This window comes from Schistocerca serialis, chromosome 6, assembly GCF_023864345.2.
Source record: "Schistocerca serialis cubense isolate TAMUIC-IGC-003099 chromosome 6, iqSchSeri2.2, whole genome shotgun sequence".
NCBI classification, from domain to species: domain Eukaryota; kingdom Metazoa; phylum Arthropoda; class Insecta; order Orthoptera; family Acrididae; genus Schistocerca; species Schistocerca serialis.
In genome coordinates, this window is record NC_064643.1 from 306,723,851 (window position 1) to 306,834,916 (window position 111,066).

Below are 111,066 nucleotides of genomic sequence, written 5' to 3' on the forward strand. Positions count from 1 at the left end.
AAAAGATCGTAGAAAAATCCAGTTTCATCCATGTTAAACACATTACACGAGGCATTCTTCTCCCTCACTCGGTTGAATTCATGCAACCAGCTGTTCGCACTTTCTTCATCAACTTTATTTGCTTCACCACAAATTTGTACAGATTAAATTGAATGTCTCTGTTGGAACTGATACAACCAACCAGCAGAACAACGGAAGTCTTCGATGACCATATCTTTAGCAATATCATTTGCTTTCGACTGAATCATAGGGCCAGTTAAAAGTATGTTAGATGCACGCATATGATTGAACCATTCTAGCAGTAACGTCTCGATGTCTTCATACTTGGCGGTACGAAGTCGTTTAGATTTGTTTCCAGAACCTGATGCTGCAGCATTAATAATTTTTTCTCGATTCTTAATAATCGTAGATAAAGTAGATTTAGGTATTCCAAACTGCTCTGCAATTGCTGTTTTCTTGGTACCACGGTCCACTTCATCTAGAGTATTAAGCTTTAACTGTACATCTAGAGCTGTCTGTTTCCTCTTCGCCATTTTCGCGTGCGGCGGTACCGGTTGTAACTGTAGTTTTTATTCAGTATTCCAACTCGATACGGCTACGACTAACAGAACAGCTGTCAAATCTGGTACTGAGTACGTTCCTAAATGCTGCTGCACACATTCTTGATTGTCTTACAATGTACAGCATACGCTCATGGTCGAGGTGATAATCGCAGCTACCGACCTGCAATACGTTAAAAACGAGTCAACAATAAGTATAATTAGCTTCGTAGCTACATTTCCTACATTCATTTCGGAAAAAAATTACGCTTTAGAATACTCTAAGGTCGGAAGTTTGTGTTACAGTGAAATTTAATTACGCTAGTAACTGAAACAGAGTTCGTAATTCCCCTTAACCGACATTCGTGATAACTGATAAAACATACCATTTCACCATTAACCGCGAGTTCTTCTTATGCGAGTCAGCGCTAACGAGGTTATACTGTATTAGTTTTCTGCTTGACTAACTCAAGTCGTTTAAATATCTGGGCGTAACGTTGCGAAGCGATATTAAATGGAACGATTATGTGAGAACTGCGATCGAAGGCCACGAATGTGTTTCTTCGGCCACATGTTTCCACGGTTGTTTCAACTACGCTGTAGAAGTTTCGGTGGGAAGTTCTTAAACATCCTACAGACAGTACCGCTCTCTCCCCATGCAGTTTCCATATTTTTGGAGCCCCGAAAAAAGGAATAGTATTTAAAAAAGAAACCACTCATCTTGTACTATAGTGCTCCAGTTTGGGTGGGCACTACTGTCTTCATTCTCCGCTTGAGCGAATTCAGGTAAATCCTATTTACGTTAGTAACTGAATAAATGTTTTTTAAATATCTGTACCTAAAATCTGTTCTTTTTATATATTTTTATACCGTGTAATCCAAGGAGAATGCTGACAAGGTGTTCCAGTGCTGTTCCACCCGAAGCTCCGTCTAGCGGTGCAGGTCACTTCAGCAGATAAAGCCGACGGTTGTTATGGGCGAGAACATCACTCCACCATTCCCTCGAACCTCTGCATTCATTTTTAATGAAACGCAAAACGAAAAATATTGTACAAAGTAAAAAGTTACTGTTTGACTCTCGAGCTGTTGACATATACAACGTTCTGAGACAGCTCTGTATCGTGTGAAAATAAAACGACCAGTTATATCGAAAAAAAAAAACCTGGTGTTCAAGAAGGAAGTTGTTCATGAGTAACGTAGTCAAGACCTATTTACATGAAAAGTCATTTACTTTTAAAAACAAACAAAAAACCAAACTTCGTCCGAGCAGGCTTTGTAGGCCCATTGGTACCGACAGGCCGCCGTGTCATCCTCAGCCCTCAGGTATCACTGAATGCGGATATGGAGGGGTATGTGGTCAACACACCGTTCTCCCGGCCGCTGTCAGTTTTCGTGAGCGGTGCCGCTACTTCTCAATCAGGTATCTCCTCAACTGGCCTCACAAGTACTGAGTGGACCTCGCTTGCCAACAGCACTAGGCACACCCTTACGGTGATCCATCCAAATGCTAGCCAATCCCGACAGCGCTTAACTTCAGTGACCTGACGGGGAACGGGTGTTACCACTGCGGCAAGGCCGTAGACATTTTTTTTTAAAAGTGTCGCAAATATTCACGTTGGAAGTTGATACCGAGAATTAACGAGAAAAGAGATCCAGTAGAAGGTAATTTCTTATTACTGAACTGTTTTTGAAAAGTATTTTATTACATAACTCACAAGGTTGAGGAAACTGAACTGTTCATAGCTTTGATTTAAAAGTGTTTATGAAGAACAGTGCTCTGAAACCAGTGATTTCTTTAAATTCACTGAGTCCAAAAATGATAAAAACAGAATTTAAGAAAAACAATCAGAGATAAATTGTTGTAAATTCAAAATTTCTAAAAAAATACTTGGGGTCAGTTTTGATCAATGTAGTACCAAGGTATTGATCTCAGCACAGATTACATGAACTTTGCCGTTGGTTTTTAAGGACGTAAGCTATTTCGGTGCACCGAGAGTGGCGCTCGAAGTTAATTAAATGCATACTCAGCTTGCATAATCAAGGTTAAGTAGCTTAAATATTACGGCTAACGATGTTTAAATATTAGATCCAAGACATTACAGCGAAGATAAAAAATATCGCTGATTGATAGAATTTGTTTGAAGTCGACGATTCATTGTTTTACCTATCTTTCTGCTGCTTGTGACCTATGATGATGAATTATAAGACGCAATTTAAACCATTCCTTCTCTTTAGGCAAGATAAAACGATCCTGCGCAATATATTCAACTTAATCCAGAAACATAATACCAACATAAAACAATATCAAAAAAGAAACAAAAATTTGTATGAGGCTTCGTCCCACTGCGATAAACACAATCTCATCTGTCAACTGAAGAGTATTCTACCAAGTAAGGAAGCTTATTCACATCTTAATACATCATATAACAGGATGGGGTACCTCAGTACCCCACCTCAGAAATACGGTTTATTTTTTGCTCGAGATAACCGTCTGACCACAGTGTGTATAAGTTGAGATGTATGTACAATACCCATGTTCTCACACAGTATTTTGAGTGAACGCTTGTTTAATGGTCGAGATTTTATGAAGTTAATGACTTTGATGATGTCATCAAGTGCATTCTTATAACTGGGGAATACATTTTGCAGCAAGTGCCTGCCTTTGGCCCATGCAATGGCCACTGTAACAGTTTTGCCCGGTATTTTTTAGTAAGGTATAGGCCCTCGTTTCAAAACAGTGAAATTTTCGTATTTATGTGCTGACACGATCGAACGTCATGCATTGCTTCATCAACACAGGTATCAATTCAGATGTCCCATGGTATTTTATTCTCTTCAAGAATGGAACTTAAGTATCAAGTATTTCAAATCCAATAATACTTTCTGATAGAGTTTTTCATTAAAGAAGATTCTCTAGCAATGCGTTTTCGTGCTGATACCTATTACAATTAACGCTGCGAGTTAAACTACATCTTTAGATCATTTGTAACGAAAATTTGCCCGATTTGATGCGAAAAATAAGTTCACTCTTTATATTGGCGGCAAAATCTCGATGTGTTGAGCTACCATGTCATCTCAAAGTTGTATCTCAACAATTTCTCTACCGGTTTACCAATTGCAGAGCGGAATATTTAATAAGAATTTCCTGAATGTACTTCACCATGTTGAGTCAGTAGTTAGTTTCAGATTCTATGGATCATTTGTAGAATCAATCATAATGATGTGGAACAAATCATTTTACAGTCACATTACACATTCACGTTACACATTCATACATCAGAGACCACGCTGAGCATATGCTCAGACAGTATCACTCAACAACGTCCGAAATTTTCTTGGTGCAAATCATCGTGCGGACCATTTACAATTATTTTTGTTAAGTACAACTGTGAGTTAGTAATTCCCGTCCACCATATGTTACAGATTACAAAAACAGAAACTCTTCTACGGGATAAAAGAAAATGTCAAGAAGAAACTTTTTCAGTTCGTTTTCAAATTTAACTTTGCTGTCTGTCAGACAGTCTATATCATCGGATAAGTGATCAACAATTGTGGTGGCAACATTGTGCACCCCTTTTTGTGCTAAAACAGCTGCTATTGTCATTTTTTCTTCTGGTATTGTAATTATGTACAGGGTTATTACAAATAATTGAAGCGATTTCACAGCTCTACAATAACTTTATTATTTGAGATATTTTCACAATGCTTTGCACACACATACAAACACTCAAAAAGTTTTTTTTAGGCATTCACAAATGTTCGATATGTGCCCGTTTAGTGATTCGGCAGACATCAAGCCGATAATCAAGTTCCTCCCACACTGGGCGCAGCACGTCCCCATCAATGAGTTCGAAAGCATCGTTGATGCGAGCTCGCAGTTCTGGCACGTTTCTTGGTAGAGGAGGTTTAAAAACTGAATCTTTCACATAACCCCACAGAAAGAACTCAGTCAAATCCCGTGAGCACTGATAATGAAAGACACAGTTGGACGCCAGAAGGGCTCTGCAAAGGGCGAGAAGCGAACTTTACCGTAGTGCTACCACTGGCTACTCAGTTGAATTGCTTAGACCAAAAGTGAGCAAACAGAAGCAGAAGTAGCGTCTGGTGTACGTCGTTGAACTGAGGACTGTTACGTATAAATTTTGTCCTCGGCAACGTCTGATTATCGAATGTGTCTACGCAGCTAAACATCCGCTGCTACGAATACCACCTTGAAACACAGTAAACAAGAAATACACGAAGCAGCCAACATAGTTCCGTTACCTATAATATCAGCCATGTTACGAGGATGCTACTGCCATAAATACTTCAGTACAAGCAAGACACATCTTGTCTCTTGACCAGGACATCAACAGTAATAGGGAACAACAATGCAAACACTGCTACAACTCAACAAAAATAGTAGTAGAGCTCATTGTAAAGATCTGCTCAAATCACTGGGGATTTTAATTGTTCCGTGGGAATACATTTATCAGTCAGTTGTACACATAAAAAATAGCACTGGTAATTAATGCACAAACAGCTCTGTCCGTGACCATGGAACAAGAGTGAGATATGTTAATAAGCTATTTATAAAAAAGTATTGTATACCAGGAGTAAATCTTATGATTATCTTTAAGTAGAAGTCTGTAAATGTATGTGTATACGAATTAGCTTATTTTAAATTGGTCTAAGCTTGTAAATACTTTGACATGTCCTGTGTCCTTGTAAAATGAGATCTACAGATGAATAAAGCTACTACTACTACTACTACTACTACTACTACTAAAAATGACTGCGATATACACGGATTACTACAGCTAGCAGATGACTTCCAGGAACTAAGAAGACAGCACAACTCCGCTACACTTATTTATTGGAAGACGAAAGAGAATCAGAGCACCCTCTCGCACCTTCCCATCTCAATCCATGTGTCACTCGCCGAGACACCCATTCCACGCACGCTCTCCCATACCGTGGTCTTTGTGCCATCCTCTGTATGGTACCATGTCCGCAGTACAGCTACGAGTGTACAGCTTTAGTGATCTACACTATTTCACACAGAAGTTGTGACCAACTTTGAATTAATTTCGGTACAGCTCTCTTCAAAGCAATTAAAAATCAGTAAGTAAAACTAGCATCTGTATCTGTTTCCAGTGCTATTTGCAGGATTGACAGTCTAGTTTTGCGGTTCATCCCTGTCTGTCCATTGCCTTCACTTTTTATAGTTTCTCCAGGTGCATACTCATTCAGATTCACCTCGCGCTTCCAGCGCGTCACAAACTACTGTTTTATTGCGGCTTCGAAGCCACGCACTGAATGAGAAACGCGCAAAGGAACCAGCTAACCGTTGGCCAGTGTAATACGAGAATACTACAAGTAACCGAGATCCTTTGTGTCAAATATTTAGTATTCGCAGTCTACTTCGTACGCATTTCTCGAAGGATTTGACATGTCTTTTCGATGAGCATCCTGAGTGATGTAGAAGGCCACTTTCTTGAGAATGGTGTTGTTCAGCGTAGTCGTGGGTATTTCCCGTTTGCTAAGGATTGCCAATGTCAATACGAAGTAACTTTACGTTGATGCACGCAGAACTACTCTATAAGGAAACACACGATGTGGAAGTTGAATGCTTTTTAGACTCATGGTACCTGTTTCTTACAACTCAAGATGAAGTGCAGTTTTCTAAGGAGATTATTATGCATGATGTTAAGTTTCCAGTTCTTCAACTATGACTCAGAGACTGGGAAACAGCCTTCAGTATTGTCGACTGGCAGTTGTGTTTTCATTAGACGGACTCTGTTCATGTTAAATAGTATCCACAAACGATATAATATTCGTGAAAGAATTCTTTCTCCATGACTGGTGTGAAACGTTCTGAGAAATGATGACTTGAACCCATACTCTTGTCTTTGGCTGACAGCGCTCTTACGATTCCTTAACAGCCCGTGCCCAGGAGAATACTGTGACAGTTCGTCTGCTCCACTTTACGTGCGTCACATAGGCTCTCCTGAATTTGCTTCTTTGTGTAGCAGGCCTAAGAGACATGGCGAAAATGGTTCCGCTATAGCCTACATATTAGATTAGAAATCAGCTTCAGTTGTGAAATTAAATCTTTTATTACACTACCAGTTTGGAAGACGTGAAGCTTCATCATCGGGTACCACACAATGGTTTGCTTTCATCGTTCTAGGACAGGTGGGCCAATTGACCACGAAAGATCCAACTTAGATCTTTTGTAAGTAATACACTCATAACTTAAAAAAACCATTGTGTCACACCCGAAGATGAGCTGGTTGTACAATGAAAGATGTATCATTCACAAATGAAGCGGATTTTCAATCTAATCAATATGGTCCGCAGTTGCGGTTGTTTTTCGGACCAGACTTCGTGTAAATCCTATGGGTTGGTTCCATACAGAAACCCTCAATTTGCAGCAGAAAACTTAATCTGATTGGACAGATGGAGATTTGAACTATCCTCTAGTGTTTCAGCTAACAGACCTACGTTATCTTCTGTGTAAGCCTATATGTCTCTGCACTCGAATGCAATTTAATTGGTTAACCGATTCTTAGATATTAGCAACATCTCATCTTCAGCTACGGCTAACGAAGGTGATATATGACAAATTCGTGATAGAAATACCTGAGTCCATAATCAAATTCCTCAGAGTCATGCAGCCGCTTCGAAGAACAGCAGTAAATGTAACTTCCATCACGATATTTGACCGAAAAGTCTTGAAATTTATTATCACATTACAGTGTGGAAATGCCATAAGTTAAATTCCAAATATCACTGCATTATCTCTTGGAGCTAGAGGATGAGGTAGTGTTGCTTATGATACGTACTCCAAAGGAGTCCTATGTTCCGCGACTACTTTGCTACTACGCGGAAGCAGTTGGCTGTATACCTTTTCTCTCTCATTGTTGTCAGTTGCACAGACAATTCGTATCCCATATATGCTCATCAGAACCACTTATACTATACTTCTCTTGTTACCATGTGCAAATAGACGTCTTTTGCCAAAGCTCAGCACAATTTACAAAGATTCATCTCGTAAACACACTAATAGAGTAATTGTATTTGAAACGGAATCCTGAAACAGTGTCTTTCTAAACAAGCAATGGAGGCCATGAAAAAGCTCATTCTCAATATAAAAATAAAATAAAATTTCTTCACATGAAAGCCGACTTCCATTTCATCAATGATGGCCCTTTAGTAGCGCATATTAACACGCGCTCTATTTGTGATTCTGTGACGCTCACGTGGCGTGGAAATCTTAGACCATTCAGTGTGGTTCATGGCTCAGATTTCAAAACGGCAACCCAAGCACTTTTATCTGTAGGAGGTGAAGTGATTGTGAAGTTAATATGGAGGCTATACTACCTCATCCGATTACGGATAAGAATTGAATAAATCCATTGTAGACGCTCTTAAAAGCGTGCTGATTCCATGAGCTTTCACTGCTACTGCCGATAAAAGAGTTTCTTTCCAAACCGATATGTGCATGGATGATACACGTAAAATAACCTACTCTACAGTGACTGTATCCCTTATTAGTGGGTCGCCGGTTCGAATCCTGCCTTGGGCATGGATGTATGTGATGTCTATAGGTTAGTTGGTTTAAGTAGTTCTAAGTTCTAGGGGACTCCGGCCTCAGATGTTAAGTCCCATAGTGCTCAGAGCCATTTGAACCATTTGAACCTTATTAGTGAAACGTGGCAGGTGGGGGCCAGAGTACTATATAACGCCCCATTTCCCTATGAGGAAAAAACAGCAGTTAACGTTTTGTCGCAGCTCGTTCGCCGTTTTAAGTCCTTGCAAATTTATGAGTATTTAACGTTGAAAATTTATGAGTATTTAACGATGTCAGCAGCTTTCACAACAGATCAGTGTTCTAATATAATGGCAGCTCTGAAAGCACTAGATTTCCTTGTACCTGTCACTGTCTTAGCACTTCACTCAAGTATACACAAAAGTCGGAGGTTTTAGCATCGCAGCGAGAACTAACTCATGTATGAGAGACAAGAAACTCGTGTAAAGCACTAGTGACATATTGGTACAGAGTTGATCTTTCAAAGAGGTTCACAGAATCACTCAAATAAGAGGTCGAAGCCCATGCTGCTTTCAGAACGTGATACCTGTTCAAGGTTCAGTAGTTACAACCACAAAAGGTGCTGACTTCATAAATATACAAACAGACCCTAACGAACTTATCACGTCCTGCAAGCCATTCAAAGAAACTAGTAATAATCTTGAATAAGACAGTTAACCATCCCTCCATTTGCTACTTCTCTGGCGGCGTAAACCTCTGGATGATCACTTGAGTCTTAATGAATTATATAATGATGCCATGACAATACTTAAAATTAAAATGCAAAAGCTACATATACGGAAGGAATCACACGATTGAAGTTCACTTTCACCACAAGATCATAACATTTTTTTGTATCTCTCGTATCGAGATCTTTCGATTCTCAGCACTGAAGACAGAGACATTGTTTTCAAAGAGGCTGGTGCTAGTGTGTAAACATTTCAACTAAGTAAACAACTGTATAAGCCTATCATTCTATACTAGAAATTGCCATTTAGTTCTTTATAGTTAATCGCGGTTCGCAGGGCAGTACATCAGGCCCGTCGAAACTGCCGCATCCGTTGGAATTGCAGAAGTGCGAGAAGTCTGGACCATGTGGACCAACACCGCGAAGTATTGTTGTACCTCTCTATTGCTGCTTCGAAAAGGATCCTTCTCCGGAACATGTAGCTGAGAGCACAAGTCGTCTGGACTCTAATATTTGGGATGATACAATATTGTTTCACAGTAACAATAATCCGATAAATACCCTTGATTTAGGTTAATAATGTGATATAATGTTATTTAAGTTTAATGATACTTTGGAACGATCTCCTAGAAACACCTAGGTCGTGGCCCAGCGTCTGGCAGGTACACTACTGGCCACTAAAATTCCTACACCACGAAGATGACGTGCTACAGACGCGAAATTTAACCGACAGGAAGAAGATGCTGCGATATGCAAATGATTAGCTTTTCAGAGCATTCACACAAGGTTGGCGCCGGTGGCGACACCTACAAAGTGCTGACATGAGGAAAGTTTCCAACCGATTTCTCATACACAAACAGCAGTTCACCGGCGTTGCCGGGTGAAACGTTGTTGTGATGCCTCGTGTAAGGAGGAGAAATGCGTACCATCACGTTTCCGACTTTGATAAATGTCGGATTGTAGCCTATCGCGATTGCGGTTTATCGTATCGCGACAATGCTGTCCGCGTTGGTCGAGATCCAATGACTGTTAGCAGAATATGGAATCGGTGGGTTCAGGAGGGTAATACGGAACGCCGAGCTGGATTCCAACGGCCTCGTATCACTAGCAGTCGATATGACAGGCATCTTATCTGCATGGCTGTAACGGATCGTGCAGCCACGTCTCGATCCCTGAGTCAACAGATGGGGACATTTGCAAGAAAACAACCATCTGCACGAACAGTTCGACGACGTTTGCAGCAGCATGGACTGTCAGCTCGGAGACCATGACTGCGGTTATCCTTGGCGCTTCATCACAGACAGGAGCGCCTGCGATGGTGTACTCAACGACGAACCTGGGTGCACGAATGGCAAAACGTCATTTTTTCGGATGAATCCAGGTTCTTTTTACAGCACATGATGGTCGCACCCGTGTTTGGCGACATGCATATTGGAAGCATGTATTCGTCATCGCCATACTGGCGTATCACCCGGCGTGATGATATGGGGTGCCATTGGATACAGGTCTCGGTCACCTCTTGTTCGCATTGATGGCACTTTGAACAGTGGACGTTACATTTCAGATGTGTTACGACCCGTGGCTCTACCCTTCATTCTTGATGAACTGTGGTATCGTGTTGAAGCTGCATGGGCAGCTGTACCTGTACACGCCATCCAAGCCCTATTTGACTCAATGCCCAGGCGTATCAAGGGCGTTATTACGGTCAGAGGTGGTTGTTCTGGGTACTGATTTCTCAGGATCTATGCACCCAAAGTGCGTGAAAATGTAATCACATGTCATTTCTAGTATAATATATTTGTCCAATGAATACCCGTTTATGATCTGCATTTCTTCTTGGTGTAGCAATTTTAATGACCAGTAGTGTATTTATTACACTTCCCATTACAAACGGCAAAGAGGTATCGCAATACTCGTAAGCGTCTTTAAGTGACACCTGGCTGGCTTTAACAAACGCAGCTAGGAGCAGGCATTTAAAAGAAATCTACATGACCAAAAGTTGTTTTGGGCAGCTTTACGAGGGTTGAAATTTCCTTGATGGATATATTACTCAGGTCACCTGTAGTGAATAGTCCACATTCGAAGTTAGTGATCATTCCTGATATATCGATTCTGCTGTTACAGCTTCTCTACTGACAAAACAATACTTCCTGTCTCATTTTGTACCGGTGGATCTGGCTCTCGTGACAGCTAATGGTGAATTGCGCATTACGTAGAGGCGACCCGATATCTTTGAGCAGATAGTGTATTACCCACGTCGCCCTACAGGATAATATACTAACGTCACGTACCTTGATCTCGAAAATGGGGTTGTTTGGAGCAAGGGAAGTAGCTACATGGGTAGTGCAACGACATCTGGAAAACCACCGACTATCGGCAGGGCGACCATGGTTGCATCTCTTGGTGCAGCATCAGAGAGCAGGCCGGCCGATGTGGCCGAGTGGTTCTAGGCGCTTCAGTCTGGAACCGCGGGACCGCTACGGTCGCAGGTTCGAATCCTGCCTCGGGCATGGATGTGTGTGATGTCCTTAGGTTATTTATGTTTAAGTAGTTCTAAGTTCTAGAGGACTGATGACCTCAGATGTTAAGTCCCATAGTGCTCAGAGTCATTTGAACCATTTGACCCAGAGAGCAGCGCGCAGTCTGTGCTGCGTCCAATTATAACATTCGACGGAGGAGAGGCACCACGTTGTCTTTTAAGATGACCCTCAGCTTTGGGTTCAAAATGGTTCAAATGGCTCTGAGCACTATGAGACTCAACTGCTGAGGTCATTAGTCCCCTAGAACTTAGAACTAGTTAAACCTAACTAACCTAAGGACATCACACACATCCATGCCCGAGGCAGGATTCGAACCTGCGACCGTAGCGGTCTCGCGGTTCCAGACTGTAGCGCCTAGAACCGCTCGGCCACTCCGGCCGGCAAGTAAATTAGGGATGTTCGAGCTAAACAGTAGTTCAGTGGAACAAAAAGGGGACAGTGACTATGGGACTAGAGGTATTCTCCGTCACACATCATAAGGTGTCTTCCAGAGCGTAGTTCTAAAATTAGATGTAGAAGTTGCAGCACCCGTCCAAGAAGTTTTCTTTGATCGTTCCCCTTTTACATATTTATTCGTCTCGGCAAGACTTTATATTTCACTGTCAAATAAAGGCTGTTAAAAACATTACGCATTTTTAGGGGTAGTAGTACGGACCGAAACGAGGAAAAAATCTCCAGTAAACGTAAGCTCTAAAATACGTACCGCGTCCGGCTATCCTGATTTAGGTTTTCCGTGATTTTCCTAAATCGCTCCAGGCAAATGCCGGGATGGTTCCTTTGAAAGGGCACGGCCGACTTCCTTTCCCGTAGTTCCCTAATCCGATGAGACCGATGACCTCGCTGTTTGGTCTCTTCCCCCAAACAACCCAACCCTCCAAAATACGTGCCTTAGGAGCTACGTGCACTTGCTCATCTTCGCCGCTGCTAAACCCATCACTTCTACTGCAAGCTGTTTGCTATTACGAACGACCTACAGAATGCAGTAAACAAATGAGGGCATGTTCCTCTGCTATTGTCATTGGATACAGCATGCAGTAAACATCTGACAGTGCTGTTACTGAAAACCGTATAAACAGTTCTGCGTAAGTACAGCCCATTATTGGTGTTTTGCCTTTAAAGAGCGCAGTTGGCCAATTCCTTTTGCTGCCTTCCTTGCTGCCCAAACTTCCCTCATTCGCTCGCTGCGTTTCTGTTTCCGGTCCTCTGTCCATGCTTCTTGTCGGCTTCGTGTCTTCGGCTTCATCTTGATTGCCTTTTTGGTTGCCCATATTTCTTTCATCTTCCGGCTGTGATCTTACTTCCGTTCTTCGGTCCATTTTACGCCTGTTCGTTTGTCACACTGTATCTCATGTAGTTTACTTTCCTTAATGATGTTTCTGAATTTTATTCTGCCGTTTATTGTGTCTGCTGTGATGATGAGTTGGTTCAGTCTATGTGATGGCATTCTGTATAGGCGTCCATAGAATTGTAGTCTGCGTTTTCTAATCTTTCCTGTGATTGTCTCCGTATGTTTGTATAGTTCCTCTGTAGGATTCTTGATCCATATTCCATTGTTGTTAGTTGCGCCAAATATTTTCCCAAGTATTTTCCGTTCTAGTTTTCCTAGTTGTCTGATACGTGTTTTTCCTAGGATTAGTGTGGTCTCTGCTACATATAGTGCCTCGGAGAGCACCACCGTGTCGTAGTGGCGTAATGTGGCTTTTTGTGAGATAGACTTCTTGTTGTAATGATTCCACACTACTTTGTATGCCTTGTCCAGTTTAGTTTTTCTTTCTTCGTTTGAGTCTCTGTTATGTTTGCTCGTTTGTAGTGTTTCACCGATGTATTTGAAATTTGCCGTTTTGTAAATCGCGCCGTACTTTGTGTTCAGAGATGAGCGTTTCTTTGTAATCATAAACTGTGTCTTTTCGTAAGAGATCTGTTGTCCAGTTTTGGAAGCGATTTCGTCTAGTTTTTGAATAGCGTCTTTTGTTTCGTTTATACCTTTCGTGACAATCGCCAAATCAAGCCAGGCATTTAATCTGTAGGTTTCCTAAGGTTATCCCCTGTTGTGATATTTCCCATTCTTTTATTACCTTATCAAACACAAGATTGAAAAGGAGAAGTGAGAGGCCATCGCCTTGTCGGATACTTGTGCGAATTTCAAAGGGCTCTGATACTTCCCCACAGAACTTTACTTTGGATGTCGTGTTGATCAAGCTTTGCTCTATGATAGTCCGTTTTTTGTTGTCTACTTTGTATTCAGCTAGAATTTTGAAGAGAGTTTTCCGGTCGATAGAGTCGTACGCCTTTTTGAATTCGAAAAAGGTAATGATCAGGTTCTGTTTGTGTTGTAAAATCATTTTCAGGTTCCAAATTTGTTCCACACAAGACCGAACTGGTCGGTCTGGCATTCCAGTCTGTAGTAAGAATATTCCTCTGTAGTTATTCGGGTCAGTCTTGTCGTCTTTTTTTGTGTAGAGAATGTATCAGGGCAGTTTTCCAGTCGTCAGGAATTTTCGTGGTCTTCCAGATATCTTCCAAGTTCCTGTGGATATCTTTGGTGAGTTCTGGGTCTTGTAACTTCCAGATTTCCGCGATGATGCCGTCTTCTCCTGGTGCTCTTCGATTCTTGAGTGACTTGTTTATTTCTTTAACTTCTTCTAGAGTTGGAGGTTCATTATCTGGATTCAAATGGTTCAAATGGCTCTGAGCACTATGGGACTCAACTTCTGAGGTCATTGGTCCCCTAGAACTCAGAACTAGTTAAACCTAATGTGGTGTCACCGCCAGACACCACACTTGCTAGGTGGTAGCTTAAATCGGCCGCGGTCCATTTAGTACATGTCGGACCGGGTGTCGCCACTGTGTGATCGCAGACCGAGCGCCACCACAAGGCAGGTCTCGAGAGACGGACTAGCACTCGCCCCAGTTGTACGACGACTTTGCTAGCGACTACACTGACGAAGCCTTTCTCTCATTTGCCAAGAGACAGTTAGAATAGCCTTCAGCTAAGTCCATGGCTACGACCTAGCAAGGCGCCATTAGCCTTACATAGTTTGATAGTTATCGTAGGAAATGTCTCAACAAGAAGAATGCTGTATTCACAACAAGGATAAATAAAAGTTAAGTATTCGAGGAGCTGCATACTTTTCTTATTAGAATTCACTACTTATCCTGTTCCAGAATTCACGCCCGTCTGCGTCAGATAGCGTGCATTTCGGCCTCCTCTATCTACAAGGTGTTGGCACATTTACCAACACATCACCTAACTAACCTAAGGACATCACACACATCCATGCCCGAGGCAGGATTCGAACCTGCTACCGTAGCGGTCTCGCGGTTCCAGACTGCAGCGCCTAGAACCGCACGGCCACTTCGGCCGGCCCATTATCTGGATTGCACGTGCTCGTTTCTGTCATCATTTCTTCCATAGGGGGGTCCGTGTTGAGGAGTTTTTCAAAGTACTTTGGTTTCTTCAATTTTGTTGACATAATGGCAAGTCGTGGGTTTTGCAAAAGTCTATCAGGTGTTTTCCATTTTTGTTTGTGTCCTTGTGTGGAGTATGTTTTCCTGTGGTATGTCTGTATATTTTTTCCGAGTTTAGCGTTGAAGTCTCCCAGTATTATTTTGACTCTATGTGCAGGAATTTTCCTGATAGTTTCTTCCATTGTCACCCAGAAGTCATCAATTTCGTCCGGGTTTTTTTCTGTTGTAGTCATTAGTCGGTGCACGTACGTTGATTATTGTGTAGGATTTGTTGGCTGATTTCACTGTGATGTGCTGATTCTTTCGTTTGGTGATGAAAAGTCGATTATGCTGTCCGTGATGGACCTGTGTACTGCAAATCCTGTGCCAAAAAGCCGTAGGTTTTTCAGTTGTCTCGTTGGTTTTCCTTTGTATATTCTAAAAGTTCTCCCTGTTGAAATGGTCTTCGTCTGTGAATCGTGTTTCTTGCAGTGCACGTACTTTGATTTGAAATTTTTTGAGAGTGTCTGAGTTTTTTCATCTTTCCTGTCTTCATCAGTGTGTTCACGTTGAGTGTGCCGATATAGTGTTAGCGTTTGGTCTTGAGGGAGTTTGAGAAGCTCCGATTCTTCTCATTATGTCCGTGAGTCCCTGGAATCCTATGCTCACGACGATCCCAGTCTATTGACTGGTGTCCAAGGTAATGAGATTTTTCTCGTTGTACCATCATGATGTTTAGTAGTTGGATATATGGCATGCTGCCGAGTACAACCTGTCTTTCCAGATCAGGAGGTTGGTTGAGGCCGCCACTGACATGTGTAACGGTCGCCTTTTGTAGCCGCCCACTGTGGGAACAGACGCTACTAGTAGTTTTGGTCCGCCCCGAGTATTTCATTTCCTCGCTACCACCTATATCTAGGAGGCATTCCACTATCCGCCACCTGGGAAAGCGCTCGGCGCTCGATTGCGGGTCTACTAACCGCCCCGACGTATATATATATAATGAGCTGCATTACGCAGGACTGTGTATAGATAGAGAATAAGAATCACTGTTAACCGATCAGTGTTATTGAATGACAAGCGACCCGCTCTGGATTAGCACGGGTAGCACTAAGTGTCTACGAACGGATTACGTGTCTGGCTTAGCGGAGATCAATTAAATACAAAAATCTAAATAGCGAATCAGTGTATCAGCGTAATCGTATCGAAATCCCTACAGTAGTTCTTGAGATTAACCTTCAGAAACACATAAATACGTGGCGGTGGACTTCAATTTCTGTAGATAATAGTCATGCCCAGCCGTTGTGTAGTCCTCAGTTATACTCGCGCACTCGTGTACCCGCTGTCTTTTCTACGCTGGTGGAGTCCACTTGTACACGACAAGACTCAAGCGGCTTGCTTAGGACTGTAAACGGGCAGCGCGGAGTTTGGCGAGTCGAGTCTCCGAGCATACGGATACTGCGAGTTCTGAGATGACGTCATAGGAGCCGTTTGGTTGATTTGGGGGGAAGGGGACCAAACAGCGTGGTCATCGATCCCATCGGATTAGGGAAGGAAGTCGACCGAGCCCTACAGAGGAAAAATACTGGCATTTGCCTAAAGAGATTTAGGGAAATCACGGAAAACCTAAACCAGGACTGTCGGACTCGGGTCTGAACCGTCGTCCTCCCGAATGCGAGTCCTGTGTGCTAACCACAGCGCCACCTCGTTCCCTTCAGAGGTGTCGGTGGTGAGTTTAAAGCGAGTTTACGTAGTTTATTTCTGATCTCTGTTAGGCAATACACTATATGATGAACTATGAACTGTAGGAACAAGAAAACTGGGTCACGCGACGTGTTGATACCCAAAGCTTGAGAAATATACGTGATGTAAAGAAAGAAAGTATTCCGCATTTTGAGAGGACCAAAACAAAAACCATTATAGCTATGAGGACATGTTCATCTTCATACTGTAAAACAGAACTCTTCTATTGCAGGCTCTTTGCTACTACGAACGATCTACAGAATGCAGTAAACAAATGAGTAAAGAAATGAGAATACATTATTCCGTTGCTATGAAACAGAAGAGCTTCTATTTTATCCTACTTACTATGACCTACGACCTAAACTTAAAAACTGTCGCTAAAGGAAGTACTCAGCATTGCAACCGTTCATGGTAGGGCATGCTTTTGTCACGCAGTCTCTGAAAAACTCCGAGTTGGTCACGGATGCGCTAGTAGATATTGATAACGCGTTCCTGAAGTCATTGTACATTATGAATAGACACTGCATACACCAAAAATTTCAAGTGTTCCCACAACCAAAAATCCAAGTGATTAGGGTAGGGGAAAGAGCAGGCCAACGTGCTGGAACTCCCCGACCAGTCCATTGGCGCTTAAGTTTCTGTGTGAGGTGTTCTCGGACATTTCGGAGAAAATTGGCTGCACTTACGCAGAACTGTGTATACGGTCTGCAGTAACAGCACTGTCCGATGTTTCCTGCATGCTGTATCCAATGACTATAGCAGAGGAACGTGTCCTCATTTGTTTACCGCATTCTGTAGGTCATTCGTAATAGCAAACAGCTTGCAGTAGAAGTGATGTGCGTGGTGTCACCACCAGACACCACACTTGCTGGGTGGTAGCCTTTAAATCGGCCGCGGTCCATTAGTATACGCCGGACCCGCGTGTCAGTGATCGCAGACCGAGCGCCACCACACGGCAGGTCTTGAGAGACGTACTAGCACTCGCCCCAGTTGTACAGCCGACTTTGCAAGGAACGGTTCACTGACAAATACGCTCTCATTTGCCGAGACGATAGTTAGCATAGCCTTCAGCTACATTTGCTACGACCTAGCAAGGCGCCGAATTCAATTGATATTGAGATTCTATTAATGTATCATCAAGAGCGATGTTCTACAAATGTGGATTAAAGTTAAGTATTCCAGAAGCTACGTACTTTTCTTTATAGCATTCATTACGTATCCTGTTTCAGACCTCACGCCAGCCTGCGTGAGTTTAAGCACGTGCCTTTCGGCTTCCTCGCATTGTGTCTAGGCTGTCTTGTCTAGACACAACAATGTGTTTCACAGCGGCGAAGATGAACAAGTGCACGTAGCTCCTAAGATACATATTTTAGAGCTTACGTTTACTGGAGATTTTTTCCTCGTTTTGGTCCGTACTGCTACCCTTAAAAACCGTGCGTACTGTTTTTAAACAGCCTTTATTTGACAGTGAAATATTAAGTCTTGCCCAGACCAATAAATATATAAAAAGGGAACGATCAAAGAAACGTTCTTGGACGGGTGCTACAACTTCTACATCTAATTTTACAACTACACTCTGGAATCCACCTTATGATGTGTGGCGGAGGATGCTTCTAGTACCACAGTCACTGTCCCCTTTCTGCTCCACTGAACGACTGTTGAGCTCACACCTCCCAGATTTTACGTTCTTGGTCTTTTCACATAAAAAAACTGCTGGCCGCTACAGCTATAGCGCTAGGAAAGATAGTGCTCAACCAGATTTTAGTTATTATGTGTACGATATTCTAACACTATTGTAGGAACAATACGTGGTCCAGTTTCTATATGATTCGGGCGTATGCAGAATACTAAGATTAGCACAACGAGCTGCCACTTGCGGCAGAGAAAATTGCTGTAAGCCGGCTGGACGTATTATCCCTGTGAGCTTGGGTGGCAGATGCTGCCTCAACTGTAAGCCAGAGTTCATCAAGCGTAGCCGATAGCGAGTGATTGCGTTCAAGCCTCTGAATATTATTCTCTCTCTCTTTCACTATATATTTATATGTATATGAGTGTGTGTGTATTTTGATATATACGGGGCAAGAGTCGTCAGGCGCATTTTCTCTGCTGTTTTAGCACATATCTGCAGTTCCGTTTTTGCTTTATGAGTCAGCTCAAACAAATAGTTCTCACCACTTTTTTCGACGAAGTGTTGGTTTCTTTCACGTTACAAACAAAAAAAAAAAAAATTTAAGGCGTAATGGTACGTGCCTATTCGATAGTACGGCCTCAGATTACTGCAGTGCGATGTCTGTGCTATCGGTATGTATTGACAGGGGCAGTAAGTAAAACTCTAAGAATAACCAGTAATCCAACAGCGGCAGCACTGCCCTGGCCCCTGCTGACTGCTACCACCAAGCAAGCAGCACTGCCGAGTCGCTGCTGGATTACTGGTTATTATTTGTATTATACTGCCCCTGTTAACACACATCGAAAAAACTGTTATCATACTAGACTGATTTGGAAGCCCTCTATCGAATGGACACGTAAAATTCCGATTCAAAAATAACTTTCTTTCTAGCGAGGACAAACCGGCACTTTCTGTTGACATTGGGCGCCGCACGAAAGACGTGACGAACAGTAAATCGAGCGAGGTGCCGCAGTGGTCAGCACACTGGACTCGCATTCGGGAGGACGACGGTTCAATCCCGCGTCCGGCCATCCTGATTTAGGTTTTCCGTGATTTCCCTAAATCGCTGCAGGCAAATGCCGGGATGCTTCCTCTGAAAGGGCACGGCCGAATTCCTTCCCCGTCCTTCCCTGATCCGACGAGATCGATGACCTCGCAGTTTCGTCTCTTCGCACAAACAACCCAATCCCAACGAACAGTAATTGTTCGGGGTGTCTCCAGCTACATAATGCAAAAACGAAATTGTAATTATCTGGCACAACACCAGAGAAAATGCGCCTGACGACTGTTAGAATACAAACCCGGTGTATACAGGGTATTCAAAAAATACTTTGAGTGATTGTAGTACTCATCGAAACAAGAAAAATAAGTCCAATAAATATGGGTTCGGAAATACATACTTTCTGCGATAAAGACATTTTTACAGGAGGTGTTCAAGGTGACGTCCATACATGACGATGTAACCCTCTGCTCTCTGGCGTAAGGAATAACGCACCCTTTGAAGTATACCCGGTTGTTGTTGTACCTGCTGGCAGGTATTGAAGACGCCACCCTGTAGAGTCCCCACTTCGTTGATCGGCGTGGCGTGGACCAAACGAATTCCTTTAAGTGCCCCCATAACCAAAAGCCAAGGGGATTGAGGTCTGGAGAACAAGCAGGCCAAGGTTTTCCCCCGACGCTCGACGCCCCCCCCCTCCCCCCTGCGCCATCGTACATGAAACATATTTGTATTCGTTGCTGCAATGGCACAGCCTCCAGTAACGTAGGCGGTACATTAATAAGGAAGTTCAGATATTGCACCCCGGTTAACCATTTTGGTAGCACGTCTGGCCCTGTTAATTTATCGCTAAGTATGCCTGCCCACACGTTGATTGAGAATTAGTGTTGATGCCCTCTTTCCTGAATTGCTTGGGGATTTACATCTGCCCATATATGCGGGTTATGGAAATTCACAACACCATCTCCTCTGAAATCAGACTCATCGGTGAATAAAATCTTGGATGTGAACAGTGGGTCTGCGGCACACTTATGCAATATTAGCCATTGACAGACTGCCGTCTGTCTGAATGCGCTGTAGGTGAAATGGGCACAGCAATTGTTCGGGAAGTATCCCCAAGAAACACGCCTTCTGCTGCTGCTAATTGTCACCCACTGCTCCCAGTGGTTTCTTCCTCCGATCATAGCACGCACTTCTCCATGTCAGGCGTGCGGACTGTGCGGGGCTTTCCACTGTCACTCTTCCTAGGTACAAGGGTATCTGTGTCCTTCAGATGCTGGAAAAGTCTCCCGAACAGCTTATCAGAGGGCAGTCAGCACTGTGAATATTTTTCAGCGTAGAGAACATGGACTCGCAGGCTATGTCCATTTGCTACTCCATAGCAGAATATCATACCCGCCATTTCACTCTAGTGGTAGGCTTCCGTTGCTAACAGGTGGTGGAACAGAGAAAGTGTAAATGTACTACGCCATTTGTACGTGCAAATAACGCAATAACAGTAAACACATAAGTGAATCCGCTTTTGGGAGAAGGTAAAACACCACCATAGTACCCAGGGTTGACAGTACTGTACAATACGGCACACAAACACGACGAAAACTAACGTTCCCTACAACACGACTCGAACCACAAAACTTACTGTAGACCACTTAATGACAGGTAGAGCAATGTGAGTAAGAATAGCCTGACGACACATTTGACGGAGCGCCAATGCAACGACTGTGCTAACATCAGCAACGAAGTGTTGCGCAGCCATTCCTATAAACACGTGTGTACCTCGAAAAGAATGCGTTTCCGGGCCTGTGTTTACTGAACTTATTTTTCTTGTTTCGATGAATACTACCATCTCTCGAAGTAGTCGACACTTTCTTTGAACATCGTGTATACATTTTGCGGTATTAAGAGCAGGCAAGCGAGGACAGTGGCTCTGCGTATGGAGCTAAAAGAATGGGATGCAATGGTCGGGCAGATTTTCTTAACCCACACTTTAGGAAATGAATGATTTGCTCTGATGAATCACGCTATGCCTTGTGACAATTCGATGGAAGGATTTGGGTTTAGCGAATGCCTGGAGAACGTTCTGTGCCATGGCGTGTAGTGCGAACACCGACGCATAGAGAAGTTGGTTTACATTATAGAGATATTTTTAGTTTTTGTGGTGTGGTCTCATTATGGCGCGTAAGAAAATACTACGCGCGGAAGGATATGAACACATATAACAGCACTGTATACTGCATACAGTAGAGGAACAGTGCGGAGATGATTGATTGTATCAGCATGAAACGTGTCCGGTCGGCATCTGTGAGGCGATGGTTTGTGGACAGTAACATTTCTGAAATGGCTGGGCTATGCAGAGTTCCGGCCTCAACCGAATGGAACGCCTTTCAGATGAATCAGATCGTCGGCTTCGTTCCAGACCCCAGCATTTGAAACCCATATCCTCTCTGGCTTCGGCTCTTGAGGAAGAACGGGTTTCGCCGGCCGTGGTGGCCGAGCGGTTCTAGGCGCTTCAGTCCGGAACCGCGCGACTGCCACGGTCGCAGGTTCGAATCCTGCCTCGGGCATGGAAGTATGTGATGTTCTTAGGTTAGTTAGGTTTGAGTAGTTCTAAGTTCTAGGGGACTGATGACCTCAGATGTTAAGTCCCATAGTGCTCAGAGCCCTTTGAACCATTTTTTGAAGAACGGGTTTCCATTCCTCGAGAGACAACCAGACAGTGAACTGAATGCGTATCCAGCAGAATACGAGCCGTCGTAAAGGCGAAGGCTGGACACACCCCTTATTACTCTACACTAACATCTACACTAATAGGTGTTGGGATACTTTTGACCAGATAGTGTATGTCTGTCATTTCAGACGCTAAGTATAGTCCTGTTGAACAAATCGATTCAATATATTTTCTCTGACGGTCTTGAGATCCTGACCAACGAGAGCAGCAGTATCGCGGAACTTTAAACTGCAGTCTCGGTAGACCAACACTCCCGTTTTCGAATCACGACACGGGCTGATTGGCTACTCGCTTTCTTACACGAGACACAGCACGATCTTGTCACAGTTCACTAACATTCAAAAGCGATTTCTGAATGAAAAACCCGGTGCATAATCTTTCCTTGCATATAGAATTCAGATGGCGTTTCACCTATTTATGGTGGTAAGAGCATACCACGTGGAGGTACCTGTCTTGCCTCTCACCTATACACTGGGAGACAAGAGAGGTCGCTCCACGTGGAGTGCTCTTACCACGAAAAGCAAGACCCGGAGTGCCGCGGTAACAATGCCACTGGCCTGGCCAAACCTCTCCCCACGATAACAACCAAGAACAGAGTCTTTTCAAGACCACCCTTAAGAGCACTCTTGATCAACATCGAACGATTTTCAACAACAACAAAAAATCAGTTTTACTATCTGACCTACATCAAAAATATAATTTTATACAAAAGCCACCGACTGCCGACCAAGAATTGATGGCATGAGACTAGCTATAGAGAGACTTCACTCAAAATATGGAAGTGCAAACTAAGCCTAGTGATCCAGAATGAGATTTTCACTCTGCAGCGGAGTGTGCGCTGATATGAAACTTCCTGGCAGATTAAAACTGTGTGCCCGACCGAGACTCGAACTCGGGACCTTTGCCTTTCGCGGGCAAGTGCTCTACCAACTGAGCTATCGAAGCACGACTCACGCCCGGTACTCACAGCTTTACTTCTGCCAGTACCTAGTGATAAAATCCGCTTGTGTAGCAGATGATGACGACATTGAAATCCTAACTGTGGAACTGGACAAGTGCTCTGTAACTTCCGTCTACAAACCTCTTGCCGCTAAGTTTGCTTTCCAGCCCCCAGGAAATCAACACAATCAGAAAAACACAGTCATTTTCGGCGATTTCAACAGCCAACACATTGATGGGGATATAGTGCAAGTAACAACGATGGGCTAGAGGTTGAGCTATGGGCAGAGTGTCAGCTGCTCAAACTCATCCACGACCCTGGGCAACTAAAGACATTCTATTGCTATTGATGGAAGAAGACTTACAACACTGATCTATTTGTCAGTCAAATAATAAAGAAGCAGGTTCTGCAAGGAATATCCTCCGTGCAACACTGACCAGTTGTGTGCACCACTCAAAAAGTTTTACAGCCTCAAGTCACACCTTTGAGACGCAGGTCAACTTGTCAGTCCAAAGAACTATGATGTCTCGATTATGTTGCGTGTTAGAGCTTTCCGAGGGGCTCCAGCTTTGAGGCAGACCATTTCTCCGAAGTAAAGAGGGAGCCGGATGAAACACGAATGCAAGGAGTAGATTCCCCAGTTTGAGGCGCCTTGCCACGGTTCGCGCGGGTCCCCCCGTCGGAGGTTAGAGTCCTCCCTTGGGCATATGTGTCTATGTTGTCCTTAGCGTAAGTTAATTTAAGTTTGGTTAACTACTGTGTAAGCCTAGGGTCCGATGACCTCAGCAGTTTGGTCCCATAGGAACTTACACCACCGCCACCTCAACTTCACCTACAACAGCAAGAAGGGCTACTGTGAAAAAATAAAACGCCTACAGCCGTCCTTTTATGTTCTCACAACAGAAAACGGCCGTAGTCCCAAAAACCTCCTGATAAAAGAATGGATATACGAAAGCAATAAGGCCTGGTCCACAATAAAGAAATTATCCAGCGACCCGCACTACCCTTAGGTTAGGTTAGTGTTGTTTAACGTCCCGTCGACAACGAGGTCGTTAGAAACGGAGCGCAAGCTCGGGTTAGGGAAGGATGGGGAAGGAAATCGGCCGTGCCCTTTCAAAGGAACCATCCCGGCATTTGCCTGAAACGATTTAGGGAAATCACGGAAAACCTAAATCAGGATGGCTGGAGATGGGATTGAACCGTCGTCCTCCCGAATGCGAGTCCAGTGTGCTAACCACTGCGCCACCTCGTTCGGTCGCACTACCCTGTATTATGTAGCAACGTCACAGCAAGTGAAACCGTCCACCAACTTCTGCCTATTGGGAAGTACAGCAGTAAGCGTCTTAAGACTGTTAATAAAGTAACTGGTGATTTATAATCAGGAATTGATAGCATTGGCAGCCTCATCACAACAGAAAAAAATTACTAACGGTATCCGAGATCTGAAAGATGGCAAAGCTGTTGGGGTAGACAAAATACATATAGAATTGCTAAAACGCCTTGGGAAAAGGGGTACTGACTGGCTCCGCCAAATGGTCAGCATCGGCTTGGAAACGTTCAATATTCAGATTCCCTGGAGACAAGCTCGTGTTATTGCTCTGATAAAGGCTGTAGAACCACTAGGCGACCAGAAAAATTTTCGGTCAGTATCTTTAGTCTGTCATCCGTTCAAGCTATATGAACGAATTTTTCCAGCCCTGCTCACTCCACTCATAGAAGAAAATCCGACTTCCGACCTGCGCAGTCTTACACAGGTCAGGTATTAAATCTTACCCAGCATATCGAGGACGGCTTCGAGAAACTTCTTGTCAGCGGTGTTCCCTTTGTTGACGAGAGTGCGGCCTGCTATACGGTAAGGAAACAGAACACCTATCTACTTTCTGCTGTTGTGCTGAAATGCTACTCATTTGAATATACAAGTATGCTGTAATACTTCGTGTAAATTTGATGATCTTTGCTTTTCCGCTGACGATTTTACAATTTTAAATGCCTTTCAATGTACAGGGTTGCTATAAATGATTCATTCTTTTTCAGAGCTCTGTGTTTTCCAAAGTATTAATTGTGCAAATATAATTGATGCATGAACAGAACCGCAAACACACCAAGTTTGCATTTAGCACTCTTCTCTTCTGCTCTTTCCACTTTTCTATGAGTGTCCCTGTGGTCATACGACAGACGTCCAGGCGGTAGTCAAGTGCGTTCCGTGCCTTATATAGCACCGTCCTTTCAATTGCCATCACAGGGTCACTGATGCTTTCTCTGAGCAGTTCCAGTGTTCTTGGCACGGTCCATGTGTTTACATCAACGGCTCTTTTCAATAATTCCTTCTGAATGCATGCTGCACTCCTATAACAGAGAAACATCTCGCCATTTGTCAAGGCGATGCATTCGTAACACCAATTGGTGGACACAATGCCAATTCGGCGAGTTACGGTTCTGTTCATGCATCAGTAATCTATTCATCCATTGTGTGTGAATTCCTAAGAGACTAAACCGCTGAGGTTGTCTATACATCTGCTCCTAAATGGCACAGCAGTGCAATGCTGGCCTATCTACTACTACTGAACAACATTTCTCTGAGATTTGCATTATTAGAAAAAAAACTGACTTTGCTTGTTGACACACCTGCGTAGCTGGTCCTCTGATTATTAAACAACACATGACTATGATCTGGGAAAATCTGTAAAATATTTAAATTCAAGTAAATGGCTGGTAAAAAATTATGTTATGAAAAACCTTATTATTGAAAACATTTCTGCAAACCGTTACATAAAAAACTGAACATTACAAGTCTGACTTAATTAGTGTTGACAAATCACAAAAAGATTGAAACAAATTCATATTAACGTCTCAGACAGCAAATTTAATTACACGCATGGCGATGAAGAATATTAAAGTTTACCTTACAGTACAAGGCAATGAACTGCGCTGCACCAGTGGCGACTGCTACTGCTCTTACATGGCTAGCAACTGTACTGTAGCGGTGAGCTACTACGACTTCTGCTCTGTAGGAGCTGCCGATACTGCTCTGATCTGTGATTCTATTGCAGCAGAGATGTTTTATATCGCAGGCAGCGCGTGAGCAATACATCGAAATTACATTTGCTTCAGTAGAGTAGTGAACAGTAAACCTCTTACATAATGAACCCCTTACATAACCCTCCACTGGGGATAGGGGTAAGGGGGATGTATAAATATGGCAGCGATGGCGAGTCAACTGAACTTGCCATGAGCAACATATTTTTCTATTGCAATTAGATATGACATATTTAGTTTACTAAGTCTACAAAATGAGTTCTAGTAATTAATATACATGTAATACACAATTACAGAGCAAATCACTAACAAATTATATAAGTACTGAACTTACAAAGGTAGTTATGAATATTAAGAATGGGATAAAGTGCACATCCACTGTATAAGTGTTTAGCATCTTTATAACAAGAAAGTAAGAAATGGAAAGGATAGCATTATGGTTGTAGCACAGTGGGTTGCACATAGCTGCACTGAAAAGTCCATATCTTTTCACAGAAGCACAACACCAAGTGTGACAATCTGAAGTTCTCTTTCCTGAAGCACTTATCAGTGTAGATGAAACATTGAAATGTAGTATTCATATTGTATGTTGTCCTTTTGGTAGTACATTAGGAACACCAAACAGTAGGTCCATAATAATACCTCCATTGGTCAGGGTGGTCGACAGCTTGATATGTCAACACCACATTCTTGTAGAATCCATATTCTGACATCAACACAGAATTAGTGCAAAAACCAAATAGAGTGCTCCATGACCATGAGGATGGGCAGGATATAGGAATGCCTCATTAATTGGTGATAATTGGGTCAGAGGTTGAAGGACACATTTAGTCTTATAACATCTTGTAAAAGGTCACGTTACTGACATCAGTCCAAACTTACAAAGCATAACCCGAATTTCTGTCACATAACATATGTAAGTTAAACTCAAATGAGCGTTTCATTGGCGGTTTTACACAGATGTATACTTGATGTGACAATCAGTAGATCAAGGAAAAAATTTATGTTACTCATTTACATGGGTTCAAGGAAGCTTTACATGACAATTTTACAAAATGTTGTGGCATTCAAAGGCCAAACCATAAAATTAAAACATTAAATAAGTGTAACATATAAATTATCATTAGTAATCTTACATTCTTAGCTGGAGAATTGGCACTCAATGGCCTGTCAATATTTTATTAAGTGATACAGATGATATACAAATCATTATCCAGAAATAGGTGTTATCACATCATTAATGTGACTTCGAGAAAGCTTTACATAACAATTTCACAAAAATGTTGTGGCGTTCAAAGGCCAAATAATAAAAGTAAAAAATAAAATAAGTGTAACAGAGAAATCATCAGCAGTAATTGTATACTTTCTTAGCTGGAGAAGTGTTGACACTCAGTGGCCTGTCAGTATTTCAGTAAGTGATACAGATGATATACAAATAATTATTCAGAAATAGGTGTTATTACATATAGAATTTAGCTGTTAGTAAATGTAATATAATATCGTGCAAGTGACATAAGATATACCTAAAATGCATGACATTTAACCTAGTGATCAAGGTGCTTGGCCTAATGATACATACAGGTAATGGAATCAATACATAAGGCAAGAATGGAACTTTGCAGTATATATTGGATTAGCAATGCATTGCTTTAGGAGTAATGGTTAACTGCTGGGGCACATGGGAATGTTTGCTTTTCATTTATTGCTGGAAATTAATGTCACTTGTCATTCGCCATGGGTCAGCAGCCGCAAGGTTATCAAATAAGTAAAGTATATGTGGTCACATTCATGAATGATAGAAAGAAGCAAGTAAAATACAAGTAGTGGAGCAGGCTTAATAGCTATGTATCTATAGCATATAACATAAAAACATATTTCAAAATGATTCTGGTGACATGAAATGTTATTCCCAGAAGAAATACACAGTGGATTATTAAGCTGAAAGAAGAAATGTATGCATATTATACTGAAAAGTAATAAACTCTGAATTAACAGGTAACAAAAATTGTGTTTAATATGAATGTATTGTAGCTGTCTCTTCCAAAAACATTTAGTCATTATACTATGCGATATATGACATACTGTCATAAAGAACTACAACAAATACTTAAACAACTACATAGCATCTTATAACTAAAAGGAAAACGTCATAATTATCATCATATGCAAAAAATTAATTCAGTATTCATCACCATCATTTGTTTGTGTCAGTTCAAGGCATGACTTCTCTAGTATCATTTTCTTCGTATAACATCATCATTTCACACATTATAGAGTTTCTTACATCTAACATACCTCATCACTAAAATTAACGTAAGTAGTTTTACTTGATAGTCTGCCATAATTGTGTCATACTCTGAAAGAAAAATCATTAGTTAAGACTGCTATCATATGGTGTGTAGCGTATATTCTTGTTAACGCTTGTTAATTCCGGTCCATTTACTTTTCATGACAAAGGACTGCATTTTCTTTCTTTCGTTCTGATGGTAAAATATCCATGTCAGTTTACAGTAAACACTGTGGTTGTTTATTTCTTTTACAGGGTATAGTTTTCTGAAAGTGATGAATATGGATTAATATCTAGCATTTATATCATATAAACATTAAGGGAAAACTTATTTCTAATAATATGACTTAATATAACATAGCAAGGTTTTTTGTTTTATTACGTACATCAATATATGTGCATACAGCATACCATAATAGAAAATGTGGTAGGTCAAATCCATAGACAAGAATATTTTTAAGTGCAGAAATGGATGCACAATATCATAATGTAGTGGCATAAAGAAATATGCAATAAACAAGATAGTGCGATATCATAAGGCAAAATGTCAAAGTGAACTGGCGTTCGTTATATCTTAAAAACTACTTACAGAGAATATTCTACTTTGTATAGGAAAACCATCATATGTACATTATAAAGTGGAAAATCTGCTAGGTCTGTGATTACAGTAAGTGAATTGACCTGCTAAGTTCAAGTTACTGGGACTTTGCCAAGAAAAATATGTCATTTATAAAGTGTGCATGGTCCGATATTAAGACAATAAAAGCGGCCTGCTAACCTTACCTTGCCGGGCACTTGCCAAGAAAAATACGATCATAATCAGTATGTGGCGACATAAATGTAAATGTAATTGGAAATGGCATTACAGTGTGATAAATCACAAAACAAGTTCACTCTGTAAAGGGTTTGACGTTTGAAATGTGGTGGTTACCTTTTGACTTTCTGGTTCGTAAATTTCGATATGCACTAAATTGGAATGAGGAATGCTGCGGATTCTATACGGACCAGCGTACAGAAATTCAAATTTACTACATCTGCTCTTTCCTCTGTTGGGTAAATAATGTGTGCGTACCAATATCTTCTGACCTATGTGAAATTCACGGGGTTTACAAACCTGTTTTTGGTGTCTTCTGCGGCGCTGTGCGGCACACTTGATATTGTTGAGCGCAGTGTCAATTCTTTCGTGGTGGCGTTGTCGACGTGAGGTAGGAAAAGATAGCAGTTCTTTAATTTTATTGAGTGGTTCAACGTTCTTCAAAATAACAGTAGGAGGTAACATAGTGGATTCATTTGGTATAGAATTAATTACATCTTGGAGTAAAAAAATGTGTGTGTCCCCATCAATATGTTTCTTATGGCAGTATGTTCTACATAGTTTACCAATTTCTTTCATCCAGCGTTCAGAAGGGTTCGAAGAAGCATGATACTTGGATCTATAAATCGGAGAAAAGTTTCTAGCTTGTAACATACGTGTCCATGTTGCAGATCGAAATTGTGGTCAATTGACGAAAATTGCTTTCAGTACATGACCTACATGAGGTAGAAAATGTTTTACGAATGCGTTTGAAATAGATTTAGCAGTAGCTTTGCGTAGTGGAGTAAAGGTAACAAATTTCGAAGTGAGTTCAACAGCGACAAAGATGTAACAAAAACCTCTATTAGATCTAGGAATAGGTCCAAAGATGTCTACAGCGGCCAAATGCCTTAATTTAATGGGTACAATAGGTTACAGCAGTGGAATATCTGAAGTAGTGGCAGATTTAGCTTTCTGGCAGATTTTACATGACGCTAAAGCTCGTCGAATACGTTTCTCCATGTAGGCAAAATAACAATTCTGTCTTAGGATAAGAAAACATTTTCTGGCTCCATAATGGGCGTAGCTTAAATGAGTGTACCAAATTAATTTGTTAACAAGCTCTTCAGGAATACAGAGTAACCCATGTTGCTGTCAGGGCGAGAGCGGCGAAACAAAATGTTGTTGCATACAGTGTAATTGTAATGGTAGTACTATTCCTATCTTGCCAAAGGTATTTAATTTCTTTCCATACATTGTCTTTGCTCTGTTCTTTCGCAATGTCTCGTAATTTTCAAATGTGACTTGTTGAATAGACATGAGGCTGAAATTTGTTTGGCGGAAGTTGGCTGCGACGTCTTGCTGATTGTTGGCGAGAGAACGGGATAGTGCGTCTGCTACAATATTTTTCGCACCGGAAATATGAACAATTGTAAAATTAAACTCCTGTAAATAATGTTCCCATCTACTTAATCTGTCATGTGTGAATTTGGGGGAAAGTAAAAACTGTATAGCTCTATGGTCTATGTAAACGGTAGTACGTCTTCCATTAACAAAATGCCTAAATCTGTTTAATGTCTATACAACGCATAATGTTTCAAGCTCTGTAACAGAATAATTTCCTTCAGCATGTGATAGAATGCGACTTGCAAATGCGATGTTCTTGATTACTGTAGTACCATCTTCTTCGATTTCCTGAAAAATTTGTACGCCTAGAGCGGTGTTAGAACTGTCAATAGCAACGGAAAAATTTTTGGTGGGATCTGGCTGTGAGAAAAAGTGGTGCACGTTTCAGATTAATAAATTCAGACTGTGCTTGGTTATCCCAGAACCAAATAGCGTTTTTGCCTTTCAACTAGCATAATCTAGGGGTGTCTAAAGCAAAGTAATGAATAAATTAACGAAAAAAATAATTAATCCCAGAAAACTACGTAGTAGATTCTTAGTCGTTGGAACAGTAATGTCGCATAAAGCTTGAAGTTTTTCAGGGTTAGGGGCAATGCCTTCTGCTGATGTTACTAGTTCAAGGAATTTTATGGAGGTTTTAACAAAGTGCGATTTGCTAAGATTAACTGTGAGTCCTTGTGCACGAAAAGTTTGTAACAGTTGTTCAAGAATGAAATTATGTTGAGACCAGTTAGCTTCTGCTATAAGGATGTCGTCCACATACGTTGTAATTCCATCTTTAAGTTCTTTCGGAAGTATTGTATTCATACCACGAATAAATGCTGCTGAAGAAATTGTTAAACTAAACGGTAATTTGCAAAATTGATAACAATCACCAAAACAGAGAAAAGCTGTGTACTCTCAGCAGTTCGGATGGTGTTGAATCTGCCAAAACCCGGATATTAAATCTAAGGTGGAATAGACAGCAGTACCATGAAATTTCTGAAGAAGTTCTTCTAGTGTCTGTGGGCGATCTGTTTCATTGATGATAATGTCATTAACGTGACGAGAATCAAGTACAAGGCGAAGTGAGCCGTTCTTCTTCTTAACAATATGAAGCGTGTTTATGTACGGACGGACTAACTGCCGGTTCGATAATGCCTTGGTCTAGCATGGCTTGTAGTTCTTTCTTGACTTGTTCTCTGTGGCTGTATGGAATATGATAATGTTTGGCTTTAAATGTGTCGTGCTGTTTAACTTGAAATTCATACATAAAACCGGACATAGTACCAGGGATGTTGTCGAAAATTTGGGCTTGCTGTAAAAGAATTTCACGTAGTTGAGTAAGTTCGTCATCTGTATTTACGTTGTTCTGTTTCACTTTCTCAGAAATCGTTTGCATCAGGTCGTAATCAGATTCGTCTGGTGTATCATAGTTGTGTACATACGTATCTGTGAACAATGTGGAATGCTAGTCGACATTACGGGATGTAGACATGACTTCTGTTCTATTAATTCAAGTGGTTCAAATGGCTCTGAGCACTATGGGACTTAACATCTGTGGTCATCAGTCCCCTAGAACTTAGAACTACTTAAACCTAACTAACCTAAGAACATCACACACATCCATGCCCGAGGCAGGATTCGAACCTGCGACCGTAGCAGTCGCGCGGTTCCGGACTGCGCGCCTAGAACCGCTAGACCACCGCGGCAGGCTTCTATTAATTGCCTGTTCTTCTGCTGATAATGTGTGCTGAAATTCCTGTGCCAGCTGTACTTTTCCATCCTTTATCATCAAATTGGAACTTTTGAAATCGATAATTGCGTCGTGTTGTACCAAAAATTTCGTGCCTAAGATGACGTCTGTTATCAATAAAAGAACAATCCAAAAGTTTGTGTGAAACGTATGACCTGCAATAAAAATGATAAGTGTGTCTGTAGTTTTACATCTACTCCTTTACCAGATACTGCAATCTCTTACTTTAGTTTTGCCTAGTGGTAACGTAGTATAATTATTTTCTTTGTTACATTTGTTATAGGTGATCCAGAATCGATTAGTGCTGAAAATGTGAATGATCAAATTTTTACGTCAATAACAGGGCGGGAAACGGTTTTTTGTATAACTGGTTTTTCATGTAAAAGCGTATTCGGATATAGTCAAAAGTAATAACACTTTCGTGAACAAAATCTTGTGTATCAAACGTGTTGCTTACGTTGCTTGAAGATGCAACCTGTACTGTATCTAGTCAAATTCCTTCTGACGTGCTGTTATTTGCGGGAGGATGCTGTGGCATTTCAATTATCTGTACTGTTCTGTTACTTTGTTCTGACGTATTAGGTTGAGGATGATATCGACTGCCTGGTTCATTCATAATAATCTGTGGTGGTGGATGATTCTGCTGCTGACAAAATCTACTGTTAGTAAATGTGCGTTGAAAACTCTGCTCATTGCATTTACGTTTGTCATGTTGGATACTATTATACGGCGCGTTGCGATGAGAGTTGAAATAATGGGTTTTCTGTACGTACTGATTTCCTTCTTGCTGAGCGTTACTGCTCTGCGGAGCCGATGCTATATGTGCAGGCGGCGTAACATTAAAGTTTGGCTGACCTTGGAAATTGCATTGTTGGTTAGATATCCTAACTGGCTGATTTTGTTGCTGTTGTGGGAAAAAGCCTCGATTGTTGCCAAAATGTGTTGCGGTTACTGATAATTTTGTACATATTGATGATTAAAATTCTGTCTGTCATTAAAGTGGTGTTGATAGTTCTTGTCATTTCGGGAACGTCTATCTCCTTTGCTATTAAAACAGCTAGTCGAAGTTGCCATATACCATTTGGTCGTGGTTTTGTTGTGAAAAGTTTGTATTTATGAACGAATAATCTGATTTCTGTACTTCCAAAAGCTGTAATAAACCTCTAAATGCCGAAATATTTTCTTTCTGTTGTCCAGTTAAGAGCGATACTCTTAACGCTCATGGTAATTACGAAATACATAGCTGAATTAGTGCTGACTCGCTGTATAGTTCGCATGAATACTGGTTTCGCTGTACCATGTGTTCAAAAAATTGCGTAATAGTGGAAAATTTGAGTTTTCATAATTCGGTAGGCTAATTAACTGATCCTTGATACCGCGCTGTGTCGTTTTCGACCAATAAGCTGACAGAAAGGCATTTTGAAATTCTTCTACTGAGTAACATTGTCTCGCAATCGGTCTCATTCGAGATGCCTGTTCGCCTTCCAAAAAGCTGCAAATAAATTGTAGCTTGTGTGTTACAGGCCAAGTTGGTGGAAATGCAAAAGTAAATTGTTGTATCCAGTCCAAGGGGTGAATTTGTGTTGTCATTGTTAAATATCTTAAATTTCCTAACGGATAAAAAGTGGTTATAGTCAAAGTTATCGTCTCTAAATGTCTGAGCAAGTTCAGGGTTGAGTAAGGATGTGTTCGTCTGCGTCTGTTCGGTACTCTCTGTAATCTGCCTAAGTTGTATTGGCTCTGGGAGTGTGACAAATGTTCAGAATGTGGCGTAGGATGTGAGATGTTAGAGGCTGAAATATTTTTTATTTCTGTTACTTCATGTTGTAAAGATGACGTTTTTCGACGTAGCATATTTGATGTACCTAGCTCATTGCTTGTTTGCTGTATATTTTGAAATTCGTCTGTCTGATTGAAGGAAACTGGTGAAGTATCGTCTGATTTAGTGTCATTGTTCTCGATAACCTCAACTTTACTGGCTAATTCATCAAATTTTTCAGTTAGTGCTTTTACCTGATTGTGATTTCTGGTGTCACAAGCATCAATTTGATTTGCATTTTACGCGTGGTTTTATTTAACTTCTTAACGTCTGCTTTAATGGCATCGGAATCCTGTACTAACCTCCATTGTTCAATTCTGAGGGCAAATGTCAGAAAGTCTTCTGTGTATTTATTTTCTAAGGTCTGAATATTAGTGTCTGTTTTTGTTTTCAGGACAGTAAGTTCATCCTGTAATTCTGTGTTCGATTGTTTGACTGTGTTAATTTCATCCGATACTGTAGCAATGTTGGTGTCTACGTATGTTTTTGCTTTCGCGAACAGCTTACGCTTATCTTCCTGTCTCTGTGTAGTAATTGTTTGCATGACTTGTTTCTTTACTTTGTTCTGTTATTTTATGAATTTGCGATAACGCGTTTCGCTGTTTTGTAGGTGGTAATTAAAACGTTCGTCAATTTGGGTGTTCTGTTGTTTAAATTTTTCAATTTTCGCATCCAAAGCCCGTGAAGTTCTGCTGATACTGCTTTAAGCTCATAGTGTAACTGCGTTGCGTTTTCTGAACATTCTTTAGTGATTGCGTTGATTTCATCTCTAAGTAATTTTGTTATAGCTTCGTGTGTGTTGCGTATCTCTTGTGCAATGGATCTGATTTATTGACTACTATTCCTAGCACAAGCCTAAATTTCCTCACGTAATTGTTCTTTAGTTGCATAGAATTGCACAGCTGTAATCTGTTCAGTAAGCTGTTCAATAGAGGTGTCAAGTTTTTCATTAATCTGTTTTAAATTTTCATTAGTTTGTTTGTTCGATTCATTAAGTTGTCTATAATTGTTGTCTCGTTTTTCATTCGACTGTTTGAAATTTTCATTTGTTTGTTCGATTCATTAAGTTATAGCAATATTGCCATAACTTGATCAACGTCAAAATTAGCGACTCTATTTTTTATGCTATGTGATAGTGTATCTGCGTTTGATACTTGTTCTGTAACCGTTTGGTCATTGTCTGATTCATGAAAAGGTCTGCTGATTGGTTGTGCACTGTGGGTCACTACATCGGAACCAAATAAATCTGACGTGTTTTGAGTAAATTGATCGTTTTCATTAGTAACCTTTAGCTGCTCACTGTCTAAATTCTGCACATCTAGTGTGTGAAACAGGGCAGCGCTCGTTGTAGTGGAATGCGCCGCGTCATCAATTGTTGTTACATTTACTGTGGACACAAATTTGTTTGCTCATCGTTTAAATTTGACTTGTTACTGGTAGTTTGCACGCACTGTTTATCTAAGGTTGGAAGATCTGAACTGTGACACTGAATGTCTATAGTATTTTCGGTCAAACTACTAAAATCGGCATTTTCATTTATTACACTTCGCAATGTACTGTATGCAGTTTTTCAAGGCATTTTCATAAATCAAAGGTGGACACAAAATCACATAAAGACAAAGCGAATACAAAGTGGAACAAGTACAATGACAAAACAGAGCAATAAATTAGGGATGATCTGTGAAAAAATATTACTAATTAGCAAAGTCGTTGCGCCAGATTCAAACTACACTTAACTCTAGATAAGTAAGAGCAGATATATAGCTGACTACTTCTCAGAAAATTCTCAAAAATACGAACTTGGTCGGGTGTCGCCAAGTGTAACCTTCCCATACATAAAAATTTCTGGTACAAAATTGACTGAGAATTGAAACTGATAAATTTTGGACGTAAGCAGCGCTACGTCATGGCCCTGTGAAATCAACCTGAATAAACTGAAAAAAATTCTTACCTCATAATGGTGTCGCCGGATAACGCTGTCTATGCCACTGCTCCTAAATGTCACAGCTTAGTGCAGTGCTGGCCTATTTACTACTACTGAACAACATTTGTCTGAGATTTGCATTATTAGAAAAAAACTGACTTTGCTTGTTGACACACCTGCATAGCTGGTCCTCTGATTATTAAACAACACATGACTATGATCTGGGAAAATTTGTAAAATATTTAAATTCAAGTAAATGACTGGTAAAAAATTATTTTATGAAAAACCTCATAATTGAAAACATTTCTACAAACCGTTACATAAAAAACTTAACATCACAAGTCTGACTTAATTAGTGCTGACAAATCACAAAAAGACTGAAACAAATTCGTATTAACATCTCAGACAGCAAATTTAATTACATGGCGATGAAGAATAATAAAGTTTACCTTACAGTACATGGCAATGAGCTGCACTGCACCAGTGGCGACTGCTACTGCTCTTACATGGCTAGCAACTGTACTGTAGCGGTGAGCTACTACGACTTTGCTCTGTGGGAGCGAGCGAATACTACTGCTGCCGACACTGCTCTGACCTGCGATTCTATTGCAGCAGAGATATTTTATATTGCAGCAGTGCGTGAGCAATACATCAAAATTACATTTGCTCCAGTAGGGTGGTTAACAGTAAACCTCTTACATAATGAACCCCTTACAAGGTTATCGATCCCTAGACTTATACACTACTTAACAAACTTAAACCAACTTATGCTAAGAAAACACACACATCCATGCCCGAGTGAGTACTCGAACCTCTGGCGGGAGGGGCCACGCAATCCGCGACATGGCGTCGAAGACTGCGCGGTCACTCGGTGCGACGCATCAGTTATGTTTGAACACGTAATTCCTTGGAAAATATAGAACTCTGAAAATTAATGAATCATTTATGGTTGTCCTGTATTATGACTTTTTTGTTGAATGGGCGCTTGCAAGGGAAATTTACACTGAAGCGCCAAACAAACACGTATAGGCATGGGTATTCAAATACAGAGAGATGTAAACAGGCAGAATATGGCGCTGCGGTCGGCAGCTCCTATATAAAACAAAAAATGCCTGGCGCAGTTGTTGGTTCGGTTACTGCTGCTACAATGGCAGGTTAACAAGATTTAAGAGAGTTTGAACGTGGTGTTATACTGGGCGCACGAGTGATGGGAGACAGTATCTCTGAGGTAGCGATGAATCGGAGATTTTCCCGTACGACCATTTCATGAGTGCACCGAGAATATCACGAATCCGGGAAAACATCAAATTTCCGAAGTCACTGTGGCCGGAATAAGAGCCTGCTAGAATGGGGCCAACGACGACTGAAGAGAATCGTTCAACGTGAAGAAGCCCTTCCGCAAATTTCTGCAGATTTCAACGCTGAGCCATGAACAGGTGTCAGCATGCGAACCATTCAAGGATGTCGATATGGGCTTTCGGAACCGAAGGCTCACTGAGTACTCTTGATGACTGCACGACACAAAGCTTTACGCCTCGCCTGAGACCATAACACCGACATTGGACTGTTGCTGACTGGAAACATGTTGCCTGGTCGGACGAGACTCGTTTAAAATTGTATCGAGTGGTTGTACATGTACGAGTATGGAGACAACCTAATGAATTCATGGGCCCTGCAAGTCAGCAGGGGACTGTTCAAGCTGGTGGAGGCTCTGTAATCGTGTAGAGCAGTGGTTCCCAACAGGTGGTCCGTGGACCCCAGGGGTCCGCGAACTATGCCAGAGGGGTTCGCAAGATGCTATTAGAATAAAAAATATATTAAATATATTTCATATGATAACAAATTTTTTGTTTTGGCCGCTCAATATTTTTTCAATAATGAATGTCATCGTTTTTTCTAAGTATCAAAAATAGAAAACATATAAAAAGACTCCTAATTGGCTTTTTTAGGTAATTGATACTGTGATATGACAAGGTACCAATCATGCTCGATGAGGGGGGGGGGGGGGGGGGTCCTCGAGAAAATTTTGTTGGGAACCCCTGGTGTAGAGCGTTTGCAATTGGAGTGATATGGGGCTTCTGATACGTCTACATATTACTGACAGGTGACATGTACATGAGCATCCTGTCTGAGCACCAGCTTCCATTCATGACCATTATGCATTCCGACGGAGTTGGGCAATTCCAATAGACAATGCAACACCCCACATGTCCAGAATTGCTACAGAGTGGCTCCAGAAACACTCTTCTGAGTTTAAACACAACCGCTGGCCACCAGACTCCTTGGACATGAGCATTCTTGAGCCTATCTGGGATGCCTTGGAATGTGCTGTTCAGAAGAGATCTCCACTTCCTCGTACTCTTACGGATTTATGGATAGCCCTGTAGGATTCATGGCGTCAATTTCCTCTACAACTAATTCAGACATTAGTCGAATCCATGCCACATCGTATTGCGGCACTTTTGCATGCTCGCGGTGGCGTACACAGTATTAAGAAGGCGTACCAGTTTCTTTGGCTCTTCAATGTGGCATCCAGGCAGGGTATGACACATTTAAGTACAAAGTGAAAGAGGATTACCACCTCTGGGGTCCGCCCCCGGGAGCTGAGTGGTTAGTGCGACGGACTGTCGATCCTAAGGGCCCGGGTTCGATTCCCGGCTGGGTCGGAGATTTTCCCCGCTCAGGGACTGGGTGTTGTGTCGTCCTCATCATCATCATTTCATACCTATCGACGCGCAAGTCACCGAAGTGGCGTCAAATCGAAAGACTTGCACCAGGCGAGCGGTCTACGCGACGGGAGGCCCTCGTCACCCGCCATAGAATAGTCCACCTCTGGGTAAAAAGTAAAGTAAAGCCATACTTTATTGTTTGCTGGGGGGCCACGAAGAACAGGTTCAGCCACCTAACTGGATAAGTTTCCTGACCTCCACGCACACTGCCAGCTTTGTTTCGCAAAGTGTGTGAGTTGTGCACTTACGCTTCAGTCTGGAACCGCTCGACCGCTACGTTCGCAGGTTCGAATCCTGCCTTCGGGCATGGATGTGTGTGATGTCCTTAGGTACGTTAGGTTTAAGTAGTTCTAGTTTCTAGGGGACTGATGACCTCAGATGTTATGTCCCATAGTGCTCAGAGCCATTTGAACCATATTTTTGTGCATTTACGTGTATGTGACATGTGCAGGTGACTGTAATGGGTGTGTGTGCTATGTGGCGTCATATTTGTGTTGGATGATGATGATGATGACGATGATGACGATGATGATAAGAGAAGTGGAGGTTGAAACCCGGTGCAGGCACTCAGCCTGCTCCTCTCGAATAGCACCGATGGGGTCTTCGAACTTAAGTTCCCTGTCCGACGGACGGATCACCATTAGCAATGTCACATGATCACACATCATGAGACACTGTGGAAAGATTTGACATTGAATTCAAGACATGGGCGCAAAATCTGGTGACCCCATTTCTCCTTTGCTGTGAAGGCAGAGGAAAAGCGGCTAACAGCACGTGGCATACCCAGCTGATTACCCGTCCAAGTACTGGCCACTTCCGACGTCGCTTAACTTCGGTGATCTGTGAGGAACCGGTGTATTCAACGATGCAGTGCCTTTGGCTCCATCTCCAGATGCTAAGCAGCCACTTTCACAGCGCTCCCTACCGGTATCACCAGGGCAGCCCGCGCGGCAGCAGACGCGGCGACCTTGGCAGAGCACTGGGGCCGGGACGGTCGTACGCAGCCGGCGTGCCGTGTCGCCGGGCAGTGACAGTGCCCGCTGCCCGCTGCCCACTGCCCACTGGCCAATGGGCGAGGAATGCCAACCCAGTCCGCAACTGGGTCGGTCGCTCCTGCCTGTGGCAATCGGCGGCGCGGCACACACGGACGGAAGCGCCGGCTAAATTTATTCCTCTAGCCTCCATCGATCTGCACTAACGTTAATACGAGGAAGTTTGTGCCTTTTACCATCGAAGCTGCTAGTGCTCTAGAACCTTAGTACTCTCCCTGGTTCAAAATGGCTCTGAGCACTATGCGACTTAACTTCTAGGGTCATCAGTCGCCTAGAACTTAGAACTAATTAAACCTAACTAACCTAAGGACATCACACACGTCCATGCCCGAGGCAAGATTCGAACCTGCGACCGTATCGGTCGCTCGGTTCCAGACTGTAGCGCCTAGAACCGCACGGCCACTTCGGCCGGCACTCTCCCTGGTATTACAACTTGCTAATAAATTATATCGGGGTCTATCGGTATTCTGAGCTCAAATCTCGAACAAAATAACCTCTTCTGTGACAATCACCTTCGATTCCAAAAACAAGCATCCTGAACTCCATGCTGTCAGGTACATTAAGTATTTATTGACTTCCAGAAAGCATTTGACTCAGTATGACGCCAAAGCTTATTAACATTAGAGCGCTAAAAGAAGAAAAATGTTGCATTGCTACTAAACCATCGTAAATTTTACTACTACAAATTTTATTGAAGAGAGTTATAAATTATGCGCAAGTTAATTATCAATATTAATCTCCAGTGGTATTTTACACACAAAATAGGTACGAAATATCCTGATTTATTCCATGTAACGACAATTTTACCGCTCAAAATGTTATTTGAAAAAGAGCATAATTTATATTATCCACTAGTTACAAATTACTACAATTAATATAACTCCAAGAGTATTTTACTCACAAAATGTGTAGAGAGTCTTCTGCTTTAGACACTTCACTACAATCTACGCAAGTTCTAGCTCAGTGTACTACACAAATAGCCCTTGAGTAGTGGTTACAGAATGTTATTGTCATTCTTCCTTTGCTCAAAGGACAAAATGAGTATAATTTTCTCCTTTGAGGATGTTGTAGGTTGTGCTGCTGCTACACAGGTGAAGCTCTTCATGCAAATCACCCAGTATGTTAGTCTGAAGATCAAACTTGTAACCTCCCCACAAAAAATAAAATAAATATTATGGATAATGATTCTGGTTTAGTGTAACCTAAAAACAAAATTCTTTCACAGTGTAACCTCCCCACAAAATTCATTTACATTTAATCTACCCACAAAATTCTTTCTGGTTTAATCTAAGCTCAAAATTCATTCACATTTAGCGTAACCTCACAACAGAAAAATTCCTAAACCTCTCAACAGTAAAAATTATAATTATGTCGTTCACATTCAGTGTAACGTCCCAATAAAAAAATAAATTCAGTAACCTGGTAATAAAACAATGTAACTAACCTCTCAATTAAATTGTCGCTCACTTATGACTTTTCAATAATTCACTGTGAATTTAACCTGTTAAATTTTAGACAACAGCAGTGCTGCGTCATGACCCTGAAAGATCATTCTGAATGAAAAAGGTAAAATTCTTACCTCAATGAAGTCGCCGGATATATCTGCTCTTACAATAAATTTTTCCGGCACAGCTCTGTGCAATGCTCGCCGACCTATCTGTCATTTATGAAAGGAAGCAACTGATTTTTCTATTGCAATAATCGGGATGATCATGGATGGGAGAAATTAGTAAATTCTTTAAATTGAAATGAATGGTTGTTAAAAGTTAGTTTTTATGAGGAATATTATTATTACGAGATTTTTAAAATATTTACATGGGACTTGAGATAACATTACTACATATGCGCGAGGTTGCTTTTTACCTTATACAATAAATCTCAGGCTCCGACATAGCTGCACCGCGACCGGGCCAGCCAACACGATACACCAGACCAGACCAGAGCAGACTCCAGACTAGCAACAACTTACTGCTACAGCTACACAGTTCCTACTGCAGTCAACACTGCTCTCTGGTCAGAGACCTTGCATATCGCAGGCAGCGCATGAGCAATACATCGAAATTACACCTGCTCGGACCTCTTAACAAACTCAGCACCATCCACACTGTGCTCATTTCAGTAGCAAGAGACGACGTTAGCACTGAAGGCTAATTTGATCTACACTATCACTCTTCTGGCTGTGACTGCTTGATACACTGAGGTGACAAAAGTCTCGGGATACCTCCGTTCGATCAGCCTAGCGCAGCATCTCGACGTGTCATGGACTTAACAAATCGTTGGAAGTCCCCTACAGGATAACTGAGCCATGCTGCCTCTATACCTGTCCATAACTGCGAAAGTGTTGCCAATGAAAGATTTTGTGCACGAACCGACCTCAGGATTATGTCCTATAGATCTTCGATGGTTGGCCAAAGCATAGACTCGAACTGTCCAGAATATTCTCCAAACCAATCATGAACAACTGTGGCGCGATGAAGACACCTTCTCATCCATAGAAATTCCACCGTTAAATAGCTGCAAATGGTCTCCAAGTAGCCGAACGAATCCATTTCCAGTCAATGATCGGTTCAGTTGGACCAGAAGACCTAGACCATTCCATGTAAACACAGACCATACCATTATCGAGCCATCATCAGCTTACACAGTGCCTTACTGACAACTTGGGTCTATGGCTTCGTGGGGTCAGCGCTACACTCGAACCCTACCATCAGCTCTTACCAACTGAAATCCGGACTTATCTTACCAGGACACGGGTTTTCAGTCGTCAAGGGTCCAACCGAAATGGTCACGAGCCCAGGAGAGGCGCTGCTGTGTTAGCGATGTCGTGCCGTTAACAAAAGCACTCGCTTCAGTCGTCTGCTGCCATTGCCCATTAACGCCATATTTCGCAGCACTGTCCTAAAGGATATATTCATCGTATGTCCCACATTGATTTCTGTGGGTATTTCACACATTGTTGCTTGTCTGTTAGCACTGAAAACTCTAAGCAAACGCCGCTGCTTTCGGTAGTTAAGTGAAGGCCCTCGGCTTCTGAGTCGTCCGTATTGAGAGGTAATGCCTGAAATTTGGTATTCTCGGCATACTCTTAACACTATGGATCTCGAAATATTAAATCCCTAACGATATCCGAAATGGGATGTCCCATGCTCCTAGCACCAACTACTATACTGTGTTCAAAGTCTGCTAAATCCCGTCGTAAGGCCATAATAATATCGGAAACTTTTCAAATGGTTCAAATGGCTCTGAGCACTATGGGACTTAACTTCTAAAGTCATCAGTCTCCTAGAACTTAGAACTACTTAAACCTAACTAACCTAAGGACATCACACACATCCATGCCCGAGGCAGGATTCGAACCTGCGACCGTAGTGGTCGCGCGGTTCCAGACTGTAGCGCCTAGAACCGCTCGGCCACCCCGGCCGGCTATCGGAAACTATTCGCATGAATCACGTGAGTACAAATGATATCTCTGCCCATGCACTGCCCATTTATACTTCATGTATGCGATACTACCACCATGTGTGCTTTTGCATATCGCTATCCCATGACTTATGTCACGTCGGTGTATTTCACCTAAGTAGCCGGAATAAGATAAATTCTAAGCCATAAAACAAATATACCGACTATTAGAAAACAACTACATAGTTACTAAACATCTCAATATTTGCGACAAGACAACCAGTATCAGAAAACCATTGGAGACAGAAAATAATTTAGCCATTGTTAAGAAGAATGTTTGCCATAAAGACATTTAAGAAAATTTGTCGCCCACGTGTCCAGATTGGTGAGATCGAGAAACAGATACCAAGTGCATTAACAAATCTTACGAGAGTTTACTAATCTAGGGTTAATGTTAATGCCACCGTTTGGGTTACCGGGTTGAGGACTTTTTGGTACGGAGGACGCAGCAAATTTTCTTGGATGTAGAGGCACTGATAGTTGTAGAGTATCTTCAGATGTACTCCAAGAAAGGATGTTGGGACCCTTATTGTCGGTTTTGTGGGTTAATGACCTGGAGAACAATATTATTAATAACCTTAGATTTTTGAGAACTGACACAGAAGTGTTTAATGAAGTAAAAATCGAAGTACTTTCCTACTCTGGAAATTACTGTAGGAGAGCAAATATAGAAATCGTGCATCGCTGCTCTTGGCAAGGTCTACATCTAAACCGACATGACTACTCTACAGTTCACACTTAATTGCCTTGCAGAGGGTTTTTCTAACCACCTGTGGAGTACCTCTACCGCTGTACTCTCTAGCAGCGCCTGGGAAAAAATGAACACTTCAATCTTTCCGTATAACCTCTGATGTCTCATATTTTATCTTATTTTATTATGATGATCATTTCTCTCTTTGTAGGTGGACACCAGAAAGTACTTTCGCGTCCAGAGGAGAAAGTTAATGATTGAAATTTCGTGAGAAGATGTCGCCGTAATGGAAATGACCTTGGTTTAATGATCGCCATCCCAACTCACTTGCTATATCCATGATACTCTCTCCCCTGTTTCTCGATAATACAAAACGAGCTCCACTTCTTTGAACTTCTTTGACGTCCTGGAGCAATCCTACCTGGTAAGGATCCCAAACAGCACAGCAATACTCCAGCATAGGACGGAGAAGCTCAGTGTAGGCAGTTTGTTTATACCATTAAAAATAATCTATGGTTCTCCTTTCCCACAACATCATCAGTGTGACCGTTCCAGTGTAAGTGGTTCGTAATTGTGATTCCTAGTTATTAAGTTGAACTCTCAGCCTTTAAATTTGTGTAACCGAAATTTACCTGATTTCTTTTTAATATTCATGTGGATGACCTCACACTTTTCCTTAATGAGACAAAATTGCCACTTTTCGCACCATACAGATACCATGTGTGAGTCGTTCTGCAATTCGTGACAAAAAATAAAAACACCTACAGCCGTCCTTATGATTTTATTTTATTTTGTCGCTACCACTTTCAACGCTTCATTGCGTCATCTTCAGGCTGTTTTTGATGTGGTACAGGTTGATATGATTTCCATGCATAGCCCATGACTTGCCAGCATTAGTGGATACGCAGATAATGTGTGAGCACTCCAACCACATTATCTGCGTATCCAGTAATGCTGGCAACTGACGGTTTATGCATGATCATATCAACCTGTACCGCATCAAAAACAGCCTGAAGATGACGCAATGAAGCGTTGAAACTGGTAGCGACAAAATAAAATAAAATCGTAAGGACGCCTGTAGGTGTTTTTATTTTTTGTCACGATAGTAAACGGCCGTTATCCCAGAGACCTCCTGCTAAAAGGATGGACATACAAAAGCGTTCTGCAATTGATTTTTGTCTTCTGATGACTTTACTACTTGTCAAAAGACAGTATTATCTGCGAAAAATCTAAGAGGGCTCGTCAGATTGTTTCCTAAATCGATTACATAGGTCAAGAACAGCAGAGGGCCTTTAACGCTCCTCTGGAGGACGGTATGCATCGGTTATGTTAATTCGATGATTTCCCACGATTACCGATCCAGCAGCGCAACTGAAACGGTACTCCACAAGCACGTAATTTGACTAAAAGCCTCCTGTGAGGAACGGTCTGAAAATCCTTCTGGAACTCTAGAAATATGGAATCAATTTGAGATACCTATGGATATCACTTATTACTTCGTGTGATTAAAGCGTTTGTGTTCCGCAAGAATGATATTTTTTGAATCCGTGCAAACTATGCGCCGGTAGACCGCTACCTTCGAGGTAATTCATAATGTTTGCAAACAGTATATGTTCCAAAATCCTTGTGCACATCGACGTTAGTGATACCGGTCTGTAAGTCTTTATTTCCTTTGTTTAGTACTGGTGTACCTGTGCAACTTTCCAGTCTTTTGGTACGAATCTATCGCCTAGCGAGCGGTTGTGTATGATTGCTGAGAATGGTGCCATTGTGTCAGGAACCTAACTCGTATATTATCTGGATCGGAAGGCTTGCCTTTATCATGCGATTTAAACTGTCTGCTTCTAAGGATATCTGCTTCTAAGTTGGCAGCTGTTTTTTATTCGAATTCTGGAGTATTTATTTCGTATTTTTTGGTGAAGGAATTTCGAAAATCTGTAGTTAACAATCCCGCTTTAGTGACGCTGTCATCGGTAATATTACGATTGGTATCGCGCAGTGAAGGTATTGATTGTGTCCTGATGCTGGTGTACTTTACACACAGTCAGAATCTCTTTGGATTTCGCGTCAAATTTCGAGACAGAGTTTCGTTGTGGAAGCTACTAAAAGCATCTCGCATTCAAGCCCACACTATATTTAGAGCTTTACTAAAACATCGCCCATCTTGGCAATTGTGTGTTCTTTTAAATTTGGGATGCTTTTTTCGTTGCTTCTGCAACGATGTTTTGACCTGTTTTGACTCCCATGGCATATCAATATCATCTTTTATTAATTTATTCGGTACAAATCTCTCAGTTGCCTCTGACTGCAATGGAGTGTGAAGTGTGTACTTGTGTCGTGAGGTTGGCTACGATGAGTGCTTGTACACTGGAGTGTTGGTTTCTTGTTCCCGTGGATGAAGGGAAAGAACAGGCTGAAACCCTGTATTGACAAATAGCCCACTCCTCTCGAACAGCACTAAGAGGACCGCTGAATTCAACGCCCCCACCTGACGGACGAATCACTAGCGATAGTGCAACATGCCCTCACTTTATGAGGCATTGCGGGTGGGTTTGGAACTGAATGCAGAACAATGGCGCAAAGGCACCACCTCTCCTCGCTTTCCTGCCAATTACTGACAGTGAAAATCTTCCACCACAAGGAATCGAACCGGCTACCGTCCAAATCGAACACCTCCGCACAAGAGTACGTTAGCGGCCAAGGCTGTGGAAGTGGGTTGTGATGAAGTCAGGAAAAGATCTGCAACAATATTCAGTTTCTAATAGGGTTTCAAAGTGGTGTAAGGCACCGCAGCTTGCTATAAATTTTCAGAAATATAAAATGGCGCACTTCAATAAACGATAAAAACATAGTATCATCTGATTACAACATGAATGAGTCACATGAGCCACTTCATAGTTGGTGTAACAAATTGTGTAAATATAAAATGTAATGATCACATAGGCTCAGTCGTTGGTATAGCAGGTGGAAGACTTTGCTTGATTGACAGCATACTGAGAAAATGCAGCCACTCTGTAAAGACAGTTGCTTACAAAGTACACGAGCCATTCATCTTACAATATTACTCAAATGTGTGAGACTTTTACCAGAAAGGAGTAACAAGGGATCCTGAATGGAAATGATCGTGTGGCGTTGTTGGCCGGGAGGCCCCATTCGGGGGAGTTCGGCCGCCGTATAACAAGTCCTTTTTAGTCGACGCCACTTCGGCGAATTGCGTGTCAATGATGATGAATATGATGATGAAGGACACACAACACCCAGTCCCCTGTCAGGAATCGAACCCAGGCCCCCTGCGTGGTAGGCGGTAACGCTACCGCTACTGACTGTTGTACAAAGAAGGGCAGCAGGAACGGTCACAGGTCTGTTTGATCCATAGGCATTTAAGAAATCATTCTTCTCGTGCTTCGTACGCGAATGGTATGCGAAAAAGCCTAATGAACAGTACTGTGGGAAGTGTACTTCACAGTGGTTTGTAGAATGTGTAGATGTAGACATAAATATTCTCTGCAATACACAAATCTTTATCTGCGATGGGTATATTGTCAGACATAGGTGACAAAAATGAAGAAGCTGACATAATTCTTTTACTTCCTGTCCATAATGTCGGCACAGCCAATTTCTATTAGTTTTATGAAGAAAATCGATGTAGTTTTGAGAGAACTATCTGCATTCAGATTTTAACCACTTATACCACTCCTTGCAGTAGAGCCTCCTGTAAGATTTTGCAGCATCTCTCCCTTCTGATATATCAAAAGAACCAATACAGTCTGTGCTTTGAAATCGAGCGTATTAAATTTACACGTATCGCTCCAGTGCAGCATGTGGCCAGTGCTCGAAGGTTTGCACAGATCTGCGTGAAGTTTTGTCGACGATATTGGAGGAAGACTATATCCAACAGACTATCAATCACAAGAGAGCATTCCTGTATTCATCCTCCATAAGCAGTTTAATACATTGTTTTTCATATGTAACACATCCAAGCACTCTACGTCTTCAGTTTTTGTACACCGCCCTGCACCTTATTTTTATACCATGACTTCGAGGTCTGTGTCAGCTTCTAAACTGATATTAATACATTTCGACCCTTTGGTTCTCACAGAAAGCCGAACATCGCATGGCGTAAACTATGCAGATCCCACAATACACAGGTTGGTAGAAATAAGACACAGAGGCGATGTTTCTCTTTGACAAAATGTAGAGCCTTTCCAACAGTATCTGAAGGTGATAATCTATACAGTTAACCTCATCTTCCACAGCGACAGGTTAGCAGATGTCTTGGTGTTCCATTTGAAGAGCATTGTTTCCTCATGTGACATCGGTCTACTCTCCTACATACCATTCTAGGGAATGGATTAACTCTGATAAATGCATTCATTCTTCTCCTTAATCATTAAGAAATAACATCTACATGTGAAACGTATATTCTACTGTATGTGTGAGGACACAATTACGGATTGGGTTACGTAGGCTATGTTTTGGATGCTTCAATACAGTGCCTCTGTGTAATACTTACGTCGCCTTCGTTGGAGTGTGTGTTACGACAAATTTCGTAATTTACAGGGGCAGGGGAGGGCTAAAAGTAAATGCGGCCAGAGCGTAATTATTAAGCTTTTCTCAGTTTTGAGTGTCCAACCCACCTCAGTTCCACGCGTTTCGTGGTACTTCTTCTCCAGTTATATGTATTCTCAGTCAATTTACTTAATTTTGCAAGATTTTTCGAGATTTTACATATTTCGTCGTTTTACCCTCAATTCAATTTTACGTACACTATGTGATCAAAAGTATCCAGAAACCCCCAAAAAATACGTTTTTCATATCAGGTGCATTGAGCTGCCATCGACTGCCAGGTACTTCATATCAGAGACCTCTGTAGTCATTAGAAATCGAGAGAGAACAGAACGGGGCGCTCCGCGGAAATCGCAGACTTCGGACGTGGTCAGGTAATTGGATGTCATTTGTGTCATACGTCTGTACGCTAGATTCCACACACATAAACATCCGTAGGTCCACTGTTTCCGATGTGATAGTGAAGCAGAAAAGTGAAGGCAAACGTACAGCACAAAAGCGTACAAGCCGACCTCGTATGTTGACTGACAGAGACCGCAGACAGTTGAAGAGGGTCGTAATGTGTAATAGGCAATCTATCCAGACCTTAATACCGGAATTCCAAAGTGCATCAGGATCCACTGCAAGAACTATGACAGTTAGGCGGGAGGTAAGAAAAGTTGGATTTCATTGTCGATCGGCTGCTCATGAGCCGCACATCACGCCGGTAACTGCCAAACGACGCCTCGCTTGGTGGAAGGAGCGTAAACATTGGACGATTGAACAGTGGAAAAACGTCGTGTGGAGTGACGAATCACGGTACACAATGTGGCGATTCGATGGCAGGGTGTGGGTAGGGCGAATGAACGTCATCTGCGAGCGTGTGTAGTGCCAACAGTAAAATTCGGAGGCGGTGGTGTTATTGTGTGGTCGTGTTTTTCATGGAAGGGGCTTGCACCCCTTGTTGTTTTGCGTGGAACTATCGTAGCACAGGCCTACATTGATGTTTTAAGCACCTTCTTGCTTCCCACTGTTGAAGAGCAATTCGGGGATGGCGATTGCATCTTTCAACACGATCGAGCACCTGTTCATAATGCACGACCTGTGGCAGAGTGGTTATACCACCATAATATCCCTTTAATGGACTGGTCTGCACAGAGTCCTGGCCTGAATCCTATAGAACACCTTTGGGATGTTTCTGAACGCCGACTTCGTGCCAGGTCTCACCGACCGACATGGTACCTCTTCTCAGTGCAGCACTCCGTGAAGAATGGGCTTTCATTCCCCAAGAAACCTTCCAGCACCTTATTGAACGTATGCCTGCGAGAGTGGAAGCTGTCATCAAGGCCAGCACCATTCTGAAGTCCAGCATTACCGATGGAGGGCGCCACGAACTTGTAATCAATTTTCAGCCAGGTGTCTGGATACTTTTGATCACATAGTGTATTTTACATCAATTTGCCATAATTATACCAGGTTTTCCTCGATTTTTACCGATTTTATGTAATTTTTTTAAACTTTTTGATATTTTTCCGCATGTTTATGGTCACATTGCCAGCATACCCATGCGTTATTTGAAATTATTTGGGGATATTTGCGTGTCCTATACACCAGACTACCAAAAATCCCAAGAATTCCCCTCTTTCCGATTACCTATATGCATGCATTTTGGATAGGAAGATAATGAAAAGCATAGTAACACTTGCCTTGCACCTAGATGAGACTCAACGAGTGGTCCAGGTTAGCATGGTCTGCAGATTCATGTAGCAATACACTTTACGTAAGCTCGAAATCCTGCACAGTTGTATACCTTCATCTGACTTTCACACTGCCATGTAGGGATCTGCAACAGAGAGTTGACATGTGTACAGAGTTGATTCCTGCTGCTGCTCTGGTATTTTTCTCCATTAGTATATGCTCTTATTGCGTATCAGATGAGCTTCGCTACTTCTGTTGACACATTCCAACTCTGATACGCCACCAAGACCATGTCAGGACATCTACGAACTGTAGATCTCGTGAATTTTTTCAACTCGTTGGACGTCGCAAAGTAATGAGATGCGAATTGTATCCCATAGTTGAACATAAAAACTTTACCGACTTTGCTCATAAACTAAAAGAAAATGGACTCCGCCTATTTTCGTGGAGAGAGGTTGTTTACTATCGTCGTAGTTGTGTTTTCCTTTATAAAAGATGTTTATTGATGAGAGACGCGTTGACATTAAATAAAATTGTTCTCCATCGCAGAACTGTGATCGCTTGCAGTGGGATGGTGTGGAGGGTGGTCCAGAGTGTGTGAGGTGGCCGACGCAGCTGTGCGTGACCAAGGTGGTTTCGTGACGGTGGCGGGGCTGCGTTGCTATATTTTAGACGAACAAGTTGCACTCGGTGCGATGCTCCATGACGCTATTGTATCACAGAATATTCACGTAAAACGGACAGATGTGGGCTCACAGGATTATTAGACAGCGACTATGCAGTGCTGAGCAGACATATTTATGTTAATGTTCACTTGCACATATCGTTTAAGCACAGATTGGTCTATACATGTTAATGTCAGGATAGCAGCTGATGGTGACTTCAAAGTTACAGTGAAAATTGAGAGTATATAATGAGGTACGAAGATGGGGCTCATTCAGATAGCGATGTGGGAACTGTGTGGCAAACTGACTTACATATTGAGGTGCAGTTGATGGCTAAATATGACACATTTTGTCTCGGCATTCCCGTCTTTGACAGTAGAAATATTGGTGCAGTAGTTACTCAGTGTACTTGGTATTGCAACGTTAAAATTAACAGCTCGAGAAGCATCACAGGAAGTATTTCTAAAGCAACAAAGTTCCGTGAACACGTATGGTTTGCAGAAAGTGTGGCGCAGTGGAACGAGAGTAGACCTGTGGTATTGATTTGCTCAAAATAGTGCGAGTATTGAGATGGAAAAGTACTTCTTTGTGATTTTGGTCACTCAATCATTCTAAGATGAACAAAAGTTCATTGCAAGACGGTATATCTACTCCAATAGGGGGCATGCAGTAAAAGTGGTATTCAAATCATACAAAAAAGTTATTAGCGAAGTACTGATAGTTCTACTTAAGTAGTGATGGTATGCATGGTACTCCCTCCAACTATTAAAGAATGTTCCACTAAAACTAGAGTCTTCCATGCCTTACGTGTGGGTAAAGACTCCATCCTGATTTCGAAATATAATCTGCTTACAACGAAAATACAGCACATCCAGCGAAGCAACGGAATCGTTCAGTCAAGTATTGACAACCTTATTTTTTGAAATTAACTATCGTTCCGAAAAATGAATTACGGAACCATAAAGAAAAATGAAAACTGGGAGATAAATTGCGCATTGTAAGACATTTCGCTGCATTTTAAATTGTCGCTTAAAACAGATGTATTTTTTACATGAAACACCACACTTTTTAGTTGACAGTTACAGTACGCTTTCATTTGAGGATTTTCCTGAAAATAAATTAAAAAGTATAAGATTCAGCCCAGTTTTGTACATCAATCGATACTGTTGGAACTAGCGCAGAGAAATAAGTAATTCTGAAAACGAAAAATGTAAGAATAAAGCAAGCTATATTTTAACATCCATTAGATAACGCCACAGAGTATACTAAGCAGTCATAGAAGACTATTACACTCCATGCACTGCACTTCGCCGCATGCACTTTCATAAACGAAATTATTGTGCTTATATCCCGAACACCCTTCTTTGAACTTATATTTCGGAGGTCCCTTTCACAAGTCAAATCACATTGTCTCCATGAATTCCCAAATTTCTCCTCTTCAGTTGCTTGGTTAGTAGGCCAGGCAACAACTCTTCAGCGCATAAATAGTCTACTTCAGTATTCCCTGGCTCTATGTGATTCCTATAAAATGGTGCTTTGTATCGATCTGTTTGTTTCTGACACTGGTAACGTTACTGCTCCCTTGTTGTCACAGAATATGTCCTGATGCTACTTGAATTGTGTGTGACAAACCCATAAACTCAGCTTCTACCGTGCGCAAGGCTTCTGTTTTCTGTCTTTTACAGGACCGGGTTATGTCCCTCCATTAATCTAAAACAACATGTAGTAATAGAATGTCTACTCCCCAACTCACTTCCCCTATGTGCATCACTGTAGCCCTCGAGTTTTATCTTTCCCTTCTTACAGTATCTTAATTTATAATCTTTTGTTCCCTTTAGGTATCTAAATATCCTTTTAAAGGCTCTCCAGTATTTCTGTCTAGGATTTTCGCAGAATCTGCTTACAACATTTGTGGCGAAAGCAATATCAGTCTCTGTTATTTGTGACAAAAGCAAAAGGCCCCCTACTGCCTCTAAATATGGTACATTTTCATTGCACTCTACAACTTCTTCATTGGTCGTTAACTTGGCTCCTGGTTCCATCGGAGTATAAATGGATTTACACTCACTCATGCCAAACTTTTCCAAAATTTTCTCCGTGTATGACGACTGGCCTGTGCATAACTCTCCTGTCTTCTTATTTTTAAAAATCTTCATACCCAAGTATTTTTTTACCTCTCCCAAGTCATGTATGTTAAACTTGATTCTTAATTGTCTTATAAAGTTCTTCATTTGTTCTTCATCCTTAGTTATAATGAAGAAATCATCCACCCATATAGCCATTAATGTGGCCTCTTATCCCTTCATCTGTAAAGAGATCAGGATCTGCCTTAGACTGTTGCATACCCATCTGTACCAAGGTTTCATGCAGACATTTGCTGCAGCAACGGCCACTGTGTTTCAATCCATAAATGCTTTTCTTAAATCGCCAAATCTTCCCTCTTTCTAAACGATTTTTCTAGCTTCATCTATTTCTCATTTCTTTACATAAGCTGTCTTCACATCCATTTGGTCAGTTTCTAAATCTTCTTTTATTGACAGGGCCTAAAGGTAACTAAGTGATTCACATTGTACCACTGGCGAAAACGTTTCTTTGTGGTCTGTTCCTTTTCTTGTGATTACACCTTGACTACAAGTCCTGTTTTGCATTTTGGTGTTGCACTCTCAGGATTTTTAAGCTAAACTCTCACGGTAATTGTAAAGACATTTTCCTTTCTCATATGCCAACTCATTCGAAAATTTCATTTTGATAAAATGACTCTAATTCTCTTTCCATAGCTTCTCTCCATTGTTGAGAATTCGACCACTCATAGCCTCTTCAAACGTTGTAGGTTCATCATCAAAAATGGTTCAAATGGCTCTGAGCACTATGGGACTCAACTCCTGAGGTCATTAGTCCCCTAGAACTTAGAACTAGTTAAACCTAACTAACCTAAGGACATCACAAACATCCATGCCCGAGGCAGGATTCGAACCTGCGACCGTAGCGGTCTTGCGGTTCCAGACTGCAGCGCCTATAACCGCACGGCCACTTCGGCCGGCGGTTCATCATCAAAAGATATACATTTCATAAGGTATACATTTCATAATCAGGGTGTTCTTTAGGATTAGGTACATGAGAAGAACGTCTCAAAATATCTTCTTCTTCGTCTTCATTCTCTAGAACCTCTTTTCCATAGGATTTTCTGTTTCTTTTCCAGAATTAGTATTTCTTGAACATGAAGTCGTTAATAAAGTGGTTGTATTCTTTTGACGATCCTCTTGGAATTCGTTTTTATTACTCTCAAGGAATACAACATCTCTACTAGTCAGTATCTTCTTATTCGTAGGATTAATGAGTCGGTAACCCTTTACGTCCTCACAATAGCCTAGAAAAATATAATTCTTAGACTTTGAGCCCTATTTTCCCCTCAGTTGTTTTGGGATCCGTGCCATAGCCTCGCAGCCAAGAACTCTTTAAGTTGCTTAGGTTTGACTTCTTCCCTGTCCACACTTCGTAGACGGTTTTATTTTTTACCTCTTTAGTAGGCGATCGATTGATCAAGTACACAGCTGTTGACACCGTCTCTGCCCAAAAACATTTAAGTAACTCAGCATCATATTAATATACTTGTTGCTTTTCTAGCAATAGTCTTATTTGCCCTCTCTGCGGCGCTAATCTGAGCTGGACTGTATCTGATGATTGTTTGGTGTCTAATTTCTACTTTCTTCAAACATTTCTTGAATTTTTTATTTGTATACTCCGTCGCATTGTAGATCTGACAGTTTTAATCTTCTTCCCGTTTCTCTTTCACCATATTACCAAAGTTCTCAAAAATATCACTCAGTCTTTAGAGCTTAAAAAATAAACTTTGTTATATATTGAATAGTCGTCTATAAAGGTAACAAAATAATGACTTCCTTCTATAGATTCACACTCCACCAGCCCACTCACATCTGTATGTATTAACAGCAAGACATCTGTACTTCTGCTTTTTCTAGACATAAAGAGTAGTTTAGTCTGTTTCCCTTGTATACATATTTTACAGATCTCTTTACATTTACCGTAATCGTCCATTCCTGTCAACATATTCTTTAATACTGACATGCCTTTTCTGTTTAGGTGTCCAAGAGTTCTACGCCATACGAAACCTTTTGCAGATTACGCAGAATAGTTTACAACTTAATTTACGCTTCTAGCAGTGCCTAATTTGAAAATTCCCCTTGCATTTGTCGTCTTAGCTGTAACTTCCCCATATATTTGCTTCGTCTATGTCGAAGGTTACCCTGTTTCTCTTCTCGACGGTTTCACTTACAGATAACAACTCAGTTGCAACATATTTTACATAGTAAACATCATGTGACGCAATACTTTCATGTTTTCCATTTGCAGTTACACTATGTGATTAAAAGTATCCGGACGCATGGCTGAAAATGACTTACAATTTTGTGACGCCCTCCATCGGTAATTCTGGATTCAACATGGTGTTGGACCATTCTTAGGTCTGATGACAGCTTCCACTCTCGCAAGCATATGTTCAATCAGGCGCTGGAACGTTTCTTGGGGAATGGCAGCCCATTTTTCACGGAGTGTTGCACTGAGGAGAGGTATCGATGTCGGTCGGTGAGGCCTGGCACGAAGTCGGCGTTCAAAAACATCCCAAAGGTGTTCTGTAGGATTCAGGTAAGGACTCTGTGCAGACCATCCATTACAGGGATGTTATGGTCGTGTAACCACTCTGCCACAGGCCGTGCATTATGAACAGGTGCTCGATCGTGTTGAAAGATGCAATCGCCATCCCCGAATTGCTCTTCAACAGTGGGAAGGAAGAAGGTGATTAAAACATCAATTTAGGCCTGTGCTACGATAGTTCCACGCAAGACAACAAGGGGTGGAAGCCCCCTCCATGAAAAACACGACCACACCATAACACCACGGCCTCCGAATTTTACTGTTGGCCCTATACACGCTCGCAGATGACGTTCACCGGGCATTCGCCATACTCACACCCTGCCATTAGATCGCCACACTGTGTACCGTGATTCATCACTCCACACGACGTTTTTCTACTGTTAAATCGTACAGTGTTTAAGCTCCTTACGAAAAGCGAGGCGTCGTTTGGCATTTACCGGCGTGATGTGTGGCTTATGAGCAGCCGATCGACCATGAAATTCAAGTTTTCTCAACTCCCGCGTGACTGTCATAGTACTTGCAGTGGATCCTGATGCAGTCTGGAATTCCTGTGTGATGGTCTGTATAGATGTCTGCCTGTTACAAATTACGACCCTCTTCAACTGTCGGCGGTCTCTGTCAGTCAACAAACGAGGTCGGCCTGTACGCTTTTGTGCTGTACGTGTCCCTTTACGTTTCCTCTTCACTTCCACATCGTAAACAGTGGACCTAGCGATGTTTAGGAGTGTGGACATGTCGTGTATGGACGTATGATACAAATGACACCCAATCAACTGACCACGTTCGAAGTCTGTAAGTTCTGCGGAACGCCCCGTTCTGCTCTCTCAGATGTCTAATGACTACTGAGGTCACTGATATGGAGTACCTGGGAGTAGGTGGCAGCACAAGGCACCTAACACGAAAAACGTATGTTTTTGGGGATGTCCGGATACTTTTGATCACATAGTGTATCTTAAGATCAGCTGTCCCAGAAAACTCAGTCTGTAACTTGTAACCATCCACTGTGGATATAACCGTATGCGTTTTATTAGTAACATGATAAAGAGCTGTTTTGTCTCCAATAAAATGCACTGATGCTCCTGAATCTAGTACACATTCTGGTTCTCTGTTACTCGTTACTCCAAAAGAGTACTAAATGGAGAGTGCCTTACCCTGATCATTAGTTCTCCTCTCTGGACTACTTGCATCATACGTTTTTCCTTTGTACTTGGCCTTTAGCGGCATTGGGATGTACGATGTGACCCATCTTTGGGCGGTTGTAGCACTTGACTGATTTCTTCTTTTTCTTCTTAGAATAAAGTGCTGTAGCTCTTTTCCTCGCTGAATTATGGCACACTGTCTTACCTTTCAGGTCGTGCAGGATCTTCACTTTTATGCTGTCTCCCGTAGTCGGTATGCCTGAGCTTCTGTAGCCCCATAACCATGGTTGCATATTTTACGGGCAGTCCTGATAACATTAATGTACCTACTCATTCATCGGCAGTCTCGAACTCAATGTTCCTTAATCGATTCGATGTAGATATTATCTTGTTGACATACGATTTGCAGTTATCCAGTCGAGTGGTTATAACACGGAGTAAACCGATTTTCTTGTAAGCCCACTATCTTCAAACGTGCTCTGTACCTTGTCCCAAACTCCTTTTGCCTCACAGCTTTCCCTATTTGCATAATTTTACTCATTGCGGTGTTCCATTCACAACGTCCCATAAATCGTTCAAGTGTAAATATGCTTCCACAGTAAATTTCCACGTAGCGTAGTTCTCGCGACCTTGGAGTCTCTTGCGTTGTTTATGCCTCACTCATTTTCGCAATTACTTTTACTGGTAGTAAAGATAATAAACTACGCCGCAATCGGCTCATCCCGATAGCTTTCATTACACACTTAGAGGACTATTCCGATGATATTTCCTTTTATACATCAGAATACTTACTGCGAACGCATTCACTGCTGCCTGGGCTCATAACCTGTTGGAACTAGCGCAACGAACAAAATAATTCTGAATAAGAAAAATGCAGGAATAAAGAAAGCTGTATTTTAGCATCCATTACACAGAACAGCGCATTTGCAGTACATAGATAAAGTAATGCCACAGAGTATACAAAGCAAGCATAGAAGCCTAGTACACTCCATGCACTGCACTTTGCCACATACACATGAACATTCACATACGAAATTATTGTTCATATTTCCGCAACAGATCTGTTCAGCATAACGTGCAAGTACGACCATTTTTATGTGTAAATAATAAACAAAATAATAAATAAATTAAGATAAACTTGAAGATCCAATGTTGACAAAACTTAAATCATAATAATATCAAATGGAACAAATTGTGTATGTTAATGTTAATTCCCCGTTTGTCTGGAGTCCGAGCCGAGGTTACGACGGTAGAGATTTTCTTGTTGCTCAATCATATGTCAAGGAAAGTGGGCAAGATCTTTGACAAAAAGAATGTGTGTTCCATTACATTGACCGTCAATATCATACGATGCGCAAATGAGTCACCGTGCTTCAGGAAAATTGGACATTTGAAAGATTGTAAGAGAGATTTCTTAACAAACCAGCCGGCCGGTGTGGCCGAGCGGTTCTAGGCGCTACAGTCTGGAACCTCGCGACCGCTACGGTCGCAGGTTCGAATCCTGCCTCGGGCATGGATGTGTGTAATGTCCTTAGGTTAGTTAGGTTTAAGTAGTTCTAAGTTCTAGGGGACTGATGACCTCAGAAGTTAAGTCCCATAGTGCTCAGAGCCATTTGAACCATGTTCTTAACAAACCCATACAAGTCAAGAAAGTGTAAGAGGAGTTTAAAATCAGCATTGTCAACACCTTTGACGCCAATGATGGCGTGGCTCTTATTTTTCCACACTAGATTGTAAAGAGAATAACATCAACGACTGAGAAAGTGGTCTAAGGTAAAAGGTGATTTTTTAATTTTATGCGCCAGATTGGACTCAAAATTTTGACTTTTAAGTTATTATATAAGAGTCGTAACTAGCATGGTAAACATTCTCAGAAACCAGTTTTCAACAAAGAAGTGTCTTTCGGGTTTGTCCACGATACCATATCCGCCAATTTTAATTTTTCACTTTTGATGACAGATCCGCAATGTAAAAAACTCCAATATACCAATTTCCGTCCACCGACGTTTTAAATTTTGGCCATATTTTCACAGTTCTAAACCTTACTGCGTCGCCAAACGTAAAACGAAATTGAAAACATCTGCAAAATCTCCAGCCAAAATTAGCGTGACGTCTCTTACGAGAGGTAACTCGGCGTATAATAAATTTCTCAAAAGATGGTAAGCCTGTTGAGGTCATGTAAAGATGTTCTAGAGTGATCCATAGCTGATAAACTACAACAAAAATTCTTAGATTTCGACATATACAAAATTATACGGAAAATTTGCTCAAGTTGTAACATAGGCCAGACAGGTAAATCTTTCCACGAGCTATATTCTAAACATATCATAGTGCATGCCCTTTATACAATCCACCATGTAACACAAAAACCTTTGGATAACTATTCAAAAACATTTTAAGATGCACCATGTCTTCAGATAAAATCATCCAATGTGCTTAATACAAGAACTAAACACTTATGTACACAATAGATAAATAAGGAAGAAAATCTTGTATGACAGACTTGATGCTACGATAGTATGGTGTACATAATATGTTTCTACATTCTGATATTTATAGATTAAAAGCAGTTTTTCTTTACAAATTTATACTACGAAGGGCTTTCAGATAGTAAATTACACTTCCAAAAATTAATTAGACATTATTAAGGCAGGTCAAATAACTTTTAATGAATGCTGCACTACATTTAAAAGTGTCACGTATACATTACACTATTTTTCTACATGGTCACCGAGTCTCTGTAAACAATGGACGGAACGTTCTATCGGCCGTTCGGCTCCTCGACGATCAGAAAACCACTCCTTGGTCACGGAGTCATTCAAGAACGATGCGTCAATCATGGAGACTCTCTGTCCCCCAAAGATGTTCTTTCAGCTAGCCGAAGAAATAGAAATCGGTGCAAGTGCTTCCTTTATTTCCATCAGCATCACCTACGCCTGTACGGCCTTAGCCAAATTGCTGGCATTGTTTCACGACGGTTGGACGGGAAATTGCATTTGGTCCACATATATCTGGAATTTTACGGTGAACCCATGTGCAATTTACATATTTTGCAATAAGAATCGTACTGTCCAGCGTACTTCAGCTTTGGAGTGTATTTCCATCTGCCGCCCCATTTCACTCGCTTGCTGTCATGCACCTGTTATGGTATCGCAGCAGAACTGTGTCCCCAGGAAACCTGGCGCATGTACACTCTTTTGACAACAACGCGCTACTATTGTTGCGCAATGGTCTTAGCGTGCGAGGACACTTGTAAGTTACTTCCCGAAGTCCCTAAGTACAATATTCTTACGGCGTTTTTCCTCTTTTTTTACATGCTTTGAACTCCACTACTTTTTTCTTCGTTGTTAACAGAGGTTGAAGTAAAAAGAAACTTGGTTTTACTTGCCCTATTCGTGGTTTATCGACCTTTCACGAACCGGCATTTTTGCATTTGCGTTTTCTGCGCAATAATGTACTTGACTTTGCTTGTTAAGCAACTATCCGAAGTGGAAATCGATCTTACAAATATTTCCTTCTGGAAATTGCCTCCCGTTGAAATTTGTCTGAAAAGAATCTAGTTCTACAACAGCCAGTACTACAATCGTGGACAGGAAAAGAAGGATGAAAAAAAATTCAGATAAAGAACTGTCAGTGCTTGACACTGGGAATAAACCACCATATCAAACAGAGTATATACGAATTCATACAGTGCATACTTTCACGGCCAGTGCTTACCTATGTGACGACATTGACTGACTGGGAATAGCAAGAGGTTTAAGACGCAGTTTTGTGGGTCATGTTCGTTTCTTGCCACGGTAGACGTCCTCAGCGATATTCCAAATGTGGATAGGTGATTCTCCTACGCAATTTTCTTTAAAAAGAGAGTCAATGTACACTGTAATTACACAGTTAACCGAAATTGCAGCTCGGTAGTTTCACGTTGGAGAACCAACGACCTGTATCTGATTTACATCTGACGATGTCTCCGGCAACAAGAGAAAAACATTCAGAGACAAAAATATCCCGTAGATCATGGACTAATTCCCAGAAAACATGTCGCCACGGAAATATGTAAATCTTTGACGAATAGTCACATTAAGACCACAGTAATGGAAATGTTCTCCTTTTTTCTGTTCTTCTTCGCTTCAAGTTTTAGGCAATATGCCTGTCTCGACTTCACACTTTTAAGACCACCTTTTTCTCAGTCTTCCAACATCTCTTTTTTTCTGAGGAGTAATACTTGTTTACAGAGACTGAAATTCTGTCTTCTTCGATACGTTCAATATGTTGCTTCCAGTTCTCCCTATAGTCTTCCACTACGTCATATAAGTTAAATATTCTTCCTTCTTTTAGTATATTATCGTTTCTTATAATACCACTCCTTCAGAAAAGTTTGGCAGAAAAATCTTATTTCAGCCGATTGCGTGCTGCCTTTACATTTTGTTTTTTCAATCCAAGATTCTTTCCAGAGAGCGAGAGAACCCATAACAGCATCTTCTAAAAAATACCCGTATCCTTAGTCTAGGAGTTAACTAGGGATCAGGATCTTTTGAATGATGCTGCCGTCATTTGATTATAATAGTTTTTATTTTATTGTCTATCCAGATTTCGGCTTTAAGCCATTTTCAAGTATAAAAGCTTATTTGTATGTCAAAAGACTGGTATGAAGTACAAGATCTGAATCATATCGCCAGATATGCTTTTCTGACAAGAGCTGGTATTTCAAACAGTTTTATATCTCTTGTCAATATAAATAAGATTTCGATCAGAAAATGGCTTAAGGCCGAAATACGAATTGTATAACAACAAAATAAGAATTATTACAGTCAAATGGCGGCAGCATCATTCAAAACAATTATCATGACTGGCTCCAGTCACAACAAAAATTAGTAATCAATGTCCAGGGACCCGGGTTCGAACACAGCCACTGCTTAAATTCTGAATAAAAATCATTACCAATGGCGGCCGAAGATTTCCGACATAAGAAGTCACCCTCGTTCTGCCAATGGCTTGCCAATGAGGCCAAAGGAGCAGACACATCTTCAAAGAACTCTCTTTCCCTTAGGTGGAAATCTGCCTCTACAGACGGATGAATCAGGATTGATCAACGGGATACGGATGCAGAAGGCGGTGGAAACCATTGCATTAAGATGGATACTGTGTATCCATAGGCCAACTGAAAAAATGTCATCATGATCTCTCCGAATTGAAAAAATTCCGTATTAATTCCCCACTGGAATCTCTGTGAGGGCTGCCAAGAGGCAGGCGACCATTAGAAATGATTAAATAGCCATGAAGGGGTGATATGCTTCTACGAGTCGGACCATAAATCTGAACATAGTAGGGAACCTAGAAAATCTGAAAAAGGAAATGCAGAGGCTCAATCTGGATACAATGCGTATCAGTGAAGTGAAGTGGAAAGAAGATAAGGATTTCTGGTCAGTTGCACACAGGGTATATCAACAGCAGCAGAAAATAATATAACGGCAGTAGTACTCGTTGTTGTTGTGGTCTTCAGTCGGGAGACTAGTTTGTTGCAGCCCTCCATGCTGCTGTATCCTGTGGGAGCTTCTCCATCTCAAAATAAATACTGCACCTGCGTACGGTATTCATCTCTCCATTTCCCTTTACGATTTTTACCCCCATACTTCAACCCAGTTATGTATTGGCGATCCCTGATGCCTCAGAATTTGTCATTTCTACCGGTCCGCCGCGCGGGATTAGCCGAGCGGTGTAGGCGCTGCAGTCATGGGCTGTACAGCTGGTACCGGCGGAGGTTCGAGTCCTCCCTCGGGCATGGGTGTGTGTGTGTTTGTCCTTAGGATAATTTAGGTTAAGTAGTGTGTAAGCTTAGGGACTGATGACTTTAGCAGTTAAGTCCCATAAGATTTTCACACACATTTGAACATTTTTTTTTTTTTCAACCGGTCCCCTCTTTTGGTCAAGTTGTACCACAATTTTCTTGTCTCCCCAGTTCTATTAAGCACCTCCTCATTAGTTACGTCATCTACCCACCTACTTTTCAACGTTCTTCTGTAGTACCACATTTCGAAAGCTTCATCGTCCATGTTTCACTTCCATACATGACTACACTCCAGATAAATACCTTCAGAAAATACTTCCTAACACTTAAATATGTATTCGAAGTTAACAAATTCTTCTTTTTCAGAAATGCTTTTCTAGCCATTGCAAGTCTATATTTCATACCCTCTCTACTTCGGCCATGATCAGTTATCTTGCTGCAAAAATAGCAAAACTGACCTATTACTTCAAGTGTCTCGTTTCGTAATCGAATTCCGTTAGCTTCACCTGATTTAATTAGATTCAAATGGTTCAAATGGCTCTGAGCACTATGGGACTTAACTTCTGAGGTCATCAGTCCCCTAGAACTTAGAACTACTTAAACCTAACTAACCTAAGGACATCACACACATCCATGCCCGAGGCAGGATTCGAACCTGCGACCGTAGCGGTCGCGCGGTTCCAGTCTGAAGCGCCTAGAACCACTCGGTATTTAATTAGACTGCATTCCATTAACCTTATTTTGCTTTTGTTGATGTTCATCTTATATCCTCCTCCCAAGACAATGTCCATTCCGTTCAGCTTCTCTTCCAACTGCTTTGCTGGTTCTGACAGATTTGCAATGTGATCGGCAAACCTTAAAGTTTTTATTTCTCCTTCCTGAACCCTAATTCATACCCAAATTTGTTCTTTGGTTTCCTTTACTGCTTGTTCAATGTATAGATTGAAAATTGTCAGGAATATGCTACAATCATATCTTACTCCCTTCTCAGTCACTGCTTCCCTTTCACTCCCCTCGATTCTTATAACTACTTACTGATTTATGTACAAGCTGTAAAAAGCTTTTCGCTCCCTGTATTTTACTCTTACTACCTTCATAATTTCAAAGGGAGTATTCCAGTTAACATTATCAAAAGATCTCTCTAAGTCTACAAAAGCTACAAATGTAAGTTTGCCTTTCCATAACCTGTCTCCTAAGATTAGTCGTAGGGTCAGTATTGCACCGTGTGTTCCTACATTTCTCTGGAAACCAAAGTGATCTTCCCCGAGGTCGGCTTCTACCTGTTTTTCCATTCTTCTGTTAAGAATACGTTTTGGTATTTTGCAACCAAGACTTATTCTACCGATAGTTCGGCAAATTTCACACCTGTCAGCAAATGCTTTCTTTAGAATTGGAATTACTGTATTCTTCTTGAAGTCTGAGGGTATTTCGCCTGTCTCATACATCTTGCTCCCCAGACGGAAAAGGTTTGTCATGGCTGGCTCTCTCAAGGCTATCAGTACTTCTAGTGGAATATCGTTTCCTCCCGGGGCCTTACTCCGGATTGATCTGTCAGCGCTCTGTCAAAATCTCACAGAATCTCATCTACGTCCTCTTCCATTTGTATAACGTCGACTTCAAGTTTATGTCCCTTGTACAGACCCCTGTACACTCCTTCTGCCTTTCAGCTTTCCCTTCTTTGCTGAGGACTTGTTTCCCGTCTGAGCTCTTGATATTCATCCAACTGCTTCTCTTTTCCCCAAACATCTCTTTAATTTTCCTCTAGGTGTCATGTTTCTTTCCCCTAGCGATATATGCTTTTAAGTCATACATTTGTCCTCAGGTCATTCCTGCTTAGCCATTTTGCACTTCCCGTTAATCAGATTTTTTAAGCGGTTGTATTCCCTTTCTCCTGCTTCATTCGCTGCATTTTTATCTTTTCTCCTTTCACGAATTAAATTCAATATCTCTTGTGTTATGCAACTGTGTTCCTTTCTGCTTTTCTTGTCAACCGTTGGCCAATGCTGCCTCTGAGTCTCTCAACAACCTCTGGTTTTTTCGACTTATCCAGGTCCCAGGTCCCCCCCATGAACCATGGACCTTGCCGTTGGTGGGGAGGCTTGCGTGCCTCAGCGATACAGATAGCCATACCGTAGGTGCAACCACAACGGAGGGGTATCTGTTGAGAGGCCAGACAAACGTGTGGTTCCTGAAGAGGGGCAGCAGCCTTTTCAGTAGTTGCAGGGGCAACAGTCTGGATGATTGACTGATCTGGCCTTGTAACAATAACCAAAACGGCATTGCCGTGCCGGTACTGCGAACGGCTGAAAGCAAGGGGAAACTACAGCCGTAATTTTTCCCGAGGGCATGCAGCTTTACTGTATGATTACATGATGATGGCGTCCTCTTGGGTAAAATATTCCGGAGGTAAAATAGTCCCCCATTCGGATCTCCGGGCGGGGACTACTCAAGAGGATGTCGTTATCAGGAGAATGAAAACTGGCGTTCTACGGATCGGAGCGTGGAATGTCAGATCCCTTAATCGGGCAGGTAGGTTAGAAAATTTAAAAAGGGAAATGGATAGCTTGAAGTTAGATATAGTGGGAATTAGTGAAGATCGGTGGCAGGAGGAACAAGACTTCTGGTCAGGTGACTACAGGGTTATAAACACAAAATCAAATAGGGGTAATGCAGGAGTAGGTTTAATAATGAATAGGAAAATAGGAATGCGGGTAAGCTACTACAAACAGCATAGTGAACGCATTATTGTGGCCAAGATAGATACGAAGCCCACACCTACTACAGTAGTACAAGTTTATATGCCAACTAGCTCTGCAGATGACGAAGAAATTGAAGAAATGTATGATGAAATAAAAGAAATTATTCAGATTGTGAAGGGAGACGAAAATTTAATAGTCATGGGTGACTAGAATTCGAGTGTAGGAAAAGGGAGAGAAGGAAACATAGTAGGTGAATATGGACTGGGGGACAGAAATGAAAGAGGAAGCCGCCTGGTAGAATTTTGCACAGAGCACAACATAATCATAACTAACACTTGGTTTAAGAATCATGAAAGAAGGTTGTATACATGGAAGAATCCTGGAGATACTAAAAGGTATCAGTTAGATTATATAATGGTAAGACAGAGATTTAGGAACCAGGTTTTAAATTGTAAGACATTTCCAGGGGCAGATGTGGACTCTCACCACAATCTATTGGTTATGACCTGTAGATTAAAACTGAAGAAACTGAAAAAAGGTGGGAATTTAAGGAGATGGGACCTGGATAAACTAAAAGAACCAGAGTTTGTACAGAGATTCAGGGAGAGCATAAGGGAGCAATTGACAGGAATGGGGGAAATAAATACAGTAGAAGAAGAATGGGTAGCTTTGAGGGATGAAGTAGTGAAGGCAGCAGAGGATCAAGTAGGTAAAAAGACGAGGGCTAGTAGAAATCCTTGGGTAACAGAAGAAATATTGAATTTAATTGATGAAAGGAGAAAATATAAAAATGCAGTAAGTGAAACAGGCAAAAAGGAATACAAACGTCTCAAAAATGAGATTGACAGGAAGTGCAAAATGGCTAAGCAGGGATGGCTAGAGGACAAATGTAAGGATGTAGAGGCCTATCTCACTAGGGGTAAGATAGATACCGCCTACAGGAAAATTAAAGAGACCTTTGGAGATAAGAGAACGACTTGTATGAATATCAAGAGCTCAGATGGAAACCCAGTTCTAAGCAAAGAAGGGAAAGCAGAAAGGTGGAAGGAGTATATAGAGGGTCTATACAAGGCCGATGTACTTGAGGACAATATTATGGAAATAGAAGAGGATGTAGATGAAGATGAAGTGGGAGATATGATACTGCGTGAAGAGCTTGACAGAGCACTGAAAGACCTGAGTCGAAACCAAGCCCCCGGAGTAGACAATATTCCATTGGAACCACTGACGGCCGTGGGAGAGCCAGTCCTGACAAAACTCTACCATCTGGTGAGGATGATGTATGAGACAGGCGAAATACCCTCAGACTTCAAGAAGAATATAATAATTCCAATCCCAAAGAAAGCAGGTGTTGACAGATGTGAAAATTACCGAACTATCAGCTTAATAAGTCACAGCTGCAAAATACTAACACGAATTCTTTACAGACGAATGGAAAAACTAGTAGAAGCCAACCTCGGGGAAGATCAGTTTGGATTCCGTAGAAACACTGGAACACGTGAGGCAATACTGACCTTACGACTTATCTTAGAAGAAAGATTAAGGAAAGGCAAACCTACGTTTCTAGCATTTGTAGACTTAGAGAAAGCTTTTGACAATGTTGACTGGAATACTCTCTTTCAAATTCTACAGGTGGCAGGGGTAAAATACAGGGAGCGAAAGGCTATTTACAATTTGTACAGAAACCAGATGGCAGTTATAAGAGTCGAGGGACATGAAAGGGAAGCAGTGGTTGGGAAGGGAGTAAGACAGGGTTGTAGCCTCTCCCCGATGTTGTTCAATCTGTATATTGGGCAAGCAGTAAAGGAAACAAAAGAAAAATTTGGAGTAGGTATTAAAATTCATGGAGAAGAAATAAAAACTTTGAGGTTCGCCGATGACATTGTAATTCTGTCAGAGACAGCAGAGGACTTGGAAGAGCAGTTGAATGGAATGGACAGTGTCTTGAAAGGAGGATATAAGATGAACATCAACAAAAGCAAAACAAAGATAATGGAATGTAGTCTAATTAAGTCGGGTGATGCTGAGGGAATTAGATTAGGAAATGAGGCACTTAAAGTAGTAAAGGAGTTTTGCTATTTGGGGAGCAAAATAACTGATGATGGTCGAAGTAGAGAGGATATAAAATGTAGACTGGCAATGGCAAGGAAAGCGTTTCTGAAGAAGAGAAATTTGTTAACATCCAGTATTGATTTAAGTGTCAGGAAGTCATTTCTGAAAGTATTCGTATGGAGTGTAGCCATGTATGGAAGTGAAACATGGACGATAAATAGTTTGGACAAGAAGAGAATAGAAGCTTTCGAAATGTGGTGCTACAGAAGAATGCTGAAGATTAGATGGGTAGATCACATAACTAATGAGGAAGTATTGAATAGGATTGGGGAGAAGAGAAGTTTGTGGCACATCTTGACCAGAAGAAGGGATCGGTTGGTAGGACATGTTCTGAGGCATCAAGGGATCTCCAATTTAGTATTGGAGGGCAGCGTGGAGGGTAAAAATCGTAGAGGGAGACCAAGAGGTGAATACACTAAGCAGATTCAGAAGGATGTAGGTTGCAGTAGGTACTGGGAGATGAAAAAGCTTGCACAGGATAGAGTAGCATGGAGAGCTGCATCAAACCAGTCTCAGGACTGAAGACGACAACAACAACAACAACAGGTCCCATCTGCTTAATTTTCTACATTTCTCCGATTTATTCAATTCTGATATACAGCTCATAATCAAAAAATTGTGGCCAGAGTCCACATCTGTCTCTGGAAATGTCTTGAAATTTAAAATTCGTTATGAATAAGAAAATAGGGCAAAGAGTTAACTATTACGAAAAATTCGCTGATAGGGTTGTTCTCATCAGGTTCGACAGCAAACCAAAACCTACAATTATAGTTGAAATATACATGCCACCGCCGCAAGCAGAAGATGAAGAGACGGAGAAAGTATATGATACTGAATGAGTATCTCAATATGTCAAGGGAGATGAAAATATAATAATCATGATTAGTTGTAGGGGAAGGAATAGAAGAAGGCGTTACTGGAGAGTATGAGCTTGGCAGTAGGAATGAGAGAAGAGAAAGATTGATTGCGTTCTGCAGTAAATTTCAGGTGATGATAGCGAATACTCTGTAAAAAATCACAAGTGGTGGAGGCATACTTGGAAAAGACCCGGAGACACCAGAAGATTCCCACTGGATTACATCACAGGTAAAACAGACACCGAAATCAGACTTTGGATTGTAAGGCATAGCCAGGAGCAGATATAAACTCAGATCACGATTTAATAGCGATGAAGAGTTGGCTGAAATTTAAGAGACACGTCCGGAAGAATCAACGTGGAAATGTGATACTGAAATACCTAAGAATAATTAGAAGTGTTTGATGTTCGCTAAGTATGCGGATACTGCGTTAAGGAATCCCACAGTATGTAGGTTAGTTGAAGAGCAGTGGACGTCTCTAAACAGGGCTATAAAATGTTCAGGGAATGACATGAATAAAGCAATATGAATCACTTAGGAATAACATAAATAGGAAGTATAATGAAGCTTAGGCAAAATATCCGCAGTAAAGTTATGAAAAAGCGAGAAAGGAATGTTCATCAGAAGGACTGACTCAGCATACAAAAAGTCGAAAAAAACTTCGTTGACTCGCATTCGGGAGGACGACGGTTCAATCCCGCGTCCGGCCATCCTGATTTAGGTTTTCCGTGATTTCCCTAAATCGCTCCAGGCAAATGCCGGTATGGTTCCTTTGAAAGAGCACGGCCAACTTCCCTCTCAATCCTTCCCTAATCCGATGAGACCGATGACCTCGCAGTTTGGTCTCTTCCCGCAAACAACCCAACCCAAACTTCGTTGAAATTAAAAGCAAGAATGGTAACATTAATTCCGCCTTTTAGCGCAAAAGGGAGAGCGGATAGACGTAATTAAAGGCCTCTGTGAGGGAAGGACTTGTATGACAAAGTGGTGGAAGATCAAATTGGTTCAAATGGTTCAAATGGCTCTGAGCACTATGGGACTTAACTGCTGTGGTCATCAGTCCCCTAGAACTTAGAACTACTTAAACCTAACTAACCTAAGGACATCACACACATCCGTGCCCGAGGCAGGATTCGAACCTGCGACCGTAGCGGTCGCGCGGTTCCAGACTGTAGCGCCTACAACCGCTTGGCCACTCCGGCCGGCGAACAAATTGGAGTTGATGTGGAAGACATATGGAATCCAGTATTAGAATCAGGCTTGAGATCAAATAAAACAGAAAGAATACATAACATTCTATCGGAATTTCTGAAATTATGGTGAAAGTTGTGACCAAACTACTGTTCATGTTAGTGTGGCGTGTCTACGAGACTGTCGACATACCATCCGACCTTCGTAAAAATATCGCCCACCACAATTCTGAAGATAGCAAGAACACATAAGTGCGAGAACTATCTCATAATCAACTTAGCAGTTCAACCACCCAAGCTGCTTACAAGAATAATAGGCAGAAGAACAGAAAGGGAAACTGAGGGTCTGTTAAATGACGACCATTTTGGCTTTAGGAGAGATAAAGCCTCCAGAGAGGTATTTCTGACACTGCGCATGATAAAGGAAGGAGGAATGAGGAAAAATCAAGACACGTTCTTGGGATTTATTTACCTAGGAAAAGGGTTCCACAATATAAAATGGTGCAAAATGTTCGAAATTCCGAGAAAAATGGAGATAAGCTATAGGGAAAGACGGGTAATGTGCAGTCTGCACAAGAATCATGAGGGAACAATAAGACTGGAAGGCCAAGAACCACTTATTCGGATTAATAAGGCTGTAAAACAGAAGTGCAGTCTTTCGCCTGTAGTGTTCAATCTATACTTCGAAGAAACTATGACAGAAACAGAAGAAAGGTTCAAAATGAAAAAGAAATACATGACCTGTTCAATTGAACGAACAGTCTAATGAGCACAGAATGTAGACTGAGAGTAAACCGGAAAAAAACAACAGTAATGAGAAATAGCAGAAATGCAAATAGCGACACGTAATATCAAAACTGGTGACCATGAAGTAGACTAAGTTAAGGAATTATGTTACTCTGCAAGCAAAACAGCCCATGACTGGCGAAGCGAGGAGGAGAGAAAAAAGGAGACTAGTACTGGCAAAAAGAGCATCAAAATCAGCATTCCTGACCAAGAGACGTCTACTAGTATGAGACATGGGCCTTAATATATGGAAGAAATTTCTGCGAATTTACGTTTGCAGCACAGCATTGTATGGTGGTGATACATGGGTTGAGGGAAAATCGGAGCAGAGGAGAATCGAAGCATTAGAGATGTGATGCTAGAGAACAATGTTGAAAATTAGGTGGACTGATAAGGTAAAGAAAAGGACGTTCTCCCTGCAGCATCGGTGAAGAGAGGAACACGTGGAAGACACTGACATCAATAGGGCATCAACAGGATATGATAGCACATGTGTTAATACATCCGCGAATAACCTCCTGAAATTATGGGGTTAGCGCACGAAACGAACTTCGGGACGCATCAAATCAGTAGAAATAAATAAAATACGCTTCCACTTGCACATATGAACTGAAACTTACGATTTCAGTCTGTATGTCTTTAACGTTATTTAAGATGTTAGCGCAACCTAAATATCTAAAACTGGAGACTTGATCCAGTGCCTTATCTTCGACGACAATTTTTGATCGGGCTGGGTGTTTTCCATTGTGAGTTATAACTTTAGTTTTAGTGGTGGATATATTCAGATTCTAGAGTTGTCTTCTTACTTCACATTACGTAAGCACTGCATGTTGCAATTTTGCTTTCTTATTCTGTATCAGGAGTACAAGATCTTATATGGCATGTCGTACAGATAATAGCTGCTTTTCAGTGTTGGTTCAAATGGCTCTGAGCACTATGGGACTTAACTTCTGAGGTCATCAGTCCCCTAGAACTTAGAAGTACTTAAACCAAACTAACCCAAGGACATCGCCGGCCGTGGTGGTCTAGCGGTTCTAGGCGCTCAGTCCGGAACCGCGCGACTGCTACGGTCGCAGGTTCGAATCCTGCCTCGGGCATGGATTTGTGTGATGTCCTTAGGTTAGTTAGGTTTAAGTAGTTCTAAGTTTTAGGGGACTGATGACCACAGATGTTAAGTCCCATAGTGCTCAGAGCCATTTTGAACCTAAGGACATCACGCACATCCATGCCCGAGGCAAGATTCGAACCTGCGACCGTAGTGGTCGTGCGGTTCCGGACTGTAGCGCCTAGAACCGCTTGGCCACTCCGGCCGGCTGCTTTTCAGTGAGTACCTTCACGAACTTCATACTCCATTTCCTTATAAGATCCTCAATATAGATGTTTAACCCGCCAGGTTAGCCGAGGTCGCTAATGGGCTGCTTCCTGAGTCGAGCAGCACTTCTTTAAATACTTTCTCCCTCTCCCGTTGATCCGCCTTGCTAAGGGTCCCATACAAACAAAGATGAAGACTCGCTGGAGTCAAGGTCCTTCAAGCGACCTCTTCAGTATATGAATTACAGTTCCCAAGAATCTTCCGATATATATTTATCGACTGAATATATAGTTATAGGACGTAAGTTCCAAGAAGTCTCAAGGCTGTAATCGATTCAACTCACTGGTCATCGGCCGCGTAGTCAGCTGATATCGGAGTTTTTCGCCTATTTGTGCGCTTTTCAATACATTTATTTACATTTAGCCAGCTGTCAGTCATTGCAGTAGACCTTTCATTGTTTGTCACCAGCTCTGTGTTTCTAAATATGTTCCATCCAAGAACATAATTGCTTCTTCCGCGACAAGCTATATACCACTTGAATTAGTTGAACTGTCGACCTCAGATATTTCCTGAACCGTGTAATATGTAGTGATTCTGTTTTCACCCGACTGAATTATGAAAATATTCTCACTGAAAGATGTATAGTCTCTATTCATAGGTATTATAAAGAACGTAGCAACCAGTCGCGGAAACATAATTTATTTAGCTTGTTGAAAATCGATTTCGACTGATATCAGTCATCGTCGGTGCATTTTTCTAACCGATACATGCCATAAGTAGAAGTACTGTCCTTGGCCGATTTCTAGCGATGTTTAACCCACCAGGTTAGCCGAGGGCGCTAATGGGCTGCTTTCTGGACTCGGGTAGGCGCGCCGGCCCCAGAAGGAATCCGTCTGGCAGATAACGTGGAGGGTCGGTGTGCCGGCCAGTCTGGATGTGGTTTTTAGGCAGTTTTCCACACCCCACTAGGAGAATGCCGGGCTGGTGCCCATGTCCCGCCTCAGTTACACGACTCGCAGACAATTGAATACGTTTGCACTGTTTCACAGATTGCACTAGACACAGACAGCTGCGGTACACTAATTCTGTCGCAGGGGTACGGGGTGGCGACAAGAAGGGCATATGGCCACCCTCTGACACTAACATCACCAAATCAATAGTAACAAGGCCGACCTCGCTTTGAAGTGGACAAAGGCTCAACAAAAATGATGATGATGATTCTCAATATAGATGTTTGGTGAGAAGCTACATGCCAGCCTGATGTCTTGATTTATTATGTCTTCTGTTTATGAACAGCGTTTTTTTTAATATTTTTGAATGTTCATATAAGTTTTTGGTTGTGTATGTAAGATACATTGGACATGCTCTTGCTTCCATTATTATCTAGCGATCGAATCGAAAGCTTTCCGGAAGTCCGTAGTAGCAACATGTGTTTCTAGACTAGCATCGCATTCTTTTTTTCTAAAGCTCTTTTATATAGAAAAAATTATGGGCTGGGGAGTGTCCGTCCTAAATCCACTTTGTTCTCCTCTCAGGCAAACATCTGCTCTTGTTTTGAAGCGTTTATTTAATCTTTTGAGTAAATGTTACGAACCACATTGAAAATACTTGAACCTCTGTAATTGTCACATGTATTTCCTAGTCCTTGTTTTTAAAAACAGAAAATACTTCTTTGGTCGTTCAGGCAACAGTGATATTGCAACTAGGCCAGCATTCAGAGAATAACTACACAACTGGCCATTAAAATTGCTACACCACGAAGATGACGTGCTACAGACGCGAAATTTAACCGACAGGAAGAAGATGCTGTGATATGCAAATGATTAGCTTTTCAGAGCATTCACACAAGGTTGGCGCCATGGCGACACCTACAACGTGCTGACACGAGGAAAGTTTCCAACCGATTTCTCATACACAAACAGCAGTTGACCAGCGTAGCCTGGTGAAACGTTGTTGTGATGCTTCTTATAAGGAGGAGAAATGCGTACCATCACGTTTCCGACTTCGATAAAGGTCGGATTGTAGGCTATCGCGATTGCGGTTTATCGTATCGCGACATTGCTGCTCGCGTTGGTCGTGATCTAGTGACTGTTAGCAGAATATGGAATCGGTGGGTTCAGGAGGGTAATACGGAACGCCGTGCTGGATCCCAACGGCCTCGTATCAGTAGCAGTCGAGATGACAGGTATCTTATCCGCATGGCATAACAGATCGTGCAGCCACGCCTCGATCCCTGAGTCAACAGATGGGGACGTTTGCAAGACAACAACCATCTGCACGAACAGTTGGACGACGTTTGCAGCAGCATGGACTATCAGCTCGGAGACCATGGCTGCGGTTATCCTTGACGCTGCATCACAGACAGGAGCGCCTGCGATGGTGTACTCAACGACGAACCTGCATGCACGAATGGCAAAATGTCATTTTTCCGGATGAATACAAGTTCTGTTTACAGCATCATGATGGTCGCATCCGTGTTTGGCGACATCGTGGTGGACGCACATTGGAAGTGTGTATTCGTCATCACCATACTGGCGTATCACCCAGCGTGATGGTATGGGGTGCCATTGGTTACACGTCTCGGTCACCTCTTGTTCGCATTGACGGCACTTTGACAGTGGACGTTACATTTCAGATGTGTTACGACCCGTGGCTCTACCCTTCATTCGATCCCTGCGAAACCCTACATTTCAGGAGGATAATGCACGACCGCATGTTTCAGGGACTGTACGGGCCTTTCTGGATACAGAAAATGTTCGACTGCTGCCCTGGCCAGCACATTCTCCAGATCTGTCACCAACTGAAAACGTCTGGTCAATGGTGGCCGAGCAAGTGGCTCGTCACAAAACGCCAGTCACTACTCTTGATGAACTGTGGTATCGTGTTGAAGCTGCATGGGCAGCTGTACCTGTACACGCCATCGAAGCTCTGTTTGACTCGATGCCCAGGCGTATCAAAGGCATTATTACGGCTAGAGGTGGTTGTTTGGCTACTGATTTCTCAGTAGCTATGCACCCAAATTGCGTGAAAATGTAATCACATCTCAGTTCTAGTATAATATATTTGTCCAATGAATACCCGTTTATCATGTGCATTTCTTCTTGGTGTAGCAATTTTAATGGTCAGTAGTGTAGAAAAGCTTTACGTTACACACACTTCATGAGTCCGATATTTATTCCACCTGGGCCGGAAGTTATACGATTTTTTTTGGCTTTTTACAACTGGATTTAGCTCGTCTATTGAAAGTGATAGCATCGAACAGGTGGAGAGTGACATGTCTGTCTGTAGCCGCAGTTGCCGCTAAATGCGAGGTAGAGCCCTGTAACAGTGCGCCGCTGAGTGGGCGTCGCGGAGCCGGAGTGAAGGCCGCGGCAGTGAAACCGGCGCCTTGGGCGGGCGCCGCGCCAGCGCGCAGGAAAGTGGCGGCTGGCGGCGCAGGCGTCGGCGCCATCGGCGATGCAGCGCGCGTGTCGCGGCGCCGGACGCGGGCGCCGGAATGTGTACCAGCGGGGCACTGGAGCGCCTCCGCCTATATAAGCCCCCGGCGGCGGCGTGATTTATGTCCAGTCGCAGTCAACACCTGCGGCCGCAACATGCTCATTCGCGTCGCGACGCCGGCCGCACTCGTGCTGCTCTGCGCAGTCGCCGCCACGGCGGCGGCAGCAGCAGCCGTCCCCTCCAAGGACTCGAACCCGGAGCTCGCCGCCTGCAGGGCCGGCGACGAGGAGGCGTGCGCCCGCGCCGCAGCGCACGCGTTCTCAGAGGTGCTCGGCTTCCGCCAGGTGCGTCTCTCTCTCTACCTTCACATAAACCTCAAACAACTGCAAAAATTGACGTCACACAGTTGCAGTGCGATCACTTTGTAGACTCCTTCGACTCCTGAATCTGCATTTTGTGGCTGATGAAGCCAGTCTGAACCTGTAAACAAATATACTTTATGGTCAGAAAGGATTTTTACAGTCTATTTTCATAGCTATTCCTTTTATGGTTATGGACTTCAATCGGTAAAAACGGAACCCTTCTGGGATCACTCTGTCGTCCATCTGTGCCTGATTGTTAAAATCCGATTTTATCATTAACTGGTGGGCGTATCAAATTGACATCTATGTCGCATGCTAATGCCTACAGTCCCCTAGCGGTGTAAAAAATGGAAGCTTCTAAGCCAATGCGTTCAAAAGTCCAAAGTCAATATCATGCTGCTGCTTCAAATCCAAAGTGATGTCTTGGTGAGAATTGATTTATTGATTCTCGAAGTAAGCCACTTATGTTCCATATTTTGATACTCCAAAACTCAATCACTAAAAAAAAAAAAAAAAAAAGGTTCAAATGGCTCTGAGCACTATAGGAGTTAACAACTGAGGTCATCAGTCCCCTAGAACTTAGAACTACTTAAACCTAACTAACCTAAGGACACCACACACATCCATGCCCGAGGCAGGATTCGAACCTGCACCGGCCGGGGTGGACGAGCGGTTCTAGGTGCTACAGTCTGGAACCGCCCGACCGCTACAGTCGCAGGATCGAATCCTGCCTCGGGCATGGATTTGTATGATATCGTTAAGTTAGTTAGGTTTAAGTAGTTGTAACTTCTAGGGGACTGATGACCTCAGAAGTTATGTCCCATAGTTTTCAGAGCAATTTGAACGATTTTTTTTTCGAACCTGCGACCGTAGCGGTCGTGCGGTTCGAGACTGAAGCGCCTAGAACCACTTGGCCACAACGGCCGCCAATCATTAAAACCTATAGGATACTTCCCGTTGACGTATAATCATGAAGTTTGGCGAGAATCAACGCTTCAAGGTACAAGCAAACGAAAATCAGAGTATTCTCAATTTGTAATTATATCACACGAAGAAAATATTTCTTTTGATATTCGACGTCAAACTTCAAATTAAAACATTCTCGAAAGTCTAGGAGACCCTGAGAACCATGGGACCGATATGCTGCCAGTATCAACATCGATAATAGGCAAAAAATCAACAAGATCCTCGATTCCGGGAATGGATAAACTGTCTGTATACCGGTACTTAATTATATTTGTACGGAACCTTTTGTACGCGAGTCCTATTCGCATGTCTCCAATTTTTTAAAGTTACATTTAGCTCATGCAAAATTCGTTGTTTGCCTGCTGAAACGCGTAGAATTGTTTTACATTTCGAGTTGACATTCCTAAAAAACCTCTTCCAATCGAAAATATCCCTTATACTGACGGCAAGTTTCGCTCTCTTCTTACCTCATTTTTTCCCTTTGCAGTGCGTTACTATTAAAAAATTGTAGACCTGGAGCAGACCGTCTCAACCTGAATATGTTCCTTTTGAGCATTAGGCTACGACGATGGCTAAAATGAAATAACAATTAAACAATCAGGGCCGAAGATTTGACTGACGTGCAGTGGTCCTGTTCGACGGAAAGTAAGTATTTGTTTGCAAAAAGAAGACCACTGCACGTCTATAGAAATGTCGTCCCGTGCTTCACACTTCTTATTTCATTTTGCTGAATAGAACGGTCTAATTCCAGAACGGTTTTTATTGACACTAGTGAAGAATTCCCAATTATTTCCGGTAGATACTATTCCTATTCACATTGTATACAAATGTGTCGTATACAACGGATAAAGCAACGCTGTTTAGTTTACCATACTCCATGACATTTTTCTCTCTAGCTGTGCGTCGCACTCATATAAAATGACATGTAGCACTCCTCGTTCCTCTTCCGTTAAGAATCAGCTATAGTGTTGTGGACTGCATATCTATGACAGGAATGTTTGACTGCAGTCGAGCTATTGCTCCAGTGATATGTCTCTACAGCAAAACCGTTGAATTTTTAACTCTCGAAGAAGTAGAGAAGGTTAAAGTCTAGCGTCCCCTTGGATGTTGACTTCCTTACAGACGATGTACCATTCTGGTGTACAAGGATTAAGGTTGGGAAGCTATTCTGGCTCCGGAGTTATTTGAAGTGTTTGACCAGTACTTTCTGGTGGCTAAACCAAGGTGCATTGCAATTTTTTATGCCGCTATATAAAGGGTAGTTTCAGTACCAGCCAGAAAGTTGTAAGTATTGTATAATATCAATAGCCAAAATGTGGAAAAATAATTTCACTGTACTTCGGACGTGTAGAGCCATATCAGTCCGTACAAATATCGTTCCCCTGTAGTGGTTTGAAACGTTCAGTCAGCAGCGACGTCATTAGAGATAGAAGTACCGAGAAGATAATCGATGTAGACCTAACGAAGGAAGAAACTCGGCATTTTCCTGGAGGTACTGGGAGGCTGAAAATGCCTGTCATCTGAGTAGAAATACCAATACCGTGGTTCCGCACTTCCGGTAGAGCACATCATGTTGCTGTATTTCCGTTCACTGCCAAAATATTGTGCTTCAAAGTCAGCATCATGATCGTGGAAAAGTAGAGGAAATGATATCTGTTTGTTGGAAACATCGAATTTCCGTTTTTCATACCGAGTACAGAGTCTCTTCTTCAAGCTCTTGCTCGTTTCTTTTTATTCGGCAGGTGATCCGCGCGGGAAACAAGTGTCATAACTGTCCGTTTATGTTTGTTATAATAACTCGTCTCGTATACCTCGTGATCAAGTACATGAGTAGGAGACCACGCACGTTTCCGAAAGACAAATAAATTGCAATAAATGCAAAATTTTGTTGTGTGCACAGCTGGTTGTTTCGCTTACTGAATTTTAAAATGTCATAATTTTGATAATGTTGCCCTCTTCGTATTGCTAGACGGTCATTCCACATAGTTTTGAATAGCAATGTTTATAGTACACCAACAGTGAACCATCGCTGAAGATTACCTATGTGTACTGACTTCTTACTTCAAGCTGTAAGTTAGTAACTGGATGACTAACGCCTAATTCTCCACAATTAACGCACCCTTGTTGGTATAGCCATTATTGAAATTTATGTATATGTTATTAGCCAGAAAAAAAGGAATCGTGTTTAGGAAAGGTATGTTTACAGCTGATGAGTGACCGAGATCCAAGAAGAATTTCTGCAGTTTCATGGCTCCTTAAACCAACAGTACTGAATGTGGAAGCTGGGAATAATGGAGTTGTTGAGCACGAATTTGTTATTCCAGCAGAAGAGCCATGGAACACTGGAAGGCACTAAACAGGCTGCGGTGTGTGAGTTGGTAGTTAAGAGGACAATGTTCTGTAGTGTAAATTAATTCGGCGCCCCTCTTGTGTTGAAGAAATAATTTCAGACTTGCTGCATTGATCTGAATTGTTTCCTTCGTCACAGACGGAGAACTCTGACCGGACGGCTCATGGACACGTGATAGTCCGTTATTGTCGAGTAGAAAGAACGAGAGAAAACCTACTCCAACAAACGGAGTAAAATATCAGATTAAAAAAAAAAAAACATGTTTTGTCAGCTGTGGGTGGCAGTGGGACTTTTTATGAGGCATTAAACAAGCAATAATATAATGATGAACGTCAACGGTATACGTGGTGCGTGAGGCACGCAGAGTGGGGAGGCCAGTCCGGTAGGCGGCAGTTGCCAGTGGTGGATCATGCTGGGGACCGTTGAGTGGGTCGCGCACGCATTTGGCTACAGTGGCAGTCGCTGCCCGAGTATGGATCTCCCGCCCTTCCGGTGTCGTCACATCCGTCCAGAAACGTGAAGGCGTTGGGGGGCACGTGGAATAGGTGGGTCACCCGTTAGGGTCGGGTCACTGTTGGTCACGATTATGCATCGATAATACACAAGTGGTCATGACGGTGGACTGTAATAGAAATTCGTATCTATTGATCCACTGGCAACGCCATTAGCGTTCAGACACAGATGATGCCGTAAATATATGAACACTCACTAACTTAGTCTGCGTGTGAAGCTGGGAAAGCTATACACGGACGATAAACCACTTGCCAGGTTTTTCTCAAAACGGTTAATGTATTTGTAATAACGATAAATGTTATTAATACGAGAGCACTGACCAATTTCGGATGTGTGTGAATGATGCGAGATTTTTCATCCAGTAGAAACCAAAGCGTTTAATATACAGTGAATCGTTATCAGAAACTGATATAACGTGAGACGCACCACACGGAAGCGAGATGAGACTGTTGCTATAAAATATCTACACAAACCACGTCACTGATTTTTTGCTGAAGATGCACTTGTGCTTTACAAGTGTAAAGCCATATGCTGAAAAGAAGAGTAAATTTGGATGAAGTACAATTGCGACGAAGCACTTAAAAAGCAAGTAAAGCTCTAATAAATGTGAAAGTCGATTTGAATACTGTAGTGTGTTACTAAGCGTGGCCCTAGTTGTAAGGAAACGTACAGTTTTACGCGGAATCTGAACCATGGTGAAACTCGAATATTTTGACAATCACAAAGTGTCGTCAGTGGGGCCGGTTCGACAAAACTATCAGCTTAAGAAATTTATCATTTCGCCACCCCCCCCCCCCCACCCTGCCCCTTTTTCTAACACTTTCGCCAGAGCTAGTTTTCACTATTTATTGTAATACGCACTGTAATATAAAGCTTGCAATTGGACCCCACTGGGCGCACCAAGCAGTGGATTGTGTCGCTTGGGCAGTAAACCGGTCCTGGTTGCCCGAGTTGGATGTCACGTTGAGGACTAGAGATGGCTCTGAGCACTATGCGACTTAACTTCTGAGGTCATCAGTCGCCTAGACCTTAGAAATAATTAAACCTAACTAACCTAAGGACATCACACACATCCATGCCCGAGGCAGGATTCGAACCTGCGACCGTAGCGGTCGCTCGGCTCCAGACTGTAGCGCCTAGAACCGCACGGCCATGAGGACAAGAGAAATTTCTTCAACTTCTACTAATCTTTTGTCTAACTATTAACCGCACATACAACAAGAATAGTTACACAAGAAATAGTGATCCACTGGTATTTATTTAAAGCTGTAGCACACGGTGAATTCGCATTCGGGAGGATAATTGCTCAAATCCGCGTCCAGACATCCAGATTTAGGTTTTCTGTGGTTTCCCTAAATCACTCAAGGGAAATACCAGGTAAAAGAGCGCAGTCGATTTCCTTCCCCATCCTTTTGTAATAACAGCTTGTGCTCCGTCTCTAACGACTTCGCTGTCGACAAGACGTTAAACTCTAATTTCCTTTCCCTTTTTGCAGCATGTTACTTCTGGTTTCAGTCGGAACGATGGCTCGCTTAATGACAACAAGCACGCAAAGCGAATTACGGTGGTATCTGAGGGTAAAGAAAAAGAAGCGAAATGAGTGACAGATGCTAGTTTATGTAAACCGTTCTTGGAGAGTGTAACCGTGTCTACTAAGGTGACCGTCTGTGAAGAATACTGTTACGGGTTGTTCTATCCCGTTTGACTGTCAGAGGATATCGAAGGAATTTACGTACCCGGTGTTAAATTTCTATACAGCTTGCGTAATTAGTGCAATACTGTCATGGACATCTTCAGTGATTTTACAAGAAAGAGAACCCAAAGTCTGTGTTTATAAACGGTTCTGCTTCCTCCATAATATTTTATGCATAAGAATCATCAGGGTGATAAAAAATAGGGTCAGAGTCTGCATGGAGTGAAACAGATTTTCCTTGCTTGAAATAATAGTTCAGTTAATAGTTGAGACATGGGAATGGCCCGTTTCGATCGCATGATCATTTAGTTGACGCGAGAGCTTTGCTGAGATACACAACAAACGCCGATCACAGACGTAACTAGAGAGGCGTTGTGCATCACGAAGACATCTACTGTTGAAACTCTGCGGCCGTGCGTCCCAAAAAGAGTCGGGAAACATGTTACTCCCTCTGACATATGTCTTGGAAAATGATCTTGACAAGAAAAATTAGGAAAATGTCTCCACTTACAAATTTTCGCATTATATTACACACGATACATTTCGAAACCTTTGGATCTATCATCAGGTACAAATCATACTTTATTTACTTATGCTCCTGAGCAAGGTCATGTGAAATGTATAAATGGTGTTCCTCTTGTAAAGACTAGATGTCACGTCTCGAAATTCGCCAACAAATGACGGAAAATATGATGAGAAACAGTGAGGAATATAAATTTCTCATCACCTTCATCAGTAGCAGAAGTTAATAGTATATTAAAATGATTTGAACCCGCTAATGGACCAAAAGGGTCCGAAATGCATCGTTTCCTTTAATAAAACACGAAAATTTTGTTGCTGAGGACGATATCATTCATACTTCCTGTGAATTGAATACAATCATGTCCACAACAACATAGGGGACGAAACTATAGTTTCCACAAGCTGTTCTAGCTTTCTTGAATCGTCCTGTTGCGTTTTGATGTAGTTCTAAGGGAGGGCGCATACGCCTGTTGAGTCTCAATAGGCGAGTGCTCACCGATGTCAAGGCGAGTGAGAGCGAAGCGTGTGGATACGGAGTGAAGGGGAACGATTGCCGTTCATCCGGGGTTGCTACACACGTCCAGTGCTCCAGTAGCCAGACGGCTATTCTGTTAGCGGGAATTATTGTTTGGAAACTTAGGCTATGAGCCCGAAAGTAGCATGAAGAACGAAAGATAAATAAATAGAACTGAATCATTGTAGTCGTTATTTGCAAAACAAATCTTATTACTTTAAACAAAAGGCTGTAATGGGATCACCAATTATGTTGGCTACAAATGATAACACACTTGTCTTCTTGAAAAAAGAGTTTTATCTATCATCGCATTATGCGTTCTGAGAGATCCCTAACATCAGATCTATTAAAATCAACACAGAGTACCGCGTCAATTCCTACTATATTCCGTAACACCTTCGGTATCCAACTGAAATTTGTCATGAGATGTTAAATAAAATTATTCTGGCATTCAAGACAAGTGCAAGTTTAGTGCAATTTAGACCATAACAAATCTTTCGACAGTGTCAGTGATATAGAAAAACTGCTGCTGATGACTTCAGTCAAGGGGTTTGAGCTTTGAACGGTAAAGAAAAATGACACCTACAATTATGCAGGGCGATTCTGCTAAATGGGAACAAACTATGAGGGACGATCCCTGAGACGATAAGGAGCGAAAAAGGTCACACGGACGTACGGCTCGAAATGCGTTCGAAGGGAGCTACACCCGCTTGAAGCTGGAGACAAAAGGTCTTTGACAGTGACGCTGATACCATTACAAGGCAGGTGGTCCCGCAACATAGGGTAAGCCAGGCGACGATATGGAACATTCTTCACAACTGCCGTTATCCATGTCACTTAAAGTGTCTGCAGGTCTCATTACTACGGACTTGCCTCCACTGGTTCGTCGCACGGACCACCAAAGGGCTGAAATTTCTGTCATCCATCCTATTCACAGATGAGGCTACCTTTCTGAGCTTCAAATGGCTCTGACAAGGGAGTCTCCCCATCGCACCCCCCTCAGATTTAGTTATAAGTGGGCACAGTGGATAGGGCTTGAAAAACTGAACACAGATCAATCGAGAAAACAGGAAGAAGTTGTGTGGAACTATGGAAAAATAAGGAAAATATACAAACTGAGTAGTCCATGCGCAAGATAGGCAAAATCAAGGATAGTGTAAGCTCAGCGGTGCCGTGGTCCCGCGGTTAGCGAGAGCAGCTACGGAACGAGAGGTCCTTGGGTCAAGTCTTCCCTCAAGTGAGAAATTTATTTTCTTTATTTTTGCAAAGTTATGATCTGTCAGTTCGTTCATTGACGTCTCTGTTCACTGTAATAAGTTTAGTGTCTGTGTTTTGCGACCGCACCGTAAAACCGTGCGATTAGTACACGAAAGGACGTGCCTCTCCAATGGGAACCGAAAACATTTGATCGCAAGGTCATAGGTCAACCGATTCCTCCACCGGAAAACACGTCTAATATATTCTACACGACAATGGTGACGGCATGTGCGTCGCATGACAGGAAGATGTTGTCGACCCACCTAACTTGTACACTTGGCGAATGGGTAAAATGATTCTTCTACCTTGCCCTATTTAGGTTTTCTTCTGTATGTGAAAATCACTCCCAAAAAAGTGATGAAAACATAAGAGTTTGTGACATAAATTGAAAATAAAAAATTAAACTTTTCGCTAGAGGGAGGACTTGAACCATGGACCTCTCGCTCCGCAGCTGCTCACGCTAACCACGGGACCACGGCATTGCTGAGCTGACATTCTCAACGATCCGCAGCTGCTCACGCTAACCACGGGACCACGGCACTGCTGAGTTGACATTCTCTTTAATATTGCCTATCAAGAACATAGACTATTCATTTTGTATATTTTGCTTATTTTTTCGTAGTTCCACACAACTTCTTCCTGTTTTCTCGATTGATCTGTGTTCAGTTTTTCAAGGCCTATCCACTGTGCCGACTTATAAGTAAATCTGAGGGGGTTGCGATGGGGAGGTTCCCTTGTGAGCACTAAGGGACTTAACATCTGAGGTCATCAGTCCCCTAGAACTTAGAACTACTTAAAACTAACTCACCCAAAGACAACACACACATCCACGCCCGAGGCAGGATTCGAATCTGCGACCGTAGGAGTCGCGCGGTTCCGGACTGAAGCGCCTGGAACCGCTCGGCCACAACGGCCGGCTTACCTTTCTGAGGGTCGGTATTGTCAACCTTCGCGACAGCCACTTGTGTTCTACGAAGAACCTCCGTGGTTTACTGGCAGCGAACCTTCGGCACCGGTTCAGCCTCAACTGTGGGCGGGAATTATTGGCAATCGCCTCGTTGGACCAGTCATCCTTCCACGACGCCACAAAAGCGAGACATTCCTACACTGCCTGCGGGTTACCGTGCGTCCCCTGCTGGGTGCTACAGCTCACTGCTCTCTTGAGTGTGGAGCTAAGGTACTAGTGCAGACAGAACGTTGCTACTTGACTGGTGTGTTCTCACATGTGTTTTCAGTCGTTGACACCTACACTACCAAAGAGCTTCTATCTTCACTTTCAATTGGACGTACCTCCCTAAGAACACATTTCCGACCATATGTCCAAATGATCTATCCTACTCCTTACCCGCTCAAGGAACGTTCCCTGCAGTTTACCCCCATTTAGGAAAATCCACCTGCGTAAACCTCTCCTCCACTCGGCAGCTGAGGTGTAGTGAGTCAGGTTTCTTAGCACCACGAATGGAAAAAGCTGCCTCTTGGTCGAGAGTCACCACGATAGCGCGCAGTTGTTGGCGACTATAACGTGCCGTGTGGTGTTGTCGGGTGTCGTTAGTAACAGCCCGTTGTTCGCGACTACAGAGTGCGGTGTGGGGACGTGTGTGGCAGGTGGGGGCTGCCGAGGAGTCTGGCCGCGGGGTGACCGGCTGGCTGCGGTCGCACGAGCTGCACACCGACCTGCTGGGCACGCGGCTCGTCGTCTCGGCGAGGAACCTCGACGAGGGCCGCCTCGACCTCAGCCTCAGCCTCGACGACGATGACGACGACGCCGACGACGACAGCGACGACGCCAACACCGAGGAGGAAGGTCAGTCTGGCGTCCCTCCCCCTTCCTGGGCTGTCTTTTGTTATTATCATTATTATTAAGCTTCAGGCCAACTAAGGACCACATCGAGATAACTATTCACTTCTCTTCTCTCTCAGCCTTCTTCAAAACTCTTTTATTTTCTCAGAATGATTTCTTTTCTTCTCGTGTGACCACCGGACTCCAGCTATTTTTCAGTCTATTTTAACTTCCTGAAAACTTCAGAATTTCCTGTCTTCTAAAATGAATTTGTCTTGCTTGAGTACTGTCTCCTGCTCAATCTCCATTTGTTCTGAGTCTTTTTTTGGCTTGCCACCACACCCATTTTCTTTGTTCGATCTCCTGTTTGGAAGAATGTGGGATCTATGCTAATTTGCTTCCTTAGTTCCCTGTAGATCAGAGTTTCCCAAACTGTACGCTCGTGTTCTGCAGGATGTGAAAGTATGCTCCACGAAAAACTATTAGCAACATGGTAAATCTATTCTCTCGATATTTTGGCGAAATTAATTTTTATTATTTTGTTATGATACCTGTGTTGCCAACGGCCTTACCGCAGTGCTAATCCGGATTCCGTGAGATCAGTGTCGGGCCTAGCTAGCACTTCGACTAGTGACTCTCCGGTCTGCTGAGCGCTGTTGGCAAGCGGGGTGCACTTAGCCCTTGTGAGGCAAACTGAGGAGCTACTTGACTGAGAAGTAGCGGATCCGGTCACGAAAAACTTGACAACCGCCGAGAGAGCGGTGTGCTGACCTCACGCCGCTCTATATCCGTATCCAGTGACGCCTATAGACTGAGGATGACATGGCGGTCGGTCAGTATCGTTGGGTCTTCCGAGATCTGATCGGACGGAGTTTAATTTTATGATATCTGTGTTATCAGATGTGATTTAAAGTTGAAGAAGTAACTGAACAGAACAAGTTTTTCTTATTTAAAAAAAATTACTGACCTACAAAGTAAAAAAAAAAAGATATTACATTAAAATTAAGTGTTACCTCACGGAAAAATTGGAGAAACCACCGCTCTATATATTCACATACTATAGTATGTCTTTCCTGATCTGATCTGTTATTTTATGGCACAATGGGTGTATTTCCTTATTTGGTCTCAAAACGCAATTGAAATCGTTGTTGTCTATTTGAGCTCATATTTTTCGCAAGAGTCTTCTTTCTATCTTTTCCAAAACTTCTAATCCCATTTTGCATCCAAATAAAAAGTACTCTTTCCGACACAAAGAGGACTTCTCATTTCAAAAATCAAATGTCTCTAAGCACTATGGGACTTAACTGCTGAGGTCATCAGTCCCCTAGAACTTAGAAGTACTTAAACCTAACTAACCTAAAGACATCACACACATCCACGCCCGAGGCAGGATTCGAACCTGCGACCGTAGTAGTCGTGCGGTTCCAGACTGTAGCGTCTAGAACCGCTCGGCCACACCGGCCGGCCTTCTCATTTCAGAACTGTATTACAATGTCTTATTTTAACGTAATTAGAAAATTGTGTTTTATGGCACAATTTCCTCACTTCCACGTAGGCTCTTTTCATTTTTTCAGTTCTGATCTTAATTGCTTCTTTTTCTCTTTTTAGGCTTATGTTTTCACCCAGATATTACTGTTATCGGGTGCACCAGGCTGCGTGGCGATGAATCAGAGTTTACTACTAATCTTTCACTGATTATTGTCGTTCTTCTTAGGTTCGCTTCCGCTTCACTCCTCCGTTACTGCGCCAAGCGACTGTAGAGCATTCACATTTCGTTACCCTTCCGTACAGACTTTACAAGTCTCTGATGTGGTGTCAGTTAGCTACAATCACGCATCAGTTTTTCTGAGACACCATCAAGTAGACGGTTTAACTTCTCAAAGTCCTCTTTCACTCTACACAGTTTTACCACCTGTATCCCGCCTGTCAGCCCTTGCTGTATAGTTAGCTAGGGGTTTTGGGCTGTCCGCAGGCCGCAGCAAGATCAACAAGATCAAGAAGAAGATCAAGAAGAAGCTGAAGAAGGGCAAGCTGCGCAAGCTACTGGTGCCGATCGCGATCCTGGTGCTGGTCAAGGCGCTGACGGTGGCGCCGCTGCTGCTCGGCGTGCTCGGCCTCAAGGCGTGGAACGCGCTCCAGCTGGGCTTCGGCTCGTTCGTGCTGTCGCTGGGGCTCGCCGTGTGGCAGCTCTGCCAGAAGCTGTCCTCCGACCAGCCGGTCGCCCCCGCCATCACGGTCGCCGCCGCCCCCGTCGCCGCCCCCGCCACCCACGGCTGGGACGCACGGTCGCTGGCCTATCGCGCCTACCAACCCACCAGGCGCTGACCGCCCCCTTCTCAACTCATCCTCTCTCTCTCTGAAGGCGAATCATCCAGCACCCGTCATCTCCCCTCCAAACTTCCTCCATCCACCATGCACATCACTGAGACTGGTTAGAGTAACGCATTCACAATCCCAAGGGGCCCAGTTGCTCCTGAGAACAATCCCTTCTCAGGATTGGGCGATCACAGAGTCTTAGAATTGGGTGATCACAGAGCTTCAGGATTAGCCAATCACAGACTCTCAGGATTGTATGATCCCAGGACTAAATACGAACACAGCTTTGACACTGTCATATTCGACTCACTGTTCACACTGGAATGTATAGTTGCTCCTGAGAGATAAGACCGTTCTTTAAACTGGGCAATCACAGGGTCTGAGAAATGGGAGATCACAGGACTGAATACGCGCGCTACTTTGACACTGCCGTATCTCATTCTCTCATTCACGTCGTTAGCTCAGAGCCTCATGAAATCTTCTTTATCTCTCACATCAGTATACTCATTGCCGACCAACAACATGTCAGGAAGTTGCTGGATTCTCATTTCCAAGAACCCCGAAATGCCACGTCTTGCTGACTGTACTCAGCTGAGGGCAATAGAAGAAGTCATGAGATCAGCTTATGGGGAATATCGATGTACTCACATCTAGCTCCAATCAGTCTCATTTTTCATCATTTAACAAACCAAAGATGTTATTTCAGCATAATAATTAACTGAGCCACACAGTATTCATTTGCCCCTCTTCCGAAAACAGGGGGATTTCTAAGAGGAAGACGGCGTTCTACACCTCTCAGTCGTTGCAGGTTGTAGATTTTACTTGTTTCACAACATGCCTATTCTGTCGGCTGGTAGAACTTCGTGCCACGTACGATTATACTCTCCAGTCTATCGCGCAACTATAACTACCTCTATTTAGTGCTCAATAAAAACCTGCAAAATTAGTAACATCTTTTTCCCTTGAGAAAAACCAAAACTAAATTTGGTACTTTATTCTCATAAGTAATTCCCTGTGTTCGATTAAGAGCAGCCTTCATATTTATTTTCAAAAACTTATTCGCACCATATTGCACATTTCCTTGTTATCCCTTCCACATTTCCCATTTATCGAAGTCTCAGAGTGGGGAAACATCGTTTCTAGTGCCAAAGCACGATTAATTTATTGTTATCGCAGTATACGTTTTGTTTGTAACTGTTGCCACGAGAAGAAAAACGGAAGAAATTTGTACGCTTTTATAAATAATTGAATAAAGAATGTTTTCGATATGGAGAATACTTAATGCACATTATTTCGATATCAATGAATTACTACTAGTGCCAAAAACGCTGCTCGCTTTTAATGTGCAGGAAGATACAGGAAACAAGGCTCTTTCCACATAAATCGCTGGTTGCACAACATCACACAGACATACATTTACTTTACGGCTTGAACATGGGAAACATCAGAAACAGAACTTTAACTACAGGCTAATGTATTACTGAAGATAACAGTAAGTGCTGTAGCAGACGAAGTCACAGTGTACCTGATTTTTCTGTCAGAGTACATGCAATTAGAGATAATCAAGTGCTCTGGTAGTGTACACGTATAGTATAAGTGCATAAGCATACGCCGCGTGATTTGAGGCACCATGTTACGGATTGCGCGGCCCCTCCCACCGGAGGTTCGTGTTCTCTCTCGGGCGTGGGTGTGTGTGTTGTTCCTAGCATAAGTTAAAGTTAGTTTAAGTAGTGTGTATGTTTAGCGACCGATGACCTCAGCATTTTGGTCCCTTAGGAATGCACACACATTTTAACATTTCAACATAAGCATATATTGATTCAGAGGAAGGCCACTGAAACCCAAATGAAACCTTTTTTATCCATTTAGTGACAGTTATTTTACACACAACAAAATAAGTTTTGCATCACCCCAGTTCCCAGAACACCAGAAGATAGACGTTGACTGTGGGTATTGTATCACAGGCAGTCTCTTTGACTTTTCAGATATGATTGTAAACCCATCCAAAGATGTAAACAACCATGCGTGAGCAGCGCCTATTAGACGGAGGGCGTCCGACAGCCGATCAGTTCGAGTAATTCCGCCAGGAAGGAGGTACACGGCTCGTGTTCTCTGTAGTTCAACCATGCCTAGACGGTCAATACAGCAGTTCGATCGCGTCCGCATTGTTACTCTGTGCCGGGAAGCGCTCTCAACAAGGAAAGTGTCCAGGCGTCTCGGAGTGAACAAAAGCGCTGTTGTTCGTACTCGGAGGAGATACAGAGAGACATTAACTGTCAATGATATGCCTCGCTCAGGTCGCCGAAGGATTACTACTGCAGTGGATGACCGCTACCTACGGATTATGTCTCGTGGAAACCCTGACAGCAACGTCACCATGTTGAATAATGCTTTTCGTGCAGCCACAGGACGTCGTATTACGACTCAAACTGTACGCAATAGGCTGCGTGATACGCAACTTCTCTCCCGACGTCCGTCTTTACAACCACAACACCATGCAGCGCGGTACAGATGGGCCCAACAACATGCCGAATGGACTGCTCAGGATTGGCATCACGTTCTCTGCACTGATGAGTGTCGCATATGCCTTCAACCAGACAAAAAAATGGCTCTGAATACTATGGGACTTAACTTCTGAGGTCATCAGTCCCCTAGAACTTAGAACTAATTAAACCTAACTAACCTAAGGACATCACACACATCCATACCCGAGGCGGGATTCGAACCTGCGACCGTAGCGGTCGCGCGGTTCCAGACTGTTGCGCCTAGAACCGCGCGGCCCTTCAACCAGACAATCGTCGGAGACGTGTTTGGAGACAACCCGGTCAGGATTAACCCCTTAGACACACTATCCAGCGACTACAGCAATGTGGAGGTTCCCTGCTGTTTAGGGGTGGCATTATGTGGGGCCGACGTACGCCGCTGGTGGTCATGGAAGGCGCCGTAACAACTGTACAATACATGAATGCCTTCCTCCGACCGATAGTGCAACCATATCGGAAGCATATTGGCTAGGTATTTATCTTCATGGACGACAATTCGCGCCCCCATCGTGCACATCTTGTGAATGACGTACTTCAGGATAACGACACCGCTCGACTAGAGTGGCCAGCATGTTCACCAGACAAGAACCCTATAGAACGTCCCTGGGGTAGATTGAAAACGGCTGGTTATGGACGACGTGACCCACCAACCACTCTGAGGGATCTACGCCGAATCGCCGTTGAGGACTGGGACAATCTGGGCCAACTGTGTCTTGATGAACTTGTGGATAGGATGCTACGACGAATACAGGCGTGCATCAAAGTAAGAGGACATGCTTCTCGGTATTAGAGGTACCAGTGTGTACAGCAATCTGGACCACCACCTCTGAAGGTCTCACTGTATGGTGGTACAACATGCAATGTGTGGTTTTCATGAGCAATAAAAAGGGTGGAAATGATGTTTATTTTGATCTGGATTAAGATTTTCTGCACAGGTTCCGGATCTCTCGGAACCTAGGTGATGCAAAACTTTTTTTGATGTAATATGATGTGGTTTTACTGCCAGAAAAGTTTTAATTTGAAAGGTTCGATATTTCTGTTTATCAGTCAATCGCCCTCAGAAGTAGTGCCGAGAAAGTCCAGAGATTGTAATGATAGTATAAAGGAAATAATAATGGCCATGTGAAGACTGTTAACGCTACCTGCTTCACAATAAATTTTTAAGAGCCTCTAAACAGCACAAACTTTCATATAATTAAGCACAACGGTTGATTAAGGGCTAGCATACCTCAGTAAAAAGTTTAATCTGTAAGTAAACGTGCTCATGAAAGCAACTGGTGCCACTAGTTAGTGTTAGCTTCACGCTTATAGCGATCCAGCTTTACAATGGGACTGCCTCATTGCGTCTGTATTCATCTTTGACAATGAATGCAATAATTAAGCGTGTGCATTGTTCAGTGTCATACCCATATTACTCGAACGTAAAATGCGTATGATAATGTGACGCAGTGGTACCACATGTAGCAGTTCGATGTTCACCAACAGCAGCCAACGTAGCCATACTTTGTCTGATGTCTGAAAATTGACTAATTACAACGTAAATGATTTGTCCCACATTATATTATCTACGTACACCCTTATCTCATTGCACATCCTCAAATGTAATTCACTTCTGGTAATATTCGTCCAACCTACCTTCGGCAAGATGGCAGCAGATGATGTGCCATGTATTTAAGTAAAACATGAATAAAGGAAGTGATTGGGTTAGAGACGAGTGTTCACCATGTTTAGTTAAAATGACGTTAATTGATTTTCAGCAAAAATGAAAGCACAAGTTTTAAGTTTCAACGAGATAATCGTGATCATATTTATCTTGACGAAACAATCTTACTAAGTGGATGTATACCAATATCATGCACATGAGAAATTCAATAAAAAACCGGGAAGTTGTTGTTAAAGGATTTTTACGAGAATGGAATACAACCTTATTTATTTTTTAACGTAATTCCGTTCATTTTCTACGCACTTACGCCAGCGCTGAACAAGCTTCTCAATTCCAGCTGCAAAGTATTCTTGGGGGCGTATGTGTAACCAACTCCACCGACTCAAAGGAAGGCCTCGGCGCTTGTTGGTGACGTCACGTCAGCTAGGCACGGCGAACGCCAGGTCTGTTGCAGGCAGAAACGCCTGGGCGTGCTTGTCACTATACATCTCTTATTTTTGGACAAAATGTTTGGTATTGTTTTGGATTCTGCAGTTTTATTTAGATGAAAGATTTTCATACTATCGTAAAGCTACAAATGAAGATCGTAGTTCTGTATTACTGGATCCTGCCGAAACAAACGTAGATCAGTATGAGAAGATGCTTTGCCCCATTGCAAGCTTCGGAAATTTTACATTCAAGTAACTATATTTACTTCATACATTTTGTTATCGAAACTTACCCCAACCCCCTTACAATGAACTCGTTTCTTTTATTTATTTATTTTCGTTTGACATCGTCACTGAAAATGTGAACTAATTTACATGTGTAAATGTCAAACTGCTGCCAGTCATTAGATTACAGTCATTTTCAACGAAAGGAATTCTAAACAGGAAACAAAATAGCTTCATACATCGAAAATACTGCTGAGCTTAAAAAGATAAATATTCCCCTCTTGCAACTGAAAGGAGAAACTTTATAAGATAAAAAAATTTTATTTGATGAAACAATTATCTCTCTTTTGCCTCTTTTTATGTCCCCCACCCCATCCCCAAACGTGTACAATCGCAAGATATTTCATTAACATTCAGTGCTCCTCACTCCATAGTCAACCAAGATACCTAAAGAAGAGCACCAATATGTTCACAGTTTCTTATAAAAGAAACCCAGTAAAAACGTAACTTCCTCAGATTTACAAATAAGGTAAAGAAGCACGAATTCTGTTGCTGCTGGACCATGAAGTTGTTTTTGTATGTCAGTCCTTAAAACAGGTGGAAATTTAAGTTTAGGAGTATACTATTTGTTAAGAAGTGTAATGAATTGCACAATTAATTGATTGCAGAAATCTCTCAGAGCAATGTGTGTTGGTCAACTACTGCCAATAGTTTCACATTTTCCTGTGTCAGAGAGGGAGACACCACCATTATGAGTATGCCTGCAACAGACCTGGCATTGGCCGTGCCTAGCTGACGTGACGTCACCAACAAGCGCCGAGGCCTTCCTTTAAGTCGGTGTTGGTGTAACCCGCTGCTGCCTGGACCTTCTCATCGTAAGCGACCCTGGAGCCACTAAGAGCTTCTTTCATTGTGTAAGAAATGTGATAAATTGAAGGTGCCAGATTCCGGGAAGACGAGGTGGTGACGGGGCGGGGGCAGGGGGGGGGGGGGGATAGGGCAAACAGACCACCTTCAGGTCTCCGTGCACACATCCACGCACTTTTCTTTCATTTCTAATGTCAATTGTATCGGAAAGCACATAGTACACAATTTCTTGAAAATCAGTACGTCATGAACTAACAATTTATCAGCTTCGCCATGGTGTTCTCCGTTACTGCACAGACAGAGCGTCCAGGACGTGCGCATCTTCAACACTTGTTACACCATGTTCGAACTTACCTGCGCACTCGTCCGCAACTTTCACCCTATTTCCCAGCAGTTCAACAGTGGATTTCGATTGGTTTCAGCCCTTCAGCTAACGGAAATCTAATGACAATGTTTGAGTCTCTTTGTTGTTTTGGTACAACTATTATCAGGTCATAAGAACGTGAAACACCCGCAGCAATCGTCTTGATATTATTTTATAGTATTTGAATCAGTTTCGGTGACTCAGTACACCATTTTCAGGTCTTAACTGACGCTGAGGGTGTGAACTCCAGTTGTACATACGATACCATCAGTGGCCAACAACTATGAACCGACTTTCGCAGAATACGGTAAAAGCGATGTTGCGTATTCAGTCTTCAACCACCAACTGGCTGCACCTGGTAGTCTGTAGTTAATGAATGCAGACACAACATCGCTTTTACAGTACTCCGCGGAAGCCAGTTCATAGATGTTGGACACTGACGGAATCCTTTATACGACTGGACTTCATTGACATAAAATCTTTCGGCTGCAGGTGTTCCATTTTTTTACTTAAGTGGCCGAGTAGAGTCCTGAAAACCATCAACAAGGATGGAGGAAAAAAAAAATATCGGATGGGGTTGGCACGCCTGCCTCAGGGACAGGATGCTGACAGTCCGTGAAACAAGATGGCGGCACTTTTGCGGATCTGCACCAAAGTGGAGCAGCGGAGTCTCATCAGGGGACTATATGGGAAAGAGAAGGTTGGTTTTGCACAAGAAACACATGTTTCGTAGATGGGTACGACAAATTTTAAGTGTTAATGGATGATCTTGCTGGATGTTTAGGGGAATCAAATTTACAGTGCATGTAATATCTGTGGTCTACTGGTGTCTGTGTTTTCATGCTGGATAGGGGCTTTGGTGAATTATATACAGAAATTTGTATAATTTAATTTTCTTTTATTGCACTGTTGCTCTCAGTTTTTCCTCATTTGTGTTGTAGCAACGTTCATGTTAATGCAACTTACTTGAACGAAAAACTAATTATTATTTTGTGTGAATTAGGTATTAGATTGTAAGTGGACCGCCACTTACTGATTTCATGATTTCATAATTAAGTTTAGCATACAAGTGATTTATTGTTTTTGTAATTTAACGACTGAGATAATTATACTGACGGAAAACAATCGCAGCACCAAAAAATAATTAATGTGGAGTAATGAAATTTCGGGAAAACATTCGTCTAGATAATATATTTAAGTGATTAACATTGCATGATCACAGATTGGTGTAAGCGCGAGATAAGGCATCGGAGATGTAAAATGCTAGTACATGAACAAGCGGTGTAACCGTCACAATGTTGAATGAAAGCATGAAAACGTGCGTCCATTGTGTTATACAGGTGTCGGACGTCAGTTTGTGGAATGCAGCTGCATGTCTCTTGCAGTTGGTCGGTCAATATAGGGGCGGTTGATGTTGGTTGTGGCTGACACTGGGGTTGTCGTCCAGTGATGTCCCATATGTGCTCGAACGGAGACAGATCTGGTGATCGAGCAGGTCAAGGCAACATGTCGACAGTCTATAAAACACTTTGAGTTATGTGGCAGAGCGTTATCCTGTTGTAAAACACCCCCTGAAATATTGTTCATGAATGGCAGTACTACAAGTCTCACGAGACTGGCGTAGAAATTTGAAGTCAAGGTACGTGGGATAACCACGAGAGTGCTTCTGCTGTTATACGAAATCCCCAGACCACAACTCAAGTGCCGGCAAAGTGGCTGAGCGGTTCTAGGCGCTTCAGTCTGGAACCGCGCGACCGCTACGAGCACAGGTTCGAATCCTGCCTCGGGTATGGATGTGTGTGATGTCCTTAGGTTAGTTAGGTTTAAGTAGGTCTAAGTTCTAGGGGACTGATGACCTCAGCTGTTAAGTCCCATAGTGCTCAGAGCCATTTGAACCATTTGAACATCTCAAGCAGTAGGTCTAGTGTGTCTAGCAAGTTGACGAGTTTTTTGCAGGACCACATCTGGACTCCTTCTAACCAACACGTGGCCATCACTAGCACCGAGGCATAACCAGCTTTCATCGAAAAACACAACAAACCTCCACCCTGCCTTGCAAAGAGCTCTCGCTTGACACCACTAAACTCGCGAATGGTGTTGGTTTGGCATGAGTGGAATGCACGCTAGAGGGCGTCTGTCTCAAAGCTGTCCTTGGAGAAACCGATCTGAAACTTTGTTGTGCCACTGTGGTGCCAATTGCTGCTGAAATTCTGCTGCAGATGCATTTTAATGGGCCAGAGCCATACGACGAATACGATGATCTTTTCTTTCGATAGTGTAAGTGGCCGTCTGGAGCCCGGTCATCTTGCGACCATACATTCTCGTGACCACCTTTCCAGCACTCACGTGCAGTGGCTTCATTCCTGCCCAGTCTTTCTGCAATATCGCAGAAGGAGCATCCGTATTGTCGTAGCCCTGTTAGACCATCTCGTTCGAACTCAGTGAGTTGTTGATAATGGCGTCTTTGTCACTTTAGAGGCATCCTTGACTAACATTGACTCACCACGTTCAATCTCAAAGGTAACTAACGCTCCTGACCGTTACAACGTGTATTTAAAGCAAACGTGATTTGTATCCTTATAGTGGCACTACTAGCTCCTCTCTTATGCGCCCGGTGCAAAATTTTAATAGACGTCGTCTCTCGCATAGAGACCAAAGTTCTTTTATGTCGCTCAACTCCTTCTTGATGTTACGATATTTTTCCCATCAGTATTTGTATCGCTTTGAATCGCATTTTAGATCACTTTAATTTAGGCTTGTTGCCTATACAAAATTGCATATTTTCTTTTATTTATGTTTTTATGTCTATCATTAAAATTAGGTATGTAGTAAGAATTTATTTTCCTTACTGTAGGGTTTTTAGAACAATGAACTGTAGTGTTGTCTTAGATTCCCTTTAACTTTAGAATAAATTGTAGATTTCCATCATTTTTATTAATTCATTAGTAATGTTTCTGAGCGTCAAGGTAATAGTTCAGTACAAGTCAGATACAGTACAATAATTCGGGTTTCGTTTACTGTTGCTTTTAGAAATGATGAATTTTGTTAATTAATGTAAATTTTTCTTTCAACCATGCAGTCAATTTTTTATTTGTGGTTATTTTAGGTTTATTTAATGGTATTATCGTATTTGAACTGATGAATATATTATGTATGTAAGTTAGAACCGTGTACCAAGTCCCGTTTTCGAACAGTAGTTTTGAAGATCAGTAAACACAAACCGCAAGAACTTAAGACGACAGCAGACAGCGAACTGTATTACTCCAAGTTTTCACTCACAGATTCATCGACTAAGAAGCTTCGAGTAACAGCTGTCTCTTACATCACAAAGGAAAAGTCGAAGAACATTCTGTTGATGTTGTCTACACAACATGTAGGAGTATTAGGTGATGCATTAATCCTAATGATGAACTGCAGCATTCGCTTGAAGTATACAACTGACTAGAGAACCAGCGAGAATATAACGAAAACCAAGTTAACGTGCAGAAACTGTCGTCACCATCTAAGTGAGAGTAATTGAGAACCAACCATTTTCTATGCAGGGAGTAAACGTCATCTATAAATAACACCATTTTCTCTTATTGAAGAGTGTTTCTTGAAAGATTTCAATACACTGTAATCTATATTTGTGCAATGTTTTTTATTTGCGTTTTTGAAACTTTTCATCAAAAACAAATGCGTATTATTCAGTTATCAGATGTCAGAGTGTATAGAAATTTTGCACAGTCTCTATCTCTAAGTCAGGTTCAAAAATGGTTCAAATGGCTCTGAGCACTATGGGACTTAACATCTGAGGTCATCAGTCCCCTGGAATTTAGAACTACTTATACCTAACTAACGTAAGGACATCACACACATCCATGCCCAAGGCAGGATTCGAACCTGCGACCGTAGCGGTCACGCGGTTCCAGATTGAAGAACCTAGAACCGCTCGGCCACACCAGCCGGCTAAGTCAGGTCTTTGTGATTATAGTTTATATAAACATTCGTTGTCCAATTTTTGACTACTGTTGCTCTTTAATTTCACCAGAGAAAAGTAGTATATTAATCTACATATTTTCGGACGCCTCATATATTCAAAACATTACATTTTTAGTCTCAATGTCACCGAGCACATTTAAACTAATCTCACATTGGAAACACAATTACTCAAAATAAATACATATTACTACAGCTGTAACATACTACAATAGGGCAAATTTGACCCTTAGTTGGTGCTCCATGTAACCAAGAATCACTTGGTGCTTCTAGGTTTTGTAACACTCAGGGATATGCATAATGTTTGCTAGCTTTAAAGTACATGCGCGCCAGTCGGCTAAAAAACTGATCTGTTCACATGTAAAATATGGTGCTCCCAGCGTGCGAAAGCATTGCTAGGTCTCACTTTGCATTCCAGTTGATGTCTCGGTCAACCACATTTAAACAAGTGTGATTAGTATAACTTTTAAATCAAAGGTTTATCCACTATCCTACGTTTGTATGAAGAGTCTCTTGTCTGCGTCAAACAGAACATCGCATTAGCCTGATCGACAGTTCTGTATAACAACACTAATTTCGATATAAGACAGAAACCGAATTCATTTTCTAACGAGATGAATCATAAATTCTAAATATTGTATTAATCCCAAACTACTAATCAGACTTTATACACTACTGTCCATTAAAATTGCTACACCAAGAAGAAATGCACATGATAAACGGGTATTCATTGGACAAATATATTATACTAGAACTGACATGAGATTACATTTTCACGCAATTTGGGTGCATAGATCCTGAGAAATCAGTACCCAGAACAACCACCTATGGCCGTAATAACGGCCTTGATACGCCTGGGCATTGAGTCAAACAGAGCTTGGATGGCGTGTACAGGTGCAGCTGCCCATGCAGCTTCAACACGATACCACAGTTCATCACGAGTAGTGACTGGCGTATTGTAACGAGCCAGTTGCTCGGCCACCAATGACTAGACGTTTTCAATTGGTGAGAGATCTGGAGAATGTGCTGGCCAGTGCAGCAGTCGAACATTATCTGTATACAGAAAGGCCCGTACAGGACCTGCAACATGCGGCCGTGCTTTATCCTGCTGAAATGTAGGGTTTCGCAGGGATCGAATGAAGGGTAGAGCCACGGGTCGTAACATATCTGAAATGTAACGTCCATTGTTCAAAGTGCCGTCAATGCGAACAAGATGTGACCGAAACGTGTAACCAACGGCACCCCATACCATCACGCCGGGTGATACGAGAGTATGGCGATGACGAATACACGCTTCCAATGTGCATTCACCGCGATGTCGCCAAACACGGATGCGACCATCATGATGCTGTAAACAGAACTTGTATTCATCCGGAAAAATGACGTTTTGCCTTTCGTGCATGCAGGTTCGTCGTTGAGTACACCATCGCAGGCGCTCCTGTCTGTGATACAGCGTCAAGGATAACCGCAGCCATGGTCTCCAAGCTCATAGTCCATGCTGCTGAAAACGTCGTCTAACTGTTTGTGCAGACGGTTGTTGTCTTGCAAACGTCCCCATCTGTTGACTCAAGGATCGAGACGTGGCTGCACGATCCGTTACAGCTATGCGGATAAGATGCCTGTCATCTCGACTGCTAGTGATACGAGGCCGTTGGGATCCAGCACGGCGTTCCATATTACCGTCCTGAACCCACCGATTCCATATTCTGCTAACAGTCATTGGATTTCGACCAACGCGAGCAGCAATGTCGCGATACGATAAACCGCAATCGCGATAGGCTACAATGCGACCTTTATCAAAGTGGGAAACGTGATGGTACGCATTTCTCCTCCTTACACGAGGCATCACAACAGCGTTTCACCAGGCAACGCCGGTCAACTGCTGTTTGTGTATGAGAAATGGGCTGGAAACTTTCCTCATGTCAGCACGTTGTAGGTGTCGCCACTGGCGGCAACGTTGTGTGGATGGTCTGAAAAGCTAATCATTTGCATATCACTGCATCTTCTTCCTGTCGGTTAAATTTCATGTCTGTAGCACATCATCTTCGTGGTGTAGCAATTTTAATGGCCAGTAGTGTAGAAAGAAACTCTGTTGAATTTGGCTTATTTTTTATAACAGCGATACTAGCAGCAGAATCTGCTAGCTATACTTCTATTTGGAAAAGTGTTGTTGATATTAATATCTATGTAATTAAAATAGTTATGATAGGACACTGCATGTTATTTAGTGTGGACATTTTCACAGTTCATTTGAATAGGAACAAAATTAGGATATCCGAGAAATATAAGAGGTGAATAGCTTAGCTGAGTCGCCCTTGTAACATGTAAGTGCTTCTATGTATAAAATATTGTGCGGGCATATTTAATGCAATGTGAGCGCTATGCTCAGAGGAACAGGGCGATCAGGACAGTTGAAGAACAATGTGTTATAGGATTCAAGTGATGGGGTTTGTTGACCTAACTGGCTGCATTATGCGCAAGAGGCACGAAAACTTAAAGAACGCTTAGAATTAATTGCCTGTTTGGAACATGGTGTAAAGAGGGAGAGATCTGTCAGAGGACGAGTGTTAGTGCTTAAAATAAAAGGTGTTCAGTTGATAAACTACTACAGAGCATGTGTGTTAATTGCAACACATATCAAGAAGAAGAAACCACTCATAGCAGGTGCTTTGTATAAATAATGATAAGTAAGGAATAATTTTTAAGCAGAGACATTGTAGAGCAAAGCATGCCTTATTCTGTGTGGTTCAAAAAGGTGATTGCGTCTTCGTTCAGAATTGGAAGTGCGATATTATCGCATCATTTCCCGGCCGCGCCCGTCGGGTGTTTTCGTAGAAAAAATTTCTTATTTTGGTTACTTTCATTTTATTATGTCATGTGGGATCATATTCTGGGTTAACTCCTAACACCGAGCAAAACTTTTTAGTAAGAAAAAGGGCGTAATAATACTCATTTGTGGTGTTAATTCAAGTACATTAAGTAGAAACCTGTTCAAGGAAGTGGGTATTTTAACCACTGCTTCTCAATATATTTATTTCTTAATGAAATTTGCTCCAGATAATATATCTCCATTTTCCAACCAATAGCTCAATTCATAGTTTCAGTACTAGGAACAAGAAAGATCTACACAAAGACCTAAAATCACTTACCTTGGTCCAGAAAGGGGTCCAATATTCAGTAATACACATTTTCAATAAATTGCCAGCAACCATTAAAAACTTGGCTTCAGATAAAGCACACTTTAAATAAAGTTTGAAAGACTTTTTGATAGACAACTCCTTCTACACTATAGCTGAATGTCTTAACAGGAACTGTTAGACCAGTTATACTAAAAATGTCTGTTGGATTTCAGTTTTGACAGCAGTTGGTCAAAACAGTGGCTATTAGTTATTTTGCGTATGACAAGTTTATTAAAAGTATATAATAAAGTTAATAAAAGTTCGTAACTGTGTTGCATTCTGACAGTGAATTAATTCTGTAAATATTAGCTGTTCCAGTTTACCGTATTGTATTCAAATGTTTTGACACTCTCCTGACAAATGGTCAGGGAAGTGAGCAATATATATAAATGTTCTATGTTTTTTAAATTATTCTTTCTGGCGTGTTCCACACCTACAACAATCATCTCAATTTCAGGTCTATGGAACGAAAAATTAATCTAATTTAATCTTTGGGAAACAAACTTCTGAAGGTCTTCACAGGAACCAGCACCTTACAGCCATTTGAAGTGCCAGCATTCTGCTCTGTAGGCAATTAACCAAAAGACACTGATGTTAACATAATTTCGTAGAGCAGTTTTCGAGGTTCTGAAATCCAGTATCAGCCAACTGCCGTCACAGCGCAGGGCGGTGTCAGGGCCATGTGGGGTCTAGCTGAGATTTCAAAAGTGTTGCTTGAATGAAGTAGGGAGTATCACATTGTTGGCTGGGGGAATGTCACAGGGTAGGCTCAACCTCTCGTAGGAAAATGTGTTCTTTCTACGCGCACACTGACCCCTTTCCTTGTGGAAGTGTAAGAGTTGTGCCGAATGTGTATTTGTAGAGTTTAGATGATTGTTATGGATGCATGTACACTGAGGTGACAATAGCCATGGGATAGCAATATGTACATTACTATCGCGTACACAGGATATAAAAGGGCAGTGCGGAGAAGTCATTTGTACTCACGTTATCTATGTGAAAAGGTTTCTGTCGTGATTATAGCCACACGACGGGAATTAACAGACTTCGAATGCGAAGTGGTAGCTGGAGATAGATACATGCGACATTCCATTTCGGAAACCGTAAGGGAATTTAATATTCTGAGACCCACAGTGTCCAGAGTGTGCCAAGAATGCCACGTTTCGGGCATTATCTCTCACCACAGACGTCGCTGTGGCCGGCGGCCTTCACTTAGCGAGCGGTGTTTGGGTAGAGTTGTCAGTGCTAATAGACAAGCAACAATGTGTGAAAAAAACCACAGAAAACAATGTGGGACATAGGAGCTTCGTATGCGTTAGAAAAGTGTGGCGAAATCTTGCGTTAATGGGCTATGGCATAAACCTATGCAAGAACCTTTTTTAACAATACGACAGCCGGCCGTTGTGGCCGTGCTGTTCTAGGCGCTTCAGTTTGGCACAGTGTGACCGCTACGGTCGCAGGTTCGAATCCTGCCTCGGGCATGGATGTGTGTGATGTCCTTAGGTTAGTTAGGTTTAAGTAGTTCTAAGTTCTAGGGGACTGATGACCTCAGATGTTTTCCATAGTGTTCAGAGCCATTTGAACCATTTTGAACAGTACGGCATCGCCTGCAGCGCCTCTCCTGGGCTCGTGACCATATTGGTTGGTCGCTAGACGACTGGAAAACCTGATCAAATGACTCTCGATTTCACTTGCTAAGATCTGATAATAGGGTTCGATTGTGGCGCAGACCGCACGAAGTCATGAACCCTAGTTATCTACAAGGCAATGTGCAAACTGGTGGTGGTTCCATAATGGTGTGGACTGTGTTTGCATGGAATATTATGTGTCCTCTGGTCCAACTGAATCGATCATTGACTGGAAATGACTATGCTCCGCTACCTGCAGACCATTTCCAGCCATTCACGGACTTAATGTTCCCAAACAACGATGGAATTTTTGTGGATGACAGTACTCCATGTCAGCGGGCAATAATTGTTCGTGACTGGTTTGAAGAACATTCTGGACGATTCGAGCGAATGATCTGGCCACCCAAATCGCCCGTCATTCAGCCACATGGAATATTTATGGGACATGATCGAGAGGTGAGTTCGTATACAAGATTCTGCACCGGCAATACTCTCGCAGTTATGGACGGCTATAGAGGCAAGGGACTTCCAACGACTTGTTGATTCATTGCCACGTCGAGATGCTGCACTACGCCGGGCAAAAGGAGGTCCGACACAATATTAGGGGGTATCCCAAGACTTTTGTCACTTCAGTATATACTGTAGTGTTATGATCTATGATGACGTAAAGAGAAGGGATTGTGTAAAGCCCAGTGGTGGCACACAGACTGTTCCTCTGGAAAAGTACCAAGTTGACAACCGTGCATGCGATACATTTCACTATCAACAGGGTCACATGCCCTCCATTCTTGAGATATTGCAGAGAGATTTGCATTACATTCATCTACATCTACATCTACATCTACTCCGCAAGCCACCTGACGGTGTGTGGCGGAGGGTACCTTGAGTACCTCTATCTGTTCTCCCTTCTATTCCAATCTAGGAACTCTTCAATCCAATCACATAATTGGTCTGATAGTTCACATGCTCTTACTTTGTTCATTAAACGTCTGTGCTGAACTGTATAAAATGCCTTGAGGAAGTCAAGAAACACGGCATCCACCTGGGAACCAGTGTCTATGGCCCTCTGAGTCTCGTGGACGAACAGCGCGAGCTGGGTTTCACACGATCGTCTTTCTCGAAACCTATGCTGATTCCTATAGAGTAGATTTCTAGTCTCCAGAAAAGTCATTAGACTCGAACATAATCCGTGTTCCGAAATTCTACAACACATCGACTTTAGAGATATAGGTCTATAGTTCTGCACATCTGTTCGACGTCCCTTCTTGAAAACGGGGATGACCTGTGCCCTTTTCCAATCTTTTGGAACGCTACGCTCTTCTAGATATCTTCATTCCAGGACACTGCAGATAAGACTGTTATGAGGAACTTTACCCCTGCACATTTCTCCTCCCCGCCTGCTAAATACTAGCAGAGACAAATTCATTAACTGTCATGACTCGAACTGACGTGCCTCTGAGTCGAGCACCGCTGTGGAGATGTACGTTAGTGATCTCGTCTACTGTGATGGGTAAGTAGGGAGTGAGTGGTCCTCATTGATCAAGAAAGTTGTTCTTATACTACTGAAAACCGAAATAGTTCGCATTTGTGTTTCATGCGCATGGGTGTGAAGGGCTCAACTGTTTTCCAGTTTTTGTGAGAAAGGATGCGACTTAATGAGAGAGCACTTGCTAGATGGACAGAGGTATCAGATCAGAACTTGGAGACAAGAGATAGCCTAAGGCAGTGTTTGGCAACTACGTTGCAGACGTGATGAGATCTTAACGAAGATAATAAATTCCGCTGCGAAAGTGTGTTTTTGCGCGCGTTCTTCTCCATTTATAGCTTTAACTGTTATCGTGTTGTCTGTGGAAGAGATGTTGGAGAAGATCACTTTGCATTGCTCGTTTGGAAATCCAGTGGTCCGTTTTTGTTCTAGGAGATATTATCTCCCGTGTCCGTTAGGTGTACAGTGACGTCTGCACGTTATAAGAACCTCCTTTTGAAATACGCGATTCCAACGTTACAAGACCGTAACTGTGTTCACATCACTATTTTTTTACAAGATGCGGTAACACCATATGTCACTTGCCCGGTGTAAGATCTGCTTCGAGGAACCTTCAGTAACGAGTGTATCATCTCTAGGCAAACACATGAGACTTCTGGTTGTACAGACAGCTGGAAGATCGTGTCTATTAGCGATTTGTCCGGACTCTACCTCACCTGAAGGATAGCGTGCAACGACATACCGCTCTGATTACACCGGATTTGCTGCAAGCAACTGTCGACCATGCCGTGTTACCGATGCAGCATGTTGTTAAGTCAGGAGACGACGTTGAACACATGTTGTAACTTATGACCATACCCTAATAAACGTGCCAGAACCACATTTTATAACGTGTTTCAGTGTACCTCACCTTTCCAGCATCCACACCACATCCTGACTACTTACAGCGCCATATTTTAACTTGGTATCAGAAAGTGGAGCTGCTCTTTTTTCTAGCACACTCCACGAGCATACCGATTAATGAACATACCTGCGATGTTTCAGCGTGCCGCGATGTATAAAACCTGCACTGCAACACTTAGAACACTAGAAAAAGCTCTCAACAGTGTCAAATGGTGCAAGATTTTAGAAATGCTGAGATAAATTTGGGTAAGCTATAGGGAAAGTCGGGTAATATGCATTACGTACTAGAGCCAGCAGGTAACAATTAGTGTGGAAGACCAACAACGACAGTCTCGAATTAAAAAGGGTGTAAGGCAGGGACGCAGTGTTTCGCCACTACTGTTCAATCTGCACGTCGAAAAAGAAACGATGATAATAAACAGAAGTTTCAAGAGTGAGATTAAAGTTCAGGGTGAGAGGATTTCAATGATAAGATACTCTGGAGACATTGCTATCCTCATTGAAAGTGAAGAAGAATTACAGAATCGTCGGCCGGGGTGGTCGAGCGGTTATAGGCGCTACAGTCTGATATCGGGCGACAGCTACGGTCGCAGGTTCGAATCCTGCCCCGGCCATGGATGTGTGTGACGTCCTTAGGTTAGTTAGGTTTAAGTAGTTCTAAGTTCTAGGGGGCTGATGACCTCGGCAGTTGTCCCTTAGTGCTCAGAGCCATTTTTGAATTACAGAATCTGCTGAATGGAATGAACGGTGTAATGGGTATAGGATATGAACTGAGAGTATATCGAAGAAAGACGAAAGTAATGAAAAGTAGCATAAATGAAAACAGCGAAATACTTAACATCAGGACTGACGGTCACGAAGTACACTCCTGGAAATGGAAAAAAGAACACATTGACACCGGTGTGTCAGACCCACCATACTTGCTCCGGACACTGCGAGAGGGCTGTACAAGCAATGATCACACGCACGGCACAGCGGACACACCAGGAACCGCGGTGTTGGCCGTCGAATGGCGCTAGCTGCGCAGCATTTGTGCACCGCCGCCGTCAGTGTCAGCCAGTTTGCCGTGGCATACGGAGCTCCATCGCAGTCTTTAACACTGGTAGCATGCCGCGACAGCGTGGACGTGAACCGTATGTGCAGTTGACGGACTTTGAGCGATGGCGTATAGTGGGCATGCGGGAGGCCGGGTGGACGTACCGCCGAATTGCTCAACACGTGGGGCGTGAGGTCTCCACAGTACATCGATGTTGTCGCCAGTGGTCGGCGGAAGGTGCACGTGCCCGTCGACCTGGGACCGGACCGCAGCGACGCACGGATGCACGCCAAGACCGTAGGATCCTACGCAGTGCTGTAGGGGACCGCACAGCCACTTCCCAGCAAATTAGGGACACTGTTGCTCCTGGGGTATCGGCGAGGACCATTCGCAACAGTCTCCATGAAGCTGGGCTACGGTCCCGCACACCGTTAGGCCGTCTTCCGCTCACGCCCCAACATCGTGCAGCCCGCCTCCAGTGGTGTCGCGACAGGCGTGAATGGAGGGACGAATGGAGACGTGTCGTCTTCAGCGATGAGAGTTGCTTCTGCCTTGGTGCCACTGATGGTCGTATGCGTGTTTGGCGCCGTGCAGGTGAGCGCCACAATCAGGACTGCATACGACCGAGGCACACAGGGCCAACACCCGGCATCATGGTGTGGGGAGCGATCTCCTACACTGGCCGTACACCATTGGTGATCGTCGAGGGGACACTGAATAGTGCACGGTACATCCAAACCGTCATCGAACCCATCGTTCTACCATTCCTAGACCGGCAAGGGAACTTGCTGTTCCAACAGGACAATGCACGTCCGCATGTATCCCGTGCCACCAACGTGCTCTAGAAGGTGTAAGTCAACTACCCTGGCCAGCAAGATCTCCGGATCTTTCCCCCATTGAGCATGTTTGGGACTGGATGTAGCGTCGTCTCACGCGGTCTGCACGTCCAGCACGAACGCTGGTCCAACTGAGGCGCCAGGTGGAAATGGCATGGCAAGCCGTTCCACAGGACTACATCCAGCATCTCTACGATCGTCTCCATGGGAGAATAGCAGCCTGCATTGCTGCGAAAGGTGGATATACACTGTACTAGTGCCGACATTGTGCATGCTCTGTTGCCTGTGTCTATGTGCCTGTGGTTCTGTCAGTGTGATCATGTGATGTATCTGACCCCAGGAATGTGTCAATAAAGTTTCCCCTTCCTGTGACAATGAATTCACGGTGTTCTTATTTCAATTTCCAGGAGTGTAGATGAAATTAAGGAAAATTCTGCTACCTAGTCAGCAAAATAACCAATGACGGTAGGAACAAGGAGGACATAAGAAACAAGTTAGCACCGGCAAAGGGGGCGTTCCTGGCCTAGAGAAGTCTACTAGTATAAAAAATAGGTCTTAATTTTAGAAAAAAAAAACTGAGAATGTATGTTTCGAGCACAGCATTGTACTGTGGTGGGATATGGACTGGATGAGAACCAGAACAGAAGAGAACCTAAGCTTTTGAAATGTGGTGCTACAGAAGAATGTTGAAAATTAGAAGAAATGAGGTTCTCCGCACAGTCGGCGAAGAAAGAAATATTTGGGAAACACTGTGAAGGAGAAAGGACGGGATGATGGACCGCTATTAAGACATCGTGGAGAAACCACTATGGTACTAGGCGGAGTTTTAGAGTGTAAAAACTGTGGAGGAAGACAAAATGGTTCAAATGGCTCTGAGCACTATGGGACTCAACTGCTGAGGTCATTAGTCCCCTAGAACTTAGAACTAGTTAAACCTAACTAACCTAAGGACATCACAAACATCCATGCCCGAGGCAGGATTCGAACCTGCGACCGTAGCGGTCTTGCGGTTCCAGACTGCAGCGCCTTTAACCGCACGGCCATTTCGGCCGGCAGAGGAAGACGGTGACTGGAATACATCCAGCAGATAATTGAGGACATACGTTGCTATTGCTACTCCGAGATGCAAAGCTTGCGACAGGAGAATAATTCGTACTGGCAGCATCGAACCAATTACATGATTCATGAATTTTTTTAAAAAAGAAAAAGGGACAGGTCTACCATTTCCTGGCCACGCCCGCTCGCTGCTGTGATCGCCGGCGATAGTTTTTCTTTTTCTATGGGTAGGGGCCGTTCTCCATATAAGTGGTGATTTTTCCCCAACACGTTGACTCGAAAGACAGGTCAGGAGAGCACATTCAGGTGAAAAAAAATCACATAAAATGTAGTTGCTTTACTCCATCGTTTCTAATACTAGACACTTGTAGTTTCATATTTTGAGAAAAAGTCTAGGATGGCTGCACATATGACACGTTTCATTGTAAAATGTGAACTCAGCATGTCATGAGGAAACAGACTACTGCAGTTTAATTATCTCATAAGGCGAATTAGATACAAAAACTAGTTTTCACGTGCACAGTATGCGATTTATTGAGTTGACGAATAGAAAAGACGATGCACGTACATAGAAATCACTGCATCTGTGAATAACGATGTGGCCAGAGCCGGTTTCAGTCGTTTCAAGACTTCAGAAACTCAATTAGTTTCAAAAATATTTACGAAAACTCCTTCTCTATTCTTTCGCGCTTTTTTAGTTCTGTTGTGTTTCACTCGAGTGACCGTCAGGCAGCGGCCTGTTGTATTTCCTGGTGTTGGACCGTGAGATTGCGGTACTTCTTATTGGTTCCTAGAGAACGTTGGACCATTTCCAGTACATCTACGTCTACATCTAGGTCATTTTTAGATTAGATTAGATTAGATTAGTTTCTCGTTCCATAGATCCGTGCTGAGGAGATCCTCGTGGATGTGGAAGATGTCAATTTTTTTTTTTAAAAAAGCTGAAATAACAATACTAATAGTATGAAAATATACAATACATCATTTGTTTCTATTAAAAAAATTCGTCAATGGAGTAGAAGGAGTTGGCCACTAGTAAACCTTTCAGGCTCCTTTTAAACTGATCTTTATTTGTAACTAAATTTTTTATGTTTGCTGGCAAATTATTGTTGATGAGTGTTCCTGAGTAGTGAATTTACTCCACAAATAATACGTATTACACGCTTTTGGACTCTGAAAACTTTTGTTTGACTTTAAGAGTTACCCAAAAATATTATACCATATGACATTATGGAATGAAAGTAGGCAAAGTATGCAAACTTCTTTCATTTTTATGTCGCCTATGTCTGCTAACACTCGAATTGCAAATACAGATTTGTTAAGGCTTTTCTGCAGTTCTGTGGTGTGCTCCTCCCAACTGAATTTATTATCAAGTTGTAATCCCAGGAATTTAAGACTGTCAACCTCTTCTATCTGCTCTTCTTCATACTTTATGCATATGCTGGGTGGAAACTTCTTACAGGTTCCGAATTGCATATAGTGAGTCTTTTCAAAGTTTAATGTCAGTGAGTTGGCTTTAAATCATTTATTAATATCCGTGAAAATATCATTAGCAGATCTTTCTAGAACTACACTCGACATACTATTTATTGCAATACTTGTGTCATCTGCAAGCAAAACGAACTCTGCTTCTGGCAGTGTAACTGATGAGAGGTCATTAATGTACACAAGAAAAAGCAATGGCCCTAGGAGGGATCCTTGTGGGACACCACATGTAATTTCTTTCCATTCTGATGATGACTGATGACTTAATTCACTAGTCCCTTGCACTGATACCCTTTGTTTCCTGTTAGCGAGTTATGACTTGAACCATTTTGCAGCACTGTCTGTGACACCATAGAATTCTAATTTGTTTAAAAGTATGTTGTGGGTAACACAATCGAATGCCTTTGACAAATCACAGAAAATACCTGCTGCTTGTAACTTGTTATTTACTGAATTAAGTACATTTTCACTGTAGGTGTAAACAGCCTTCTCGATATCAGAACCCTTCAGAGATCCAAACTGTGTTCTTGATAATATGTTATTTGTGGTCAGATGGTTGAGAAGCTGCCTGTACATTACTTCTTCTAAAATTTTTGAGAATGCTGGCAAAGGTGAAATCGGTCTGTAGTTTTATGGTATCTCTTTATCCCCTTTCTTGAATAGAGGCTTAACATCTGCATATTTTAGCCAGTCAGGAAATGTCCCAGTTATAATTGACTGGTTACACAAGTAACTTAGAATTGTACTAAACTCACAAGAGCATGCATAAATTAACGTTGTTGATATTTCATCGTAACCACTAGAATGCTTTGTTTTTAAAGATTTTATTATGGAAAGTTATTTCTTTTGGTGAAGTGAGTGACATATTCATGTACCTGAAGCTATTTGTAAAGGCTAGTTTCAGATATTCAAGGGCATTATTTACTGATCCTGACAGTCCCATTCTATCAGTAACGGTTCAAATGGCTCTGAGCACTATGTGACTTAACTTCTGAGGTCATCAGTCGCCTAGAACTTAGAACCAATTAAACCTAACTAACCTAAGGACATCACACACATCCAGGATTCGAACCTGCGACCGTAGCAGTCCCGCGGTGCCGGACTGAGCGCCTAGAACCGCTAGATATCAGTAACGGATATAAAGTACTTGTTAAATAGATTTGCCACACTATGCCCATCGGTTACTAATGTGTTATCTCCCCGTAGTGCAATTTACAGTTAAGTGCCTTGCAGAGCGTTTATCGAACAATCTCTAAGCTACTTCTCTACCGCTCCATTCTCGAACAGCGCGCGGGACAAAAGAACACTTCAATCTTTCTGTACGAACTCTATTTTCTCTTATTTTACTATGATGATCGTTTTCCCAAAGTAGGTGGGCGTCAACAAAAATATTTTCACACTCCGAGGACAAATTTGTTGACTGAAATTCCATGACAAGGTTCTGCCGCAGCGAAAAACACGTTTGTTTTAATGTTTGCAATCCCAATTCGTTTATCCCCGTTGATCTCTCTGCTTTCTTTCGCGATAATACAAAACGAGCTGCCCTTCTTTGAACTTGTTCGATGTCCTCCGTCAGTGTTCTCCGATGCGAATCCCACGCCGCATAGGAATACTCTAAAAGTCTCTTTAATAGACTTGTTGCACTGACAATCTATGTGGCCGTTCCAAATTAAGTTACTAGCAATTGTAGTCCCAAAATGTTTACTTTAGTTTACAGTCTTTAAGATTTGTCTGATTTATGTGTAACTGAAATGCAGAGGATTCATTTTATTGCCCACGTGGTTGACTCGGCGTCAACTCGTTCAAGAAATTAAATGAATGCACAGTACTGGAAGAAATATATACCGAGTAGAAGTCACAAATACGACTAAGGCTAAACTGATAAAACGTGACCAACACAAGATTTACAGGCCACTGTCATCCAGAGTATATGTATATGGTGGGGTGTTCAGACAGGACGTATATTAAGAATATAACCAGCCACCTGGCGCGCGAGGAAAACGACCTGACCCATTTCTCTGCAGATTTGTTCGGATCCACTTACTGGCGGAGTCGAAGTAATTCACGCATTCGGTTGGTAGCGTCTGTTTTGCTGGTTCGTATTCTGGTCGCTGTAGGTTTATTCAGCCATTGTCATTTTCTGTTTGTACTTCACTGTTGCTATTTGAGTTTACATATTGTCATTTTATCATTTGGAGACAGTGAGCGAAGCCGTGGACGCTGGAAAATGGAGTGCCAAGTTGAGAAATCGGAACTTTTACGACATGTTCTTCTGTTTGAGTTCAGTAGAGGGGTGACATAAGCGGAGGCAGCCAGAGACGTTTGGGCAGTGTGTGAGGATAATGCGTGGGCAGAGCGTGGCAAGAAAATGGTTTTCTCGTTTTAAGGAGAAGCTGCTTGACGTTAGTTACTCTCCACGTTCA

General features: G+C 42.4%; 1 protein-coding gene and 1 non-coding gene across 2 annotated transcripts; one reads left to right on the top strand and one right to left on the bottom strand.

The window, feature by feature from the left end:
- Positions 1–22,795: 22,795 nt before the first annotated feature.
- Trnas-cga (transfer RNA serine (anticodon CGA)) lies at positions 22,796–22,870 on the bottom strand. Its single transcript has one exon. It is a non-coding gene; the product is annotated as a tRNA-Ser (tRNA).
- A 16,589-nt stretch (positions 22,871–39,459) lies between these two features.
- Positions 39,460–88,187, top strand: LOC126484837 (uncharacterized). Its single transcript, XM_050108432.1, has 4 exons — positions 39,460–39,696; positions 74,567–75,037; positions 84,476–84,674; positions 86,623–88,187. The coding sequence occupies exons 1-4, from the start codon at positions 39,460–39,462 to the stop codon at positions 86,973–86,975; spliced, it is 1,260 nt and encodes a 419-aa protein (XP_049964389.1). The 3' UTR covers positions 86,976–88,187.
- The last annotated feature ends 22,879 nt before the right edge of the window (positions 88,188–111,066 follow it).

Coding starts and splice junctions, on each gene's coding strand:
- LOC126484837 (XM_050108432.1), top strand. CDS start 39,460: ATGCAGTGCCTTTGGCTCCATCTCCAGATGCTAAGCAGCCACTTTCAC. Junction 75,038..84,475: donor AGGTGCTCGGCTTCCGCCAG/GTGCGTCTCTCT, acceptor CGTGTGTGGCAG/GTGGGGGCTGCCGAGGAGTC. Junction 84,675..86,622: donor CGCCAACACCGAGGAGGAAG/GTCAGTCTGGCG, acceptor GGCTGTCCGCAG/GCCGCAGCAAGATCAACAAG.